The sequence below is a fragment of the Lacerta agilis genome, chromosome 4 (genome assembly GCF_009819535.1).
Source record: "Lacerta agilis isolate rLacAgi1 chromosome 4, rLacAgi1.pri, whole genome shotgun sequence".
Classification (NCBI taxonomy): Eukaryota; Metazoa; Chordata; class Lepidosauria; order Squamata; family Lacertidae; genus Lacerta; species Lacerta agilis.
This window is the reverse complement of record NC_046315.1, coordinates 23,944,446-24,088,624: the sequence shown is the minus strand read 5'-3', so window position 1 is coordinate 24,088,624 and position 144,179 is coordinate 23,944,446. Positions and strand designations below refer to the sequence as shown.

At 44.4% G+C, this 144,179-nt stretch overlaps 2 protein-coding genes across 4 annotated transcripts; one reads left to right on the top strand and one right to left on the bottom strand.

Moving 5' to 3' along the window:
* Nucleotides 1-42,757: 42,757 nt before the first annotated feature.
* POLR1D (RNA polymerase I and III subunit D) lies at nt 42,758-49,958 on the bottom strand. The gene is made up of 3 exons (XM_033146412.1): nt 49,798-49,958; nt 46,244-46,318; nt 42,758-44,250 (listed from the first exon to the last, which is right to left on the bottom strand). The coding sequence occupies exons 1-3, from the start codon at nt 49,821-49,823 to the stop codon at nt 43,965-43,967; spliced, it is 387 nt and encodes a 128-aa protein (XP_033002303.1). The 5' UTR covers nt 49,824-49,958; the 3' UTR covers nt 42,758-43,964.
* Nucleotides 49,959-54,419: 4,461 nt separating this feature from the next.
* LNX2 (ligand of numb-protein X 2) lies at nt 54,420-132,116 on the top strand. 3 transcript variants are annotated; one of them, XM_033146409.1, is made up of 10 exons: nt 54,420-54,607; nt 110,221-110,714; nt 115,054-115,301; nt 118,322-118,521; nt 121,131-121,499; nt 124,649-124,792; nt 126,099-126,276; nt 127,828-128,059; nt 129,436-129,594; nt 130,188-132,116. In XM_033146409.1, exons 2-10 carry the CDS (start codon nt 110,320-110,322, stop codon nt 130,321-130,323), a joined length of 2,061 nt encoding a protein of 686 aa, XP_033002300.1. In that variant the 5' UTR covers nt 54,420-54,607; nt 110,221-110,319; the 3' UTR covers nt 130,324-132,116. The 3 variants fall into 3 exon arrangements, with proteins under 3 accessions (XP_033002300.1, XP_033002302.1, XP_033002301.1); XM_033146411.1 differs by lacking the exon at nt 54,420-54,607 and adding an exon at nt 79,107-79,129; XM_033146410.1 differs by lacking the exon at nt 54,420-54,607 and adding an exon at nt 89,873-89,952.
* Nucleotides 132,117-144,179: the final 12,063 nt, after the last annotated feature.

Below are 144,179 nucleotides of genomic sequence, written 5' to 3'. Positions count from 1 at the left end.
CGAGCATTGCATTGTGTTCTCGCTGCTGTTGAAAGTCTAGCTTGTACGTTTTTTAGCCAGAAACTAGCTGGATCCGAAAGGGGTGGGTAGCAGGTATTCCTTTCAGCCACTGGTTAATACTGGGGGGTGTCCTAAGGCATTTCTGGACTCCCAGGGCTGAACCCCTCTCCAGTCTATTAGTTTCAGGGAGGTAAAGGGTTAACAACCCCTGAATGAACATCAAGCCCAAAGCTACTGGGAAAGAATATGAAGGGGAATAACCAGGTCCCCCCCTTCTCTCTCTCTCACTCTCACTCTCTCTCACTCACTCACTCACTCTCTGCAGCCGCTGGACCTTATTGAATGTCATTGAAGAAAGTTTTGAATGCCAGATAAAGAGAGGCGAATTAAACTGTGTGACAGCGGAGGATAAGCAAACACAAAGGGAACTCTGTCACACTTTGGGCAAAATCCGTGGGCTTTTTACCAAGCCTCTTCGCTATGATTGAATTAAGTAATAGGAAAACATTTTCTTTCAGTTTAGAGCCATTAGACAAAAACTTCAAAGCCAAGAACACTTTTTAATGTGCAGCCCCTAACAATGGAAATCTCTGGTTTGTGGCAAAATGTTGAAAATGGGTTTCTTGTGCAAAAAGGGGGGAAATACACAAAAAAACACCCCACCAACCCAGCCTGGAAAAAAGGCATTACAGCAAAACAAGGCTCTCTGTCGCCAGCTTCGGTGTTAGGGGAGCTGGAAGTGAGGGAGGCTCTTGAAAACCTGGCTTGTGGTGCTCCTTTCTCAGAAAAGGAGAGTGTCCCCCCCCCCCCCAGAAATGCACAGATTTGGAGTGGAGGAGCAAAACTGGACCACAGAAGTGTCCCAATCCACAGGCAGCAAAGGTTAAACATAGCAAAACCAACTGCTACCTATGCAGCCTCATAAGACCATAAAATGAGCCTGCTGGATCAGGCCAGCGGCCCAGCTAGCCCAACATCATGTTCTCACTGTAGCTGACCAGGTTCCTGTGGGAAGCCTGCAAGCGGGACATGAGTGCAACAACATTCCTGTCTTTCTGCAGTTCCAAGCAACAGGCATTCAGAGACAGTGGAGATAGAACATAGCCATTGTGGCTAGTAGCTGGTGATAGCCTTGTCCTCCATGAAGTTGTTCTTGTGGGAATGTTAAGGAATATGGGATAGGATAGGTATCCCATTCCGACTTGTGTTTACAAGTCCCAGAAATTAGCAGAGCTAACATTCCCCTTTTAAAGTCACACACAGCGAAAGCTTTGCTTAGATTTGTTTGAATCTCCTTAAAATAATATCCTGGTATTTCCCCCCTTTTCCCTTTCAAAATAAGATGCTACACAGTCTTCTATAAAAGATATAAAAAGAGTTTACTTACAATCATCAACTGATCACAGGAAGATCCCAGAAGAAGGCAGGCTTATTAAGCTCAGTAAAAGTTACATGTGGTGGCTATCGCCATAAGGGAGAAGTAGCCAAGAGACCCTCATAGTGATGTTCCTCTGTTGAGAACGATGTCAGGAAGAGAGAGATGGTGTCTGGTCCCAAGAGTTTTGCACACAGGTGAGACCACACCTACCTCTAGTTACCCACAGGAAGTTGTCTCAGTCCAGGTAAACAGGAAGTTATGGCTGGAGGACTGAGACACCTTTCATGTCCACTCTAGCAATGTTATGTTTGACTGCTCTGTGTTTACATCCCACAGTTCTGGGATGTATCATCACTGAAGCAGTCAAGTACAACATTTTCCTGTTGCCTAGAGTGGACACACAGGGGAATGTGGCTCCAGACAGGGAGGACTTCCTGTCATACCTGTTCTGGAGCCTCCTCCCCTTGTGTGTGACCAGGTAGATGGGCGTGACCCTAGCAGACCCTGTAAAAGGGCTAGCCACGCAACCATCTTCCATTTTTCCATTTCCTCCTTTTGGACTCATCTTCTGGCTCTTAGCCAGCAGCACATGGCTCATCCTTACAGAGGATGGAAGCCATAAGCTAGAAAGTCTGAGGCCTAGCTCAGACTTCTTTTCTCTACAAATGTAACTGTAACCACAAGATAAAGCCTGCCTTCAGATTACTACCGTGAAGTGAATGTAAGTAAACTTTACTTTTACTTTTAAAGAAGACTGTCATGTTATTATTAGTTTTAAGAGGGAAATAAAGGGGAAACTTACCAGGAACAACCCAGACTGGACAAGTCAGACTGGATTGCTTAATTTAAAGGATTTTAACATATCCATCAACTTGCTTCCAGCAATCTGCAATGTGTTCTGCTGCTTGCTCACTAGCGTGAGTGAGGAAGGATAATATTCAATCAATATATCCTCTCCTACCTTCCTGAACATTCCCAAAGTTGTCAACTCCTCTTTTAAAGCCATTCAAGTTAGTGGCCATCACTGACTCCTATGGGAGTGAGTTTCCCATAGTTTATCTGTGCGCTGCATAGGCACAGCGGAGACTTCAGAAGTGTCCCTGTTCTCAAAAGTGGGCTTTAAGCGGACTTGCATAACTTGTGCTCTTGGTCTTCCAGGTGCTCGACAACCAATACACACTCCAAAAGCAAAAAAAAATGGGAGGTTTATGAATTCCTTGTGAACATGGCAGGCAGTGATGCAGTTTGGTCCTATTAGACCCCGGACTGGATGGTCTTGTTATGCCTCTGGCCTCGTTAAGATGGTTGCTGTTACTGTGGTAGCTGCCGTTGTCAATTACCAGTATGTTCGTCAGTTGCTTTTTACAGATAAACAAAAGTTTGAAGGCTACTTGACATAAAACACATCCTCCATATTATGTCACTTAATTTTAAGTGGTGTGCCAACCCTGCTGCACTTGGGGGGGGGGGGCTTCTGCACATTGTACTCTGTGGGGTTCTATAGATGACTGCCCCCAAACCCTGCCTGATGGCACCATTAATGGGATGTGGGCTACATTCACCCCCCAGAAGTAATAATAGTATTAATAATAATTTATTACTTATACCCCGCCCATCTGGCTGGGTCTCCTCAGCCACTCTGGGCGGCTTCCAACAGGAGATTAAAAATACACTAAAACATCAGTCATTAAAAAAAAACTTCCCTAAACAGGGCTGCCTTCAGATGTTATATATATGGAGATATATATATATATATAAGTTACTATATTTTGTAATATACATGTTCTGGTTTCTCTTCAGGCTGTATAAATTTTTCTCTGTTGTCATTAAAAGGTAAAGGGACCTCTGACCATTAGGTCCAGTCGTGTCCAGCTCTGGGGTTGCGACGCTCATCTTGCATTACTGGCCAAGGGAACCGGCGTACAGCTTCCAGGTCATGTGGCCAGCATGACTAAGCCGCTTCTAGCGAACCAGAGCAGCACATGGAAACGCCATTTACCTTCCCGCTGGACCGGTACCTATTAATCTACTTGCACTTTGACGTGCTTTCGAACTGCTAGGTGGGCAGGAGCAGGGACTGAGCAACGGGAGCTCACCCCGTTGCAGGGATTCGAACTGCCGACCTTCTGATCAACAAGCCCTAGGCTCTGTGGTTTAACCCACAGTGCCGCCCACGTCCATTGTCATTAAAGAGGCTGCCAATTATATATATAGAAGATGCCAATGTGATATGTATATACGGTATATATGCCAGAGGGGAGTTTAGTCTGTTGCAGCAAGTGTGTGTGAGAAGCACATTTTTGTGGAGTAGAGACCACTTCAGCAGATACATGTCATATTATCTGCCCCTCACCCCCAGCTGGGGCCAAAGGACCACAGAATGCAAGCACTGCAGTGGGCCTGTGACATCTCTGTGGGAAGCTCAAATGTATTTTTTTTAATTCATATCCTACAATGAGCTCAAGGTGGTGTCCTCACAACCGGGTAAGTTGGGCTGGGAGAGAGAATGACTGGCCCAAGGTCACTCAGGGAGCTTCATGGCCAAGTGGGGATCTGAACTCCACCCTGGCTCTCTACAAGATCTAAGCACAGTGACCCTTCACATTGATCTGCGCTTATCTTGTAAATATTTCAGAACTGAAGAGACATGTCACAGGATGCAGTTCTTGCATTCGGTGGCACCTCCTTCACTGTGGAACGACTTCCCCACTGATACATGTCTTGCCCCCAATTTTGTCTTCATATAGATGCCAGATAAAAACCCAGGTGCCCATGATAGGCTATGTTCTACCTCCCCATCAGATGTCAAGGAGTTGAGTAACTATACAATCTTTAGAAGACACCTGAAGGCTGTATAGGGAAGTTTTCAGTGTTTGATTTTTTTTATTATGTCCTGTATATGCTGGAAGTGAAGCAGAATGGGTAGGGTACAATTATAATAAGAATAAGAATAATGCCAGTTGCTGGGGATCATGTATGGGGATAGTGCTGTTGCACTCAAGCCTTGCTTGCAGGCATCTGGTTGGTCACTGTGTGAACAGAATGGGTTGTCATCATGCTGCTTATTATGTTATTTATATATTTGGTCACAACTATTATCATATTGTCTACCCTACTATTATCAACTATTATTTTAGTGTTCTTGGATATTATCTACAATATATTTTATATATTGGGGTAAACTGTCCTGTGGCCATTTCTGGTGAAAGGCAGAATAGAAATCTCTTAATGAATTGTGACATACATAAACAGCCAGTTCTTCCTGGCATAATACCAGTTAATATCAAAGTTGGTATTCAACTGTCGGTCATCTTAGAATATAAGTGTGTTGGGTGGAATTATAACTCTGCTAACTTGCCTGGAAGCAAATGCTCTCTCTTTGCCCATGCAAGGTCTTTTTGTATGTGCACACCACTCAAAATTAACCTCTGGCTTAGCTGACATGCAGATTAGAATGCGCTTATGCATTCCTGCTTGCTGCCTAACCAAGAACAGCCAAGGTAACGAAGGACTGGCACTGCTCACCTGGCCTCTGGTCAATTGCACCATTGCTGCTTCCTAGGAGGTAGAGGAGGAGGGGCAAGGCAGATGTGAGGTCCATGTGGTTCAAGGGGATTGGTGGGTACACTGAAATGGCTCTCCCTGTGCACTTGCATCTCACCAAGCTTGCCACCCCCTCCCCACCTACCTCCCAGCAGGGCCGTACCCAGGATCAAAACTAGGGGGGGGGGCAAGCCATGGTCGTTCAGGTTGTGACATTTCAGCACGGAAAGGCGAATGAAACCAAAATTTTAGGAAAATTATATATAACTATAGCAGTGCTTTATTACGGTAGTTATTACAATTATTTGCTTGATTTTTTTAAATTTTTATTCTGGTTAAATGTCTTATACCAGGGGTGGCCAACTCCCAAGAGACTGTGATCTACTTTCAGCAGTGATCTACCCCCGTTTTTGGGGGTTCAGCTCAAAGTTGTTGACCTTTTTTGGGGATGAGAAATGCCCCGTTTTTTAGGGGTTTGGTTCGTTTTTAGATTACTGACCATATTATGTACACAGCAAACAAAAACAGCTTCAAAAAACAGAAAAACGTCCCCCCCCAAACAGAAAGCCCCCAAATGGCTGAAAAACTCAGTTTCCTAGGATCCTCAGCCATCGCAACTCACCATGCAAGGGAACTGTTTCCAAAGCTCCTTTGCAACGATCAGCCGGCGCAACACACACACACATGCAGTGGCCCGCTGCCAGTCGGTAGAGCTCAATTGTTATTTAGATTTTGGGAGGGGGAGAAAGACCGGTAGTTGAGCTTTTTAGGAGAGCTTTTTTTTTCCTTTTAAGCTGCCGATAACCATTTAATTATTATTATTTTTTGCTTCTGGGGGGGCAGGTGCCCCCTCCTGCCCCCCCTTGGGTACGCCCATGCCTCCCAGTAAACAGCAGCAATGCAACTAACCAGAGGTCAGGTGGGAGGCAGTGCCCCATGACACCATCCCATCAGTTTTGGCCAGTGTGGCCAGTGGTCAGGGATGATGGCAGTTGTAGTTCAGCAACATCTGGAGGGCGACAGTGTCCCTATCCCTTATTTATGTGAAGATTCCACAGTGGTCAACTTATCTTTAGGACAGGATATCAGTAAGTCATCTCCTGCTCTACCTCTTGTCGGCTCAATTTTGTACCAAGCAGCAGCTTTGGACAATACTGCAAGGTCCTTATATGGCTCTTTCTGGTGCCATACAACCAACTCACCTGGCTGCCCCACCATAACATACTATATTAACTGCTGGCCAGTGGCGTAGCATGGGATGCCAGTGCCCGGGGTTGCACAGAAGGGTGGGTGGGTGGGAGGGAAACAGACAGAGTATGTATTCAGTGTCCACATCACTCAGGAAATTGCAGCCGCAGAGATAAGAAGAGTCAGTCTGTTGTCTGGAGAGGTCACTTCCTGGTTCACATGGAGAAGCCGTTTTCAGCAGAGCCCAGTGATGGAGCCCAGTATTGAGGCAGCACTGGGTGTTGAAATTTTGTGCCCCTAACAATGTGCTGCTGGCACCACATTGTATTTTGTAATGCAACGTCTTCCCAGTGGCTGCTGAATCCCTATAAATCAGGGGCGGGGAACCTGAGGCCTTGTGCCAAATGAAACCACCCAGTCTTCCCCTCTGGCCCTTGGAACTCTCCTTAGGCCACGCCCCCTCTGCCAAGGCCACACCCCTCACCAACCTGGCTTCACACCTTCCTTTGGTGTTTTTGCCTTGCTGGAATGTGTCTTTGAACTCCGTCTCTTGCTTATCCAGGGTGAAGATGGGGGGGGGGGAGTTTGTGTAGAAAGTAGCTAGCCTGCTGTACGGCTGTAAAACCTGCACTCATTGCTCCACCCGCTTTTGCGACTGGCTCCACCCACCACTGGCCTGTGGCCCTCAGAAACTTGCCTGGATAGGCATGTGTCCCTTGGGCTCAAAGAGATCCCCCAACCCTGCCATAAGAGATCTGCTAATGCAGGAGATCATGGGATCCTGCACTCGGAAAACCATATGCACTTGCAAAGACAGCAGTTACGAGTGGCTAAACCCGAGACTCCCGAGTGCTGTAAGATTCTTCGGAAGGAAGCAGTGAGGTCTCTTCCTCTCATTAGAACAAACGAAGGCATGGGCAGGGGAAGGTGATCTTCAAAGTACACGTATATCCAGACTTGCTGGCTACAGGGGAAGATTGTGGGGGGCGGGTGGGGGGCTGGGGGGAGCCTGGCCTCCTGGATTCTCCACAAGCCATTTCTTGGAAAGATCAGAAGTCCAGGAGCTGAGCCAAAGGTCAGACTCGTTTGTTTCTCACAGCAAGGTTGCATTGAGAACGAGCTGCGTGGATAGCATCCCCCCAGCCTTTGGCTCAGCCGGGGGGCTCAGACCTCTCATTGCCCCCTCGGCCTTTTCGGCTAACCTTTCCTTTGCAACTTCTTTTTCTCACACAGGGGATGTTTGTGTGTGGCTGTGAAAGGAGGGTCTCCCGTCTGCCTGGTTAATTGTCATAGTTATTACAGCTACCTGAAAGACTACAGCTCCCAATATGCCCATATCCAATAAGCAGCAGGGATGGCTGGCACTGAAGTGCGGGGGGGGGGGGTTGAGATTTATCTTGGTTGGACCCAGAGTGAAGAGTGACAAGACATATCCTTCTTTCACTTCGGACAGGTCTCTCCTTCCTGCCCCCGCTCACTTTCCTGCCTATTAGTTTGTCACCTTATATCAGGGGTTCATGGTAAGATTTATTTATTTTTTAACCCACATACTTTTATTACATTTAATTGTTTTAAAACTGCAGGCTTTATTTATACTTTGATAACATTTTATGTCCGCTTGCCATTAATGTTTGATTTCACCAGTATTTTTTTTTAATGAATATTTTAGATTCTGTGTAAACCGCTTAGAGGTTGTCAGCTGTTAAGCCTCATATAAAATTTGTTAAATAAAATAAATTGCTTTAAAGAAAACAGGAGCATAAGATCATAAGGTCAGGAAGCAGGAATATATTGTATAAAGTATTTTGATACAAATATAAGAAAGTTCCTTTCCATTACTGTGGACTCAGATCTGTGGAACTCCCTTCCAGTTGAACTCAGACAGGCCCCCACCCTGTTGAAGTGCCAATGCCTATGGTTGACTTCTTTATTCCATTTGGATTTTTAATTAAATATTGATTGTATAGTTTTACCTCTTTGTCCTCTCCATTGTCCCAAGTCTCCTGCACACCACTTAGAGAAGACTGTAATTAAGAAGTACTGTATATAAATTGTTGAAATCAAAATATAAATAGTAAAATATGAGGCAGGTTAGGCTGAGAGGCAGTGACAGGCAACTTCATGGCCAAGCAGGGATTTGAACCCTGCTCCTCCAGGTCCTAGTCTGATATCCTAACTGCTACGCCACACTGGTTCTCTCCTTTAGGCTTAAAAAATGGGCCCTGAAGAGATTGGAGGCTTCTGATCTAAGGGTACAATCCTATATGTACGCTTACCTGGGAGTAAGTCCCTGTGAGAACTCAATGGCACTTACTTCTGAGTAGACAGGGCTAGAATTGCACTGTGGCTGCAAGTCTATGCACATGTAACTTCTATTGAATTGGTGAGATTTACTTCTGAGTAGACATGCACACAATCACGCTGTCTAGGCTGGGGTTACATGACAGTTCCTTCTATATATTTTTACTTTAACAACTACATTTTAACTAGCCTGTTCATTATTGGGTTTGTAAACTGAGAATCCCCAAAAGTTACTTCTTTCAAATATAAGGCAGTTTCTTACAAATATGTCGGCAAAGGCAGAAGGAGCACATCTTGAGAGGCAAATGCACTTCAGCTGCACTGAAAGTTCTGATGTCAACGGAGGGGAAGTGTGAAATTTTCTCCAGTGTTGCATTTCCTTGTCTGAGTCAGCTATCCATGTGTTTCCAAAATAATCATGGCTGGAGCCATGGTTGTCTTCCAGAGTCAGATATCAGCAATATCAAACTGCTGAGCTGAATATAGGAACCAGTTGTGCCTATGATGTTGCATAGCCTGTAGGTGGGGCAGTATCCCATAATATCAGCAGTAGGCAAGGACACCTAAAGCCATTCTGCATAACTGAGAGTTACCGACAGGGTAATTTTCAAGAGTATTTTGGAGCTTAAGTGCGTCTAAATTTCTCCACACTCTATTTCTCAAATTTACACCTCACCTTTCCTCCAAGGAGCTTAAGGTGGCATACATAGTTCTCCTCCTCCCTATTTTATCCTCACAATAATCCTGTGAGGTAGGTTAGACTGAGAGGCTATGACTGGCCCAAGGTCACCCATTGGGCTTCATGGGCAAGGCAGGATTTGAACCTGGGCCTCCCCAGTCCTAATATGACATTCTAAGCACTATACCACACTGATTGTAGCCCTATTTATTTTTACAAGTTCGTGTTTGTAATGTCTTCATTAGTCGGAAACTTTGGGATGAGCTTAGTAAGGCGGACAACACACTGGTGTGGATGCTTTCAGTATGGAATAAAGATTGGATATATTTGATTGATCCTAGCAGCATACATAGTTCCCTTGCCATTTTATTTCTCACAACAAATAACCCAGTGAGGAGGGAGGAAGAACCAGGCATAACACCATGAACTCCTCAGAGGAGGAGGAAATGATGATTATGGTGAGCCAGGCAATCACTCATCTCCCCATCCAATCCAGGCTTTTTTTCCAACCTGAAATTGTGTGGTTTCTTTTTAGCTGATTTCTCCTGGCAGGAGTCGCTTTTTGGAGATCTGCTACTATTTATTTATCTTATTAAATGTATATGCCTCCCTTCATCAAAAGACCACAAGTGTCAATACGTAACACAACAGTTATACGATATAAAAATCAACACAGCTATATCAGTGCAATTATACTTAACAAGAAGAAATACATGGTAAACTTTGGGTTCTAATTCTAGGAGAAAAACAACCCAAAAACTGTTCCAGAATGGGAAATCACAGACTAGGGGACTGAGCAAGCCTTCCCCATCTGTGCTGCACCATAAATCACCCTTCCCAAATAAATAAATACTGCATTTTTCCGTATATAACACGTCCCCATGTATAAGATGACCCCTATTTTTGGGGACTGCAAAAAAAAAATATTGAGGGGGAGATTGCCCAGAGTTGTTGAGCTTTTTTGGGGGGGGGGGAGGTCGCTCTACAGCCTGCCCGCAATTGCAAATCGCACGCATCGCTGCAGCCACCAATCATCTGCCCACCAAAAGCCCACCTGCCCACTCAACGCAACCACAGCCGATTGCACGCACGCCTCGCCGCTGCCGTAAATCAACCGCCCAATTGCTGCAGCCGCAGCCCATCGTCGGCAGGCCTTGCTGCAGCAACCAATTGCATGCCCAATTGCTGCTGCCAATGCCCTGCTGGCTGCTGCCACCAATCACCCACCAACCCCTGCTTTCTGTGTATAAGACGACTCACAATTTTTGCCTATTATATCTAAGGAAAAATATCATCTTATACACGGGAAAATATGGTAATCATAATAATAAGGTGTGTATATAAATATATCTCCCAAGCATCTAGAGTAATAGAATTATAGAGTTGGGAGGGACCCCAAGAGTCATCTAGTCCAACCCCCTGCAATGCAGCAATCTTTTGCCCAACATGGGGCTTGAACCTAATGGGGAACCTTAGACTCTCTTAGTTGCAGTTCAGCAACATTTGGAGGTCCAAAGTTTCCCCTCACCTGCCATGAGGAGTGTCTTTGACATCACGGGGCATGGTCTAAAGTCCCATGGCCGAGCAACTTTGCTGAAGCTAAGCAGATCATAGTGTGTTCAGTGCCAGATGGGAGACTGCCCAGAAAATGCCATTCCCTTTCCTCCTGTAAATGAAATAAATGTAAATGAATCTCAAATGATTCTCAATCAAAATGAAGAACCGTTTTCTTTCCTGGCCATTTGTCTCTTAACTAACCTTAAGTCAGCTGACTGATGGAACAGCTTTAAAATTTGAGTCCAGCGTTCTCCTGTTTGGTAATATTGCCCAAGTTTAATTTCTTCCTTCTCATACCAGCTTCAACTCCCAAAACATTGGTGTGAAATACACAAGAAGCATGAGCCCCAAAGGAAAGTAATAAATCTCTGGCCATTGTTTTTTAAATAACAACCCCACACACCTGCAGCCTCAGCCTTTGTAGCTGGAGTCAGTCAGGGCTCCACCCTCCCAGGCCAGATGGAAAAAGTCCTGCAAAGTCATTCCAGCCAAGGTGGTGTTGTATATGTGTATTGTGTGGGAATGTTTTGGGATGCAGGAGAGGATATATTATTTAAGATATCCTATTCCAACTTGTGTATACAAGTCCCAGAAATTAGCAAAGTTCTCATTCCCCTTTTAAACACACATGCAGCAGATAGCTTGCTCAGGTATGTTAAAACCTCTGTAATAAATGTCCTGGTATTTTCCCCATTAATCCCCCTCAAAATAAGACACTACACAGTCTTCTATAAAAGTATAAAATGTTTACTCACAAGAAATCATCTGTTCACAATTGGGTCCCAGACGGCAGACTTAAACTTAGTAAAAGTTACATTTACTCAGGAGACTGTTCCATAAGGGCAAACAGCTCCTTTGTGTTCTCTTGGCTGGAAGCCAAGGGAGCATCTTAGCAAAGCAGCTTCATTGAGAGCGTCGTCCAAAAAAAGAGAGAAAGATGGAGTGTGGTCCCTGTGGTTTTGTTAACCTGCCCAGGTGAGACCACACCCATCTCCAGTTACACAGAGGAAATCCAACCCAGCCCAGGGGAGACAGCGAGTTCTGACTGGCTGGCCTAGAGTTCCCTTTCTATGTCCACTCTAGCAATGTTGTGTTTGACTGCTCCTGCGTTTTACATCCCACATATTGGCTCACATACTGTTTTGGAACATGCAGATTAGGTAAGTTCACCTTTAAATGAGAACTGAATCAAGTATCTTCCCGCAACCCTACTTCCACGTTGATGTGCATAGGATTTGCATGTCTGTCTATCAAATTATCCTACATCAGGCTGCAGCAATAAAGAGAAGAGAAGGGATGCAGGGTAACTTCATCTGTGCAACCAAGAGATCAGAAACCTTTGGTGTCTCCTCTCCTTGAACTTTGCCATGCCAGCAGGTCATTAAAACAACTTGTAAGTAAGAGCTTCAACCTGACTTTGTTTATTTCCTCCTCCCTCCAAGTGCATTTACATTTTATGTTGTGTCTTTTCAGATTCTAAGCCTAAGGGCAGTGAGATCTGTCATCCATCTATCCATCTATACCAGGGGCCAGCAAACTTTTTCAGCAGGGGGCCGGTCCACTGTCCCTCAGACCTTGTGGGGGGGCCAGTCTATATTTTTTTTTGGGGGGGGGAAATGAACGAATTCCTATGCCCCACAAATAACCCAGAGATGCATTTTAAATAAAAGCACACATTCTACTCATGTAAAAACACACTGATTCCCGGACTGTCCACGGGCCGGACTGAGAAGGCGATTGGGCCGCATCTGGCCCCCGGGCCTTAGTTTGAGGACCCCTGATCTATGCCTTTCTTGAACCCTTTGTAAGCTTAAGTTCTCTAATAAATATATACAGGTGAAACTCAAAAAATTAGAATATCGTGGAAAAGCCCATTTATGTAAGCAATTGTTTTCATTAGCTACTGGAGTTTAATACCGGTATATGAGGTAGACTCATGCGAGATATGTCAAGCCTTTGCTTGTTATAATTGTGATGATTATGGCGTGCAGCTGATGAAAACCCCAAAGTTGAAATTGTTAATTTGGGGTTCTCATCAGCTGTACGCCATAATCATCACAATTATAACAAATAAAGGCTTGACATATCTCGCTTTGCATGTCATGAGTCTATTTCGTATATTAGTTTCACCTTTTAAGTTGAATTACTGAAAGAAATGAACCTTTCAACGATATTCTAATTTTTCGAGTTTCACCTGTAAAATATTCACACAGGTGTATATACACATACACCCCATTTTATTCTTCGTAGGTGCTTCGACCTACGAACTTTCCTCTAGATAGGAACAGAGGCCTTGCCAGCAGCCCGGAGCTTGCCCGGCTGGCTGTGGGGCAGCACAGGGGTCTCCGCTGCCGGGGAGAGGCCTCTAGTTTTCTGGAGCTCACCCTGCCAGCTGCGTAGCAGTGATGAGGCCTCTGCTGCCGGGGAGAGGGCCCCCACCCCACCCCCAAAGCTGTGGAAGAGGTGCCGCCTGCGAGGGGCACAGCAGGGCGCACTGCAGCCCCAAACCCTGCCGAGGAACTAACCTGAGGAAGTTCAGAGAAGAACCTGGCCTGGCAAGGAAAAAAATTACCCTGGCCGAAGTGAATCAGCTCTTTACTGAGCCTTGTGCAACCCCCAGCTTGTAGCCAGGTAAGCCCACCCACCCTTAGTGCATGTAAAAAAAAATGTTATTTTTTTTCATCTACAATACTGTCTTATATATTTTATAGTACAGTACATTGATTATTAGGGATGCAGGCGCTGTGGTCTAAACCACAGAGCCTAGGGCTTGCTGATCAGAAGGTTGGCGGTTCGAATCCCCGTGACGGGGTGAGCTCCTGTTGCTTGGTCCCTGCTCCTGCCAGCCTAGCAGTTCAAAAGCACATCAAAGTTCAAGTAGATAAATAGATACCACTCCAGCGGGAAGGTAAACGGCGTTTCTGTGCGCTGCTCTGGTTTGCCAGAAGCGGCTTAGTCTTGCTAGCCACATGACCAAGAAGCTGTACGCTGGCTCCCTCGGCCAATAAAGTCAGATGAGCACCGCAACCCCAGAGTCATCTGCGACTGGACCTAATGGTCAGGGGTCCTTTACCTTTTTACATTGATTATTACTTTCATTTTATGGATCTATGGTCTTGTTCGACAGTAAAATCCGTGTTAAATTGCTGTTTTAGGGGGTGTTTTTCATCAATTCATTTTCCCATTACTTTCTATGGAAAAGTGTGCCTCTACTTATGTACGTTTCTAGTTATGACCGAACCTCCGGAACGGACTATGGTTGTAAGTAGAGGTTCCACTGTACTTTGATGTATTTTTGATGCATTTTTCTCATTATGATTTATTTTTACTTGTAAGTGGTTTCCATAACTTTCAACAGGAAAGTCTGGTGAAACTATTTCATGGAGTTCCTTATTATTTATAAATCAAAATAAGGGCTGTCCGCATTCACTGCCTCCCCACTGATAATGACATGCCTTATTGTAACACAAAGCAACAAGTGGTCTTCTCCTTCTCCTTCTGCCAGCTGAAAGTCTGGCAAATTCCCTCAAACTCAGCCTTGTTTCGGAGAGTGTTTGCTGCCCTCTTCAGGCCATGGCAGAAAGTGAGCTACCATACAATGACCTTAAAAATGTCCTCTCTTTCCCCTTCTGCTTTCCAGTAGCCGTTGCATTTTGGAGAGGCTCATGTCTCAAGGGTCCTCGAGCTGTGTCCTGCTGAGTGTCTTTAAATCACAAGAGATTTAAAGAACAAAGAGGAGTTTCTTACCTTGTCAAGTGTTTAGTTTGTCCTGAGCCAGGTGGACAAAACATCTCTCCAGATGGTGGCTTCTCATGATCCTAGTTTAGCACTCAGGGGTGCAGTTGGGTAATTTTCAGACTTTGGGCTTAATGGTCTTATTTCCCCTCCTCTTTGCTGCTTATCAGGGAGAAGGAATGGATGAAGACCTTCAGAGGCTATAAGCTCTTAAAAGCTTATGGTGCCCCTGTACGTAATTCAAAATAAAAGCAATGCTAAAGCATAAAATAAAATAAAATTCAAATAAAAAACATACATTTATTGCAACACATGACAGGATCTGATTTCCTCACATTTTTTCCTATTTACATTGGTAGGATACCACCTGGGTATAGGTAATAAAAAGAGAACCAAAAAATAATAATAATGGAGGAAGAGTGGAATATAAGGAGGTCTAACAAGGTTCTGATTTTCCCCATGATGGTTTTTTAAGATTGATATTAAAATGTTATGATACTGGCCATTTTATGTTCGGTCCCTCTCCTCTTAATCCCCAACATGGATTTGGCCTAAAAATACTGAATTAGGGCAAAGTTTTTCATTGGGACCCCAAGATCTCTGCTTGATAGTCTTGCTCAATGCACTCTGCATCAGCATAACTTTGGATAACAGACAATTCTTTGTGTTTTCAGAGATGAGGACTCAGCCATAGTTATGCCTCTTGTTCCCAGAAGACCTTGGTTAGCTACGCAGCACCTAAGCAGCCTCATTTGGATGTCTGCAACCTCCTCCTCCTGTAACCAGATGCAGACTGCATGGCTTCAGCCATTTCCCCACTTCCAGTCATTCTGTTTTTCTTCTAGCCCAGGTGTGGGGAACCTTTGGCCCTCCAGGTATTTAAGAACTACAATTCCCATCAGACCCAACCAGCGTAGCTAGTGGCCACAGCTGATGGGAATTGCAGCTCAGCAACTTCTGGAGGGCCAAAAGTTCCCTACACCTGTTCTAGTCTGATAAAGATTTCTGGAGAACTCAAAGTATGCATACTTTGTGTGTTATTTTCAATGACCCAATGAAGGTATGGTATTGCTGTAATATAAAGGTAAAGTGACCTCTGGCCATTAGGTCCAGTTGCGGATGACTCTGGGGTTGCGGCGCTCATCTCGCTTTACTGGCCGAGGGAGCCGGCGTACAGCTTCCGGGTCATGTGGCCAGCATGACTAAGCCACTTCTGGCGAAACCAGAGCAGCACACGGAAACACCGTTTACCTTCCCGCCGGAGCAGTGCCTATTTATCTACTTGCACTTTGACGTGCTTTCGAACTGCTAAGTTGGCAAGAGCTGGGACCAAGCAACGGGAACTCACCCCATCGTGGGGATTCAAACCACTGACCTTCTGATCGGCAAGCCCTAGGCTCTGTGGTTTAACCCACAGCGCCACCCTTTTTTCCCTCTCTCATGGGCCAACCTTTACTGCTATTTCTCTCCCTCCTCCTCTTTCTTCCTCTCTGCATATGCTTTTGTACTTACATTAATTGAATCTCATCAGCCTTTTTTTAATTTTTTCCCCAGCAATCCAGTTCACAGAGAACGCTTGGGGTTCCTCATGATCTGCTTTGCATTTCACCTTTCAGAATAAGATGGTGTCTCCTGCAAGCTTAACTACTCACTGTTCGTTCATGTTTCTGGAAGATTTATGAATAAATTACAAAGTACTGGTCCCAATAGAATCGTCGGAGAAAGTTGTGTTAACTACAAACCCTGAAATTTGGGGTCCCCTCCAAACCTATGCCAAAGTTTTGAAATATTTTTGCAGCATTTTGGTGTGCAACCCCCATGCTTTGCAGTGTTCTCCAAAACTGAGTAATTTATTCATCAGACTGGGGTTCATAGTTAACATGCCAAAAAAGTTAAATATTCTATTTTCCAAGATTTTTTAAAATAACATTTTCCATTCATCTTAACACCAAATACATCTTGTTTGACTTCCCCCCACCCCACCCGATTTCCGAATTTTTTCATTTCTTCCCCTTGTATATAATTACTTTTCCAATTAATTTTCACTTCTTCATATTTAACTAAAATAACGAATTTAGTTCATAAATGCTACACCAATCCTGATAATGTTTTGACATATTTACAGTATTCTTTAACATAGCCTATATTTTCCCCCCCAATCTCTTTCAAATTTCTTCTCGTCTTGGTGTCTGATCTTCATGGTAAATTTTGCCATTTCGGCATAATCCATCATCTTAATTATCCATTCTTCCTTTGTTGGTACACCATCCTCTTTCCACTTTTGGGCAAATAGCATTCTAGCAGCTGTTGTCACGTACCTAAATAGTCTCCTTACATTCTTTGGTAACATGCCAAAATTTGACATTATCCAGTTCACTCAAAACTTGTGCCACAATTTGCAAGCATTTTGCAGAATAAGCCTCACCCTCTGCAGTGGCTTCAAAACAGAGTAATTCTTTTTTTAATAAATAAGAAACGCAATAATAAAAAATGTTATATGTTTATAAATAAATAATAAATAAGAAACACAATAATAACAAATAAATAGACTGACTCTTCTAATATCATTTGTATATGGAAAGTACTGGCAGATTGATAGCTCTTGCTTGATTCTGCACAATAAATTTGCAATAATATTAAAGACATATGGTTCATTATTAATGGTCAACGTATAAGTTCTTGGTTATTTTTTTAAATAACAAAAGGGTAACCTAATAAAACAGAATTAAAGGATAGTGTCGCAGCTGTGCCACTGTCTGGGCAAGGATAGCATAACTTCTGTTGTTTATGCTCTGGTAACCTCTAGGTTAGATTACTACAGTTGTGTTGTACATGGGGCTGCCTCTGAAGACAGTTTGGAAACTTCAGCTGGAGCAGAATTCAGCAGCCGGGTTGCTCACCAGGGAAAGATGTTTTGAGCATATTATGCTGATCCAGGCCCGACTAGTTTCTGGGCCCAAATAAAAGTGGTGGTTTTGACCTTGTTGTTTAGTCGTTTAGTCGTAACAAAATAGAAAATTCTTTCCAGTAGCACCTTAGAGACCAACTGAGTTTGTTCTTGGTATGAGCTTTCGTGTGCATGCACACTTCTTCAGATACCTGCATGCACACTTCTTCAGGTATCTGAAGAAGTGTGCATGCACACGAAAGCTCATACCAAGAACAAACTCAGTTGGTCTCTAAGGTGCTACTGGAAAGAATTTTCTATTTTGTTTCGACTATGGCAGACCAACACGGCTACCCACCTGTAACTCGTTTAGTCGTGTCTGACTCTTTGTGACCCCATGGACCAGAGCACGCCAGGCACTCCTGTCTTCCACTGCCTCCCGCAGTTTGGTCAGACTCATGTTGGTACCTTCGAGAACACTGTCCAACCATCTCGTCCTCTGTCGCCCCCTTCTCCTTGTGCCCTCCATCTTTCCCAGCATCAGGGTCTTTTCCGGGGAGCCTTCTCTTCTCATGATATGGCCAAAGTATTGGAGCCTCAGCTTCAGGATCTGTCCTTCCAGTGAGCACTCAGGGCTGATTTCCTTTGACATATGAAGCCGTAAATGGCTCAGGACTGCAGCATCTCAAGGACTGCCTCTCCCCATATGAACTGACTTGGACTCTGCAATCATTATCTAAGACCCTTCTTTGTGTACCTCCTCCATGAGAGGCCTAGAGGGCAGCAACACAAGAACAGGCCTTTTCTGCAGTGGGTCCTCATTTGTGGAATGCTTTCCCCAGGGAGGCTTGCCTGGCACCTTTGTTACATATTTTTAGGCACCAGGCAAAAACATTCCTTCTAATTAAATGAAGGCCTTCTAACCTTGGGGGGGGGGTGTATTTTTTCAGTTTATTATTATGCTATTTTTTTGTGTGTGTTTATATTGTAAACCACCCTGTGATCGTTGGATGAAGGGTGATACAGACATATTTTTTTTAACTTAAAATTTTGTTTTTTATTTGTGAACTGAATAGATGTTTATTCCCAAGCCATCAGTTTCTGCTTCTTCAGTTTCTTTTGAGATATCTTCTTCTTTTGAGCAACTTCCTCTTCTGGCTTAGGGACAATTTGCTCCTTCTCTGTGAGGATCATCTCAATGTGGCAAGGAGAACTCATGTAGGGGTTAATGCGACCATGAGCCCTGTAGGTTCGCCTGCGCATTTTGGGAGCTTTGTTAACCTGAATGTGCTCAGTTACCAGAGAGTCTACATCCAGACCCTTGATAAAATAAAACAACAAACAAATAAATATTCAGCAACGTATAGACAACCACAAGGAGCCCTTGTAGGGATGCTTAGATTTGGTACATATAATAGTAATTTTTCATCTTATGTTATCAATGAAACAATATAAAGTGATGGTGTATTGGTGAACCTGTGAGGGTGTTTTACTTTCCTACATTACAGGGGGTTGGACTAGTTGTCCTTCCAATCCTACGATTCTATGACTCTATGATCAACCAGATGGAGCCAAATGCTGGTAGTGGGGTGGGTGTGTTCATTTTCTGGAATAATGGCATACGTTATTAAATTAAACCACACTGGGGTAAAGCTATTGTTCTTGATCTTTCCACATGTCAACAGTAGCTTATTTGCTAATCTCTCAAGGAGGACTGTTTCCAACACTGTTGGAATTTTTGTGCATTCCCACCAAATGTGCAGGGCAGTCCCTCCAGCAACGTGGTGAAGTGCCAGGATGGATCATTTCCAGCTTCCTAGGGGTTAGATACCACCTGCATAGGAGTTTTAGGGTTAGTTCTCTACTGTTCACTCAATTTATACACCTGTTCTAGCTCTACTGTATCACTTTTCAGGTGTGGCAACCAGGACTCTACATAATATTCCTAGTGTGGTTGCACAATAGATTTGTATAAGGGCATTATGATTTTGGCAGTTTTATTCACTTCCTTTCCTAATGATCCCAATCCTCAAATCCACCCTTTTCACAGCAGCTGCACACTGGATCAGCATTTTCATTGAGCTAACCACCACGAATGACTCTAAGATCTCTTCCCTGGTGAATCCTGATATTCTTTGCTTTTAGCTCTATATAGATGGAAGACTGAAAACAGATATTTCTGAATCAATATATGAAAAATGTTGCTTCAGATCTTTGTGATTTCATGTGTTTGCATAGACCAGATCCAGATTTGATTATCTGTCAAGTCAAGATTGTCATTTATTAATCTGAAAATCACAGTTTGTTCTTTTCAAGACTATGCCTACTACAAGCCATGATCAGCTACTTGTAGTGAGAAAAATTATTAGTATCTGACTTAGAGGACAACAGTAGAACTTACTAGCTTTGGTTAAACAGAAATGCTGAGTGCATATGTTTAGCGGATTAGATGTGGAATTCTCCGTGAATTTTGGTACCTATTGGTTTTCAACCATGCTGGCTTAAATAATAATGATTCTACTCAGAGCCAGATTTAAGCACATGGGTGGTTCTCCTCATGAGAAGAGAAGACTCCCTAGAAAAGACCCTGATGTTGGGGAAGATGGAGGGCACAAGGAGAAGGGGACGACCGAGGACGAGATGGTTGGACAGTGTTCTCGAAGCGACTGGCATGAGTTTGGCCAAACTGCGGGAGGCAGTGAAAGATAGGTGTGCCTGGCGTGCTCTGGTCCATGGGGTCACAAAGAGTCGGACACGACTGAACGACTGAACAACAACAACAACGTGGTTAGCATTGCTCAGGCACAATGCTGGTCCAAGGTGCATCTCCTTTCAAACACTCATAGACTGGGAAGTTCCCTGGGAAGATGTATTGATTGTCAAGCCATTCCATGAATTGTAGGTCTGTGAGGTGAATAGGGGGTCTCCTAACTACTCTCAGTGCTCTTAAACTGCAGTTGCCAGGGTTCTTTGCAGGGAAAGTGTTTAAAGTGGTAATGCACTGCTTTGGATGTACAGTGCAGATGGGGCTTAAGATATTTCCCAATTGCATGGAAAAGTCACCACAATTTGAGTTGGTGGCACTGCAACCTTAAGCTTCCAGGTTTGCCCAGGTTTCTGTGCCACAGCATAGTTAGCGCAATGATTACTCCAGTCCTATTCTGCATTCACCTATATAGATCTATACCCAAGCCACCCATTATCTGCTTTAATGACCATCATTCCAACAAAATGTATATACTGTACATTAAATATTCAGCTTCTAAATTCATTGGCAAATCTTTGGGACATAAAATGGTAAACCAGGCATTTTGGGGATGGGGGAGTTGGGGGGGAACTGCTAGATTGTTACTGAACCAGCGGGATGCATTACCAAACGACAATAGGTTCACTTTCATGTGGATGCTGCAGCAGGCAAGGCCGTCCAAGGGGAAAAAAGATCTGAATGTGAATTTAGCTAGTTTTGGATAAAGACGCCTTTCAGCGTCAATAAACAGCATGAATGCAGCCACGGTAGAGTTACAACTTAATGAGATGAGGGGAAGTGCACAGGGTCAGGCCTCATCTCCCAGCCTCTGTCATGGTAATGAGCCGGGCAGCTCGCAGCTGAAAAACTGCTGGAATTTTTATTTGCATTTCATTTAGTTGGAAGGAAATTGACCCAGATGGTCCACAAAGGCAATGGAAGGCTGGCAAACAGTCCAGTGCTGCACACTTTTCGGAGGGATCGCTCTTGTCTCCCCATCCCTTTCGGAGCCGGAGGCATAAAAGAGTAAAACAGCGTAAGGGAATTGATTTCATGATTTTTTCAAAGATAATTTCCCCAAGATTTGAAAAAGGGGACTCGGAGAAACTAATTTAATCAGCCAGGACCTCAATAGTAATTAAAGGGAAGAAAAGCCGGGCTAATGAAAGAGGTGGTAGGGATTTTTTTTGCTGTTGCTGGTGGGAACCTTTCTTAATTACGAAAAGTCTAAAAACTAAATGATGTTAATAGAGACAACCATGAACATTTATTGCAGAGGCCCCGTAGTCATGGTTAGCTTGGATGATTGATTGCCCAAACAGCTGACGGTACTTCATGAAAGCTTGAAATGAATGGCCGAGCCAAGGACTGGTCTAGAGCTGAGGAACATCAGGGCTGTTGTCGGCCAAAGTTTGTAGAACTGACCATGAGGTTATACACCTTCCGTTTGTGGTTTTCCCCTGCCAGGCTTCTTAGATGGTGCTACCTAGATATGCAGGTGATATGCTAATAAGACAGGGAGGGCCTTTCTGATGCAGCCATTTCCTCCAGAGTCAAGGAAGCTGATGAAAACATTGCTTCAAGTGTTTGTTGCATGATACACGGGGCCGTGTTCAGAAAGTGGGGGGGGGGATGAGTGTTCAGACCCCTGGGCTCTCACTTGTGGGGTGCCTCAGGGGTCCGTCCTCTCCCCCATGCTTTTTAATATCTATATGAAGCCTCTGGGAGAGATCATCAGGGGGTTTGGGCTGGGTGTTCATCAGTATGCAGATGACACCCAGCTCTACTTCTCTTTTAAATCAGAACCAGTGAAGGCGGTGAATGTCCTGTGTGAGTGCCTGGAGGTGGCTGGAGGATGGATGGCGGTTAACAGATTGAGGTTGAATCCTGACAAGACAGAAGTACTGTTTTGGGGGGACAGGGGGCAGGTGGGTGTGGGGGACTCCCTGGTCCTGAATGAGGTAACTGTGCCCCTGAAGGACCAGGTGCGTAGCCTGGGAGTCATTTTGGACTCACAGCTGTCCATGGAGGCGCAGGTTAATTCTGTGTCCAGGGCGGCTGTCTACCAGCTCCATCTGGTACGCAGGCTGAGACCCTACCTGCCCGCAGACTGTCTCGCCAGAGTGGTGCGTGCTCTAGTTATCTCCCGCTTGGACTACTGCAATGGACTCTACGTGGGGCTACCTTTGAAGGTGACCCGGAAACTGCAATTAAACCAGAATGCGGCAGCTAGACTGGTGACTGGGTGTGGCTGCCGGGACCACATAACACCAGTCCTGAGAGATCTGCATTGGCTCTCAGTACGTTTCCGAGCACAATTCAAAGTGTTGGTGTTGACCTTTAAAGCCCTAAACAGCCTCGGTCCTGTATACCTGAAGGAGCGTTTCCACCCCCATCATTCAGCATGGACACAGAGATCCAGCACCGAGGGCCTTCTGGCGGTTCCCTCATTGCGAGAAGTGAGATTACAGGGAACCAGACAGAGGACCTTCTTGGTAGTGGCGCCCACCCTGTGGAACACCTTTCCATCAGATGTCAAGGAAATAAGCAGCTACTCTATTTTAAGAGACATCTGAAGGCAGGCCTGTTTAGGGAAAGTTTTTAATATTTAATGCTGTATTATTTTAACACTTGATTGGGACCCGCCCAGAGTGGCTGGGGAAACTCAGCCAGATGGGTGGGTACAAATAAATTATTATTATTATTATTATTATTATTATTATTATTATTATTATTTGCTTTGTGACAACAATATAAATGGAAAGCGTAATGGTCAACAAAAGAGGTTTAAAGACTCTCTCAAGGCAAATCTATATTAAAAAAGTAGTTTTTTAATTATTAAAAACAACTGGGAAACATTGGCCTGCGGGCGCTCCAATTAGAGAACAGGTTTTACCAAAGGTGTTGTGGGCTTTGAAGATGCTCGAACTCAGGACGAAAGGGAGAAACATGCTAAAAGGAAGGCATGCTTTACAAAACCCTCACCATGATCAACTCTCAACTCCCACTCGGAAACCTATGCCCCCACTGTGGAAGGATGTGTTGATCCAAAATTGGCCTCCACAGGCACCTATGGACTCACTGTTAAAACCGTGTTTATGGAAGACAATCTTACTCAGCTACGAGTGACTGACAAAGAAGAAGAAGAAGAAGAAGAATTACTTGAAAACCAACAAGATGTACTATCTATGACTAACATATGAATAAGGAGCACAGGGCAGGCTCAGCTCCATCGTCAGTTGCTGGGGAACACAAGTGAGGGGGGTGCTGTTGCACTCAGGTCCTGCTTGCAGGCTTCTCCCAGACATCTGGTGGACCACTGTGAGAACAGGGTGCTGGACTAGATGAGTCATTAGCTTGATCCAGCAGGGCTTTTATGATACACCAGTGGTTCCCAACTAGCTAATTACTGAGGACCCCCTATTTTTCAAAAGTCAAGCTACGGACCACCTACTTTTGAAAATTTTGATAACTATGGCAGTTACCTGTGCAAAGCAATTTTTGGAAGAAAATGTGAGGTGGCCCCTAGTAAGCAAAGGATTTTAGGTATACTTTTTTTTTGGGGGGGGGAGACCATACAATTTGTGATATTATCAAAAATTGCCTATCCCCAGACAGTAGGAAGAAATGTCCCTCCATTGCTCCACTACAACTGAATAATAATAAAAAGCAATTGTGCCCCTCACTTGCAAGTGTTCTATATGCAGAAGGCTTTTTATATGAGAGAGTATGCTATTCCTTACTTGTAATCTGAGATGCTGCATCTTATAAAACTTTGCAGCATGTGGTTCTGCTAACTGAGGGATCTTGCACCTTCAAGACATAGGTGAAGACTTGGTCAGGGCTTGATAAAGTATTAGTGAAGACTGAGTAGAAAACAGCTGGAATTTTGTAATGTTGGTAATAGTAGTAGTAGTAGTAGCAGCAATTATAATAATTTATTATGATGATTTAGTCCACAAGGCATCAGGACTCGCTCACCATGTAGGGCTGGGCTATGTATCTCAGAAGAAGCAGCCAAGATAAATTCCAGTCATCGTGATATATCAGCATATTTATACTGTTATTTAGCTGCTGATATATCACGATGTTGAAAACAAAGTATTGCCTGGCCATAGCACTAAACTAAATCATCAGGGGGTGAGCAGCTGTTATGTTAACCATAGTGGCAATTTGCTTAACTATTTCCCCTGTTGGACTTCCAAGATGAGACATTGAATCCCAAACGCATAAGGCAAGATTCACTGAAAACCCTCCCTACAGCAGTGGGAGAGTCCTCTAAACTTGATAGACCCCAGGGGTCCCCGGATGCCTAATTGGGAACCACTGTCTTAGGTAGTAAAATCCAAGTGATTCTAGGCTAATCAGGAAAAGCTTACAGCACAGATGGGGAACTTGCATTCATTTCATCAGGGCTTTCGTAGAATCGTAGAATTGTAGAGTTGGAAGGAATCCCGAGGGTCAGTGCAGGAATCTCCACTAAAGCAGCCAAGGCAGATGGTCACTCAGCCTCCCAAAGAAGTCCATTCACTGTTAAACAACTTTTCACCCCTATCGTTCAGCCCGGACACTAAGGTTGAGCGCTGAGGGCCTTCTGGAGGTTCCCTCACTGCAAGAAGTGAGGTTACATGGAACCAGGCAAAGGGCCTTCTCAGTGGTGGCGCCCGCCCTGTGGAATGCCCTCCCATCAGATGTCAAGGAAATAAACAACTACCTGACATCTGGAGGCAGCCCTGTTTAGGGAAGCTTTAAATGTTTGAAGTTTTATTCTGTTTAATATTTTGTTGGGAGCCGCCCAGAGTGGCTGGGGAAACCCAGCTAGATGGGCGGGCTATAAATATTGTTGTTGTTGTTGTTGTTGTTATACCATCAGAAAGTTCTTCCTGATGTTTAGTTGGAATCTCCTTTCCATTGATATGTGATTAGATGCTAGGAGAGTATATAGTTATTAGATATTATCCTTCCTCCCTCAAGTTCATCCATTCAGCAAAGTGCCATCCCTTTGCATCTTAAAACAGAAGCTTAGATTAGCCAGTGTTAGCCTTTTAGCTTAAATCATCCAGGATTACTCACTCAGAATACTTGTTGAAGATTAACAGATACAGCAGCTTTGTTCAGGAAGGCTTAAAATGGTAATTCAGTTACACAGACATACTTAAGGACTCCGCTATACAGCTGCAAAGAAAACGTTTTAAGTGTGTTTTAAGTGCAATATACAATGTGACACTAGATGGCGATGCTGAGCCTTATGGAAAATTCTGTGTAGTTTTAAAAATGCTTTTTAAAAAAAGCATTTTTAGAACTTTTGAAAAATACTGTATGTGTGTAGATTCCACTTAAGTCTAGCTTAAAATGGTGTCTGAGTATTGGGGCTCAGACATGCAGGTGTTCTTCACATTTCTGGCTGATGAAAGAAGAGGAAGAGAAGAACAAAAAGAGGGTGTGCCCAGGCAGGTAAGAGAATCTATAGGCACACCCTTCTGCCTGTCGGGGCGCAGTGGTAGTGTCTCTCACAGAGTCCTCTCTAGCAAACTTGCAGGAAAACTCTGTGAGCTTCAGCTCCTATCATGTACCTATCTAGCAAAACATGAATTGTTGGTTTGACTGCATTTTAAATATTCCCCAGTTCTGTAGGCTCCCTCTGGAACAGATTTGGGGAGGACACTAAGGCCCTGTGGAGGGGAGAGAGGGGAAGTTTTGTTGCGCAAGCAGAAGGCCTTGTGCTAGCAGAAACACTTAGTTGGATATGGCCCAAGGTAATCAAATCCCCAAAACAACCCCACCATCCCACAACACAGGTTTAACCACCAGTGAAAGCCACACCAAATGGGGAAAGTATACAAAATTCAGAGAAGTGAGACTTTGGAGGGATAATTTGTTCCGGTTTGCATATTGGTTTGAGCAGGGCAAACAGAAGTTATTTTCTCCCTCTAGAGTATAAAAATAAAATATTTTCTCCTTCTGGAGTATAAAAATAAAGATGGATGCTCGGCTGCCTGTGCATGCAGTAAGGAACTTTTAAAGGTTACAACGTTATTATGAATAATATATTAATGAACCCCAATGTTACAAGTCTATCTTCATGGCATGCACTGTTAATAGGGGAAATGTCTACATAAATATAATTATTGTATTGTATTGGCAGTCACTATTAGTTTTCATGTTTTATCAAATGCATAGGATTTATTAAGTGCTGTGCAAAGCTTGAAAAACAAGACAGTCCCGCTGCCCACAGGCTTCCAATCTAATAGACACAGCAGAAGAGGAATAATTGCTGAGGAGAGGAAAATGAGGAACACATGGGGACCAGTTTTTAAAGTTACTGGTACATACAGTGATACCTCTGGTTACGAACTGAATTCGTTCCGGAGGTCCGTTCTTAAGCTGAAACCGTCCTTAGCCTGAGGTGCACTTTCGCTAATGGTGTCTCCCGCTGCTCGCACGCCTCTGACGCGCGATTTCCGTTCGCATCCTGGGGGGAAAGTTCACAACCAGGACCAGCTATTTCCAGGTTAGCGGAACTCACAACCTGAAGCCTTCATAACCAGAAGTGTTAATAACCAGAGGTACCACTGTAGTTGGAATGGCTTCAAATGGAGCTCAATTCTAGAGAGAGGAGGTGACACATGAACCCATGTTGAAAACATTTAACCAAATTATGTTTTAGTGAAATCCGATGGTACTGTGTCCTTCACAATTTTTTGTCTACCCTTATACCATTCCTGCTAGCCTGAGAGCCTGTCACTCGCAGCATTCTATCGAAGCATCTTAAAAGGGTGCCAGATGCTGGAAAGGCCAGCTCTAGTTTTACATGAATGAACAAAGCAAAAAGAGGGAAAGCAAAACCATCTGCAGGTGAAGCCTTTAAATGCCCCTCCCCCTCCTCCTTGGCATAACACCATTTCTCCTTTTTCAAACCAGTCCTTAAATTATTGCCATTGACCTGGAGCAGAGGGAGGTGATGGATGCTTCCTCTTTTATTGCAATGTCACTGGGCAGCTTCTTGCTTTCAATGCCATTCTCCCTGGGTATGGAAGCAGGCAGTAGATCATGGGGGCTTTGGCATGCTTTGTCCTGGTTTGACTACAGCTTGGCAAAAGAGGCTGGCGGCTGCTTTACAGAGCTATAAATGCAACAGAAACCAGCCCAGCATCTTCTGAGTGCCTTTTGCACATGAAAGTGAAGGGCACGCCAAAAGCCTGCTCACACAAGCCAGTACATCACTTGATCTGTGACTCACTTGAAGTGTGTGTGTGTGTGTGTGTGTGTGTGTGTGTGTGTGTGTGGCTTAGATTGCTTTTTGCAATTGGGGGAAGTCTTTCCTTGCCTTGGAGTGTGGGGCTGCTTTGGTCTGAATATGCTCTCCTCGGGATTCAGGATTCAGACAAAGCAGACACACAGCCCTTACACATAGGTTCTTACACCCCAGTAGCTACCATAAGCAAAGCCTGAGTTTCTCATATTAACTGAAAGTATGAGATTACTCAAAAAAGAAGAAGAAAAGAACAAATAGCTGTATTTTTCATGTGGGTTCTGATAGGTATTGTCAGTGCTTTTTTCTGGGGGGACGCAGGGGGACGCGTACCCCTAAAGATTTTGTGAATCTAACAGGAGAAGAAACTAAAAAATTTTTTTAAAAAAAATTCTTCTCTAGCACGGTGAATAATAAGTTCTGTTGCTACCCCTGATGGCAGCCTCATTTCCTGTCATGGTGTTTCCTGACAGAATGAGAGTACCCCTAAATATTTTTTTTAGAAAAAAAACCACTGGGTATTGTACAGACATTAAAATATGAATCGAACCAAGCAAGCAATATTTGCAGGATCAGATGTTATGGTATGAGAGTGTGAAACATACACAATAATGGTAATTATAAATAATGAGCAAATGCATTTCAAGGAAAAACTCTCTAAGAATTCTTACAAAGCTAGTCTTTCCTTTAGAATACTTAACTCTCATGATCTCCCTGAGCTTATCTCAAAGATGGACAAGAGAAGAAGCTAAGAGGTTGTGTGCAGATGTCCAAAGCCTCCTGAAATTTTCTATGAACTGGCTCTAACATTTGTAACTTTAAACTCACATAGATGAGCAATAATTTCTAATTTAAATGGTTTACCACACTTAAGTAACGACGTACGATTTGATCATCTACATATTAGCATTTCCTAAGCAATGGATTTCCACTGATTCCAAATAAAACACTTGTCTTTAGATCATGTTCAGTTCCCCGCCTCTGATCCCCAATGCGATTGCTCTGAAGCAGCAATACTATTATCACTATATATTCTATTATTATTATTATTGTTATTATTATTATTATTATTATTATCAATATTAACAATGCTAGCTAAACCAAGTTCCTTTCAAATATATTCATTTTCTCTTCTCTTTATTCAGGAATAAAGCTAGTGAAATGCGGATGAACAAATAAATCAAATACCAATTAGAAAATGTTTAGCTAAGAGGAAACAGGTAGCTGAAGAGAACAGGCCCAAACTGGGAAGTTAATTACACCAGTCATTATTAGAGTGAATACTCATTTTCATCATTTTCATCAATATAATAGGCAACAACTCAATCCCTGACTACTAGGCATTTAACAATGAGCAAAAACATTTTCATTTTAAACTACCGTAAGCAGAATGATGGATTAAGCATCATTGTAGAGATTTTTGGGATGAAAATCAATCTACTTTCCCACTTATATCCATGGCACATTCACTGGGGCAGTGTTTTTTTTGTTTTGTTTTGTTTTGTTTGCTTTGTGCTGTAAAACAAGGAGTGTGGGAATCTTCTGTGTAGTGATAAAACAGCAGCCTCATACAACGTAACGGGGTCAGCACTTTGGACTGTCCCTTGTGTTTGAAATGGGGATTGGGCACCCCTGTTTTGCATGGCCACCTTGGGAAGTTCTTTGTGGTTACATGAGATGCCCAACCGAAGATCAGAAAGGGGAGCATGTGACATACAAAGGGGGTAGACCAATTGTGGGGGTGCAGCACAGGCCCACGAAGAGGTGAACACCCAAAGCAAGAGTCACAATGAGTAGGCTTTGGGTGACATTTTCAACAAATAGCTCTGAATAATTAACAGATTAGTAGAAAATGAAAGTCTTTTTCCAGCTAACTCACAAATATAAAAGGGGATCAATTTGTTGAATAAACTGGTTTTGAATAGATCTCCTCTCCTCCCCCCCCCAGCTCCAGTCCCAGCTTATAATTTATATTCTGAACAGGATGGTGGGGGGAATGAAAATAAAGGTTTTTCTCTCTCTCCTAAAAGTGAACCAAAGATCCATGGGAGGTACCTGATTGACAAGTCTTGGAAGTGCAGATCCCGGTTGTTGTTGTTGTTTTTAAAATCGTTTCCACTGCCCTCTTTATTTTTCTCTTTAAATTGTCGCAGAGCTGAAGGAGCCCCTGTTCCCATATCCCCGCAGCTGCTATTTTTCATTAGCCGAAGTAATAGCCAAGCAATGCATCGCTGATGAGCTGGTAGGGAGGATGAAACACATATCTGTGTGGGTCATCGTTTCATCCCAGGGATTCAGGGCCCAGAAGGCTTTGCAGAGAATTGTTTCCATTGACACACACAGTTTACAAAACCTTTTGTCCTGCTTTGTATGAAGACACCAAGACTTCCATGGTTTCATGTGTCCTAAGAAACGTCCCGAATTTACTGAAGGCTTTTTAGACCTTCACTTACTTTCAAAACACATCTTTTTCCACCGTCTGCTAATTAAAGACTTGGTAGGAATGTAACACAGCCATGTCCACAGACCTAGCCAGAGGCTCAGACCTTGCTCATACACACAGTCCAGTGGTAAATTTTGAATTGCAGGAGCTGTTTGTGACATCCCATATAGACCCTAACCCTTGGCCAGCCACACCCCAAACACCCGCTCCCAAAACATGCTTACTTAGAGATTAATTTTAAAGTAAACTAGTATTAAACTGCAAGGATAGTTGCTATATTACTCTGTATTATTTCTTTTCTCTGTAATGTGTGTGCAGTTCGGCTTACGAACTCGAGTTGTCTGGGGTTGTTTTTATCTCAGAGTTGCTTTCTCTGTGGTGTATAATTAATGGGTTGGAGCAACTCCACTATGAGGAATTTTTTTTTTTTTTTAGCAAATTATATTATTTATTGAAAAATAAAAAGTACAAAATAACAAGTGTGCAGAGTAAGAGAAGACACAATAACTAGTACCCCTGTAGTAAACAAAACAGAACAACCACAAGATATTGTGTACGTTACAAAAAAGAGGAACAATTGTTATTGTAGTTAACCAGACCTTAATCTAATATGGTATTTATAAAAATACCATTTATAAAAATGATTTCCAAATATTGTTAAGTTTGTTCACAACTTGCTCATGTGTAGCGAGTTTGTACATATTTTCATTCAATCATTAAAACGAGCTGCATTTTAATTTTTCCAGTTCATTGCTTTGAGGAAAGCTGACCACACTTGGGACTTTTTTTAGTTTTGGGGGAAGGAATAATGAGCAAGAGGAGGACATGATAGAGGTGTACAAAATGAGATATGGTGCAGATAAAGTAGACACAGGTAAATTTTTCTTCCTCTCTCATAATGCTAAAACTCAGTATCATCTCATCTGCCGAAGCCAAATGGTAGCAGGTTTAGGATTGGACAAAAGGAACATAGGAACCTAAGGCAGACCATTGGTCCACGTACCTTATTATTAAGTAGCTTGCCTGGCAGTGGCTCTCCAGGATTTCAGGCAGCAGCTTTTCCCAGCCCAGCCAAGTGATACTGAAACCTGAGAACTTGTGGCACAAAAGGCCGATGGGCTACCAATGAGCTGTGGCTCTCACCATCCATAGCTAAACTATGGTTTTTCACTACCACACCATGGAGGGACAGTCACTAACTTGAATGGTTTCTAAAACGTTTCAGACAAATTCATGGAGGATAAGACTACTTGCCATGATGGATGTCTATGAGCTACCTCCAGCGATGGAGGTAGCACATTTCTGAGTACTAGGTGCTGGGGAAGGCGAGTGGAGAGGGTGCTGCTGCATTTACATCTTGCTTGCAGGCTTTCCATGGGCATCTGGGTGGCCACTGTGAAAAGAGGATGGTAGACTAGATGGGCCTTTGGCAGGGCTGTTGTTATGGGCTGTATTCAATGAAGTCATCTCATTCATGCAAGGACTTCCACTTGCCCAACCAAATTTTCCCTCCCTCTTCTCTGCCCAGCAGAGCAGTCTGAAGGTTTGGGTGAACCTCCAGAACAGATCTGGGGAGGTTGCAGGGGGAGGAGTGGGAGCAGAAGTTCTGTTGCACAAGTCCTTGCATGGCTGGGACAACTTTGTTGGATAGAGGCCTATGCTCTTGTGGTATTGTGATTACTCAACGGGTGACCCCACCTTTAGGAGAGGAGACAGATTGTCCAAAAGTCTTTTCCTACCTTCTTTCCCAACTCTAGGATTCTGTTTACTCAAGAGTTAGACTGCTCCACAGTAAAAAGGGTGGCACCAGGAGGGACCCAACCCTTTTGCAGGCGTGCAGATCTTGCAGCTCTGCAGCCAGCTTCTTGGGCTGCCTGAAGCTGCAATCCAAAAACGTTTCTTTTTTTTAACATTATTTTGTTCCTCCCAGTTCACGCTAGCAGTCTGACATGTTAAAAATGAGTGACTGCCGCAGAAAGCTTGCAGAGCTAGATGTGGTCTATCTTACATAATTGGTGCTAGCATCACTTCCCCACCAGTGGCAGAGAAAGCAGGGTGGGTGAGATGCCCACAGGGCTGCTTCACCCCACCTAATGGGTGTGCCAGCCCTGCCCAGAATGCAATGCTGTAGAAATGGCATTCCATTATGAGTAAATTAAAATGATGACAAGGGTGGAATTTGCTGCTGCTGCTGCTCCTGATGTCTCACTCAAGGCAGACATTCAGGCCTACTTCAGTCATGAGCCAGAGTTACTTGACCAAAGTATTTCTTCCATTCCACTCCACAGCTTCTGGAGTAATTACGTTCACCATGTGTGCAGATTATACTCCCAAACAGCCCCCTGACCAGGAAAGACAATAACGGTTTCCCCCTCAATCAAACTGGGGCTGTGTGTACACAATATACATTTAAAGCACATTTATAGCACATTCTTTCCCTTGAGGAATTCTGGGCATTGACGTTTACCCCTCACATAGTTAGAGTTCCCAGCAACCCTTAACAAACTGGCGTCTCCTGTTAAAAAAGGATCCAGTAGCAGGACAAGTGAAAAGCTTCTGCCTGAGACCTCAGAGAGCTGCTTCCAATTAGAGTAGGAAACTCTGGCTTAGAGGGACAAATCCCAATAGTCTGGATAAGACAGTTTCCCACAGTGTGAGTGCTCTGTTGCAAGGGTCCCAGATCTGGTCAATCCAGGGTTTAATACTGTCTGTAGCTCATTCTTTCTCCCTCAAAGAATTCTGGGCACTGTAGTTTGATGAGAGTTCCTGGGAATTGTAACTCTGTGAGGGGCAAACTACAGTGCCCAGAACTCTTTAAGGGAAAGAATAACGCACAGCCTAGGAGTGGGAAGGCATGGGCCCAAATAGCCACTCAGTCACAAAGCTCCCTAGGTGGCCTTGAGCCAGACACTATTTAAATTACCTATTTATTATATTTAACAATATTTATATGCTGCTTGACTGTAAAAAAATATCTTAGCAGTTTACAGTGAATATTACAATTATAAATAAAAGACCCAGTTAAAAACAAGTAATTACAGGTAACAAACATTTAAAATATAATCTAAATTAACAGTAAACTAAAAATAGATTTAAACATGTCAACATCTCTGTGTCTGAACAGGGTTGCCTAGACAAAACTGTTTTAAGCAGGTGTCAAAAATAATTCAAAAGCATCAATTCTTCAGCGACCAGCTGTATCTAGACACATCAAAAAGCATTTCAGGGAAACGCGTCATAAACCTTATAGTGGGAAATCACGTTGGCGAAAGATGGGACTCCACAGCGCCATCTGATGTCACAGTGTTATAACGAAAATTGAACGCATTTTCTTTACTAATGTAGGTGAGTCCTTGGAGGGTCTGGAATAGGGTCTCCTAACAACTCTCAGTAGTGATGTATGGAAGTGAGAGCTGGACCATAAAGAAGGCTGATCGCCGAAGAATTGATGCTTTTGAATTATGGTGCTGGAGGAGACTATTGAGAGTCCCATGGACTGCAAGAAGATCAAACCTATCCATTCTGAAGGAAATCAGCCCTGAGTGTTCACTGGAAGGACAGGTCCTGAAGTTGAGGCTCCAATACTTTGGCCACCTCATGAGAAGAGAAGACTCCCTGGAAAAGACCCTGGTGCTGGGAAAGATTTGAGGACACAAGGAGAAGAAGGCGACAGAGGACGAGATGGACGGACAGTGTTCTCGAAGCTACCAACATGCGTCTGACCAAACTGCGGGAGGCAGTGGAAGACAGGAGTGCCTGGCATGCTCTGGTCCATAGGGTCACGAAGAGTCAGACACGACTAAACAACAACAATAACTGTCAGCAATGCACCCTTCGTGAACTACAGTTCCCAGGATTATTTTGGGGGAAACTATGACTGTTTAAAATGGTATGTATAGTATAGATGGAGCCTCAGTGAATAGTAAAATAAAATGTGTGTACAGTGCGTGGGTCAGATTTTTTATTGAGATTTGAGTTCACTTTTTATTCCAGTGATGAATCACATCTTAGATGAATAAAACCCTTGATAATATCTCAGTAATTGGTGAATAAATTGTTGTGTCGTGGGTTCTGGTAGCAATAAGTCCAGCAACACTTCTTAGTGAACAGCTCTTTATTATAAGGGATAAGACAAGACTGGGGAATAGGGGGTAGGGAAAGCTCTATTTATAGACACATTGGGACAGAGGGAAAAGATACATTTTAGCGGGAACCAATAATATTCAAACTTTCCGGCGGGACCCAATCAGGCTGTGGATTGTGATTGTACTCTTTAAATTGACCAATAACATTACTTTACCCGGCTGACAGAATATCTTATTTAATACACAACATAAATGTCTGGCATAAACTGGCAAATCTTATTCTTGAGGCTACCTTTGCCTCAAAGTAGCCCTTTGTTGGCAGTAGGGATAAACTCAAAAAACGACGACCTTCAACCATAACCTGTTTTTGCAACTCATGCCAAAGAGGGCTGAGGAAAGAATTATCATTCCCCCCTAAATGTCACAAGGAACTGCACAAAAACAGCCTCCTCCCTACATAACTCACAATCCCAATGGCCAGAAGATGTCCTTTCCCCATTGAATGCTATATAGTTCAAGGAGGCAGAAAAATACCCTAAAGAAGTTTTTTTGTATGGGCACTTTAGCTTCCCATCCCATTTGCCTTTTGGTCTTTAAAATACAGGTCAAATCAATGAATTTAATGAAGGCCATTTAGCACAATAGATTTGCCTTGCATTTTGACCCAGATAAAGGAGAGTCAGTCTAGGTCAAAAAGCTTTAGCAAAACTTTAAGTGGTTAGTACACAAATGTGACAGAATGTTTAGAATCTCAGAGTCTTGGAAGTGCCATTGACAAGCAGTTAAAAGTATTTGAAATGGCTGCGTGAATGAACTTTGATAAGGTAGAGCCATTGTCTTCCATTGTCCCTTCCTCTTCATACTAAAACACCCCCCAGAAAAGAACAAGAGTCGATGAATGTATAATGCAGTCTCACTTTTAATGGAGTTCTTTGGACTTTTTCCTGTGGGCTGTTCACTCTATTTAAATGCCTCGCCACACATTAAAATCTTCCTCAGTTGACTGTGACTGTCAAGACTACAAACCCCTTTGATTATGCTTAGGAATCTATGGAGGGTTTATAGAAATCAAGATTTAAATTAGGGATCCTCTGCCTTTCTCACAAAATGGCCAAAAAGAAAAAAGAAAAATTCCACCAATGCCAAGTTGCTTAGATACCACAATGTTAGGCAGTGTTTGACAAAACAAAATTTGATGAGGAGCCCGGGTGCAGATTCATATTTAACGCTTAAATGATAGCTTTCCGCACTTTGGTGACCTCACGAGAGTTTTCTACAATGTAATCAATATCCATTTCAGCTCAAATAAACGTGTCACAAGCTTAAGGTGGAAAAATGGAAGAACTTCAGAGATGCTCCGTCCTAATGAAAAGTCCTGTTTGCTTTAGAGGGAGAGGGTAAACTTCAGCTGCATGATCTGCAGTCTAATAAGGCTTGTGTGAAGTGAGCAAGAAATGTGATTTAAAAAAAGAAAAACCATAACTTTGCCAGGTCAAAGATTAGGTTGATCTTTTATTTCTGTCGTGGAAGCCCTATTCCAAAGCAGCACATGTTGATTTCACATACATTCTAGTGCTAAGGTCTAGGGAATGACCCCCCCTTTTTTCCTCTCTTAGAGGCTTTTACCCCCAGTAATTCTCTATAGCTAGATTTTTATTGTATTTTACCCTTTTGTCTAGTTTTTGTGTTTGAAAATTCACTCCCCACCCCCCTTCATTCATTGACCGGCAACTTTCTGTCACCCATCTTTGACTTTTCTCCTTACATCTGCATTAAAGGCTGTCATTTACTTCTACTTCTCTCTCCCCCTCACCCCACAATCCCCTCTCCATATTTGACAGCCAAAAGCCCTCGTCTGCTTTTATAAGCTTTTTTTTGTTTGTTCGCATTATGACATAACCTGTGCGAAGTGGCAACAGCTCCCCGATCCCCGCGTGTAAAATTTGCAACATTTTTCGAGACGGGTCAGTGCCCATTTTGGGGACCCTTTTCTTTATTTGAGGACCGTGTTAAAACTTTTTGCAGATGTGAGCCATTCAGGAGCAGTCTGTGGCTGCACGCAGAGATGGGAGAAGAAGAAAAGACTTTCCTATTTTGCGATTGCCATAGTAACTCAAACATTGCCAGTGTGTTGTGTGGGGGGGAGTGTTTTTTTGTTTTGTTTTTGTTGGAAGTTTCTTCTTCTCTTTTTTTCGTTTGCCAGAGCCAGTGAATTTTGATTTCCTGTGCAATCAAGCCATCTACTGGAGATCATGGCTCGCAGGACACAAGGTTACCGCGAGCACAGTGTGCTTGTTAAGTCTGAAATTAAAGCATTTCGGTTTAAAATAATACCCATTTGTATCCATTTTGTTCAGCATAACAACAGCTGCTGTCCCCAGGATGACAGGCTTGCCTTTTAAACCAAAGCCTCATATGACATTTATGAATGAGGCAGACCCTATTCATTTTCACTTTGAATTCATAGTCATTATTTTGGGTTGTTTGCTGCTATTTCTCTGTTTTCTCTCGCCGCCCTGCTTTAGGCACATGCACGATATCTAGCTTTGCGTGTATAGTTAGCTACATACTTTAGGGATGGAAATAGCCTTATTTGGGAAATCAAGTAATTTACGTTCAAAGAAAGAAAGAAAGGAGAAAGAAAGAAAGAAAGAAAGAAAGAAAGAAAGAAAGGCATACCCTCTAACATTTCTCTAATAATAATAATAATAATAATAATAATAATAATAATAATAATAATAATAATAATTTTACTATTTGTACCCCCGTCTGAATCAGTTGCCCAAGCCACCCTGGGCAGCTTCCAACATATATAAAAACATAATAAAACATTAAACATTTAAAAACTTTCCTATACAGTACAGGATTGCCTTCAGGCGGCTGGGACATCAAATAACTCCATACCCTCTAACATTTCTTTGATGAAAATAGGGAGGTCCAAAGAAAAGCAGGACAATCCAGGATCAAATAATAAACCAGGACGGCTTCTGTAAATCTGGGACTGTCCCTGTGCTAGACAGGCACATGATAGGAGCTGAGGCTCACAGAGTTTTCCTGTAAAGTTGCTAGAGAGAACTCTGTGAGAGGGTGGGGGAAAGCCCCGTTTCACAAGCAGAAGTCATGCCATAGGGCAGGGGTCAGCAACCTTTTTCAGCCGTGGGCCGGTCCACCGTCCCTCAGACCATGTGGTAGGCCAGACTATATTTTTGGGGGGGAGGGGGAAATGAACGAATTCCTATGCCCCACAAATAACCCAGAGATGCATTTTAAAGAAAAGCGCGCATTCTACTCATGTAAAAACACCAGGCAGGCCCCACAAATAAGCCAGAGATACATTTTAAATAAAAGGACTCTTTCCACTCATGTAAAAACATGCTGATTCCCAGACCATCTGCGGGCCGGATTTAGAAGGCGATTGGTCCGAATCCCCATGAGTGAGCTCCCATTGCCCTGTCCCAGTTCCTGCCAACATAGCAGTTCGAAAGCATGCCAATGCAAGTAGATAAAAAGGTACCACTGTGACAGGAAGGTAAACAGAGTTTCTGTGCGCTCTGGCACTTGTCACGGTCCTCCGTGCGCCAGTAGCAGTTTAGTTAGGCTGGCCACATGACCCGGAAAACTTTCTGTGGACAAACGCCGGCTCCCTTGGCCTGAAAGTGAGATGAGCACCGCAACCCCAGAGTCGCCTTTGACTGGACTTAGATCCTTTACCTTTTACCTTTATCATAATCTGTTGTTGGCATCTGTCTATCTTGGGAGACAATAGATGAGTGTGCTTTTGGGGGTGAAGTCAAACTGTTGGGAGGATACAGCGGGAGATATGTGTTTTGTTGCAGCTGGGGCAAATGAAGGCATTTGGTTGTACTGCTGCAGATCATCATCTAACTGGGACCATTGCAAGGACCAATGCAATTTTTTAATGTAGCAATTTTTTAGATACCTGGCATGGGAAGGGCAGGCAGACAAACACAGATGACAGACAAGCGCAGCCATCCTTTTATCATATTGACAGGTGACCAAGCTGAGCCATCTTCCTTGTTACTGTGCCACAATTTTGACCTTAAGCAAAGCGCCTGAAAGTCTGTACCACCGTCCAGGAGTAACACTGGACAAAGCTCAGCAAATGAAGTTTCCAGCCATCGCTTTGGGGATCGAATGGCTGCCTTGAAATAGCTGTGCTTCTTTTCGTTTCGGGGTGGGGGGGTGGGGGTTTCTGGTAGCTTGCAATAGATATTAAAGAGTTAAATGGCTTTCAGGGGGAAATGGAATAATCTTCATTCCCCCCCCCCAACTCAGTTCTGTGTTTAAGCTTGATTGTATTGACACCTGCACTGTGAGAAGGAGAGTGGGATGGTCTTCCTTTGTCACTTATAATAGCTCATAATTATTGTCCTAACGTGCTTTTAAAAAGAAAAGAACGGGGTGGGGGTGGGGGTGGGGAAACCCACCAAACCCTAATCTTCCCCTTGGTGCCAGTGACGGTTACAATGGCAAGATAGTTTCTTTCCTTCCTCCCCCCACCCCCGCCTTCTTCTGTTATTCTCTCCGTTAACCTCCTATTGTCCATGTAGTCAGAATACTCTGGCACAGGGCGGCGAGTTTGGGGGGGGGCACTTTCTTCTACTGTACTGCCCTGTCCTTGATTGCTTAAATCTTTCAGATTAAACTGTTCTGAAGATTTACATTTTTAATGGCTCGTTTATGTAATCCCATAAATAAAAGCAGGAAAAGCATCCAGCACACAAATGAGCGAATTGGGGGGCCTGCGAGGAAGGGGCGGCGGGGGTGCGGGGGTGGAAGCCGCTGGCGCAGGTCACCAGGGGTCTCAGCTGCGGAGGCCTTGATTGGTATCAACCCTCCGTAGCCACTGTGGCAATGGACTTAAGACCACCCAGTCAGGCCCCAAACGGTGCATTACCAAGGAATCGGAGGAGGATGGTTCTATAGTTCAGGCTCTCCTATTTAGAGTTCTGCGGCGAAGTCTCATTTACCTTATTGCTTGGACAGCTGCATGTCTGCAAAAAAAAAAAAGGGAAAAAAAGAAAAAAGAGGGAAAAGTTGCCATGATTAGCTTGCCTTTCTGCTAGCAAGCAGCTGATGTTGTCAGGGTTTCGCTGACAGCTACCTCCCCCCTTCCTTAAGCAATGTCTTCCTCGGACCGATATATTCCCTTTTAAAGAGTCTGTGAATTCAACCACCTGCCTGAAGATTCTATTTGACATCCGAGGCAGGAAATAAAAAGGAACTATATTTCTATGACCTCCATTCTACTGACACCTCCGTTCCTTCTTTTTTTCCTTTTAAAGACAAATCCCAGGAGGAGGATAAATACATGAAATATATTTATAAGGTGGTGGGGGTGGAGGGAAACCTGCAAATGGCAACTTGATGGAGATACTTTACCTTTAATAGCCTTTCCATTTAAATTGCAGCTGTGTTTCTGCTTCATACAAAAGCCATTTAGTCCTGCGGGTTCACCTTTGTGAATTCGAACACTGCTTATCTGGCATCTCCAAACACGCCAAAGTTGCTGAGGACAACAATGATCAGCGAGTTGCTGTGACTGATATGTGCTTGTGGAACCTTACTGAACCCATTTTGGAGTGCATCGATTGTGGATTAGACCAGCGACCTCCTGGATATATAAGGTATATGGTGCTGGAGGAGACTCTTGAGAGTCCCATGGACTGCAAGAAGATCAAACCTATCCATTCTTAAAGAAATCAGCCCTGAGTGCTCACTGGAAGGGCAGATCCTGAAGTTGAGGCTCCAGTACTTTGGCCACCTCATGAGAAGGGAAGATTCCCTGGAAAAGACCTTGTGTTGGGAAAGATGGAGGGCACAAGGAGAAGGGGACGACAGAGGATGAGATGGTTGGACAGTGTTCTCGAAGCGACTGGCATGAGTTTGGCCAAACTGCGAGAGACAGTGAAGGATAGGTGTGCCTGGCGTGCTCTGGTCCATGGGGTCACGAAGAGTCGGACACGACTGAACAAGGTGGTCTCTAGTAACCTGGTTCTGAGCTGTATAGCTTATTATGTCAGTGCCAACATATTGAACTTGCCCAGGTAGAAGATTGGCAGCCAGTGCAAATCTCATTAGTAAGGTCTCACATGCTGGTGGTAGTTTGGCCCCACAAGCAGCTTAGCCACTGTTTCACATCGACTGCAGCCTTCTGGTATGGTGTTTTATATGTTGTATATTCGTTTTATAAAATATATTGTATTGTATATATTGTTGAACACCACCATTTTATATTGTAGTATTTGGTGGTATACCAATTCATAAATTTCACGTTCATTGCTCTGCTCACTTTTGCCCCATCCACCACTTGCCGAGAAGGGAACGTGGCCCTTGAGTTGATAAAGGTTTTCCTGCTTTAGCTCTCAAGTCTAGCTCCAGCTGTCTGGGTGCTTGCCTGATCTCTCATGCTCATCTTATGTATTAGTAATTATACTTGTTTCGTGTATATAACACATCCTGCTTGCATATTATTTTTTTTAAAAAAATACAGGTGGAACTCGAAAAATTATAATATCGTGGAAAAGTCCATTTATGTAAGCAATTGTTTTCATTAGCTACTGGAGTTTAATATATGAGATAGACTCATGACATGCAAAGCGAGATATGTCAAGCCTTTATTTGTTATAATTGTGATGATTATGGCGTACAGCTGATGAAAACCCCAAAGTTAATTTGGGGTTTTCATCAGCTGTACGCCATAATCATCACAATTATAACAGATAAAGGCTTGACATATCTCGCTTTGCATGTCATGAGTCTATATCATATATTAGTTTCACCTTTTAAACTGAATTACTGAAAGAAATGAACCTTTCCACGATATTCTAATTTTTCGAGTTTCACCTGTACAGTAGTTTTTACGAATACCATAGGGCTTCAGAATTTAGTCTTTTATATGGGAAATGGCCTGCAAATAGCTGGTCCTGAAAATTCCTACTAACTCAGGGAAAAGGGAAGAACACAAAGCAACATGCTGAATCAAACACATTCTCCTACAGTACAGCTTGTGTTTGAAAGTAGGTAATCCACATGCTTCAGGATTAGCTTGATAAAAGCAACTAGTTAAAATAAATTAAGCCGGCCTTAAACTAAAGAGTAGTCTGTTACACTGGGACAGCAAGCAAACAGCATATGCAAGCCATTGCCAGAGGCTCTCATTCCTAGGTAACCTATTAAATATTTTTGGAAAGCTTTGATTGACCCAGTGATCTGGCTCAGGGCCCCCATAAATGCACGGAGTTCTATCACCAGCAAGCGGTTTCTCCCTATGTTTTAAGGGGATATGGAACCGCACTAGCAGAGAAAGACATACACAAAGCCTGCACAAACCTATATGGAGGGTTTTGTCACAAGGAACCCTGGATACAGGCCCTCAGCTGTTTCCAGATACCAGTTGCTGCAGACCACAGAAGTCATACTCAGATCCTGCTCGTGGGTTTCTCACAGGCATCAGGTTGGCCACTGTAAGAATAGAAAGTTGGACTAGAGGGGCCATTGGCCTGATCCAGCGGTATCTTACGTTCTTAACACCTAAAACGAATGCAGTGCTGATTCCTACCTTCATATTTCCAGATCATCTTCACCTTGTGAAAAAGAGGTTGGTTTTTCTTGCCTCTTCTTTTATATTTTCATTTTAACATTAGTGCTGAAAGATTTGCCCTCAAGACCCTATTTTCATCCAACACTATTAAAAATTATTCTCTCTTTTGTGCCTCTCCTTTGAGATAAATCTGAGCTTTCCTTTCATAACATCTTCCCATACTCTCCGTTCAACATCCAAGGTCCTGCTTTGGGTCTCCTTGACCAAGATTCAGCAGGAGAAAAAAGGAACAGGATATTATTGACTGTCAAGTGGATGCTGTGTAATAATGACATGCCGTTATGTGTCTTCTGGCACCTGCTGAAGACTTGGCTCTTTAAGAGAGAAGGCTGGACCAATAAACCATTCCTAATGCAGTCAATTATTATAGTAGTAGTGTTGTTTTAAAAACAACCACCTTATTTTCTATTTCTACTTGGTTAACACTTTTGAGTTCCCCTACTGCAAGGGTAGCCAACCTAGAATTGTAGAGTTGGAAGGGAGCCCAAGGGTGATCTATAGTCCAACCTCCTGCAATATAACCTTCCAGTTGTTGTTGGACTACAACTCCCACCATTCCAGATGGCTGACGGGAGCTGTAATCCACGTCTAAAATGCCACAGGTTAGCATTTCATCCACAGTGTATGAAATGCAGGATAGAATGATTAAAAAAAAAACACTCATGTCAGCATGCTGGCTTCCCTCTTCCCTCCCCATTCATTTTTCCTTCTGTATTGTGTCTTATGAGATCCTAAACCTGTGGCCAAGGGACTGCCTTGTTTTTAAATATCTGTACAGAGCTTTATTACCAATTATAATTTTAAGGTATTAGTAACGGGAATGATTTCTTTCTGCCCATATAAAATAAAAAATTGACTAACTCAGTTAGCAAGATTGCTAGCTTGTTGCTTATTTGTTGCCATTATCAATTAATTGAGACCTGTTTACAAGAGGATTAGACAAATTCATAGAAGGCTATCAGAGACTCCCAGCCAGAGCGGTTAGTACTGTTGTTGGGATTCAGAGGTGGGAAGAATGCTGTGTTCTCTAGTCCTGTTTGGGGCTTCCCATCAGCATCTGGCAGGCCACTGTGAAAGCAGGTGTCATTGGCCTGATCCAGCAGGCTTGTTTTATGCTATTAAGTGCTTTTGAGTAAATTAAGGATTAAGACTGTACTAAAACAACTACTTTAAAGTTAACATTTTGAAGCTTAAGACCTCTTTTTTCTCCCCAAGAAACATTTGCAGTACACTTAATAAACCGGTTATGCGTTTTGTTTATCTTTGGCAACAGAGAATGTGTATTAATTCCCAAAGACTGATGAATCTGTTAACATATAAAGGAAATGTACATAATGCATTTTAGTAATACAGTTCAAGTTTAATGTTAACTCAGGAAAACTACCCAAGGTTGAAAACAGCTTAACCATACAAACAACTTTGCCTAAGGATTTAAATGTTAATGTTTCCATACAATAGAGAAATGACAAGGATCAATCATCTGCAGGTAAGGAAACACCGAGAACTTGACCAATACAACTGTAACTAGACAGCAGTCAGACTTTAGGTGGCAATAGTCTGTACTGGTTTGCAAAAGCATTCAGCAATTTGTGATGAAAAATGTATCCCTCAAGACTCTTCTGATGCTGTTTTTCATTCCACTGCCATTCAAGAGATGTCCCAATGCAGTTGCATTCGTTATTGATCCTTCACAAATCATCAATTACACCAAAGGATGCAAAACAATGAAAGCCAATTTCACATCCAGCCCACAGTTGTGATTTCACAGGTTTCAAGTGTACACACAACTCTAGGTCAAAAATGAGTACCAGCATTCACTTCAGCATTGGGAAATATTCTGTGCACACAAACAGATAACATGTCTGATGCCTTCTCCCCAAGTTTGAAGTGAATGAGGATCTATTGTTCATGCAGAGTTCCATGTGGGCACTGGAGTTCCCACATGGACACAAGAGTCACTCAGTCTGGGTAGTTTGTTTACCAATATACATTTAGCCTAACCTGCATTTACTTATCTGTAATATCCAGGTGCCACATCAGTCATTTTCAGGTTACAAGCACAGTAAACTTATTCAAATTCATCTAGGTGCAGGCCAAGAAGCATATCACATTTTCTGTACCTGGAGTATCTTTTTCTTTTGTTTTTTGCTTTTTCAAACTAAGATTTAGTAGCTTCCTTGAAGGAATTGGGAAGCAAATTAACTTACCATGTACCGAATACACCTCCGTGTATATTTGTCTAAATAAATTGTTTCCAAATGGTTTGTGCAAAGCACTAAACATGTTACAACTATACAAAGTAACAATTTTAATTGGTTGAAGACTGGAGGGCAGGGGGAGAAACAGAAGGAATACACTGACAACTTTAAAGAATACAAGAACTCCTCAAAGAAAGTTCATGAGAAGCGGGATTTGCTTGTCTCTAAAAAGCTGCTGCCAACATGGACATCTGTACTGAACAATGCCCTCTATTTCAATATAGTTAAACACTCCCACCCGCCCAGTTCAGTGTTTAATTTCATTCTTGGAATGGCAGGGGTTCCTCCTCATTTGCTTGATCGCTGTTCATGCTTGTCCTTTGAGTGCTGGTTCCTGTTCCGGTGGTGCCTAGGAGGAGAAGCGCTTACCCTTCTTCTAGACCGAAAGCTAGGTTTGTATGGGTGAGATCTGTGTCTCTTTGGCTTGCTTTCCTCCCTGCTCTGGTTTGGTTCAGATTCCTTATCGTCTTCTTGATGGTTTTGTCCCTGCTCTTGCTCCTTCGGGGAGTGCAATGTGTTCTTAATAGTATTAATCAGAAACCTTTTATTTGTGCTGGCAAGAGGGCACTTCATCCTGTATTAGAAAGCAACAACATAAATATCTCATGCAAGAAACACAGATGCTGTGAATATCCAAATCAAATAGCTCAACTATGCATGATTTTTGGCTTTCCTTGCATGCCACCTAGTGTAAACTTGGAGTACAGAAAGAAACACTCAAGATGTTCGCCTTTTAACACTGGCTTGAAAGCAACAGTCAGATTCTATACAGAGGAGATATATATTAAGATAACATAGTAATATTTTATGACACAGATTTCACAGCCACACACCTGAGAAAAACATCACATGAACTACAAATGGTATTCTATTGTCCTCTTCCATAGCCCCAAGACAGTTTAAAATGCTAAAGAGTTGAGAGTATTGGTGGTGCCTTGTTGGCATTTGCCATTCCTCCTCTTTGGTAAATGGCTGTAAGGGTCCAGTGGTGCTCCTCATGAGTAAAAGGCGATGACTCAGAGTCGGTATATTTACATCAGTTTATTATACAGATATGTACAAGTCAGAGCTCAAATTCCATGACCCTCTTAGTCACTCTCAGATTCCGGAAGTGGTGCTTTGCGAGAGCCCCTCCAACAAAACAACCTGGGGACCCCAAGTCTCCTCCTTCCATTTGAGCCCCCTACATAGTTGGGGCGACGGAACTTCCGATTCCCCCTCCGTCCCTGAACTGCTGAGTTGGTGTTGGGACATTGCAACATCTGACTGCCCTTCCGCCATGGAACTCTCTCCCTGCCTATTGCTCCCACAGGAGGTCTCTAGGCTTCTCTGGCGGTGCTGGGTACCTTCAACATCAGGGGTCCCTCCCTCCACCTCAGCCAGCTCTCCGCTGCCTCCGGAGGATCCCCTGACAATGGCTACATGAAAACTCCTTTTGCTTTTGTGCTCTGGAGATGGTAGAGTCCACTCTTTTAAAAAAAGAGTGCCAGTGGTAGCACACATTATTTGTATGCAAATGGTTTCGGGTTCATTTCCTGGCATCTCTAGCTAAAAAGCAGAGCTAAGAAGAACTTTTGCTTGAGACCTAAGAAAGTCACCGCCCATCAAAGCAAGTTAATAAAAAAATCATCATACACAGAAATGCAGTTCAATAATGCTATGAACTTGGGACCTTGATTAAGAACAGGATTTAAAGCAGTTTTAAGCAGCAGGGTTCATTGAAACAATTATTTCAATATGGCAAAATTAAGAAACCCTGCGTATTCTACACTTCGAAGCAGTTGCTAGATATTTAAGTCCAATTTATGCTGCTTATCAAATCACACTGTTGCTATTAGGGAATCTCTGGCAACTTTTTAAAACTTTTTTTTTTTTAAGAGCCAGCTCACCTTGAACCTTTGGACATAGCCACCTTTCTCTTCCCCTGCCTCAATGCCCATTACTTATCTTAGAGAAAAGGAATTAGATGGAAGAGTTCCAGAAGAGCTTACTTCCACATTGGGGTTGGGATAATCCATAGGGAGGAAACAAGCTCTGCTGGTGTCTTGAGGCCTCTCAAAGGATAAGGACTTGGGGTAGGAAAAGGTAAAAAAAGGGGGGGCAGAGTTGGACACCTCTTGAAGCAACTAATGGAATGCTTGTACACTGGTGTGTTCTACTACTTTCAACAGCACTGAAACATAAGAGTATTTTGGCAGGAAAGTGTAAAAATGTTTGCCTAGCATGATCCATGGTCACTGACTATAACAGACTATGAGTATCATTGCTTTCAGAAAAATGAACGTTTGCTCTAACAGGAATTAGGTGGACTTAATTCTCATTAATTTCAGTGGAATTTCTTGCATGTGCACTTAACATAAAACAGCAAAAGATTATCATCCAATTCAGTTATGGAAGATTAATAGTGCCATCTATGCATGTTCAATACAACATATTTCCCACCATGTCCAGTGGGGCTTACTCTCTAATAAACATATTTATGATTGCAGCCACAGGGTCTGTTCCCCCCCCCCCCCAAAATTGTATTTTTTAAAAACACCAACATTGGTTTAGCTTCAATAACTTACCAGCCCATGGCTCCCATAGTTTCTGCTCTGGTTTTCCCACGCTTGGCCTCTGTTAGAAGTTCTTCCACTGCCTTCCTAAACATTTAAGGAGATTAAAAATAGTAATTAAATTTGATCAATTTTCCAGTATTGGCAGATCTATTTTTTGCAGTTGTTGATGGAAAAAGAAAGCTAGTACAAACCACTGACCCACTGCAAGCTCATTAAAGCTACTGTTCTAGAATCAAAACAAACTGAAACTGTAAAATAAGCATTTAAAGGGTGTTTATCCTCATTCAATTAACCATTTCTCTCTTTTAACAGCTTAAATTGCACGAGTTGCCATACAGACCTGCAAGATATAACCATTACTTTTCAAAAGGCAGTTTATCCAGAGGAAAGACCCAAACTGGGATGGAAAGATTCAGCACCAATGGGGGACAGAAGCAATCTCACTCCATTTATTCATTTATAGCTATTTATTCCCTAAATGGGAATGTTCTAAAGAAAGGGAACGTGCAAAAAGTGTTCAGTGCAACAAATAGATGGAAGTAAATAATAGTCTATTCAGTTACATATCAAGACAGTTTAAAATGGTCAGTTCTGCACCACTGTTTAACAAACATGCTCTTTGTATCAAGAGGAAATTTGATTTAAATTGGTCTTTACCATTGCCACTTTAAATTGCTTTCATTTAAATCCCTCCATCCTGCTATCCTTCTTTGAAGGCTTCTACCTCTCAGCCCCAATTACTTTCTCCTTTTCCCCTTATCCGGCTTTAGGATTTCTTATGCCATTAGCTTCTGTACCTCCCCAGGAGTTCTTAAGCTCCCTACCTGTTCAAGAATCGCCTCCTGTTCCTAGGCCCTGCATAAGGCTTTTCCAAATCCCAACTGCCAAGGCGATAAAGTGAGTGTGGTGCTGCAATTATTCCCCAGGCACTTAACGAAGTGAACAGGAAAAGATGAGGAATACAGGAGGATGCTACACTTAGAATGGGCCTGCCCCTGCCCCATAGAAGAACTCTGAATCACAACTTAGTATTTTGAGACCATGAGGCGAGTAATATAAGAACCTCTGTTGAACTGCTGCTTGCCTGCTAGCTTTGCTTCAAGATGTCCTGAAATGGATGCCAAATCCTTCAGGACTCCCATCTAGCGCATTATCTGTTTCCATGCAGGATCCACTTACTGGTCCCACATGCTTCAAGTCTTTCAAAAAGCAATTCCAGAGTGGGTAACAACAAAATATACATATGTGGCCAGCATAAATAGGGCTTCCCTTGAAGATGGTCTGAAAGCTGTGGCTGATGCAGAATGCCACTGCCTGGATGTTGTTGAGCACAGTGAGATGGCATCATATTGCATCAATCCTGAAAGAACAGCACTAGCTGCCAGTGAGCTACTAGACCCTATTCAAGGCATTGGTACCAATGTACAAAGCACTAAATCACCACTAAATTATTACTACTACTACATTAATTATTCTATATACGTATTTTTTGCTCCATAGGGCGCACCGGACCATATATTTTTCTGGTTTTCCTCCTCTAAAAGCCCTATTTTTTGAGGATCAACTAAAAGTTCTGCAGCTTTTTTTGCAAAGGGAAAAGCCCTGTTTTTTTGAGGATCAGCTAAAAGTCTTGCAGCTTTTTTTGCAAAGGGGAAAAGCAAAGAGGAAAAGTCCCATTTTTATGGGGTTCAACTCACATTTCTGCAGCTTCTAAAGGAAAGGGAGCCTTTTCTACAGTTTCCAGACAGATAATCTAATCAGCCAGTCACATGTCGCTGGGGAAACAAACAACCTCCCTCTGCAGCACATTCAACAATGGAGGCCTGGGCAAGGGGGCAGGGCTGAAAGGGAGCAGGGGACTCTTATCTCTCTCCGATTTCCTGCTGATCAACTGTTGAGCGGGGTCCTCTCAACACCCCCTTTTCTCTTTGTAAAATAAAAAGCATGATCCTCTTTTGGCCCCTGTGCAATTCAGCTCCAGGGACCACCATTCACTCCATAAGAAGCACAGATATTTCCCCTGACTTTTTAGGAGGAAAAAAGTGTGTCTTATGGAGCGAAAAATACAGTACTTTCACTACAACTACTACCAAATACTGTTACGCTAATGCTGTGATTCTTAACCCATTTACCTGGGGGTAAGGCCCATGGAACTCAATGGAATTTACTTTTCACTGCAGTGGTTTGGGCACTGGCAACTTAAGTACTGGACTACTGCAATGCACTCCACATGGGGCTTCCCCCATGCTCCATTTGAAAGCTGTAGTTAGTGCAAAAGGCAGCAGCACAATCGCTGATAGGAGTAAGAATCTGACAGTGTATTACACCTGTCCTTAAAGATGTACATTGGCTGCCAGTTTGCTGCTGGGCTGAGTTCAAGGTGTTGTATATAAAGCCCTGAATGGCTTGGGACCAATTTACTTACCCTACACAGAGGCGGATTTAGAGGAGTCCAACTGGTTCAGTTGCATGGGGTGCGGAGCCTCAGGGATGCTGCAACTATGCTTTAGAATGGAGCATGAGATGTGGAGAGGGGGCACCAAATTTTGGTGTTGCACAGGGTGCCCCTGAAATTTGAGACCCAAGCTCCGCTATTGCCCCACCATGCACACAGATTTGATCACTTTCATTTGCAGAACTTGCACTTCTAGAAGTCCAAGAAGTGAGTGTTCTGCATTTGGCAGTACCTATACAGTACTTTGGAAAACTCTGCCTATTGATGTTAGGCAGGCAACATCCCTATGCCCCTATGCACTTTTAGACACTGGCTGAAAACTGTTCCGTTTTGGCAGTTCTATCCAGACATATGGTTCGGTTACATCTGTTTTTAAAGATGTTTCGTTGCTTTTTTAACAGTTTTAAACATATTTTTATTTTTCATTGTATTTGCTATTTTAATCATTATACTACACATGCGCCTGCCACCCATGAGCTCCTCCGGGAGGGTGGGGTATAAACGAAATAAATGAACGAAACAACAAATATCAGGCGTGTACTCAAGTACTCCAGATGCATGGCGATAATTAATAAAAACAATTTTTTTTAAAAAAAAAGTCACTGCTGGGCAGAAGATTGAAGGGAGGGCAATAAAGTGCGAGATCTCGACACTCCAAAGTCTGTCTTGAAGATTACTCCGCGATAAATATAAATAAAGGGCCGCAAAAAGCTGCAGCTTTAGGCACGCTGACCAACCTGGGAGTAAGCACCGTTGAATTCAGCAGGGCTTACTTCCAAGGAGGCAATGTATACAGGATTGCGAGGGGGAACCATGTTTATTACGTAATAAACGGTATTTTTAAATTCGGCCTGCCGAGGTTCTCCCCCCTCACGGCTCGCTTCTCCCCGTTGGATTTGAGTCAAGGCGCTGGGTCCGCTTCTTGCCAGGCGCCCACCGACTCACGAAAGCAGCTTCTGCGCAGCGCAACGACGGAGCCCTTTTTCCTGAGGCCTACCTTGCAGCCTCACCACGGCCCACCTCCGCCTATTCGAGGAGTAACCCTCCGCCTTCTCCCCCCCCCCCCCCCACACACCCGGCGCCTCTCCTCCCCACCTGCCAGCCTCACCTCTCCAGCTCCGAATCCTCCGCCATGGCGGTCGGTGGGGTCGGTCGGTCGTCCGGCCTGGCTGCCTCTCAAGCGCCTCCGTCGCCCGTCATCTCTTCCTGCCCCAGCGGCGGAAACGGAGACGAGCGCTCGCGACAAGTCCAAGCAGCCGCTCGCGATGACCCCCGGGAAGGGGGAGGAGGCTCCTTTTCGAGGCAAAGCGGAAGCGCCGCCTTTGCCTTTCCCGCCTGCCTATTGCCTGCTTGCCCGAGCCGGAGGGGGAAAGGTTGGCTGTTCACACGTTACGGATCTCGCTCCACATGGCGGGCACCCGCGAAGGTTGGCTTGCGTGGTTCTCGTGCCCTAGGGTGGTGCTCGGGCCGCAGTCCTACGCACTCTCCATGATTCATCCCAGCCAAAACGACAACAACCCAAAAGCTTTGCGCTTCTTTCTTTGATGGTGATGTTGGTTGTTGATTCACACGGTGTATGATCCCCTCCACACACACACACACTCCCTGTATTGTTTCGACATGATTAATCACCTTTGTAACACCACCCTGTCATCTGTATGGATAAAGGGTGGGTTATACTTAACTTTTAGTACATGATTTGCAGGTTGCAACCATACACACTGAACTGAGAGTAAGGTGGTGTACACACCCTGTATTTAAAGCACATCACACACACACACACCAAGAATTGTGGAAACCCTCCTTTATCCCCCACGGAGCTACAATTCCCAGCACCCATAATACACCACAGTTCCCAGGATTCCAGGGATGGGGGAGAGCTATTCAATGTATTGTGTCTTTGCAGCCTATGTCACACTGGGAAATGACTGGAGCAGGCAAGGCATAGGACTGCTGTGGCTGTAATGCAGGGTGGCGGCCTTTTTCAGCCCAAGCACCACATTCCTTAGCGAGGGCTGCATTCCCATTGTTGATGGAAACAGATGCAACAGCAAGGCACAGCAATGGATGCAGCTCCTATGTTTGCACGGTAGGATACATTCCAGCCACGCAAAAGTTGGAGGTTTCTACTTATGCATACAACTATACTATGCACCTCTACAAACCCACTTCAAGGCAAGCCAGAGGCATGATCACAGGTTAAAAGACACATTCTAGCCAGGTCAAAGTACTCAAGGAGTGTGGGGCCTGTAGAGAAACCATATTTGTTCCCTGAAAATGAGGCTCCCTGCCTCTCCTGTAAAAACTTAATGCTACAGTAAAGCTGTTCGGTGTTTTAAAGGCAGTTATGAGGAGCCTCCAGATGTTATTGGAATCTAACCCCCAACAGCCCCAGCCAGCAAGGCAAATGAAGATGATGGGAGCACATTTTGGAGGACCAGAAATTCCACATTCTTGTTTGAAAGTGGCTCAGAACCCTTGGGTTTATGTAATCCAAGAAGATATTATTGGAAGAAAGTCCCTTTGACATCAATGTAGTCTGCTTTTTGGGTAAGCATGGCTGTGAATGGGTTGTAACTGAATTTTCCTTGTAACTGAGTCATACCCTGTAGTATATTTTTAATGTGAAAAAGCCAGTTATAGGGTTCCTTTAAAAAAAAAAACCCACCACAAAACACATAAACAACATAATCCTGCACAAGTTTACTCAGAAGTAGCCCACATTATCTTCAGTGGGTAAATGTGTTTTGGACTGCAGTCTAAAACAATTGGTACTATTTTTGTTGTTGCTGGCATCCGTCTGTCTTGGGAGATGATGGAAGAGTGCCCCTTCGGGGGTAAATTAAACCTGTTGGAGAGTTACAGCGCTGTAAATTTATTTAGTAAGTCTGGTACTAAATAACAGCTAATAAAGTTGCTTATTTGATTTGTAAACCACACTTTAAATATATAGCTGATTGAACTAATAAAAATGATATTTGGTTCATACAATAAATAGTAACCCATTAAAAATGCAAAACTTAAATGTAAAAGGCAGTAACCCCACAACAAATCAATGCAACAGTGACCACAGTAGAGATCTTAATTCCATCACACTATACATAAACAACTAACTTGGTCCCAAAGGACATATTTAAAAGCCATGCCTGAAACTCAGTAATGAGGTAGCCAACCACACTTCTCGGGAGGGAATTGCACAAATGAGGTGCCATAACTGACACAAGTGATCATCGAATGAGCCATGCTTGCTGGGAGGATAATGGGAAGAGCCTCTTCAGCAGATCTTAAAGCATGGGCTGGCAGTTAATTGGGACAAGTAACTAAGACCCAAGTAGTTCAGAACTATGTAAGTTAGCATTTGGACTAGTAGAACGAACTAGCACAGTTTGCCCAGAGCCAATGTAATATGGTCCCATTTAGAAGCACCACTTACCAATGGTAGCCATGTTCTGCACCAACTGAAACTTCCGGACTGTCTTCATATATAAATTCCCTGTTTACAATACAGCATTACAGCAATCTAAACATAAGGTTACCAGAGCAATGGTAACCGTGGCCAGGCTATGCCAGTCTGTGAACAGCCATAGCTAGAACTCGGCACTCATTGCTACTGAGGCTCCCTAGGCAGTTCAGAATCAAAGAGTGCCCCCAACTATGAATGTGCTTTCTCAGATGGGAGTGTGATCCTATACAGAAGAGGCTTTCTCCTCAGATTCTGAACTTGACTATCACCCATTCACAGTACCATTTAGCTTCATTTTATTGGTCCTCGTCCAGCTCATTACTGCCTCCAGACACCAATCTTGCACCTACAGTGATTCACCTAATTTAGATGGTATGGAGAGATAGAGCAGGGTGTCCATGCAACACACGATACTTGAATAAGCTTTGAAGGGAACCCACTTCAAAGTGTCCCAGTAGTAGGAAGCCATGATTTGTGTTTCATTGCTTTAAGAGTTGCCTCACTTAATCCATCTATTTTCAACAACAGTCACCCAGAGGCCTCTGAATACTGTACTCACAAGCAGCATGATAAGGAAGATACCACCATTCTCTAACAGAACTCATTGCCACAAGATGTGCTGCTGGCTGCTGGCTGCGAGATAGTTTTAAAAGAGAAATAGATAAATCCATTGAGAATATTTCTGTCAATTGTTGATAAGGCAGGATAACAAAATTCAGATGAGGAATGGCTGTCGTCTAAGTGGGCTTCCTAAAGGCACCTGACTAGTGCTTACAAAAAACAGTATGCTGGCCTAGATGGATCTTTATAATATGAACCAGCAGGTTCTTACAATGGCCTTCCTCTGCCTGTTTGTCCTCAGCAGTAAGTATCCGGGTGCAAAAATCCCAAGCATTTTTTGGGAACACTTCTCCACTGAATAAAAGTGTAGAAGCCCCCTCTTCTGCCCTATGAACATTTTGCTGCAACAACAACAAGCAGGTACCACACAAAATGTAAAAATAAAGCAACTCTTGTGGCATCTTAAAGAGTAACACATTTATTATGTCAAAAGCTTTTGCTCCATGAAACCTTATGCCAATGTGCCAGCCTTTACAGTGCCACAAGGCCCTTGGTTTCCATAGCAAGAGATTAACATGGCCACCCCTCTAGAAACAAAATACATTGTTACCTCGGTTTAAGAACTTAATTCGTTCTGGAGGTCCGTTCTTAACCTGAAACTGTTCTTAACCTGAGGTACCACTTAAGCTAATGGGGCCTCCTGCTGCCGCCACACGATTTCTGTTCTCATCCTGAAGCAAAGTTCTTAACCCGAGGTACTATTTCTGGGTTAATGGAGTCTGTAACCTGAAGCGTCTGTAACCTGAAGCGTTTGTAACCCAAGGTACCACTGTAAAGCACAAATAACACCATTAAAACACAAATAACACCTTTTAAAAAACCTTACATTATGGAATCAACCTTTTCGTGAAGCTAGGTATCATGACCTAATAAATCTGTTCAGTTTTGTCATCAGATTCTTGGCTGGTTTTGTCGAAACACCTATCAACGGCTTTGCACTTAGCTAGCCTGGCCAGGCTGGCTTGCATAGGCTAACCCAATAATTTCTTGTCTGGCACAGGTCTGCAGCTTGTATTTTTCCCTTCGCACCCCAAACAGTATCTAAATGCTACCATTTATCAACTTCCACGCTTCCCTAACAGACTCTTGTTACCCCAGATCTATGATGACAACAGCTGTGGTTAAGGCATACCAAAACAGATACTATAAGGCAGTCTGCCCACTTGACAGTTTTCAGACTTATTAAAATGCAACATAATAGTCACATTTTAAAAACAACAACGGCAACAGCACCCCTGCAAAGTATTATTTTATTAAAACCCTGTACACTGAAGGAGACCAGAGCAGGGTGAAAGGAAAACAGTACAAGGTGAGCCAGGAGGACTGAGCATCCCGCCTGCCCTTTCCACCTTCTTCCCCCTCCTTCCTTCTTCCCTCGCTGCTCCGTTGGAATCAGGCGGCTGACAGGGACAACCCCAGCGAAAGCCAGGACTCCGCTGGCCTGCGCAGCCGGCTCCCGCCCCGGCCGGGCTCCCATAGGCGGCAGGCGCTTCCTCCCCCGGCTCAGGGGCGGCGCTGAGTGGCTGAGACGCGCCGCCAGCCCCGGGGAGGAGGAGCGCGAGGAGCAGGAGGCGGGGGCCACGCACAACCAAGAGAGACGCGCCTGCTAAGTCCTGCCTGGAGTTTGGCTGCTTCCAGGAGCTCCACGGCGGCGGCGGCGGCAGCGGCAGCAGCGGCAGCAGCAGCGGAGCCAGAAGGAGGAGCCAGAGGCACGGCCGCTTGCAGCAGCGGGGACAGCAGCTGCCCAGCTCCCGGTGGCGGCTCCCCGCACACCCCGCTGCCCTACGGAGCGCGATGGGACGGTGCAACGAGACGGCAGCTCCTGCCCGCCGAGGTGAGTAACTTCCATGGGCAGCAACAGCCGCTGGCTGGAGGGACCAGCGCTACCCCCTCCCCATGCAACCCGACCTTCTTGCCAGGGATGGTCTCCTGGTCCATCGCACCAACGTGTTTGAAGCTCCTTTCAGACCAAATGCCATCTCCTCCCCCTCCTCTCCCGCCGCCGCCTTTCACCTTTCTCCGAGGCATTGCGGTTCCAGAGTGTTCCTTCCTTGTGAATGTTGATCTGGCAGAGCTCTAGCTCTCTGCAGTGGGTGCTGCCCTATGCCTCTACCCCGTGACCAGCTGCACTGTCCCCAGGGCGCCTCTCTGTGTCCTTACCTTTCCTGGGTTCAGCTTTGATCTGCTTGCACCTCCGTTCATAGCCCGCCCCCCTTTTTTTGCCCGCAGGTCTTGTGACACCGACGCCTCCCCTCTCCCTCCTTCAGGCGTTTCTCTCCCAGTTTTTGTCTGCACCTTTAGCAGGGTCCCCCAGGGCAGCGGGGAAAAAAAGATGCGGATGGTGGCTGCTTTTTATTAAAGGAGATAAAAGTTCTCTCTTTTCCGCCCCTCATTAGATCTAGGGGTGGTTGGATTGGGAATCAGTCCCGATATACCTCTAAGAATGGAAGGCCAGGTGATCAGTTGTTTCTCCAAGTTATTATTTTTTCTATTTATTAATATTTGTTTTAGGGTGGAAGTGAGATTTAGCATTGCTTCTTAGGCTGAGAAAAGATGGTCAGCTGTGGCATTTTGAGGGTCTTCCCCAGCTTCTTCATCCTGCTTAACACTGCTCAGTGATAAATCATCACACCAGCTTTGATAAACCAACAGCCTTCTAAAGGGACAGTCCTCAAAAAGTTTGTGAGGTGGGACTCTCCCTGAATGCATTCTTGGTTGTTAGGGCACAAACGTGCCCCTGCCTCAGTAGGGTGCCCAGATGGAGAAGAGGGTGGGACTCCTGCGCATTTAATAATGGTATAGAAGAAAGGAATGTCCCTCTTGTACTCAACTATTAAACATGCACAAGTCCTGTCCTTGTTTTCTGTCTGGCCACCCTACTTTCGGACCAGCTTTGGGCTGTTGAAAGAGACAGATGCCCTGATGAGCTGTGCTCAGCTTGTAATTTTGATATGTGGTGCTCTGTTAACAGGACCTCCATGTTTTCCAGGTTAAGCACTGCCTTTTTGCTCCCATAATATCCCACAATTAAGGTGGATCTTGTATCCTCTTGCAGACATGTAAAGTTCTCTCCTTCCTAGGCTACTCTGCCAGTTTCCTGACATGAACTGAGCCTCTAGCTGAACTCCTGGACTTTATGTTGATAATTGAATATCTACAAATCTCTCCCTTCCATGACTTGACAAAGCTCAGGGAACAGATTCTGAGAAGTCTGAGATCTATGATTGGGTCACCTGTCTGTTGGTAGTAGAGATAGTGTAGCATGTGGGACAAGCCCATGAAACAAACCAACGAGTCACCAACCAACACAGAACTCTCTTGTTTCAGGCAAGGGTTTAGAAACCACACATGAGTTGGGGTGTCCACCCAAAAGGTTGTAAGCAGGAGCCTGTTGCTTTGTTCAGTCTTTATAGGGCCGGCCTCTGCCCTCAAGCAATGGGCAATTTTAAGACATAAGTGGTGTGTGGGATCTCTGACCTGCATATATGTGTAAGAGCCTTATGTCAGGTGGATAGGTGACCATGGGGTAGGCTACTTGGTGGAGTATGTAAAGGAATGGCCCACAACATAGAATGTATGGGGTGTTAGGGGAGAAGTAGTACCTCTGGTGGGGGACATGCTGTGTTCCTCCTGGGGTCGTTTGTCCACCTTGGGTCCCCACCCTGCACTCTGTTCTCACCTGCGGCTCCTAGAAGCTGTCAGCATGTGACAGCAGCCACACCCTGGGAAATGGCTTCAACTGGCCAGCTAAACCAGGTGAGGGTAGGCGATGGGTCTCAAAAACCCACAGTGAGGGGTCCCCTGCATGCGAATACAGGCTCTGGTGGATGAGACCCAATAGTGGGTCTGATGGCGGTTTCTGCATGTGTTGTAGAGGGAAGTGATGGGCAGGTGGGACTTACCAACCTGGGAAGGTTGCCCATCTAGGAGAAGGAAAACTCTGATTCTAAACCTCCACTGCGTTGCGGGATAACTTTGGGAGAAGAAAAGGCTAAGGAGCAAACCCGGCGCAAATCCAGAGTGGAGTCCCTAAGGTGGTTGGATGGCGTCTTGTACACCTCCTGCCAGCAACTCCTGCAGCCAAGCTGGTGCCAACTGTATTTCTCTGTTTTCCTTTGGACCACATCAGCGAGGCCAAGAGGCAGCAGATCTTGTCATCTGTGCAGCGCACACGGCCCAGGCTTGCGCCCCAGGGAGGTCACTTGGGTGCTGCAAATGCAGCAGTTTGACTTCACTCCTGGAGGAGCACTCCATTCTCTCTCAAGACAGACGGATGTCAACAACAACATAGAACTGGGATAAACATGACAGTGGCCACGATAACTTGCTTTTATGGTGGTACATAGAAACATAGGTAGCTGATTTGCACTGAGTCAGACCACTGGCCCATCTAGTGAATAATTTTCTACACTGGTTGCCAGTCACTCTCCAGAGTTTCAGACAGGAGCCTTTCCTAGTCCTGCCTGGACATGTCAAGCATTGAATCTGGGACCTTCCACATTAAAACCATGCGCTCTGTCACTGAGCTAGGACCCACAGTAATATATTATATTGGTGTGCAAGGATGAGAAGCAACACGAGTTATATTACCAAGACAACTTTAAGACAAGATCCTTCATTCAGATTACTGTGTGTCATTGGCAGAGAGTAAAAATGAGCGACGTTAATGATGCAAAGATGACTTGATTCAATCCCTTTCTCTTCCTTCTTCCTTACACCTCAGTCATAGGGAATGGATTTAAAGACAATGAGGCAGCCAGCAACCAACCTTGCTGAAGCTAAACAGGCCTTCACCCCTCCCCAGGTTTGGTTCATGGTCTCACCAGGCAAAGGGAAATGCCTTTCTGGAAAGCTGCTGCCCAGGTAGAAAATACTGAGCTGGACGGACCAATCACCTGACTTGGTATAATTCAACTTCCTGTGTTCCTAAACATTCCTGTGTTCGTGATACTGTTTCCAGAGGGATAGCTCTCTTAGCTGGCTGTAGGAAGAACAACACAGCCCTGTGTCACCTTGAAGACTAACAGATTTATTATGGCATAAGCTTTTGTGGACTTCACCCACTTCATCAGATGTAGGAAGTGCATTTTCATGCATCTGATTAAGTGGACTCGTCCATGAAATCTTACGGCATAATAAATCCGTTAGTCTTTTGGTGACATAATACTTTTTTTGTACTTGATGCAGATGAACCCTAGAAATGTCCTGTCTGGCATATTCAGGTATTTTTACCTGCTTTGCTGCTGGATCATAACCCCAGTGATGCAGTTAGGTCATTTTGGACTCTGGGCCTAAGGGTCTTATGTGGGGCCCCTTCTTTAGACGGCAATCTGGATTTGTTTCACTTCAAACTCTGCTAAGTCAGCTTTACTGTTCTGCCTGACTGTCCCCTTCCCCACTGCCTCAATTCACTGGAGTTCTGGACCGCAAAGTCTAGCCTTGAGAGCAACACTGTGTTGCTCTCTTGTGATTGATGAGGATCCCTGGACCTTTTTGCCCTTGTGTTCTTTCTGCGTAGGAGTCACTAGTAAAATATAAAACCTGGTTGTTGTTCCCCAGAGGCATGGCTCTGTATTCTTGAGTTTAATTCCATTTTATATCCCTCCAGTTCCTCAGGTCGTCTGTTTCATCCTGCCTACCTTTGGAGCTTTTCTCTCTGTTATCTCTGGCTCTCACTATGGTGCTATCGCAAGCAGCTTCCCTCCCCCAAGGGTATTTATGAAAAAGAAAGAAATAAATAAAACAGGATCCCCCAGAAGCTCCACTAATTGTTTGTCATTTCCCTGGTGGCAGTTGTGATCCAGCAAGGTTGGGAGGGTCACGTGTTTCTCACCCTGCGCTAACTTAAAAGTTTACTTTTGTAAAGGTAAAGGTGCTCACGTCCATTAGAGGGATGGTTCGTTTAGCTCTGCATTCTTTCTAGCACTACTAGACCTGCTAGTGTCTGGGGAGGGGTAGGAATGCCACAGTTGAGAGATGATAATGACACCAGAATGAGGAACTTTTTACTTCGGACTTTTGCACCCCGTAGCTGCTGGATCCATGCACTTGTCTCATTGTTGTTTAAAGTTCAGTTATGCAAGTGGTAATTGCAACAATACTGCAAAATGTCGTGATTACAACTTGCACAAATGAGTTCTCTCTGTGTGTGTGTGTTTGCTTCCATTTGTCCTGGGGCTGCTTCTCTTTGGTTTTTGTGGATGACTGAGTTTTATTCTCCCTGCCTCTCAAAATTATTATCCCCTTATACAAGCGTTTTGAATTGAGCATGAATATATAAGCCTCAGTCATGACCTTTTTTTTAAAAAAGCTGAACTTCTTGCATTCTTCCCTTTTAAAATAGTTTCCCAAATGCATGTTTTCTGGTTGATGGATAACATGGGGCGCAGGGCTACTTGCAGAGGAGAAATGGCTGGTGGAAGGGGGTAAGTGTACTTAACCCTTATCCTGCGATTCTGCTAGGATTCTTTCCTGTACCCATGGATGGACATATCCACTAGTATTGGAGTCCAGTTGAATCAAATTAAAGGAACAAATGGCCAGGCTGTAGAGGTTGCAGGGGAGACTTGGTGGGGTGGGGACGGGTTAAGCATCCCTTCCAATCAGCTGATTATCACCTGCCAGTAGCCCTTTGTGTATCCCTGTGTTGGTGTTACACAGCAAACAGAGGGTTGAGAATCCCTTGTTTGCTGCATAATGTTTGATTATACCCCTAAGCAAAGGAATGGTTGTAACTCTCCCATGGGATTAATGGTGCAGAATTTCACTATCCCGTTGCCTCTGAAATTGCACACTGCTCTTGTTTAAACTTACCTGCCATTATCAGAGGCTAAGTATGGTTATTAAGCCAAAATTGCCTGTTCTCAGTCGGTTTGTGGATGTTGCTTATGTATGGAAGACTGTGTACATAAGTATTTTTTCCCCCTTGGAGATTGAAATGTTGCTGTGTTCCCCTGATGCTGTTCTATAAAAGGGCTCTAACGTGAAAAGGAATGGAATTGCTGAGTGTGGGTGGAAGAAAGAACAGCTGCAAATGAGCCCCTGTTACAGGAGCTGGATTCAGGTTGTGTGTGTTGCAGCCCTGCCAAAGAAAACCATAGCTGTGTCTAAACTTCTCCAGGGCACATCAGAACAGACAGTTAGTTTCTTGGAAACGCAAATCCGGAAGTGTGTGCCTTAAAGAAAGATTTTGCAATCTCTCTTGGGCACTTTTTGCTTTTTCAAGCCACCATTTAACTGTACGATCCTGCTTTTATTGAGAAGGGGGGGGGGAATCACGTGGGATTAAAGGAAATGCTAGTATTGCTAGTCAACTGAAAATAAAATTTGTAGGCAGTGTGGTGTAGTGGTTAGAGTGCTGGGCCACAACAGTGGAGACCCAGGTTCAAATCCCCCCCCCCAGTCATGAAGTTCACTGAGTGACCTGGAACCAGTTGTCATCTCCCAGCTTAACCGGTGCAACTGGGCAGTTTTAGACCAGGGATGAGAAGCATGTTGGACTACATCTCCCATCATTGTCAGTCGTTGTCCATGCTGCCTGGGACTGACTGAGGTGGTATCCAACAGCACATGGTGGGCCATAGGTTCCCCATCTCGTAAGAATGTGAAAAGAGCCTGCTGGATACGGCCAATGGCCCATCTAATCAAGCATCCTGTTCTCACACTAGCCAGCCACATGCCTGAAGCAGGATCCCAAGCTCAAGAGCACTATCTCCTCCAGCAACTGAGATTCGGAAGCATTACTGCCTCTGACTATGCATAACCATCATGGCTAGTAGCCATCAATAGCTATGTTTCAGACTCTGGACTTAATAGACTTAAAGCCCCCCCACTTCTCTTTAGATCAACTTTCCCCAAACTTGGGCCTCCAGTTGTTTTCGAACTACAGTCCCCATCATCCTTGACCACTGGTCTTGCGAGCTAGGGATGGTGGCAGTTGTAGTCCAGAAACAGCTGGAGGCCCAAGTTTAGGAAACACTGCTTTAGATGGTAATGTTAACTCAAAACGTGGTGAGCCAGACCTGCTGTGCACCTGCTCATTTGGCAGTGGGATGCCATGAAAGTCTTAAGTCCTCTGCTGACAGCATAACCGCCTACCTTGCAGGGCAGTTGTGAGGATACAAGCAGGGGAAGAGGACCTTTGGATTTGTTAGCTGCCCTGAGATTACTTGTGCCAAAGGGTGGGATTAAAATTGCATCAATAAATAAAAACTCGTGAGCACATGAATTATTTCAGATGTGGCATGGGCAGATACGAGCCTGCCCTCTTTGATCCACCCCCCCTTCTCTTCTCCCATTTACTAATGCATGCTCAGTGCTATTTGATTGTTTGCTTTTGTAGAAATCCGCTATTAAGTACTTCTGAGCTTCCTTTAATTCCTTTTTTAATTACATTATATTGTGAGCTTAGTGTTTTTCTTTTGTACGCAGTAAAAAAAATCTGTTATGGATTAGCTGAAGGTATGTTTGACAATCTTCTTCTGAAAATGATTTCCTAAATTATAAAGTGCACTTAACCTTTTGTTGTCGTTGTTCAGAAGGGAAACTGTTCCTGGACAGACCTTCATTCCATCCCTTTAAAAAAGCAATGTGGCCAATGTGAATTCCTCTTCCCGACTCTTCCTGACTTGTTGATGTTTTACACTTCCTAAGCATACAATCAGACAGGAGATCAAGAGGGCTTAGGAAACTAACATCAGATGGGGGTTGAGCTGCTGTCCCAGTAAAGATGCTTGTGCCATATGCTGCTCTGACTTTGTGGAAACAAATTCCCTTCCAATAGAAAAGAAGTGCATGAAATATTAGCTTGACGGAAAATTACTGTTGCAGGTCTTTGCCCTCCTCCTCTGCTCCAGAGGACAGGACTCTTCATCTCAGGGTGGTGGGTTCGAGCCCCACATTGGGCAAAAGATTCCTGCATTGCAGAGGGTTGGGCTAAATGACCCTCCTGGTCCCTTCCAACTCTACAATTCTATGATAAGCCAATCAATCAATTAATCAAGTTGATTGCCACGTAGATAATAATAATGACAGCTCAGTAGTAGATCCCATGCTTTGTTTGCAATGGGCCCCAGGTTTAATCACCTTCCCTTCCAGGTAGGGCTGTCTGAAACCCTGGAGAACTGTTGCCAGTCAGTGTTGACAGTACTGAGCTAGATGGACCTATGACTTGGTTTACAAGGCAGCTTCCTGAGCCCTGTTGCCTGGGGTGGATAGGAGTTGTGGTTTAAAAACATCAGGAGAGCACTAGGTTGGCAAAGGTTGTTCTAGGCTCACAGACAAGAAGGCTCCTATCTCCAGCCTTTTACCAATTAATGTGGTAGAACATTCATTGAAGTTCATGCACTGGAGCCTTGTGGCCCCCTAGCATGTTGAAAGTGGGCATATAGGCGTGCATGCAAAGCGTTAGGGGAGATCTCGCAAAACATGCAGCCTGTTCTCGGCACTTGAATCAGCAGCAACTTTTGGGCCAGGGAGTTACGGTTTCTTTTAGGAGTGATTCCTATGCCAGCCCTGGAAATTGCTGCGAGTGAGGCTACTTAAAAAATTGGTGCGGAAAGCAAAGTTTTAAATCAGCCTGGCAACTCTTGGTTAGGATATTTAAAAGTATCACTGAATTCAATTTGTAGCAGTTTAGTAAGATATAATTGATGCTCATGCCTCTTGATTCCCTTATTAAATGACTGGTATTTGTTGTGTATAAATTATAGCCCCTTGCAAATTTGAAAATTAAATAATTTCAAATGCCATTAATTACAAGCTGTAAATGTTAGGTCATAATGTGAAAGCAACTAGTAATGTTTTAATGTGTGCTGATTTGGGATCCAACCTTGCAAGCATTCATATAATTAACTTAAAATGTGAATATTTCCATAAGAGCCTGTACAACGACTATGCTTTTCTGTCAAATTAGGATTGTATAAACGTTTCAAAGACGGAGCACGTGTATATAGTGTGGCTGCTTTATTGCTTTGAATTTTCCATTTAAATATAAAATATTTTCACCTGGATCATTAGCATAGCTGAATAATGAACAAATCCTCTAGATCTTTTATGTCATTTAATACTTTGCTTTTTGGCATATTTGTTCCAGTAAAGGTTTAATTCTGCAAATAAGCAATATGGTGCATGTAAGGTTCGCGTGATGGTGCTTCACAAGTAACGGAGCAAGAGCCCAAACAGTCTTTGGCAGTTTTATTGTGCCAACTATTTACAGTGCAGAGCTACAAAAGGCATGTCTGTCTCAGACGCTGGCAGAATCCAGGAGTGGCCTCTTCTGGCTCCTTCACCAGCATAAGAACTTCGGCACCCCATATCTCCTCCTACCCTCCTTACGTTTAATTCCTCTGCGCAATTGGGGTGCCGGAAACGGCATGTTTTCCTCCTGACCAGCCGAGCGAGGTGAGATGCTGGGGCTCTTTGGAGCATCTCCAAGTCCTCTCCTCTCCCGGCTGGCCCCTTCCCCTTCCTCCTCACTGGAGGTGTGGCTGCTCTTCGTGCTGGAAGAGGTGCTGCTGCTCAATTGACTTGGGGCTTTCTGTATGCTAACGGACCCTCCATTCCCTTCAGCGGGCCAGGAGGCAGTTCCCTGACAGTGCATAAATAACTTTTTGCAATTGTACAGCTTGCTTTTTTGGGAGGAAGTGGGGTACAGCAAAGGTGCACGAGTGGCAAAGATAACTCGGGATCCTGGACCTTAAAGAACCTGCAAAGCCCAGGGATTTTCAGGGACTGCTGGTCTCTGATTGGCGGTGCTTGCAAGCCCCACTTTGTCAAGGAACAGCATCTTTACCTGTCCCAAACCTGACATCAGCATGTGACATCAGGTGTCCGTCAGCTGCGCATAGCTTGGGGAGATGGCCTGGCAGGCCACATGGGCCTAGTGAGGCCTGCTGGCCAGAGTTTTCCCTCTGCTCCTTTGTAGGAAGTGTTCAACATCATCAACTTAATTTCATGGAGTGAAGCATCAAATCTTGTTAATATGGGAAGGGCGCCATCTGACTCACATAAAGATTGTTAGTTTAGAGCAGGTGAGTGGTTAAAATTGCACCGTCGAGGAGTGCCTAACACTTCCCATGAGCTTCCTCTGATGGTTTACAGTAAAAAAAAAAAAAAAATCAAGAGAAAGGGTACAAGAACCCCTTTCTTCACTTTTTTTTTGTACAGCTGGTGATAAAGAATAGTCACTCAGGTAGCCACAGGCAGTATTTTTTGTTTAAAAATGAGGTACCTCATATCTTGATAAAAGCACTGCGTAAATCTGTAGAGACTGCATGTCTCTCAAGAAGTCCAACTCCCTTTAAGGTCTACGAAGTTCCTGCTCCAAGGCCTTGCATTAGCAAAGTAGAAATGGTGGTAGCTATTAGCAGGAGCTATTAGCTGCCCTGAGCTTTTTGAATGAGCTCCTGAAGGTGATGGCATCAGTTCACCCCTTTTGAATTTTCTGGAACGGATGCAGAGTACATCTTTTTAATATTTCCTTTGGGATCTGTTATAGATTATGATCTTTAAGCTGCCTGCTATTTTGGTGTAAGCTTTTATGAATTTTTAACTTCTTTTTAAATAGCTCTTAACTGCTTGGATTGTTTTTATTGTGGTGAGCTGCTTAAGCCACCTCGAACACAGGGTGAAGTGTGTGATACAGGAGTGAAATAAATAAATGGCACAAGGTTGAATAAGCCTACACGGATTGGCAGCGACTTTCCAGGGTCTCAGGCAGAAGGGTCTTTCCCCACCCTACCTGGAGATGCCAAGGATTGAACCTGGGTCCCGCTGCATGTAAGCAGAGGGGCAAGCAACACCAGTCACTACTAGACAAAAGGAATGCTGGATATGAAGCAGCCAAGCTCCATCAATTGGACCCTAAAAAGGCAGTCCATCCTGGTTAGATGCTAATCCTCTCCAGAATGGACTGAATTTAAGAAACAGACTGACATCAGTGGGAAGACATCTGGCATCCTCATCCAAGCCCTTGAGCTACTGTATTGGCGCAAATATAAGCCGCACCCGCAAATAAGACACACCTTTAAAATTTGGCTGCTTGGGGGAGACTTAGGAGCCACAGATGGGACAGAACAGGCGTCGTTGCCCCACGCTCCTGGACTGCTCTTGGGGGGGGGGGAGTCGTGCTGCTTTGGAGTAGCGGGTGGGCGGCACGCCTTTGCCCTGCGCTCTCGGGCCGCTCTGCGCCACTTTGCTGGAGGCCTCCCCTCTTCCCCGTTTGTTCCAATGGCTCAGGGTAGGCTTGGGAGTGGCACGCCGTTGCCCCATCTTCGCGGACTGCTTCCTGAGGTGGGGAGCTGCGCTGCTTCGCCGGCAGCATAAAGCCGCGAATATAAGCCACACTGTAAGGACGTTCAGTGGTTGCTCATGAGAAATCAGCCGAACGCAGAACTTCTAAAACTAAGTTCTTTATTGTGCAGATATTTACAGTGGAGCAAAAGTTCAAACGTCCATCTCATCCCTCTGCAGAGTCCAGGAATGACCCCTTCCGGTTCTTGGTCCAGCAAAAGAGGCGCAGGATTCTGAACCCCCGCCACCCCCTTCCACGTCTTTCCTGTCTGCGAACTTGGGGCGCGGGAACCTGACCCTGTTCCCTGCTTCCCCCATGGTGTCCAGGCTCTGCTATCCCTTCAGAGCCCCTGCGCCGACTTCCTGCCTCCAACTCCCCCTCCCCGCTGGAGGAATGGTCACTACCTGCCATGGGGAGGGGGGTTTCCTGACACACACACTTTAACTTTTCACGATTGGAATGGGGGGGGAGTGTGACATATTTGGGTCAGTATGGTACATGTTGGCCAGTAGAACATCACACTTTCTCTTGTTAGGCTGGTGTTGCAGTAGTATGCCCCCCACCCACTGGAGAAAGCTAGTTTTAATTTGGTGGGAGGGAACCTTTTTTGGGGTGGGTGGGAAGCAGGCTGTTCCCCCACCCCCTTCTCCTCCTTTAGTGATGATCCTATTACCCATCTCTTCCAGCAGGGGTTTGTGCTCACTTAACTAATGATAAAGCCGAATTTTATGCATGAAGAGCTGGCTGTTCTGCAGATTAACTTTTATAACTAGGATTATATTTCATTGTGACAGTTGAGCACATCTACACATTAATTTTATATCCTTATTAAGGTGACTTAAAGCTAAAGTTGGAAACAGTAACTTGGTGTTCTTAATATGCAATTTTTTTAAAAAATAGTGAGATTTATGAAACTTTGAATGTTAAACGTGTCGGAGAAAAATTATTTTCAGGGAGGGAGGGAGGAATAATAATCTACAATTAGCAGCACCGGCTGTTATTCAGTATATGTTAAATGTTTACCCACAGGCTGCGGCAGAGAATCTGCGCAATAGAACCCATGCAATCTAAGTGGTTAGAAAAGGACTGGGAAAATATCCAGGTAAAAATATTTGGTGTATAAAACCAGGCCAGTGAGAAGTATGTCCTGGGTAGGCTTCCAAGGGCCAGATAGATAAGGTTGGAGGGCCACATTTGGCCCCCAGGCCTGAGATTCCCCACTTACGGGTTGGAGTGTCAGGCATAACAATAAAAACAGCAACAATTTTGTACTCTTCTCATCAGACTGGGTTTCCTCAGCTACTCTGGGTGGCTTCCAACAGAATATAAGAAAACATAAGAAAACATCAAACATTAAAAGCTTCCCGATACAGGGCTTCAGATGCCTACGGAGCGCCTTATCTCTTTGACATCTGACAGGATGGCGAGTGCCACATCCGAGAAGGTCTTTTGCCCTGTAACTTCATTTCTCGCAATGAGGGAACCACCAGAAGGCCCTTGGGGCTGGACCTCGGTGTTCAGGCTGGACAATGGTGGTGGAGATGCTCCTTCAGGTATTCAGGCATATACCCACTTGGCCATTGAGCTCACTGAGCCTACAGGTACCACAGGGTGGCGGTGAGGGTGGACTAATGGGGAGGGGGAATGTACCATAACTCACATTGGGAGCTCCTTGAAGGAAAAGTGGACTATAAAGAAATTAGATGTCAGTACTGAAAGTCCTTGTACCAAACTGGGACCTTGGAATTGTGGGAATTGAATCTACACCTACTCAGAGATTTGAAAATAAATCTGATTTGCCAGTGATTATGGCAAGGAAGGGGGCATTTTTCATCCTGAGGGCTGCATTCCCTCATGATTACCGGTAACCTTTTGTTGGCCAACACTGGGCCACCTACACATACTGTCTGTTATCTCCCCACACACATAACACCCACATGCACCAACTCATATTTTCATTTTGCTCCACCCTGTCTCAAACTTGTTTACTTGGAAGTAAGTTCCATTGATCGGAGTGAGACATGGTTCCAGATAATTGTTTTTAGGATTGCTGCCTAATGTACATTTTTTAATAGCCATAATTGCTAGTGCATTAAACTGAACCATTACCTCCCAAGAGCTGTACAAATCTACTTAAATCAATGTCAGGATGTCTGATGCATCTCGGCGAACTTCTGAGGGGAGAATAATGCTGATCTAAGAACTGTTACACTCAATAATATTGCGTGAAGAGAGCCATTCCAAGTTTTCCATCTTTGGGCTATTGACATGGCTTTTTAAATAATATGTAGATCATGCTTGTACTTCAATACCAGACTGACAGTTTCTAAAACTCTTACAGGACAGTATCACCCATTAAATTATTTTGCCTAGGAGGTGGCTGTTAACTGTTCCTGTTTAGTAATATGTCTTTTTTGTGTGTAGTTAAAAACATAGAATTTCTAAAGGCCACTACTTTTATGCACTGACTGTGGGATCCTGTCCATGTTTACTCAGAAGTAAGCCCCATTGAGGTCAGTGACGTCCAGGTAATTGGGTATACAACTGGAGCAAGAGAGCGAAGTCCTCAAATTCTCTGCATTGTGATTAGCAGGATTTTATCACTGCAGTGTCTCAGGGGCATACTACTGTGCCCTCTGCTGCTCTGCTAGGTTTCAATGGGAGCATTGCAGGGGATCTTCCCAGAAGATTGCACTCCTGAGCTGGCAGCTGTTTGAAATGCATTTCCTTAAGGTAGGGTTCTCGTTTTGTTTGACCAGATCCACACCACACAGTTGCAGATTAACACTTTTCTTATTGATTTTGGTGTGTAACGGGCTGAGAGTAGAAGCAAATTAAATGGTCTGTTGAGCTCAGCAGTGACCATTAAAACAAACGGTACCAAAACTTGAAGTTGATTACTTGGTGGGGCCCAATTTTAATCAGTTGGGATGGAAGTTAAGAACATAATTGTCCATTGTTTGTGGCTACTTTTTTAATATTGTCTTTATTGTTTAAAAGTTAAAAACATTTATCAGATTTACGAAATAACATGAAACAAGAAAAATTACAAAAAATATAACACGCAAAAAAGAAGAAAGAAAAAAAAGAACAAAACAAAAATAAAAAATTACCTATATCAACTAATTTTTCAAAAACTTATAACACAATCAATGTTAAAAATGACTTCCAATTAATCTCACTGTATTTTACACATTAAACCTTTTCTATTGCACAGTTATACATTTCTTGTTTATTTTCTGTTTGTCTCTTTCATTTTTTCAATTTCTTTATACCCGGTTCAGTCTAGTTCTGCCATGAGAATTCCCTTTACACCATTATTCACCCATGGCTACTTTGACTTTAGTGTGTTACTGTCTGTGGAACAAAAAATAACATGTTAAAAATGACTATTTACCATATTTTTTATAGAAATTGATCAGATTAAAAAATTGTCTTTTTATCCAGTTAATCAGCAGACTTACTCCTGGCAGACTTCTTTGGGTTTGTATTTGTGTGTGGTATGCTTTTGTTTCTCCCGCTTTCCTAAGGCGTGTGTCTTCTTAAACAAAACTGGCATAGCATAATTCTCTTTTCAGAGGTGAGGTCCTGTGAATCAATGTAAAATAACAAAGAATCTGGTGGCACCTTAAAGACTAACCAATTTATTCTGGTATAGGTTTGCATGAACTAGAGTCCACTTGATGAGATACATGAAGTGTAATAGGGTCACTTACATTAATTTGCATACATTCTAGCTGTAATTGAATTGTTAATCTGTACCCTTTGCGTTTTATTTCCCTCCAACCTCATCGCTCACAATTCCATCCATGCAGCTGATAATTCTCCTTCATGCATCTGATCATGAAAGTTCATTCCATTATAAATTTGTTAATTTTAAAGGTGCTGCTAGACTATTTGTTATAATCTTTTTAAAAACATCTTTATTGTACTGAGATTCACAATATCCCATCCATATCCTGTTGGCCAATTACATCATTGGGCTTCAAAACTCTGGTAACGTTCATATATTTACTTACTATGCATGGCTCTTCCTGTACCGATAACACTGTAGTTTCTGGATTGCATTTACAGCTTGTGGAACTACTTTCATGTAGAGGTGCATCTGGTATCTTCACTATACAGTTGTCTTATGCTGAAGATTGTTGTCTTTGCTCTGATCTTTGACAAATTGAGATGTATATATTTTAGGACCCACCCTGTTTGTGTGATTGCAATTTAAACTTACCGGTATTATAGCCTGCCCTGGGAACTTGGGGGTGTGTAATAAATCAAAATCAGAATGATACAACTATACAAGGAATGTTGAAGCTGGGCAGTTCAAAATGCTTGCAGAATGCTTATGAAATGATTTTTAAGATTATAGAGGGTTTTTTGTGGGTTTTTTTTAGCTTCCCCCCTCCTTTCCCCACCCCACATTGTTCAGATGTTTTAAGCTCCGGATTTACTGAAGAGCCAAGGATGAATTCCTAATTCTGTTAAAATCAATAGGACTATCATGCCATTGATTTAAGTGAATCCAGAATTCATTTATCGTTGGAAGCGGTTGCTGAATTGGTCTCGCTGATGATGAGTTTTCAAATACATGCAATAGATTTCCAGTTTTAGAAGCAAAAGGAGGCAGTTCAGAAACCATGTGGAGTTGGTGCAACTACACCAGGATGAGTGATTTGCCATATACTGTTTGTGTGCATTTCAAAAAGTCTAGGCAAGGGGTGGGAAACATTCCAAAAAAAGTAGCCTGTTTCTGTAGTTTTTAACGGAGGAGTTTATAGGTACTCTGTTCATGGCTAGAAATTACTACTACTACTACTACTACTACTACTACTACTACTAGTGGTATAATTTCAATACCACTGTTCATCTGAAGATCATGGTGCAGTTTAAAGTATGAAAACACAAAAATATGTAACATAGTAACAAACATTAACAATACAGTTTAAAAGGCCATAAATTGTTTAATGAACCAGTGGCATATAGACATTTAAAGCACTGAGCAACCTGGGAAAGCATCTTCTCCCCTTAGCAGCCTGCCTGTATATTAAGATCAGTGCAGGAGGCCCTCCAAGTGGTTCTTGCATTAAATGGGTTTCATAGTACAAGTGCCTGTGGAAGAGCCTTTTTAGTGGTGACTCTGTACCTGTGGAATGACTTCCTCACTGCGGTGCATCTCACCTGAACTTCATACCTTTTCAGGTGCCAGGAAAAAAGCCCACCTTTTAGTGGCTGATGAGGTTAAGTCATCTTTATGGTTTTTAAAAATGGAACTTCCTTTATGTAATTAGTGAGAATTGCTTCATTGTTTTTGTTTGTTACGTATTTTGTTTTTAATATTAGGTTTATTTTCTGTGAAACTGCTTTGTGACCAATTTTTTCCGGGGGGGGGGGTGTGAAGGTGGTACAGAAATGTTTCTTTATAGAAATCTGTGTGCGCAGGACTTTAGATCATGCTCAGTATCAAAGAGATCTGGGTAATATACTAGAAAAATGTTCTAAGAACAGCTCGGAGTAAGCCGATTACAGGGAATGTGGAATCTTGTAGCTTAGAAGCTTTCAGAAATATTTGTCTGTTTATGGAGACTTCTGACAAAATCTGAATCTTTCTCTCTCAACCCACTACTCTCCTTGGTACAGTGCCATGTTCTTTTTTCAAGTTATGCGTAATACCCTAAAATGTGCATACTAGTATATCACCATGGTAATTATCACTTTTAAAAAATATTGTACAGAATTCACTCTCTAAAAATCTGTTCTGTAACATAATGAAAAAAACCCTTGTTTCCTCTAAAGATTGACTGGGTCCACTTTGAACAAAAGCTATTTGTGTAATTCCATACAGAGAATAGTTATTTAGTAACTTAATGCGAGCCTCCACATCATTGTTTTATTTGTACACCGCTCAAGGCGGCTTGCAACATGACAAGATTTACATAATTACATAGGTAACAAAAGTCATAAACAATCAATAAAACAAATAAAAAGTACACAACCAAAGTGAAACAATTTCCACATAAATCATAAGATCTGAAAATAAAGATACAAAATCTCCCTACCATAGATTTCCTATAATCCCACCTCTTTAATAAGCTATTTCACAACTGCCAGCAACCCTTTTGAGCCCGAATCAGTAGTCCACATTCAAGAGGCAGCTCATTGGTTGACTTAACTAGCTATCCATGTGTTCATTTCACATGCTTATTTCAGTGGGACTTGAGCCCGTGTTAGTGGGACGCGGGTAGCACTGTGGTCTAAACCACTGAGCCTAGGGCTTGCCATTCGGAAGGTCGGCGGTTTGAATCCCCGCAACTGGGTGAGCTCCCGTTGCTCAGTCCCAGCTCCTGCCAACCTAGCAGTTTGAAAGCACGTCAAAGTGCAAGTAGATAAATAGGTACCACTCTGGTGGGAAGGTAAACAGCGTTTCCGTGCGCTGCTCTGGTTTGCCAGAAGCGGCTTAGTCATGCTGGCCACATGACCCGGAAAAACTGCGGACAAACATCAGCTCCCTTGGCCAGTAAAGCGAGATGAGTGCTGCAACCCCAGAGTTGTTCGCGACTGGACTTAACTGTCAGGGGTCCTTTACCTTTTTTTTTTTTTTTTTTACTGAGCTCAGTTTAGTGAGCCTAGAATTGCTGCATGAGATTCAAAGATTGCAAAATATCAAAATTTAACATATCCAAACATATTTGGGAGTCACTAGGCACTGAAGACTAGTGTGATTACCTATTTTCAAGGCCAACAACCACCAATATCCTTATGCGCTAGGAGACTATCAGACTTTGCATCAGGAAAGGTGCCTCCATTTATTTATTTATTTAAAAAATGCTATTTACATTGTAGGACCAATGGGGGAAAGGGCCACTAGAGGAAACAAAGCAAGCAGTGATAACCTTAATTTTCCAGGCTGACAATGGTATTTTGTCCTCCTGTATCCCCTGGTATTGCCGTCACTTTATGTTTCCTCTCTAATGGCATGAGCCAGGATATCATAATATCCAGAATCAAATGTACCAGAAAATGTAATTAATTAAGAGTCAAGCCAGCAGAGTAATTGAAGAATAAAACTGGATGTTAAACAACAATAGACCATGTTATGGGGTAGTTACGTATCGACTGCTGTGCAGCTAAACATGCTGGAGGTGAGAGAGACTGTGTGATTTTGCCGTTGATGGCAACACTCCTCAGACTGCTTGCTTAAGTGAGGAAATAATGAGGGGAAAATAGCTGGAGTCAGTAGAGCAGCAATATGGTATCGCAGGAGGATTACAATGCCAAATTTGTTGTGTTTCGGATTTCATAACAGCCTTTTATATATAGCCCATCGCAAGGGTTCCACTCGCATGATCTCTCAACTGCAGGCATGCAATAGCTTTTGAGAGAGATGTGTCGCTTCACATGCTGTGTACACACACTTTGTTTGCCCCCACAGCTACCCGTGATTAAACAAGTTTTGCAGGTTTCCTAAACCATTAAACAACCCTGCATATTCTGTTGTTAAAAGTGGAAGGAATGTACACATTATGAACAGCAATCCCTCTTTCAAACTTGCAAGCTGCTTCCAGGCTCCGGGATCCTTAAAACAGATCTGTAAAAAGGCAAGCAATATTGCCCCCTTGTTACCACCCACCCTTCACCATATGGCCCTTTTTTTGGGGGGGGGGGGAGTGTTACAACAGTATAATGCTTCTTGCATGCCTGGATGGAGGACAGAGAGGGATGTGTGAATGTGAAGAAACCAGCCTACTGTACAAAGGTACAATTCACATATAATGCTCTGCTTACTTTCATTTGGTTTTTAATATGGTTAGAAAGGAAAAATACGAGTAAAAAAGAAAAAGGAGAATTCCCTGGATGCCTAGATCCAGGTTTGGGGCAAGTAGTCTTTGGTGAGAGAGCCCCAGCAGAAATTTAAGATCACAAAACATGCAACAAAGTAAAGCATGAAAATACAGGCTGTTAGACCTTTAAAATACCCACTTTTAAGTTGCTTCCAAACTTTCTACTTGGTTTAGCATAGAAAGAGACCACATGTTTGGTAAGTTAAAAATGATTTACTTACAAACTCTTCAAAGAGTTTTCTCCCTTCAAAGGGAGAAATGTAGGGCCTACTTTGGATGCATGTTTGTACACATGTTGGTTCAGCCATGGACCTAGTGTGTAGGTTGTGGTGGTGCTTGGCAGCAAGCATTATGCTCGTGTGCTCTCTTCCACAATGCACAAAATATTTAAGATGAACTGTTGTGTAGTGGTTAGAGTGTTGGACTACGACCTGGGAGGCCAGGGTTCAAATCCCCACTCAGCCATGAAGTTCATTGGTGACCTTGTGCCAGTCCCTGCCTCTCAGCCTAACCTACCTCACAAGGTGTTGTAAAGATAAAATGGGGAGAGGGAGAACTGAGTCTGCTAGTTGAGCTTCTTGGAAGAAAGGTGGGATGTAGCTGAAATAATAATACAGTGGTACCTCGGTTTACGAATGGTTTGGTTTACGAACTCCGCAAAACCGGATGTCGTGTCCCAATTTGCAAACTTTTCCTCGCTCTAAGAATGGGATCCAAATGGTGGAAGGGCACCAGTGGTTGGAGGCCTCATTAGGGAAAGCGCACCTTGCTTTAAGAACGGTTTCGGTTTAAGAATGGACTAATAACAACAACAACAACAACAACTTCCCTAAACAGGGCTGCCTTCAGATGTCTTCTAAATGTCATATAGTTGTTTATTTCCTTGACATCTGATGGGAGGGCGTTCCACGGGGCAGGCGCCACTACTGAGAAGGCCCTCTCCCTGGTTCCCTGTAACTTCGCTTCCCGCAGTGAGGGAACTGCCAGAAAGCCTTTGGTGCTGGACCTCAGTGTCCGGGTTGAACGATGGGGGTGGAGACGCTCCTTCAGGTATACTGGGCCGAAATGGATTAAGTTCGTAAACGGAGGTACCACTGTACAGGAACTAAGAATAAAATGTATGTAGTTACTTGGAGCTTGTCTTGTGTGACGCACTGTGGTAAACAGATAAAACGAGTGGGGCCTACTCACAGGCATTTATACTTCTGAGATTGCCTTTAGTCTATATTATTATGGTGACTGTAATGTAGCAGATACAGCTCTACCCCCTCACCAATGTGTTTTACGTTGGGGATTTTAGGAATTCTCTTTGACAAAAATGTTGAAAATCCTTGGTTTAAAGATCTAAGTATGCAACTTGCCACTGTACTTCTGAATGCTTAAGTCTATAGTTCTCTGGGTGGGGGGGGGGAGGGGAATCAAGTTGGAGACCAATAAATAGCAAAATCCTATTAAGCTCTGCCTTAATACAGTAGCTACATTCCTCTGAGCTAAGCATAGTCATTGGATTTAGGTAGCATCCATCAACGTATCTTGCAATGTATTAAATTAACCTAATGATGCATCCAGGTTTTATTAAATCCAGTGCAATTTTTAAAACAAAGGGGCCATTCTTGCTGTTCTTAAGGTTGCTAGGTAAGCTTCTTCTTGATGAGACATTATAATAATTCTACACAACTAGAAATTGTAGGGACCTTGCTTGACAGTACAAGAGAACTTCAATTGTCCCTTGGCGGTTTCTAATCAGAAAACAGTGAAACGCTTAACAGTACTTCATTGTTAATACGGTTGAAGCAATTTTGGATCAGCATTGGTAAAAGAAGCTATTGTTATTACCGGCATTATTATAATTACTATTTACTCACCTTTCACCAGCTGGTCCTAGGGCAGGTTACAATTTATGCCACCTTTGCATTTATATAAAAAAATATGAAACTGATACACTTATTCAGTGTGTAGTAATGTTCATGTACCTTTAGCAGTTTCATGTGTGAAACTATGATTGATTGATTGATTGATTAAAATACCTTTTATCCCATTTCCTTTTGAAGCTTACTTGAAGGGTGGGAAGCATTAAAATGGCATTAAAAAATGGTGCTCCATAAAACAGGGTAAGTGCAGTCAATAAATCTTGAGCAATCAAATCATTGGGTTGCTGAAATGAGAAATCCCTGAATCATTTTGAAGACTTTGGAAACCCATTTTAAGGAGAAACTTCCACAGCACCAGACTCAGCTACATAATCCATATCTGCCTTTCCTAATTCTGCTGTTGTTCACTCACTGTCTGATAGCCTACTACATCAAGGGTAGTCAATGTGGTATCTCTCAGGTGTTGTGGACTACAGCACCCATAATCCCTAGCTATTGACTGTGATGACTAGGGCTGATAGAAGTTGTAGTCCAAAACATCTGGAGTGTGGCACATTGGCTACCTCGGTCTACAGTCTCAAAGGCCATTGTGGGATATTCAAATGTCAACAAGGAAACAGACAGCAATTGTCAAAAAGAGCTGGTTATTTCTTGAACTATGCTGCCAGGTCTTTCTCAATTGGTTTATTTTGGTATGACCTCATCCACATTTCCACTGATTCAGAAATTGCAACAAACACTGGCATTGGTCATTAATTTCCATTCAAATTTGTGTGACTATTATAGGTGACTTTTGAACATTATATTGGGCTGGATCCAGACTAAGAGCGCAATCCTAACCATGTCTACTTAGAAGTAAGTCTTAATTGAGTCAGTGGACTTTCTCCCAGGTAAGAGCGGTTAGGACTGCAGCCTAAACTGCTTGGACTTAATTTCCATTAAAATCAATTGGTCAGGCTAGTCATGACTGACATAGGTCCCATTGAGCTTTTTGTTGCCACTCATCTGTCTTGAGAGACAATGGAGTGCGCCTCGGGGGATGAAATCAAACTGCTGCATTAGCAGCACTGAAGTGACCTCCAGGAGTAAGCCTGGGCAGGTTGTCCAGAGGTCCAAGACCCCTATGTTGGCTTCACTAATGTGGTCCAAAGGAAAGCAGAGCTATACATTTGGCACCAGCTTGGCTGCAGAAGTTGTTGGAAGAAGGTGTACCAGACGCCATCGATCTAAGGCTTCCACTCCAGATTTTTGTAGGGCTTACTCCTTAGCCTTTTCTTCTCCCAAATATATCCCCACAAGGCAGTGGAGGTTTATGATCAGGGTTTTCCTTCTCTTAGATGGGCTACCTTCCCAAGTTGATGAGTTCCATCTGCCCCTCATTTCCCTCTACAACATGTGCAGAAATGACCTCCTTGACCATTGGACCTACTATTTGCCTTGTCTGCTCAATCTTCTGGTGCCTGTCTTCACAGGCAGAGGAAGTTCCTAACTCACTGAGGGTTTGAGACCCATTGCTTACCCTCACCTGGTTTAGCCAGCCAGTTGAAGCCGTTTCCCAGAGTGTGGCCGCTGTCACGTGCTGACAGCTTCTAGGAGCCACAGGTGAGAGCTGAGTGCAGGGTGGGGAGCAAAGTTGGACAAAGTACCTCAGAGGGAGAACGACATGTTCCCCACCAGAGGTACTACACCTTCTCTAACACCCCACATACCCCTTTGACCTTAATTTCCATTTCAGTTGACTTAATCTGGATTCAGTGAATTGGTTTTTTAAATAGTCAGATCCCCCCGCCCAATGGATGTGACAACTTCCAGAGATTGTGTGTAAGTTATGTCCTTAGTCCTGAAGGGGTAGAATGGACTGTCCCACTTGAGAATGCCATTTTGGTGTGTGCATGTGCTTTAAAAAAATTTCTCTACACTAAAAAAATGAGTACATTGGGGAGTAATTTGGGCTAGAAACACTCTGCCTAATATATTAGGTTTTGTTTCATTTTCCCTTGCAGGTTTTTTTAAATATAGATAGATAGATAGATAGATAGATAGATAGATAGATAGATGTGGGTGTGTTGAAAAAATGGCACCCCCTGCCTGCAGCTGAACAAATTAAATCCACTTTATGGCCTCATTCTGATTCATGGGTAAACTAGACCTCATTTTGTGACAGCCATGCTATCTGACCAACCTACCTTATAGGGTTGTTGTGAGTGGACAGGGAGGTTAACCCAGTTGTATGCCGCCGTGAGCATCTCTGAGGTGGGGCAGGGCACAAACGTTGTGATAGAAATACTGTAAATGAATGCACTCCTGTGTCTAGAAATTGCTGTCAATGCAGTCTTTTGTTCGAAGAAAAATCCTTTCCTATGGCACTACGGCTCAGAGCTTGTCATATCTGAAGTGGTTTATATCAGGCAGGATTTCTGATAGAGGAGGACAGGTGGGGGTCAGAGAGCTGTAGACTCCGATTTACATGGCAGCGGCAGATGCCCTTGCTTAGAATATTATTACAGTGACAAGTCTCAGGGCCCCTGTTGGTATCTGTGTCCTGAAGACCTGTATGAAACACTTTCAGTCTTGTTGCCAATTTTCAGCGAAAATTGCAAAACCCTGAAGCTGCCTCCCATTCAAATTGGATGTGTGCCCCTGGACCAGGTATAACGGGGAATGTTTTACATCCTGAAGTTACTGCAGGAGGTGGACAGCTTATAAATAGAGCTGTTGTTCTGTTTTACATTCAGCCAAATTGACTTTGAGAGCTTGGTGTGGGCTGGAAGGAATATCAATTGACAGCCCCTTTTTTGTTTATCTGAGAGAGGTTTGAAGATGAAGGATGAAAAAAGAATTTTATATGGCTTTTTTGTGTTCAGAATTTTGCTTCTCTGCTACAATAAAGGCAGCAGAATGTGCTGAGTTGGTGTGCCTACAGTCCTCAAGAAGAATTTGGTCTCTTTATCCTGCCCTCAGTACTCTCCTAAAACACATCCCCCTCCCCCTTGGCTAGGAAAGGGACATTGTGGCCCACTGGATGTTGTTGGACTACAGCTCCCATAATCCCTCACCACTGAGCACACTGACTGGGGCTGGTGGGATTTGGAGTCCGACAACATTTGGAGGCCTGCAGGTTCCCCATCACTGTTCCAGGCCACATATGATGTCAGATTTGGGGCAATTGATCAGTTGATTGTTGGTGATTACAGAAAAGTGTGTGTTTGTTCCAACTTGTGGCACATCTCGCCAGTCTTTGCGGGGGGAGGGGAGAGGGCACAGCCAGGCCACAAACTGGTTTAATAATTTCTCTACTCGGGGAGCTGTGGGAATTATAGTTTTGTGAGGGGGACAGGAGTCTCCTAATAATTCCCAACACCTTTAGCAAACTGCAGTCCCCAGGATGCTTTGGCAAAAACTAAAGCAGTATAAAACCAATACAAATGATTAGTGTGGATGGAGCCAAACTGATGAATAGCTGCTCACCTTCTCACCCCACATTGAGTAAAAATTTTCAGCAGACAATAATGCAATGAAGATTTTGTCCATTGAAAAATATTTGACTGGTTTCTCTCTCTCCAGCTCTTCAGGACTTATGTATGACATAAATGTCAGGCACACAGAATAAGGAAAAAATAAATAAATCCTGCAGGCTGCTAACTTTTCTGGACTTGTTTGTAAGACTGCTCTAACACACATGCCAGGAGGTGCTCATGGAAGGGAAATTTGAATCCCGTTAACGTTCTCTTGATTGCATTGTGCCATCTATTTCCACTCTATGCACATCCTTGCATTCTAGACAACCAGGTTATTTTGGCTTAGCGGTCTGTGTTTGTTTCAAAACCACTGGTGCATATAGTGGTTTTGGAATCGCCCCCTTCTATATGCAGTAAGCACATGCTCTCAACAAGTACTTAAAATTTGGAATTGATGGATGGCATTGCCTTGCTACACCTGGAGAAGCATTTATATGCCTAATCCAAGCCTGGAGCATGTTTTTAAAGTCTTGATTTATTTAATATGCCCTCCAGGGAAAGCAGTTTGAATACTAACGCCCTGTGGATCCTTTTAACTATGACAGGTGCCACTACAGCACGTACTGAGCAGTGGTTGTCAAGGCTGAGCTTGCATTTATGTGCCATTATGCGTGAGAACCAATTTGCAGTGTTTAAAGCAGAGCCTGCAATAGGTCGCTGTGCTTAGAGCCTGCAATAGGTTGCTGTGGCTGGCGCTCTTTTAATTATTCCACTGGTGTATTTTGCTTATACTAGCACACTGGCAATCTTTCCTCTCTCGAACTTCTGTGTTATCATGTGATCCCCTCTTCCACTGGGAAGAACAATGCCTCTCGCCCTATGGCTTTACACGTTGCTCAGGTATGTTTTGCTCCTGCTTAAATTGCAATACAAAAGTGCGAGAGCACAGGAGAGAAAGGGGAATCGATATTAAGGTTGCTTTGACATTAGCAGCTTCTGTGGCAGCTGTTCTGGGCTATCAGCCTACCTTCCTGCAGAGGATTTGCCAGGAATCCTACTTGGGCGTTCCTCCTCATGATCTCAGAAGTGGGAATGGTGTTTTAGAGACTGCATTCATGGTTTTTTTTGGGGGGGGGGGGGTTGTTTTAATTTAGAGAAATCTCTCCAGAAGCAAGATTGCATGGGATCACTCCCTGCCAAACTGTCTTTGGAACCTTGTAGCCTGAAATGAGGTTCACTTTTATGTTAAAATGCACTATGTTTGAAAGGTAGCTTGTATTCATATGGCTTTTGCATTTTATGTTTGGCAGTCCATTCTAGCCATTACCCTTAAGAAAGGGATAACAGCCCTCCAGACGTTGTATACTGCAACTGCCTTCAGCCATAGCAAGCATGCAGGGGTGTTTAGTAGCTGAACCAATGGCTTCAAGTTACAAGAAACAACTAAACACCAGGGGAAACTTGCTGACAGTAAGAGCTGTTTGACCATGGGTGGTGCTGTGGGTTAAACCACAGAGCCTAGGGCTTGCCAATCAGAAGGTTGGCGATTCGAATACCCGGAACGGGGTGAGCTGCCGTTGCTCAGTCCCTGCTCCTGCCAACCTAGCAGTTCAAAAGCACATCAAAGTGCGAGTAGATAAATAGGTACTGCTCTGGCGGGAAGGTAAATGGCGTTTCTGTGCGCTGCTCTGGTTCACCAGAAGCGGCTTAGTCATGCTTTACATTTAGGCAAACTAAGGCCCGGGGGCCGGATCCAGCCCAATCGCCTTCTAAATCCGGCCCGCGGATGGTCCAGGAATCAGCATGTTTTTACATGAGTAGAATGTGTGCTTTTATTTAAAATGCATAGGAATTCGTTCAATTTTTTTATCCAAAATATAGTGCGCCCCCCCAAGGTCTGAGGGACAGTGGACCGGCCCACGACTGAAAAAGGTTGTTGACCCCTGTGTTTTACAATGGAACACTCTCCCTCAAGAGGTGGTGGACTCTCCTTCCTTGGAGGTTTTTAAGTAGAGGTTGGATAGCCATCTGTCATGGATGCTTTAGCTGAGATTCCTGCACCGCAGGGAGTTGGGCTAGAGGACCCTTGGGGTCCATTCCAGCTCTACGATTCTATGATTCTGTGATTCAAAAGAAGATGGAAGGCACCATATTGGCTACCCTTGCACTAAGAGAATTGCTACCATGATCAACTCCCGCCCGGGAACCAATGTCCCCACTATGGAAGGACGTGTGGAAGAATTGGCCTCCATAGTCACTTACGGACTCATTGTTAAAACCATGTTTATGGAAGACAATCCTACTCGGCTACGAGTGATCGCAGAAGAAGAAGAAGAAGAAGAAGAGAATTGCTGTTTCAACACAGAAACCTTTGTTGAATGTTAAGGCTTCTTTCAGGGGTGCAGAACTGGACCTAACCAGTGTGCCAGAGCCGTAATTCCCCCACCTCCTGTGGGCCAACTTTGGTCTTTGACAGGTGAATGGCCCTGCCTGTGATGATCAGTGGTTATGGCAAAGGCCCTTTGAAGGCCAACTGCAGGGGCAGTTTGAATCCAAACCATTTCTGCAAACATACGAAGCAGGACTTGCTGATGGTGAGCCTCCTTGGGGAATGCCTTAGTGTAGCCGATACCAGCAGGGCTCGCTGTCAGCACCGATTGCTTACAGCAAGCTTCCCCCCCCCCAGCTTCCCCATTGACTCAGGTGTGGGGCAGGTGGGGCATGGCTTGGTGGAAATGGCCTTGCAGGCAACGTTGAGACCTGTGCTGGCCCTAATTTGGCTTGTGGGCTAGAGATTCCTTACCCATGGCTTATACTTTAAATAGTCCAGAATCCCAGCCATCACAATGCTGCTGTTAAGATTGACCCTCTCCTCTTTCACTTTTAAATTCAACCCTAACAGAGGGTCCTAACTTCTCTGTAGTTAGCTTGGAAGGAGGGAGGGGAAATGAGAGAGATGTAGCAGGGATCAGAATGTGTATAATTTGCAGCGCCAGACAAGCAGAAATACATATTTAATGGGTCCCAAAGTAAGAGATTAACTTTATTTGTCAAGCTTACTCTATTATTTATAGAGCCTGTACATTTTGTATTGGAAACAAGGGAAAGTGTTGTGCCTTTTAGGTATGAGAGCTCTATCTAGTCTCCTAGGATACATACTCGGTAATCATTCTACAGTTACCTATTAAAGTTCTTGACTGTAATGAATGCAGACATCTCTCTAAATAGTCTTATTGTTAAATCACCCCCTGCAGAAAGCTTTTCGTTTGCGTATGTGTGTGATGTTAGTGTCTGCTCCGTTTGGAAAGTTTTTGCTTAAAATAACATGCTTTCAGATTTTAAAAGAAAAAATGTTTTAAAAGCAGGGGTGGACAATCTACGGCCCCGAACCTCGTTTCATGTGGCCCTTAGCGCAGTTTCATGTGGGTGGGGGGAACGTGAGAGGGAGAGAGAGAAATAGAGCAGGGGTGTGTTGAGGAGATGACAATATGAAAGGAAATGGGGTTTCCTATGTAAAAGACACCTTCTTTTTGGGAGAAAAGCAATGACAAACCTAGACAGCATCTTAAAAAGCAGAGAAATCACCTTGCCGACAAAGGTTCGTATAGTTGAAGCTATGGTTTTCCCAGTAGTGATGTATGGAAGTGAGAGCTGGACCATAAAGAAGGCTGATCACCGAAGAATTGATGCTTTTGAATTATGGTCCTGGAGGAGACTCTTAAGAGTCCAATGGACTGCAAGAAAATCAAACCTATCCATTCTGAAGGAAAGCAGCCCTGAGTGTTCACTGGAAGGACAGATTCTGAAGTTGAGGCTCCAATACTTTGGCCACCTCATGAGAAGAGAAGACTCCCTGGAAAAGACCCTGATGTTGGGAAAGATTGAGAGCACAAGGAGAAGGGGATGACAGAGGATGAGATGGTTGTCTCCAAGCTACCAACATGAGTCTGACCAAACTGCGGGAGGCAGTGGAAGACAGGAGTCCCTGGCGTGCTCTGGTCCATGGGGTCACGAAGAGTCGGACACAACTAAACATCTAAATGACTAAATAACAACAACAGAATGTAACAATCAGGGCAGATCACTGGCCACAGTAGGAATTGGGGAGAAAATCTATTCAGTTTGCATTTAAAGTTGGACTTGCTGAATTCTCACGTTCTGCAACAAAATGCAAAGCAAAACCCAGCCATCTTTTGAAATTTGCGCTTCTCCGAATTTTGCAATGCAGTTCTAAAATTTAATAATAATAAAGCAAAATGATGCATAGAAAAATGCATATCCTACGGTAAAGTGTGCTCTATATGCTTTTATGTTTTAGTGAAAACAACCTAGAAAAATGCATTATATTCAACACATTTTTGCCAAGCAGTTTTCCTGTTAGGCAAAATTGCATAGAAAAAAGTATATATTAGGATAAATTCACATTAAAACATTGATGGATTCTCATGTGGATTTTGTTTTTTAAAAATTCAAACTGATGTGGAAATGTGGGGAACTGAATTTAAGACTGGAAAATTAACAGATTTACCTATCCCTAGGCAAGAGTGATTTATCTCTGCTGCAGCAACCCACTGGATAAGAAGAAAAATTGAGAGAGTATAAAAGAGAAAGAGGTACCAGAGAGAGAGAGAGAGAGAAAGAAAGAAACAAAGAGGTGGCCTCACCCACCAGTAATTCTGGCTCCACCCACCTTTGGCTGCAGCCACAGCCACTGCCAGACTATACCTGGCAGAAAATGGGGAAGCGGAATGAGCTATGGTCTCAGGGGGTGGTCTGACAGTATATGAGGCCAGCACTTGGCTAGATCTGGGATGGCAAACTCCCTGGGAACCACATGTACTCTGCCTTGGGTTCTGTGATAGAAGAAGGGGTTGGGGGATATATGCATGCATAAATGAATGAATGAATGAATGAATCAGATACCACTTTGTAGGTAAGATGGTGCCCACTTTCAATGCTCTACCATGTGAGTAAATATCTAGCACCCTAGATATCCAGCACTCATTCTGTTGCCTTCCTTTTACTTTTGTACTTTCAGGGAGGTGTGTGTGTGTGTGTGTGTGTGTGTGTGTGTGAATTAAATCTAGGGGGCATTCAAAAAGGCATTCTGCTTTTGTAGTCTTAATTGATAGGAACCATCACCCTCAACTTATTCTACTGCAAATGTAGACAAGTGGTGCCCCCCCATTATGAATTTCAGATTGACTTCTGATTATGATTGTTTTGTGGTGATTCTCATGTTTTTAAGAAATGAGATAAATTGCCAATGAAAACAGGGTGCTAGACTTGGATAGCCCGACAGCATGGTGCAGCAAGCTCTTTTTATGTTATAAAAGTGGCGTTCAGAACTCCCCTTTGGTCTTGGAACAGGTTTCAGGGGAACGCAACTTCTGTTCTAAGTGATCAACGGAAAGCAAGTTGTGTCAGCATCTGGTATCATGATGTCATGCAAGATTAAAAATTAAACCAAGAATGTGAGTTGGCCACCTATTCTGGTAAACTGTGTACTATGGCATTTTCCAGTTACAGCCTTGCTTGACTCACCCTTTCCTAGACTTTGGCAATCTGTGTACTGAAGCATGGAAGTACTTTGTTTCCAAGAGTGCTCCTTTGAGCTGCAAGTGATTTTGCTGATAGGGTGGCCACATGCAAAGGAAACTAGGACTCCTGTACCTTTTAACAGCTATGCTGAAGAGTATATGAATGTGTCTTATACCAGGTGAGATTAATGGTCTCCATCCTGCTGCCTTCTAGATGTGTTGGATTACAACTCCCATCAGCCTCAGGCAGCATGGCTGGTGAACAAGGATGATGGGAGTTTTAGTTCAACAACCTCTGGAGCAGTGTTTGAAATTCCCTGGGCACCAGGCATGTTTTGCTACTGCCTTGGCTCCAATTGCAACTATGTGGAGATTTTGGGGCATTGGGTTGGTGACTGACATCTCCATCAGGCCAGCTGACTTATGCGCAGCAAAAGATGTGCATCTCGTGTTTCTGCACTGCTACGCAAATCATAGATCCCTTGCTGGGCATCTTAGTCCTCCATCATCACATCAAGGAGAGTAAGCATAGGACTGAGTACAGATGTCATAGAATCATAGAGTTGGAAGAGACCACAAGGGCCATCCAGTCCAACCCTCTGCCAAGCAGGAAACACCATCAAAGCATTCCTGAGAGATGGCTGTCAAGCCTCTGCTTAAAGACCTCCAAAGAAGGAGACTCCACCACACTCCTTGGTAGCAAATTCCACTGCCGAACAGCTCTCACTGTCAAGAAGTTCTTCCTAATGTTTAGGTGGAATCTTCTTTCTTGTAGTTTGAATCCATTGCTCCGTGTCTGCTTCTATGGAGCAGCAGAAAACAACCTTTCACCCTCCTCTATATGACATCCTTTTATATATTTGAACATGGCTATCATATCACCCCTTAACCTTCTCTTCTCCAGGCTAAACATTTGACTGTCCTACAGGCCACCCAAATGGAACTCACAGACCATAGTTTAAAAACCTCTGCCTTAGCCCATAGTTAATACAGTTGTACCTTGGATTCCGAACGCCTTGCGACTCGAACGTTTTGGCTCCGGAACACCGTAAACCTGGAAGAGAGTGTTTAGGTTTGCGAACGTTCTTTGGAACCCAAATGTCCAATGTGGCTTCTGCGGATTCCGATTGTGTGCAGGAAGCTCCCGAATGTTTTCGGAAGTCGAACAGACTTGCAGAACGGATTCCGTTCGACAACCAAGGTACAACTGTACCATTTCCATTTCCACCATGTGTGTTTCTCCTTCTTGCATACTGGGACAAGCAAATTGTTGTAAGGGCAAGCTTACAGTCAAGCAATGTAGTTGAGATCATAGAATCACAGAATTGTAGTGTTGAAAGGGACCCCGAGGTTCATCTAGTCCCCTGGCAAATAGACATTCTGCTGTGGCAACTGCAGCTTAGGCTTTAGGTGCCATTTGGTGCTAGCTTTTTATTTATTTATTTCATTTCATTTCATTTCATTTCTATACCGCTTTATATTTTTAAGAAAAACTTTAAAGCGGTTTACAGTATTTTAAAACATCAATAAAACAATCTGAAGAAAGTCAAATGTAGAGTATACAGTCAAAGTAACATAATTAACAGAAAACTAAAATATTATCTTAAAGATTTCAAAATAAAACATTACTAAGCAGGTCAATTACAAAATACATATTTAACACAAGCAAAGTTACAAAAAAAAATCTTAAACATTAAAAAAGTCAAATATAAAATGCACATTTAAAACAGCACAATTAACAAAAGAATAAAATATTGTCATAAGCATGACATGGCTGTTTGGCAGGCACAAAAAGATGGGGCAAATGAATCCAATAGTTAGGGGTTGTTGTCAGGCATAGTGATGGCCCTCTGGTCTCACCAGGAGCCTCTTCAGCAGGGCTGGTGAGTGTTTCAAACACTGCTCTGGAGGCAGCCGAATGAAGAGGGCTGGTCTACATTGACTTGGCAGCGGCTATGTAGGGTTTCCAAAAGGACACTTTCTCAGCCTTACCTGGAAATACCTGGAGGGAACAGAGTACCTTCTGCATGCTGGGCATGTGCTGAGCTACAATACAGGTGCATCTCTACTACAAGCAATAGCCACTGAAACGAGAGCCTTTCCTCCTCCGCCATGGGTCACTTGTTTTCAACACGGGCCAAGCTTCTCATGAAAATCATGATTACCGCAGATTACCATGATTTTCTCCAATGCTCCTGATATTAAAAAGTTATGATTGCAAGGAGGAGGTCCATAAAAGGGAAATGATCTGAAATTGCGAATGGTTTATTAAGAGTAGACAAGCATAACATGCATTTGAAAATAGGTTTGGAACGTGGAAGGGCACCCCAGTTTGATCTGAGTAATGCTTTCTTAGAAGGCTCTAATGCTTTTCATGGCTATAGAATTATGAAGATTAAAATAGAGGGGTGTATTATGCCCGGCTATTGACTTGAACAAATACAGCATTATCGTAATTTGTATGTTCTTTTTCTCCCTTGGATATAGACAAAAGTTTACATAATCATCTAAGGGCCATTTGCCTTTGAGACGCCTGTCTGCAGGCTGTGTTTAAAATCCTTTCTCTAATATTGATAGTGTAGCAAGCTGCATAAAGAGTTGTTAATCTTTCCAAACGTGGCTTCTATTTAAAAGAACACTTCCCCAGGAGTGTCACGTGGACTTCGTTCGCATATTCCTTTTGCACCAGTGGGCCTTGTTCAGTGTGTGTGTGTGTGTGTGTGTGTGTGTGTGTATCCAATACAATCCCAACAGTGCAAGCGGCAGCATAAATGCTCCTCCATTCCTTTTTCCTTAGCATAAATGTATTGCTCAGTTTTGCTATTGCTTGGGGCTTTTTTTTTGGCCTAAGATTGTCTTTATTCCAGTAAGACGTCTTAATTAATTTTTTCAGAGTGCCAGAATTCACTGTTAACGTTCCATGTCCCTACCCCATTTCCTGTTCTGTTTTGTAACAATTAACAGTGGAAGCCTGTACATTTCTACTCATAAGTAAGCACAGCTGGGTTTTATTTTGTATTTTTCAAATATTTATAAACCACTAAGACTGATAAAGTATCATAGAGTGGTGCACTTAAAACAAAATAAATAAGTATTAAAGAGACACCAGAAATAACACAGTTAAAGTAACAGTTTGATACCAGAAGATGGTCAGCAGATGACCCCAAGCCCACAGATAAGCATATATTGAAATTTTCAGCAAGAAAAGGCTTTGGTAAATAAAGTCTTGGGACACAGATGGCACTGTGGGTTAAGCCACTGCGACTAGGGCTTGCCGATCAGAAGGTTGGTGGTTCGAATCCCCGCGACGGGGTGAACTCCCGTTGTTCGGTCCCAGCTCCTGCCAACGTAGCAGTTCAAAAGCACGTCAGTGTGCAAGTAGATAAATAGGTACCACTCTGGTGGGAAGGTAAACAGCGTTTCTGTGTGCTGCTCTGGTTTGCCAGAAGCGGCTTAGTCATGCTGGCCACATGACCCGGAAGCTGTACGCCGGCTCCCTCAGCCAATAAAGGGAGATGAGCGCGCAACCCCAGAGTTGTCCATGACTGGACCTAATGGTCAGGGGGCCCTTTACCTTTAAATAAAGTCTTAAGCATGTATCTGAAGGACTAAATGGTTGGAGGATGCCTTATCTCTGATGGAAAGGTTTGTAGCTCAGTGGTAGAGCATCTCATTTGTACAGTGGTACCTTGAGTTACAAACGCCTCAGGTTACAAACGCTTCAGGTTACAAACTCCGCTAACCTGGAAGAGTTACCTTGAGTTGAGAACTTTGCCCCAGGATGGAAATTGTGTGCCAGTGGCACGGCAGCGGCAAGAGGCCCCATTAGTAAAAGCACACCTCTAGTTAAGAACAGTTTCAGGTTAAGAACGGACCTCCGGAACAAATTAAGTTCGTAACTAGAGGTATCACTGTATGTGAGAATGTGGCCTTTGAACTGGGAGAAGTCTACTTTCTCTGCCTGCATCACTTGTACCTTAGCGGGGCCAGATCAAAAAGTTCTACGGGGTGGATCTAGCTCATTAGCTGCCCATTGGACCATGCTATCTTGGACTGCAAGTTACATGATCTGTAGGTTGCACTTTTTACTCCTGGCAATCCGTAGTGGAGAGGATACTCCAGATTCTGAGTAGCTAATAGTCCACAGCCATCAGTCAGGAGCTCGAGCTGTTTGCAGAGTTTACTGTCTGTTCTTTCTATGCTGGCTGATCTTTGCTTTTTGCTGAAAAAAGCAGGCAAAACAAATTCCCATCAGTCCTAGCCTGCCCAGAATACCAGCATCTTAAGTTCAGGTCCTCCTTGGCAAATAGGTGACCACTTCAGATGCAACGTTGTTGTTTTTTTAAAGTATTTTTTATTAAAGATTTTCTTTATTTGCAAAGGTGTGTGCAATGTCTCTGTCGTATTTTTTCCATGTAACATTTTTACAAATCAGTTTTGGTTGTTGAGACATTAGGAAGAAAAGGGGGAAAGAGGTGGATGGGATGGGGAGATGGGTGGGGTGGGGTGACGATGTTTCTATTTTATGAAATATATGTAGGGTTTGGTGTCAGCGTTGTTTGTGTAGGTTCTCTGTTGTTCACTTGTGCTCCTTTGGCGGTGAGAGAGGTTGTTGTCCAGAATAGTTGGATTTTGGGGCACTCCCACCACATGTGGAAGTGTGTGCCTGTGGAGGTGCACCCTCTCCAGCAGTTTGGTGAGGTTCCTGGGCGTATTAGCGCTAATTTTCTTGGCGTTAGATACCACCTGTAGGTTAGTTTTAGGGTGACTTCTTTTCTTTTCATTGATATGGATTTAAAGGGGTTTTTTTTAGACCACATTCTTGTCCATTGGGTGGGGTTGATTTCATATCCTATGTCATCCTCCCATTGTTTTATGATTGCGTCTAGGGAGTTTGTGGGATCCTTGAGTAGTATTTTGTATATTGCGGATACCATCCCTCTGCCATGTCCCTTTGTTGTTAGGATGAGGTTTTTGAAGGTTGTCAGATGCAACGCTTTTCAGATGAATTGCATCCGTGGAACCAATGACAAAAGCATTCTAGTGATCTATTGTTACAGCCATTTTGCTGTGCTTGAATTGGAGAATCAGGATGTTGCATTGGTTGAGAATGTTGGCAGGATCAAGATTTACAGCAAGAGAATCCAGTTTCATGTTTGTTATCCTTGAAACGTATTAATGTACACACATGGGATCCTGGCAATAGGTGATTTTAGAAATGGAGCTATCCTATCTTGCTCCATCTGGACCAAGGAGGCAGAGAGTCCTGAAAGATCTATTGGGGCAGGTGGGTGGAGTTGGAACTATCACCCATTGCTGTGACCCTGCCAACAAGTTATATATGCCATGGAATAACTTGGTATCTAATGTGTTTTGCTAGTGGAATGATCTCATTTGGGTTATTGTGACTAATTCTTTTTTTTTTTTTTTAAGGGACATGGAATTTTGGATTGAGAAATTTTCCAGTCTCATTTGAGAGACAAGTGCTTTTCTGATGATGCACAAGATCAAAGGGCATGCATTACACTCTCTGCTCCATCGTTTTTTTCCAGATTAGCTGCAAAGCAAAAGCTTGAATTGTAAACCAGCTTGAGCGTTTTTGAAAGGCAAGGTAAAAAGAAAAATGTCTTAAATAAAAGATGCAGTTGTGTAAATGTATGAGTAAATGGAACTGCAACCTTTGGTAAAATACTTTCTTCTGCTTTAAAAGGTTCAGTATTAACAGTACAAAAGGACTATTGTCATTTCAATAATAATTTTAAAAATCTTGAAGCTTTCTCTGTTCTGATCTTTGGAAGCACACGCACTTGTCAAAAAGGAAAGGGTTTGACAGAATGCATTAGACTTTGTACTGTAATCTGAAAGAGCATCCCATATATTAAGAGTTGTTGGACAGATTGTAATTCCTGTGCAAACAGATTTTTCACCCTGCCCCCTCCCCAAACTCACTTGACCAGGGGGGGAGGGGGGAGGTCTGGTTAATTATTCCCTTTCGTATTTGCATGACTGCAAGCATAACACTCTACCCTTCTATATATTCTGGCTAAAAAAGGTTTTGGTCTTTTCTTGTCAAGAGATCTTGTCTAGCTGGTTTGAGTTACTTGATTGTATGGTAGAAATTACTTCGTAACTAAGTCGTACAGGAAATTCTTAGATGGAATTGGTGAGCGTGTGTGAAATAGGGTATGTACTTTTCCTTTTTGTTATAATTTGATCACTATGCAGTTGGGATTAATGAACTGTGATTACTGAATTTCTTTTGGTGTCTTTATGTTAATGATACAGAGCCTCACCTCCCACCTGGGTTCACTGTTACATATTTTTCTGTGGATTATGGTGCATATTTCCTTTGCATCTATGTTTCAGTAACTTTCAGTGCAATCTTATGCATGTCTACCCACAAGTAGACATCTAATTCAGTGGGACTCGGTCCCAGGTAAGTGGCTATAGGCTTGCAGCTTGCTTCCTTCCTTCCTTCCTTCCTTCCTTCCTTCCTTCCTTTCTTTTCCTTTCCTTTCCTTCCCCCTTCCCCCTTCCCTTCCCTTCCCTTCCTTCTAATAATGGCTATACAGTGCATGCACAAGTGTAGTCTCTGGTTCTGCAGATTGTATAAACTGCCAGAATTTTTAGTGCATCAGTTATTAGAAGATGATCCTGAGAAGTTCCCAAGACGCCAGATTTTGCATCAGGCACAGAACTCAGCACTGGTGATGAGGGTGAATTTGGGGGTATTCAAAATGCAAAGTCCTGCAGTTTGAGATGCTTCACCCCCAATACAAGGCAACCCCAAACCCTTCCAAATCTGGGACAGGGCTTGGTTTGCTGTGTACCAACGTTTGACCATCACTTCTGCTGATGCCAACGAAATCTGCCTCCTGATATCGCTGTCCTCTTTTCTTCCTCCCAAACTTACTTGATGGTGGGGCAGTTACATATTGGGGCCCCGGGAGCCCTGGGAAAAAGCATTTCCCATGGCTCCTTGAGACTGGAATGCTGCTGCTGTAAGGTTCTAGGCACCAGAGGGGAGTCCGAGGCCTCGGGAGAGAGAAGAAAATGATCTTGCTATCCCTGCCATATTGCCAGGGAAGGGATGGCATGGGGCACAGCAGTTGATGAGAGTGGGGGAGGATGACCCAATCCTTGCTTTTTTGCAACTTTTCCTTTTGCAAGTTCTTGAAGGCTCAGTCGTGTTTTGTTTTTAGTGCTTGCAAGTCTAAATCAAGGGAAGTTAAGGGGCGTTTCCTTATCAGCGCTCAGCAGCCTGAGCAGCTTAGTTTTATTTTATTTTACCCAAATGGCTTTAAATCCTTATTTGTTGCTGTGTATGCTTGAAAGGACATGGGGCTGATGCTTGCTGTGATATCACAAAGACATCAAGGAGGCTGGGTAGGACTGCCAGTTGTGAAGGTGGGGGTGGGGGTAGGGCTTCATCGTCCCACAAATATCCTTGCCCTACCTCACAACGGCCACAAACAAAATTAAGTATTAAATGCACATTTCTTGGAACTCGGTGACTTACGTAGCTTGCAGAATTTAGCTTACTGGGGCGGAAGGGGTGGGGGCAGTTTTGATTCCCATCCTTCTCTGCAGAGTACGCAGAGCTCCCTGTATAATTTATTCTAGAACCTAATATTAGCTTTTCGTAAGACAACATACAAGAGGTGTCCTTGAGAGAAACAGAGAGAGGGAGAGAGAAAGGAGTTAGCACTCTTTTTAAAGTCGTTGCTGTAATTAAAGCCTGAAGCTTCTTGTTACTATGGAAACGCCAAGCACCACAAATATGAAATGCAGGTTCCAAGGCCTCCGTTAAATGTGCCATAATATTCTCCGTTTGTAAGGTTTGAAGTTGTGCTTGGCGAATGTGCGTCCCCCTCCCTCTCTGCCACCAACAGGCAAGAGCCCTTTTTGCATTCTCAAGCGCACATGAATCTTGGGGGGGTGGGAAGGGGTATTCACAAGTGCATGCTGCTGGGGGGCAGGGAAGGGATGGGTGGCAGGGAGACTGAGGCTGAGGTGAAGAACATAAAAAGAGCTCTGCTTGGTCAGGCCAGCATCCTGTTCTCTCTGTGCCCAACCAGATGCCTGTGGGAAGCTCACAAGTAGAACGAGAAACTATGGAACTCCCTCCCTCAGGAGGCAGTGGTGACTGCCGGCCTTGATGGCTTTGAAAGAGGAATACACAGATTCATGGGGGAGAGGGCTGTCGAGGGCTACCAGCCATAACAGCTGTGCTCTGCCTCCACCGTTGGAGGCAGTATTGCTTCTGAATACCAGTTGCTAGAAACCACGGAGTACTGTTGCCCTCAGGTGCTGCTTGTTGGCCACAAGAACAGGAAGCTGGACTACATGGGCCACTGGCCTCATCCAGCAGGCTGTTCTTACGTTCCTATTCCACTTTTGCCACTGCTGATATGTTCACTGCAAGAAGATCAAACCTATCCATTCTCAGAGAAATCAGCCCTGAGTGCTCACTGGAAGGACAGATCCTGAAGCTGAGGCTCCAATACTTTGGCCACCTCATGAGAAGAGAAGACTCCCTGGAAAAGACCCTGATGTTGGGAAAGATGGAGGGCACAAGGGGACAACAGAGGACGAGATGGTTGGACAGTGTTCTCGAAGCTACCAACATGAGTCTGACCAAACTGTGGGAGGGAGTGGAAGATAGGAGTGACTGGCGTGCTCTGGTCTATAGGGTAACGAAGAGTCAGACACGACTAAACAACAAATATGTTCACTTCTCCCCCTGGGCACAATCCGTGCCTCTCCCAGAGGAGGAAGATAAGATGTATAGAAGTTATGTCTCCTCTCCTTGCTCACCAACGCAGCCTTGAGAGGGCAGGTGAACAGGCAACAGCAGTAGGAAGGATGAGTAGCATCACATGGGACCCCTATTGGGGTCTGGGCTTCAACAGATGCTCAATGATGCTGGCCTTGTCCATCAACCAGAGGTCTAATGGCTGCTGGGTGGTGTGTTGAGTGCTATGTATGCAGAAGCTGAGAAATAAAAATTGTATCCCCTTCCCAAGGTACCGAATATTGCTGTTTCAATGCTGGGCAAATTTGCACCCGAAACTTTTGAATCAAACTAGAATCAAAAGTGTGGTGCGCTCTTCCTGTGAGCGCACCACACTTTTGCTCAGCGTTCGGACTGCAATATTCCATAAGGTGGTGAGATGTGATTCAACTGGAGGCAAGGGGAAAAGGTCTGCCACAAATTATCCCAACTTCCCTTCTGTCTTTCATAAACTTGGCACCTCTAATCTTAGCCTTTGTTTCTGCCCGTCTAGCAGCAGTTTCAGCTTCCTGCTGTCAGCATCTTTCTTGTGGCAATGTAATATATTAGTCATTTATACCCAGTTAGAACGAGGAAAGCTTAGCATAATGCCGAGCCTGCCTTCAAATGCTTTGTATAACAATACTGAGCAACATGGGGATGGCTGTGTGCGGATGTTTTCAAGTGTTTTTGTGGACATCGGGGGGCAAGCCCTTCCAGATGTTGTTGGATTCCAACACCAACACCGAAGTGATCTCCCTGGGGTGCAAGCATGAGCAGAGTGTAGGGAAGTCCTGGGATGCCCAGATGACAAGACCTGATCCCCCTTGGCCTCGCTGACGTAGTCCAAAGGAAAGCAGAGCAATACGTTTGGCACCAGCTTGGCTGCAGGAATTTCCAGAAGCTATAGGAGCTGACTCCTAGGGGCTGCTGGCCCCCCAAGTTGATGGGCATTGCGATTCAATTGGTGTGTGTGTGTTCTGTGTCTTGTGATCCATTATGCAGGGTGGAGCTTTCCTGCCCCCCCCCCAATATTTTATTCAAGTTGGCGCCCCCTGCTGGATGGTGCCCCCTACAAGGCACCATCTTAGGGACTCCACTCTGGATTTGTGTAGAGTTTACTCCTTAGCAGCTTCTTCTCCCAAAGATATCCCGCAAGGCAGCGGAGATTAAGGATCAGTTTTCCTTCTTCTAGATGGGCTACCTTCCGAGGCTGACAAGCTGCATGTGCCCCTCACTTCCCTCTGCAGCACGTGAAGAAACCGCCTTCTTGACTGCTGGACCTGCTATTGGTCTCCATCTGCCAGAGTCTGTCTTCACATGCAGGGAAGTCCCTAACTCACTGAGGCTTTGAGACCCATCAGCTACCCTCACCTGGTTTAGCTGGCCAGTTGAGATGTTTACCAAGATGTGGCTGCTGTCACATGCTGACAGCCTCTAGGAGCCACAGGTGAGAGCCATGTGCAGGGTGGGGACCAAAGGTGGACAGACTACCCCAGAAGGAGCATGACGTGTCCCCCACCACAGGTACTGCCCTTACCCTAACACCCCATACACCCTAATGTTAATGGAAAATAGTGGCTGGATAAAAGTGGGCCCTGATTATCACTGCCATATAATTACCACACTTAAATAAAAATGGTGGGTGGGGTGGAATCAAAAGAATATTGCTTACAGTTTTGCATCATTTGTCACTCCTGCCCATCCCCTCGCCATCAGTGCCTCTTCAGTCATGGAGCAGATCCCCGTTGAGGCAAGCCATGTTTGATGGAGGGTGAAGTCATCAGAAATTGACGCGGAGCTTTGTTTTTGCTTTACAGCGCCAGATGCTTGTCATGAAAAATATGACAAGATCAGATATGGAGCCGTTTATGTTGTCTCTAATTATCCTGCTATATCAGTGCCTAGTTAAGGCAGCTGGCTAAGCCCCCATGTAAGATGCTGTAATTTTGCTGAGCGCTGAGACGGGCCGAGCATCTGCTTCGGAGCTGCGGCGTAATTAGGCTTAAATCCGAACTCTGCTTATAGGGTTTTTGTGCTTTTTTTTTTTTTTAGTTTGATGGTAGTCAGGTGAAATATAGATCACTGTCAGAACAGGTTCCTGTGGAGTGGATGCTAAGGCAAGTGGAAAGCAAGGCAAAGGAAGTCTGAAGCCAGCGAAGTCAGTTGCTCCAAAGCGGAAATGATTCCCTATCCAGTTTAATTACTCCATTTGTTTCAATTATTTAAAATTCAATTCATAACTGATTTGGAACTAGTCATTCATTTCCGTCATTTTAACTTGCTTTTGTGCCTTTGGTGGCAGACCAAGCCACTTTACTGGCATGAACCTGTCAGACCATATACATTTAAAGTTGTATAATGCCACTTCCAGCAGCCACGGCTCCCCCCTAAGAATCCTGGGAACTGTAGTTGGTTCAGGGACCCCTATTCCCACCATAGAGGTACAATTCGCAGAGTGGTTCAACAATCAGTCCCTCTTCCCAGGGAGCCCTTACCTCCCCAGCTATGACTGCCCAACACAATTGGCTACAATAGAAGTGGGGGCACATAAGCACTTTTGGGGGCCAGCTCGGCAATCCGTGGGTTACAGCAGGGTTTCTCAAATTCAGGTCTCCAGCTGTTTTTGGACTACAAGTCCCATCATCCCTGTCTAGCAGGACCAGGTCAGAGATGATGGGAACTGTAGTCCAAAAACAGCTGTGACTGCCTGTGAGGTGATCCAAGGAGACATGCAGTGCAGAGAAGAAATCAAGCGGGGTAAATGCGTGTGAGAACCAGGCATAGGCTGGTGTGAATCATGCATTGGTTTTCATCACGGGATTGTTCTGTTGGCGCAGCCGCACCAAGCTCGACGCCCAATTAGCAAATCTTAACACGACAGAAGCCGCATTGTCAATTGTGCCCTCCGGGAGAGATGTTCCTTGTCATACTATTTCTTAAAAGGATAAACTACAAGATGTCATTTGTTAGAAGCCACCTTCTTAAGGCTGCGCAGTGATGCTCACTGACAAATCGCAGTTACAAGCGGCATCATGATCGGGAGCACATCGTGCAAAATTTAAAAGAAGCAGCAGCAGCAGCAGTAGCATCAGCCGCGCTATTTGGTTGTCATTCTGAAATTCCAAGGGGCTCATTTCTGAGTGAATTATATGTTTTGAAAGGCAGATTTTATAGCACTTTCTCTCTTTCCCTTGACACTTGCTATCATCTTGCTTGCAATTCTTTCACCAGTATTATTACTGTTATAATAATAAATCTACCGTGCCCAATGTACAGAGTTTGTGGTGGGTGCTAGATATTACATCATGAGAGGCTTGTGTATGTAGGATAGCAAAAAGAGAAGGGGCCTTTTCAGTAGCAGCCCCTGGTTTACGGAATGCTCTCCCCAGAGAGGCTCGCCTGGCACCAAAAACGACATCTTTCTGGTGCCAGGGGGTTTCTCTTCTCTCAAGCATTTCACTGTTAAATTTATACAACAGTTGGTGGTATCTGGGGCTTATCTGATGGTCTCTTTTGTGTTGCGAGGGGTCAGAAGCAATAAAACCCCTGCGTTCAGAAGCCACAAATCACCAAAATGGGTCCGGCAGGCTTCCCGATCACGCAGTTCCAAAACAACTTTCACCTTCATAGCAGAGTTCAAATGCACAGCGTTCTTGAAGCGAAACCTCCTGCAATATCGTCTTTGTTAATCAGCAGTCTTTAACAAACGTACACTGACTCCTCCACTGTCAGCAAAGCAGATTTATTACAGCGTAGCATAGATCAAACGCCCGGAGATGAGGCATTCATGGCTCCTCTCCGGTACAGGCAAAAACGAAAGCAACCTTCTCACACAGACTTCAGACTCGGTCTCTGAGAATTACAGCAGTCTCATATTACAAAGCATAACATGACATCAGTTCCTGTGTGACGGCGTAGCTAGATCTGTGTGTAACCCTTTCAGATCCTCACACCCCCTCTCGCCGGACACACAGGGCACGGTGCAGGTTGTGGCCTACACCAGATACAAACCATTACAGAATTCCCAATGCAGTTGGAACCCCAAAGGTTTGGTGAACCCATCCGCTAGGTTCTCTTGGCTTGGACAATACTTCAGCTTCACCAAGCCTGTCTGAATACTCTGACAAACATTCCTAAACCGGATGTCCAAGTGTTTGGTTCTGGACTTGAACTGTCCAGTCTCTGCCAGTTTCATACAGGGCTGGTTGTCCTCCCAAACTGTGATGGGTAAACAACACTCCCCATTGACTTCCTGGACCAAGCACTTGTAGAACTCCATCTCCCTACAGGCTTCAGATAACACACTGAATTCAGCCTCTGTAGAGGAGAGAGCTAGAAGACTCTGCTTTCTGGATCTCCACCCGACCAGAGCCTCCCCGTACTTGACAACGAGTCCAGACACTGATTTCCTGTCATCCAGATTGGCCCAGCTGCTGTCAGACCAGCAAGAGAGCTGTGCTCCACCTTCTGATGACAGCTTGAGGCGCCAATCTCTGGAACCTTGTAGGTACCTCAGTACCCTCTTGATGCCATTCCAGGCATGTACACTGGGTTGTGCTGCTTATTGCCCTCGAACCTTGGTGGAGGTAGCATGTACAGAACCTCCTCCAAAGACGAGTTCAGATAAGCGACGTCCACATCCACTCCTAGAAGTCGGCGCATACACCTCCGTGTAATGCAAGCCCTTCTTCTGCGTGAAGCCTCTGGCTACTAGCCTAGCTTTATACTGAGGTTCTCCAGTTGCTGTGGGTTTAAGCCTAAACACCCAGCGACTGCTCACAGCACGCTCACCCTTGGGTAGCGTCACTGTGGAGAACACCTTCAGTGCCTTCATGGAGTCCATCTCCTTCTGCATTGCCTGGTGCCACTTCTTGGCTTCCGGCTCAGGCAATTTCTGCACTTCCTCAAAGCTCTCTGGCTCACACAGAGCCATACAAGCCCACACGCTAGTGGCTGTGTATCTGTCAGGAGGAATTCCTTTCGTGGTCCTCTGGGACCTCCTCAGTGTGTCATCGGAGTCCCCCTCTGACCCAGACGAGCTGGACTCTGCCTGTGAGTCCCTGGCGTCTGGTGACTCTCCTACTGACCTGCTCCTCTTGGACTGTTCCCCTGAACCAGCCTCTGGAGACGTTCTACTGCGCTTGAACTGTCTTCCAGATCTAGCCTTTGGAGAAACTGGTGCACTCCGCGGCTCTTGCTTCAGAGTAGCTACTGGACGTGGTGCAACCTGGCCTTGGTTGGGTGCTCGGCCCGAACCACCAGAAGTGCCAGGAGTGGCAGCACCACTACCTCTCGGAGCTGGACCAACGGCCGGGGCTGGTCCGCCAGCTGGACCTGGTCCACCAGCCGGACCACCACCCGGACCACCACCACCAGCTGGTGGTGCACCTGCTTGTCCCACATCTTCAGGACCTTCCAGAATGTCAGTGAGAACTTCTGGATTGCCGTGAACACGTTTCCACCCCTCCTGCTCGCAGAACTCAGCACTGCAGCTGAGCACTACCCGAGACTGATCCTTCCCCTCAGGGTAGACGAACCTCCAGGCCTTGGAGGCTGGCTCATACCCGACGAAGATCATCTTTTGGGACCTAGGTCCACCTTTGCGGCGCTTGGCTTTAGGCAGCAGCACATAAGCCTGGCAGCCGAACACTCTCATGAAGTGAACCTTTGGCTTCTTGCCATACAACAGAGCATAGGGCGTGTCACCTACCACCGAATTGTAGGTGCGGTTCAAACAGAAAGAAGCACACTTCCATGCTTCAGCCCAGAACTTCTGAGGCAACTTAGCATCGAAAAGCATGGCTGACACCGCCTCTTGCAGCGTCCTGTTCCTCCTCTCGGCAACTCCGTTCTGGGAAGGAGCATATGGAGCTGACAACCTGTGCTTGATACCTTTCTTTTGGAAAAACCCTTGCAGTGCGGACCCTAAGAATTCCATTCCTCGGTCCGACTGAAAGCTGCGAACTTTGCAGGAAAACTCAAGTTCAACCGCAACGACCCACTCCTTGATCATGCTGGCCGCCTCCCCCTTGTGTTTGAGCGGAATCGACCATCCTGCTCTCGAGTGGTCGTCCGTGAGAGTTAGAATGAATTTGGCTCCGCCCATGCTGGGCGTCGGGAACGGACCACAGAGGTCTGCATGAACGAGGGCAAAACACTCCGTGGTGACTCTCTCTGATCTAGGAAAATGGCACGTTTTTACCTTGGCCTGTTTGCATGCAGCACAGTCAAGAAACCGTGAGCATGGTGAAAACTCGCACCCTTGCGTGTTACCTGGGGCCTTCTTTACGTACTGCCAATTCCTATGAGAAAAGCGTTGATGCCATAAGTGTAAACAATCACGATGCATCGGCGTATTCGCGCACAGCGCCTGTGCTGTGTCAGAGGTACTGTTACCTGTTTCCAAAACAAAAACTCCATCATCATTACAAGGAACACTGACCAACAGTTTACCCCCTTTAGAGATGGTACAGACATCATTCTCCAAATGAACCACATACCCATCCCTTAAAAGAGAAGACACAGACAATAAACAGCGCTTCATGCCTGGAAGAACAAAGCATTGAAGATCAGCCTGTAAAAAATCAACAAAGACAGTAGCTTCAGTCTGTAGCTTTTTCTTTGAACCATCAGCAAGGGAAACTTGTTTTCCTCCAACAATGTCCTTGCAGTCCCGAGCATGGTTACCAGGTGGTATAAAATGGTGAGATGCTGCTGTGTCAATCATGAACTGTAACTTAGCAACAGGAACGTCCTTGACGGTAGCCATAGCAGCAGCAAGATGACGTGGGCCTGTTCCAGTCGAGCCCCCACCTCTGTCTCTCCTACGTGCGGTTCCAGGCTTGCCAAAACCTCTTATCTGTGTGTTTACATTAGCAGCGCCTCTGGCCTTGCAGTCTCGTTGCAGGTGGCTACTCGAATTACAGAGATAACAGCGACGTGTAGCAGCAAAGGCCTGCACAGTTGACTCATCATGGCTTTTGTTTCTAGCTGCCCCCCCTCTCCTGCTGGGAACAGGGCAGCCTCCAGCATATCCATTGCCGGAGTCACTGTGCCTCCTACTCTCCTCCTCCTGTAAGCGTCCCGCAATCAACCGGAGATTAAGATCTGCAGCAGGCATGGCTTCCAGAGTGAGACAAAGGCTCTCATACTCATCAAAAACAGAAGTGAGCAAGATATACGACTTCTGCTCCTCCGTATACGTGATGCCCAAAAGCCTCAGCTTTTCCAACGTGGCTATCACTTTTTGCACATGTTCTTGGACGCTCTGTCCATGAGCCAGTTTTAAGCCATACAGCTGCCTGGTCAAATGGATTTTTGCACCAGCTGTAGGTCTCATATAAATTCCTTCCAGCCCGGCCCAGATAGCGTGAGCACTCTCAAGTCCAGCTATCAGGGGCAATTGGGAACCTTCCAGGGCCATTATGAGCATTCCCCTGGCTCTCTCATCCCTGCGTTGCTCAGCTTGCGCAGCTGCGACCGCTGCAGCTCCAGCGCCAGCAGCAGCTTGGACAGGGGGGTTTCTCAGGCATTCACTAAGCCCTCTGGCAAGAATCCAAGCTTGGGCTTTCACTCTCCATTCCAAATAATTTTCTCCATTCAGTGGAGGAAAGGGGCAGGAAAAGGATTCATTTCCTTCAGCAGCGGCAGCCATTCTCTCCCCCCGGGGCTTTTCTACTTACTGCTGTAGAACTCAAACTCCCGGCTCCGGATTAATGGCGTCGTCCCACCAGCGAATGCTTGCCAGCCCTGGCTGCACTCCAGCTGGGTTTCACTGCCGTGGCACACTGTCCATTCCTCCCTTTGAAGACGATAGCAGGCAGGCAATTAGCAAAGCCATAACCTTTTGCCCATAACCTTTTGTGTTGCGAGGGGTCAGAAGCAATAAAACCCCTGCGTTCAGAAGCCACAAATCACCAAAATGGGTCCGGCAGGCTTCCCGATCACGCAGTTCCAAAACAACTTTCACCTTCATAGCAGAGTTCAAATGCACAGCGTTCTTGAAGCGAAACCTCCTGCAATATCGTCTTTGTTAATCAGCAGTCTTTAACAAACGTACACTGACTCCTCCACTGTCAGCAAAGCAGATTTATTACAGCGTAGCATAGATCAAACGCCCGGAGATGAGGCATTCATGGCTCCTCTCCGGTACAGGCAAAAACGAAAGCAACCTTCTCACACAGACTTCAGACTCGGTCTCTGAGAATTACAGCAGTCTCATATTACAAAGCATAACATGACATCAGTTCCTGTGTGACGGCGTAGCTAGATCTGTGTGTAACCCTTTCAGATCCTCACAGTCTCTGTTGGGGAATGCAAGGATTTGTTTTATGGTGGTAATAATAATAATAATAATAATAATAATAATAATAATAATAATAATAATATATTTATACCTCGCCCATCTGGCTGGGTTTCCCCAGCCACTCTGGGCGGCTTTCAACCGAATATTAAAAACAATACAGCATCAAGCATTAAAAACTCCCCTAAAAAAGGGCCACCTTCAGTTGTCTTTTAAAAGTAAAATAGCTGCTTATTGCCTTGACATCTGCTGGGAGGGCGTTCCACAGGGCAGGCGCCACTACCGAGAAGGCCCTCTGCCTGGTTCCCTGTAACCTCACTTCTCGCAGCGAGGGAACTGCCAGAAGGCCCTCGGCGCTGGACCTCAGTGTCCGGGCTGGACGATGGGGGTGGAGACGCTCCTTCAAGTATACAGGCCGTATAGGGCTTTAAAGGTCAGCACCAACACTTTGAATTGTGCTCGTAAAGGTACTAGGAGCCAATGAAGATCTTTCAGGACCGGTCTGATTGCCTTTTTGTTTTCGCTGTTTTTAATAATGTTGCACCATGTATCTCTTTGAGCCTTTCTGCGTAAAGTGGCTCATGAAAATCTAGGCTGATCATCAAGGTCTAGTTATCATGAGCAGCAGATAAGATCGTAAACTTATACACCACAGTTCAGGTGTCACTTGATTGATTCTTCTTCATTATAAACAGTTTCCCTGTATGTTGAAAACTATTTGTCATAAAGAAGGGTTCTAGCCTCTTTCTACCTGCAGGTTTTCTATATTCAGGGAATCGGGATGCTCCTCCATACAAAAAATCACTTTAGCCCTCATCTGCAATAATACCAATATCATTTATTTATTTATTTATTTATTTATACCCCGCCCATCTGGCTGGATTTCTCCAGCCACTCTGGGCGGCTCCCAATAGAATTAATGATAATAATAATCATTTAAAAAAAGTAATAAAACATCAGATATTAAAAGCTTCCCTCAGCAGGGCTGCAATCATATTTATCTGTGTGCTATTTTATGTATGCATTCATATATTCTCATATAAGCACAGGGCAGCACACACGGCATGCTTTTCATCCCTTTTTTTACCTTCACAACAACCCTGTGAGGTAGGCTAGTTCAAGAAGACAGTGACTAGCACAAGGTCACCCAGTATGTTTCATGAAATAGGCCCAAATGACTGATGGAAGGCACCTGATTACCTGAATCATATATGGCAGGTGATAACTGAACTGTTGCACGCAGGGTATATGTACAATGCACTGTTTCCCCCCGGGCAACACCTGGTAATCATTTCAGCTGTACATAGCAATGACTTGCAGGAGCCTTGTACTCCAAATTCAGGAGGGATGAGCCTTGTCCCTTGGGATAGCACTGTGATGTGACCAGTCTTCTCTCCAGAAACCTTGATGCCCTGGGTAGCAATGTAGCGCTATGGTTCATAACCTATGGCTCTCTGGACGTTGCCGAACTACAGTTCCCCTAATCGTCCATGACTGTTGGCTGTGCTAACTGGGGCTGATGGAAGTTGGGAGTCCAATAACATCTGGAACACCTCTGGTTTCCCATCCCTGGTGTAGGTGATGACAGACTCTCCCAGTTGAAATATAAATGCCATTTACCTGTTCTTCCTTGCTCAAGTTTACTTTGCATCTTTGTTCCTTTGTTCCTCTCTCCAACATCGGTTTACATGGCTGCCATTATGTTGGTACCTGCCTCCATCATCAGTGAGGGATGTTTTTCTCTCCTTGCTGGGCCAACAATGAGAGCAGCACATCTATTATGTTTGAGAAATTGGGGTTCTGTGCTAAGAAGTGTTCTCATTTTGCAAGCAGAATGTCTTATGTTTAGAGTGGGAGTAAATTTTGCATAAAATAAAATTACATGTTTTATTTTGGGTGCATGCCCAGATTGGCATGGCTCTTTCCTTCTTCCATCCTCCACCCACTTGGCATGTGTGCAAAAAGAAAGGAAAAATGAAATTGTAGAACAATCACATTATTTTTGTCAGTCCATTGACAAGCTAAGAACTGACTTTCATAGCAAGTCTAAGAGGCATGACAACATTCAGATATTTTACCACCTGCCCAGTAATAAATGCATCGCTCGCCTCAAGCAAGGTACTCAGAAGGGTCTCTAAAGCTCAACCAGGAAATAGTCATGAGAATATATAGCATGCATTTTTTAACCCTATGCAAAAAGTACAGTACATGAGCAGCTTTTGACCTCTGAGGGGTTGCAGAGACCTCTATCTTTAAGTGGAACTAGCAAATCTGCTGTCTAAAATCATTTAAACACAAAAATGTGCCAATAAATTATCCATTCTCTACTTGGGTATTGTTTGAAAAAAAATTAATATGGCATACAAGTATTGGGAGCAGACAATGTTGGGCCCAATATTATTTACATGATGAAGACTGCAGGGTGTGTGTGTGTCTAAATTCTTGGTACAGCCAAACTAAAGGAATTGTGCATTTTTAAATCTTAAAGCATAATGGCCTTAAATTGGAACAGCCAGGTCAGAGAGGAAAATAAACAAACCAGTTAAGAAAGTTAAAAACATAGCTGGAAAAACATTTAGACGCTACCTCACCCCTGTCTTTTCCACCAATTGTTCAGGTATTTTGCAGATATCCTCAGTTACGGAAACATCCTGACAGTCTACCACATCAATTCAGTTTCCTCCAAATACTTTCAAAACATCTAATGCACATGTGATTTCCTGCCTTAACCAAATGGTGGCCGAAAAGGAAATGACATTTCAAGGCTGATGGTATAAGGCAGAATTATGATCACCATGTAATACACTTAATTTTATGGTCAGAGTTCCCTTTCTTTCTCTTGCTTGGAAACCCACGCTGTTGGTATTCATAAGGAAAAGTTTCCATTAGCCGTATGACCTCTCTGAGAGGAATGAGAAAGAACAAAGTGATTCTCACGGTAGCCGCAAAAGGAATTCATTGCACACCTTAGAGCTGTGCATGTCAGTTCAGATCTTGGCACTCTGAATCTGCCCCTATCTGTCATTCATCTCTGCAGCTGCCAGTCCTGTATCTGGATGGCATCTCTTTTATTCCAAAGCAATTTAGTTTGCAGCCAGTGGAAAATATGGCTTTCCTGAGAGGGTAGTTCAGGCATAGGCAAACTCCGCTCTCCAGATGTTTTGGGACTACAACTCCCATCAACCCTAGCTAACAGGAACAGTGGTCAGGGATGATGGGAGTTGTAGTCCCAAAACATCTGGAGGGCCGAGTTTGCCTATGCCTGGGGTAGTTCATGAAACTTGCCAGGGGAAGTTTCCACTCTCTCCTGTCCATAGCTGTCAACCTTCCCTTTTTTGCAGTGGGAAACTGCGCTGGAATAAGGGAATTTCCCGCAAAAAAGGGAAAGTTGACAGCTATGCTTCTGCCAAGGGAGAATACAGGAGAGAGTCCATGCAAAGGATAGCAAACTCACAACTAAAGCTGCACTACCTGCCCCATGACTGTTTGCAGAAGGCAACAAAGCTTTTGAGAATGATCCTTTGGCACAATTGTCTGGGAATCTTTGATAAGAACCTAGCAATCTGCCTTATACCGAGTCAGATCATTGATCCATCTAGCTCAGCATCACTTGGCAGGGGCTTTCCAGGATTTCAGGCAAAGGTTCTCTCCCAGCCCTACCTGGAGATGCCAGGGATTGAACTTGGGACCTTCTGCTTGCAAGGAGCTATGCCCCCTACTGTGCAACCAGGCACAAATGGCGCCAAATGGAATAACAAGCTAATGCAAAACAAAAATAGGCAGATTTCCTTGAGTTGCATCATTATTTGGGAATTCCTTTTTGTGGTGCAGAATCTGGATTGCTGAGACACTGTGTGAATATTTTTAGCACAGAGTATGCACTGTGCTGATTTAACAGTGATCTTCCTTCAAGGTAACTGAGAAGAAGGGTGGAGAAACAGGCCTTCAAGTGTCAAAGTAGCACAGGGCTGGAGCCAGAATGTATTGAAGCATATTTGGGCTAGTTTAGGCTGTGCATAGCATACCATTAGTTCCCCAGGTGGGGGAATGCACATTATCAACAGATAAATTGATTTTGGGATTGAGTATCATTGTGCTTATCCATATTTGCATTAATTGCACTCACAGATCTCCTTCGCTCGACTGGGGCAAATACATCCGTTGTCAACTAATGCCAGGAGCGTTTGTCATTTCGACAGTATTCCTATTAAAAATGGATTTGCAGTTGTCTTCGTGATGGGTTTGCTGTGCTGTTCAGCTACGACTGAAACGTATAATACAAGATACAATATTTGTATAATGCAATATTTTACTGAAATGTATAATACAAGAATATGCTGCAGCTGCTTCAATCTGGAAAGTTCAGGAGCCTTATAGATTGCATAGCTTTGCATCTTTGCTGGGAAATAAACATTTTTAGGATGCACAATGTGTTTCGACACCCCGCCCCTCTGGAATTATACTACCCGATAGGAACAATCTCCAAACCACTTAACTTTCCATTGATTTCAATGGAACTGCTTTGGATAGAATGATTTTGCTGATGGCAGCCATACAAGGCAATCCTTTTATAGGCAATCTTTAGGATAAGTGTGATGATGCATGTTTTTGCGCAGAGCAGTGGGTGGTGTATGTGATGCCTTGTTCTGGTGGTTGTTTTTAAAAATAATTTTTGGTTTCGTGCATAAATAAAAGGCTTACACACAATCATGAAAAAAGTAGAATCGATGCTAATCATTTGCTTATGACTAAGTCATCTGCAGAAGGAATTGCTGCTATGGAACAGAATGTTACCTACAAAAAAATATGCCAATGAGAAGCCTCTATTCTCAAATCAGTATGATATCCAGGATTACCAGTGGAAATGGGAGGGGGGTCCCCAAACTCATTAGGTTGCCTAAGGCAAACTATGGTTCTTTCTGTTTCAGGTCTCCCTTTCCCCATCTGCAGTATGGGGCTAATAATACTGCAGCCCCCCCCCTAGCAACAACCTCTAAGCGCCCCAGACCCCCCAGCCACCGACCTGTGTTGCTTTCTCTGTTGCTAGCCTTCCTGTTTAAGACAATGGCTAGTTAACACGTGCCAGGGAGGCGACCTCATTAACATGCAAATGCAAGGCTACTTGGCTGGGACTGACATTTTAATTATCTCCCACCGGTGTGACTTTCTCTCCATCTCATCGTATCGCATGTTTTATTTCATTAGAAAAGCCAGGGTATTGGCTGTCAGCTATTAATTATGAAACCTATTTATAACAGTAGCCTGTCGACGTGACTTGCTCTTTGTTCCACAAATCAAGTGTGTGTGTATTATTAATGCGCTCGGAGCAGGCTTTTTGCTAACCACAGCTAGCGCACTGGAAGCCACGCAAACTTCGCTCTCCGCCTCAAATTCCCCTCTTAAGCAGTTTTGCCGGTATCAGCCGTAATCGTAGCTAAGAGCAACCAGGGTTTCTCTTTAAGCAAGAATCTGAAAGTACAGTTTGAAGTCACATAGGACGCTGCCTGAGACTGAGTATCCATTGGTTCCTCTAGCTCAGTGTTGTCAGTGTTGGGCTGGCAGCAGTTTATCAGACCTTCTTCACAGGGAATATTGGGAATGGTACCTCTGTGAGGGGAATGGGTGTGTGTGGCCTAACAACTCTCAACACTCTTTGAACCAACTCTAGCTCCCAGAGTGCTTTGGGGGAAGCCATGAGTGTTCATAGTGGTATCATAGTGCTTGTTCAAGGAGGAATTGCAGCCAGGCAAAAGCACCCAGGAAGGACTCAGAGGAGGGCCAGTGAAGGGTGCGGCTTGTGGAGTGGACATGCTCTGGGAGACTCCCAAAGGCCAGAAAGAGAGAGCCACATCTGACCCCCAGGCCTGAGGTTTCACGTACAGTAGATACCAATGAACTGTCCAACCACAGTTACGGGGTAGGTGTGGATTTTGTTTCAAGGTAAAATAAAGTCTAGGGACGCGGGTGGCGCTGTGGGTTAAACCACTGAGCCTAGAGCTTGCCAATCAGAAGGTTGGCGGTTCGAATCCCCGCAATGGGGTGAGCTCCCGTTGTTTGGTCTCAGCTCCTGCCAACCTAGCAGTTCGAAAGCACATCAAAGTGCAAGTAGAGCTCCCGGTGGGAAGGTAAATGGCGTTTCCATGCGCTGCTCTGGTTCGCCAGAAGCTACTTAGTCATGGTGGCCACATGACTCGGAGGCTGTATGCCGGCTCCCTCGGCCAATAAAGCGAGATGAGAGCCGCAACCCCAGAGTCAGACACGACTGGACCTAATGGTCAGGGGTCCCTTTACCTTTACTAAGATAAAATCTGCAGAGGGAGAGCTCTGGTTTCTTAGCCTGATCTGATATGGCTCACTGTGGTTACTGGAGAGCCTTCTTTACCACAGGTTTGAAACAAAAATCCTGGTTTGTATTAAGCTAGCGCTCCCTGGGAAGCTAGCACTTAACCTGGGAATTGTAGCTTAGTGTTAGTTAACAAACCAGGAAAATAAACAGAATATTGGGCTACATAAACACCATACATTTTAAGCTCATGATTTCCCCTAGAGAAAGTTGGGAAGTGTCATTTGTTTAGGGTGCTGGGAATTGTAGCTCTCTGAGGGATAAACCCCATTTCCCAGGATTCTTTGGGGGATGTCATATGACCAGTATTATGTTTGCATTGGTACACAGCACATTGCACAGATCGATGACAGCTGGGAAAGATCAGAAATTAGATTAGATTAGATTTATTTATTGTCATTGTCCGTATATACACAGTATACACAACAACGAAAATCAAACACCCAAAGACCAGATTTACCATACACATTTGCACATATCTCCAACACTCTCATCCTTATTAAAACATAATCTATTAAAACATAACATAATCCATAACATAATCCATAGCATAACCTATTAAAAGCATAGCATAACCTAAAAGCCTGTCTCATTCCTTACTACTCACTGCTTACTATTACTTACTACTGACCCTGAGATCATTATTAAATCAAGAAGACCAAGTATTCTTAAAAGACTGGAATAATTTTCTAACATATTTGAGAGACCGCTGTAAACAGTTGAAATCATTTGCAGGAATACTGTGACACTTGTAAAGCAATATGGATTTGGGATACCATGATTATATAATAGATAGATTACAGTAAAAGATGCAGGAAAAATGTTTTCGAATTGGAACCCATGGAGGGAGGGAAGCAGGTCTCAAGGTTCAAAAGAACCACTTTTAAGGTTTGAAAATGTTATGTTTATGGTGTGCAACTTTGATGTAAAACTCATAAAAATGTATATATAAAAAAGATAGATGACAACTAATGTTCCTCTTGAGTTTTGTTTTCAAATAAGATGTTTCTCCTGCCTTTCCATGTCTGCTGCAGCTAACAACAAAATAACAAAACACATTGCAAACCCCAAAAATATGAAAACACAGACATTACTAATTAGCAGCAGTCATCAAAACCGTGTGTGTTTGTGTGTGTTTGTGTGTGTGTGTGTAGATTATAAAGCACACAGAGTTTTAATTGCTAATCACTGAGATGGGCAAACATTCCACATATGCGTTTGGCTTTTGATATTGCTGACTATAAAATGCATAACAGGACCGGGTGGTAGTGGTGGAAATGGAGCCAAACATCTCTGCACGTATGGTCGTGTTTCCTCCTGTTTTAAAAGGCAGGTTTGATGAATGGGGTCTTCTAACCTCTACTGCACAATAGGAGCATTTGTTTTGTGCTAAGTCAATGAAATGAATTGTTTTTGTTTTGAGCTTAAGTGCTCCTGCTGCTCCACGTAGCCTCGCTTGTAGCCAAAAAAGCACATAATAGCTGGTGCATAGCACTGGAAAATGTTTTCGTTGTGGGAAAATAAAGGGCCAAGTGCTATGCCTTCCCATTTCCGTGTAATGTTTTGGAACTAGTGTTCTGTGACACCATTGGGGCGTTGGAAAAGTACAGAATGTGGTGCCTCTGTGTGACAAATTCAGCTATGATTCTTTTTACAGCAAACTTCTAGCTCTTAACAGCTGTCAAGGAATGTTTAAAAGTGTTCAGGCAATGCCAGGAGCCAGAAGAGAACATTTCCAGCTGTTGGGAGTGGGTTTCAGTATCCAACATAGCCTAGGACTGAACTACAGCTTACGTGCAAATCCTGGCAGCCTCATGTAAGGAAAAGCAGCTTTGGAAAGTGGAGTTACAGGAAGTTAGGAAATGTGCGCACACTGCTGCTTCTCTGTTCTGAATCACACACACGCAATGCTCAAAAGGGGCTGTTTTCATGGAACATGTAGATAGGCCCCTGTTGCCTCCCTAACAAACCAGAACGAATGATGTAAATAGTATACAATTTCACAATATTATCCAGAATAAGACTAACCATGGAAATCATGCATAGCATGGAGAAAGTGGACAGAGAAAATATTTTCTCCCTCTCTCATAACACAAGAACTCATGAGCATCCAATGAAGTTGAATGTTGGGTGATTATTCCAAATAAAAGGAAGTACCGGTACTTCTTCACACAGATCACAATTAAACCATGGAATTGTCTCCCGCAGTGATGGCCACCAACTTTGAAGGCATTAAAAGAAGATCGGAGGAGAGGGCTGTTGATTGCTACTAGCTATGGTGGCTTTGCTTTGCTTGCACGATTGGAGGCAGTAATGTTCCTGAATACCAGTAGCTGGAAAATGCAAGAAAGGAGAATCTTGCTTGCGGGCTTCCCTCAGGCATCTTGTTGGCCACTGTGAGAACAGGAAGGTGGAACCAGCAGGCTCTTCTTACGTTCTTTATGTTAAAACTGCTCATTTTGCATAATGTTAAATGGGTTGTTGCAGTCAGCTTTTATCGGTGCAGAAACTGGGTTACACGGACACCTAATTTTAATTCAGTTTTTAGGTTTGTGGTACACACTATTGCTTAGTCGCCATTATTTCCACACACACACACACACACACACACACACACACCCCAATTTCATGTCCCCATTTTCAGGGTACAAAAGTGGTGGAGGATATCAGTGGCGGGTTGGGGACAAAATCTGCTGATGCTCTTTTCCCTCCTGATGGCCACCATTTTGGTCGCCCCTGAAGGCTGGTGGCAATATCATTTTGGAGTGGTAGAATAGCAGCTACCAGTGGGAGGAACTAGTTGAAGATCTGTATGTTGCCCATACCCAGCCATGGAATTTGCACCCTGCCCCCAAAATGCAAAAAATAGGGAAGCTGTTCCTTCATGAAATTTCTCCCTCCAGATTCAGCCAGAGGTTGAGCTCAAGTTTAGTACACACAACAGTGCTGGACACAGTTTCTCTTGCATCAGGTCTTCTCGCTCACTCTTTCAGTGAATCTCAAAAAATGATTATCTTTTTTACTTTTCAGAAAAATGACTCTTTGCTAAACAGAAAAAAATCATGAACAAATAAAACCTCTACAAGCAAGTTTTCCATTGACGAGGAGGCCAAACCGGAGTGCTTTATAATGGGCACCACAAATGAGGAGATGGTCTCAGTGGAGCAGAACTTGAACCCTCTGTGCTTTGAATGTGGCCAACAGCATTGGACAAGGGAGAACCACTTGTACAATTATCAGAACGATGTGGACGATGACTTGGTCTGCCATATTTGCCTTCAGCCCTTGCTACAGCCATTAGACACCCCTTGCGGCCACACATTCTGCTATAAGTGCCTACGGAACTTCCTGCAGGAGAAGGATTTCTGCCCTCTGGACCGCAAACGGCTCCATTTTAAGTTGTGCAAAAAATCCAGTATCCTCGTCCACAAACTGCTTGACAAACTCTTGGTGTTGTGCCCCTTTTCTTCAGCGTGCGAGGAAGTGATGCAGCGGTGTGACCTGGAAGCACACCTCAAAAACAGGTAAGTAGGAAAGGCCATCCGCCAGTGATAACTTAGAAGTTCTGCATCTTTCAGTCGCATTTGAAAAGGGTGGGATTGAGCCGTCAAGACTAACATGCTTATATGCCATGGATGTCAATGTGAGTTGAAGTATGCTTTTCTTTCTCTGGATTTCGTATGTTATCTGTATTGGACTGAAACACTTTTCCTTTTCAGGGGTGTTGTTCATTTATTAAGTTGTGTTGTGTTGTGGTTTAAAAACAAAAACAAAAAAACCCTCACTTCTTATTGCACAGAAATCCTGGGTCATGATCCAATCAATAAAACAATTTTAAACTACAGTGCTGGCAGTAACATCCTAAAGCAAGGGTGTTCCGGGTTAATCCTCTCAGACTTTCCTTCACTCGAGTAAGGCACTGAAAAATCTGGACAGATCTCTCAAAAGCAAGCCTGGTGCCAACTATACTACCATCAATATCAGGTCCTTTTTCTAGAAGCTCACCTGCTGAGGGTGAGCTACATCCTCTGGGTGAATTTATCAACCACGTTGGCCCCTGATAAGCCTAGGTTTGTGGCATATCATGAGCTATCGGGAACAAGCCACATGCTAATGCTTTCTGCTCAATCTTCTTCTCCCTGGGCACAAGAAGAAGGAGGTGGGAACAGGAAACAGCAGTTAAGTTTGATCTCCCACAATGTCCAAACCCAAGATTGTGGTTTGTGTCTCCCCAACAAGCTGGTAGCCATATACCAAAAGCAAAACATGGTTTAGGGCTGGCTAGCTAGCCTCACTTGTTAGGGAGAACTAAACCATGATTCCAGGTTCAGGTGTCATGGGAAGTCACGTGTAATTGTGGGTGTCCAAGCTTTTTCTCCCACTCGAGCTAGGGGAGGGACAAAGAAGAAGCAAGCACCCACCATGTTGCTTGTTCCCAGTAAATCACAATAAGCCTGCAACTTATTGTATTCTGCTCTGGTCAGACCTCACCTGGAATACTGTGTCCAGTTCTGGGCACCACAGTTCAAGAAGGATACTGACAAGCTGGAATGTGTCCAGAGGAGGGCAACCAAAATGGTCAAAGGCCTGGAAATGATGCCTTATGAGGAACGGCTTAGGGAGCTGGGTATGTTTAGCCTGGAGAAGAGAAGGTTAAGGGGTGATATGATAGCCATGTTCAAATACATAAAAGGATGTCATATAGAGGAGGGAGAAAGGTTGTTTTCTGCTGCTCCAGAGAAGCGGATACGGGGCAATGGATTCAAACTACAAGAAAGAAGATTCCACCTAAACATTAGGAAGAACTTCCTGACAGCAAGAGCTGTTTGACAGTGGAATTTGCTGCCAAGGAGTGTGGTGGAGTCTCCTCCTTTGGAGGTCTTTAAGCGGAGGCTTGACAGCCATCTGTCAGGAATGCTTTGATGGTGTTTCCTGCTTGGCAGGGGGTTGGACTGGATGGCCCTTGTGGTCTCTTCCAACTCTATGATTCTATGAACTCTGGGTCACCGCAATCTGCGAACAAGGCCTATGCTGTCTCTGCAGTCCACCCAGGAGAAAATGAATGTCATCCATGGTTTTCATTGGAAACCTAGGAAGCTGCCTTATACCAAGTAAGAGCATTGTTCCATCTATCTTAGTATTTACACTCTCCAGGGTTTTTGGGTAGGAGAGTCCTGCTTAGCCCTAACTGGAGATGCCAGAGATTGAGCCTGGGACTATATGCATGCAAAGCATGTCTGTGAGCCATGTCCCTTCCCAAATGCCATCATTACCATGCCATTTTCAACATGTAAAATGTTCTAAGCTGCAATCCTACACACACTTTAACCTGTGTGACTAATACCTACTGAATTGAGAGGGGGCTTCAAGAAGTGTAGCTGCAACCTGTCATTCCTGTTTGCAGATGGGAAACCCCAGTGAATCTGTATGTGTTCAGGCTTGCAGTCTTACCTTCCAGGTCCAAGGCCAGCACTCGCTATTATTCTGAACCACCGGGAACTAGAACAGACTCGACTGGCCTTGGCCTTGCAGTCATTCTGGCTCAAACCCGGTAGTTTCTATTGACAAAATAATCTGCTTCATTTAAGCATAAAAGATGAATGAAATGTCAATGTAACCCTGAGGCAGCTCTGGAGTGTGTGGCGAATCTCCAAGCTAGCTCAACAAGGAGATTAGAAGAATGGGGCACAAATGTAATTATTTCCTGGTCACTAACCCCGCCCCCAATATTACCCTATTGCCTCATTAGCATCCCATTGATTTATCAGATTTTCAGGTTCAGCAAGTTCTCTTGAGAGCCACAGGCCCCCTCAGAGCACTTTGAGTTCCTCTGAAATGAGCCAGTGCAAGTCTTGGGTGGACTTTTAATTCCCTAGCATGTGACATTTCAAAACCTTCTTAAATGTTTAATAGTCCTTTGGAATGCACTTTGCCAAAAAGTCAATTACTGAACAGAGGACCAAGATGGTTTTGTAGGACTCAGCTGAGCTTTAATTTGATTCTTGCCAAGTGTTCAGCAAAACCATACAGATGTCGAAGACAGGCATAGCAACTCAGAATATAGTGTGCAGCGTTCAACAAGGGTGGCAACTTTGCTCAATCATTTGCAGGGAGTGGGGTGGAGAGACATGGCGCTGTCCGGGTGCATCTGGTCACATCAGACCACACACACCCTGGGCTGGGGCTATGCTGGACACTTGGGAGATCTCTGGGATTTGTGTAGTCCAGGAGTCCAGGAGAGACTTTTGGCTCTCCAGATGTTGCTGAGCTAAAACTCCCATCAGCCCCAGTTAGTTCAGTAACATCTGGAGGGCCAAAGGTGCCGTGGCATAATCAGTGCTGTTTGCAGAATTTAAGGTCCAGTGGGTTGGATTCAAGCTAAGTTGAATTTAGGTCACACTTGGAAATCAGTTATTCATGGCTTAAGACCAAGTGATTTCAATATTAACTAAGTTCCATTTAGTTGGGACCCACACCCTTATTTCCCATACCAAGCTATATCATTCGTGTGTGTGTGTGTGTGTGTGTGCGTGAGAGAGAGAGAGAGAGAGAGAGAGAGAAAGATTCCACCCTTGCACAATTTGTTTAGTACAGTACTGGAATCCCTTCAAATTCTTATTTGTGGTGGACACATCACAATCTCTGCCTTGTTGTCATTTGTGCATGTTTTAATGACGATGCAGTTGCTTTAAGCAAAAGTTGTTTATTGACTTCAGAATACCTGTTCTAAGGCATTCCAGTTCTCGCTTGGGATTTTGCAGCCTGTGACGTCATAACAGGTCAACCAATGGCAGCAGAGGAACACAAGTGGCAGAAACAAAAGAGGACCGAACAGATCAGTGGAAGAGGAATGCAAGATATTTGGGGGTGGGGAATACAAAAACAACCAAACATCAAATTTCTGTTATTTTTCACTGTTAGATACTGTCCACATGGCCACCCATTTTGACTTGTGCATATTACTTGTCATGGCTCCCCCCCCCCCCGGTAGAAAAAGAGGTTGTGGAACTTGCTGAGCACCCACCATAAGTTGATTTGAGAGAAGACTGCTCCAACGTATATTTGATCTTTGGAGTCAGAGTTTGGTGCATACATGTAATACAAAGAGGATGGAGCAGACATCACACTCAGCTCATTCCCCAGCTCCATGCTCCTTGTGCCCAAGTATTATGGGCCCACATCATTCCTCGAAAAGTTTAAGCTAACCCTAGACTGGATTTCAAGGATAGTTCAGTTTGGGATGCACCAATGAGGAAGAGTGGAAGAGTTAGGGTTTCAAAAGCACACGTGTCAATCGGTAGGAGGTTCAAGTCAATGGTCACCCAGCAGGAGTCACTCAGTCCCAGCCAAACAAGTTGCTCTCCTTTTTTATCATTCCTTGTCTGACAAAGAAGGGCTTTCATGTTTCTCGTTCCATACCTTTCATCTAAAAAATATAAGGAAGATTTAACATTCAGGTAGGGAATCTCAAACTTTGGACAACACCTATATCTGAAGTCATGAGATGGAAAAGGTTCTTCATCAAAATACTAGCTAATAACTGCCCTTCTCCAGAATAACACTACAACTCAGCCCCTGCCAACTTGGTGCCCTCCATATGTTTTGTACTACAACTTCCATCAGCTCTGCTGGCAGGTGCTGATGGGATTTGTAGTCCAAAATATTTGGTGAGCACAGGTCAGCAGAGACTGCTGTAACTATTTAGCAGATATGTCTGTCTGAAGAATGTGTGTGACATGGATTGCTACTCAGTTGGGTCACAAGCAAGGCTCCAGATTATTCAACCAAAAGCTTTGCTTTTTTCGTCCAGACATTTCGTGAGACTCCTTATATCTGTGTGAAGACATTGTGTTTTGTCCTTAGGTGTCCTGGGGCTTCCCACCGAAGAGCTGCCTTGGAGAGAAGAAAAAATAGCAAATTGCAGGCAGACACGGAGAGCGAGAATGAGAACAGCATGACAGATCACCCAGGTTCTCAGTCTCCTGATGCAGAGCATTCTGGGACAGGAACAGCACCAGCAGAGCAGAACATTACATCAGCAACTGTCCCTGTGTGGACAGATGAGTCTGGCCTTGACAACCCTGCCTTTGAGGAGAACACAGGAGCTGACAGTATGTTCTGTTTCTCTTTTGACATCCTGTTTGTTCTGCCTGTATTAAACCTTGAAAAGTAGGAAGCCCCCAAGCCAGATTTATTCTTGCATGCAATCATTTTCATGGTCAACTTTTTCCAGTTGCTTGTTATTTTTTAAACCTTTTCTCTTTCATTCTCACTCTGAAGTAGTTAGGGCTACAAACCATGGTTTGAGAAATACTTCAATTAACTGGGCTTTATTAAAAAAAATTATCTGGTTAATCGGGTCATCTTTTTAAGTAATCAAGAAAAAAAATTAATTGATAAATCTAATCAGAATCAGCTCACTGAGCTCAGAATTTTGCCTTAGAAGGGTTCAGATACCATTCAGGAAAGAAAATTAAGAGAGACAGAGACATTGATTGCCAAGCCAAGGGTCCTTCTGAAATATGCTGGGTTTTGAACCAACATCTCCTAAGACTAAGAGTGACATGATGTTTGAAATTCAACCTAGTGTACTGTTTACGCACATGTGAATAACTGTAGTGCTATTTTGGAAGCAGGGTGAAGTGGGCACCTCAGACAGTGAGGTGATTTGGGGTATCATAAGAGCAGACCAAAGGCTCATCTGGCTCAGCATCCTGTTCTCAGAGTAGCCAACCAGATACCGTGGGGAAGCCTGCAAGCAGGACCCTCCTGCAGTTTCCAGCAACTGGCATTCAGAAGTGTACCACCATAGCTGCCACTGAAGCAGAATATACCATTTGGGTTCCCCCCCCCCAACACACCCTCAATGGAGCCTTCTAAAATTGATCTGGGATTATGGAAATGCTCCGCAAAGCGGTGCATAGCTCAGCGCACTGTATGGCCTTTGCTGTCAGTGCACTGAGTATTCCAGTAAGCATTTTCTAGAGCAGGCCTGCCCAGCCAAGACAGACAGACAGATGCAGAAGTGTAGGACATTATTAGAGGATGTTATTAGAGAAGATAAAACATTATCCAGGGATGCAGATTGACGCCCATGCAAAACCATGGCTCTCCATTCAGCCTCCCTGCACTTTCCTTTGAAGTATCCATGAGATTTGCCCTCTATCTATCATGGTGACCACAGTGGCAACTTGGAAAAATGCCCTCTGGCACCAACACAAGTTGGTACGTAGCCATCTGATTCACCCAGGCTTGGTTACATAACCCAAGGGTAACCATAGTGCTTACATTGCATTTTGTTTCCTAGATTGAGCACCTCACCTTGGGCTTTCACCCTGCAGTTTATTTCACTAAATTGCATCCATTCCTCCTGCCCAAGTCACTGTCAGTTCAGCTTTAGCCCAACTGGATCTAGGAACTTCTTTTACCGCTTCCATCGAGGTCCATCTCATCCAGCCTTTCCTAGCCTGGTGCCTTCCAGATGTTGCTCTACTCTGGCTCACATCCATCCCAGCCAGCATGGGGAGTGGCCAGGGAAGGTTGTTCAAACCGCCTGGTGGGGTTGAGAGTGGGAAAGGCTGATCCAACAATCTGTTTCCTTCATGAGCTACCAGCTGCCTCCGGGAGTTGTAGAAGCAGAGCGTTAGACTTCGCTCACTGTCTACCCCAGCATATGGTGGTATTCAGAAGAATAGTGCCTCTGAACATGGGTAAATTACTTCATTATCACGGCTAATAGCCATTCATTGACTTGGCTCCCATGACTTCTCTAATTCCTATCATCTACAGCCAGTGTGGCACAATGGTCAGGACGATAGGAGTTGTAGTACAGCAACATATGGAGGGCCACAGGTTTCCCACCCCTAGTTTAAAGCCATTTGAGCTAGCAATGCAGCTGACATTAGGAAGCTTTTCATTTGGTTTTTATTTTTTATGTACTTGTTCATGGCATTTTTCCACTGCCCACCCCCAGATTCCTCTATGTGGTTTAGAAAAGTTATGAATCAATAAAATAATGTATAGATATACATATTAAAAACAATACCTATCTGTATTAAAACAATATCTATACAGTCAACGTAAAGCGATTAGAAACCAGCACAAAACCAGCATAAAATCAATATGAAACCAACCAGAAAGCAGTGTAAGAGAAAAACAATTAGTGCCACAGAGTTAAAAATACATTAAAAATACAACTAAAGGGGTTCTCCATCGTCCATTGAAGGGTATTGGTGGTTGCTGCTTCTGAATAATAAAACCCTAGTGTGAAAATATGAAATCTCTCTTTTAATGCAGTTATGGGAGGGATAGTTTGTAATTCCTCCCCTCCTAATGTGCTTCCTCTGTAGCCATACTGAAGCGCTGTGTTTTCTGAAGATATCGTCAAACATCCTGTTAAAATTAGATTCCCCATTATCAACTCTCAGCTATCGGATGTTTTTCTACCAAAAAAATAAATAAAAGGAAACTGAATAATACCAGCATTCACCTGCAGTTACCCTATGGTAATGTTTCAGTCTGGGGTTTTAGAGAGGAAGCGAAGTCTTATCAGAGAGGAAAGGAGTTCTTCCACTTCCCCTTCCTAGAGTGGCGTGCAATCTGGTCAGCCACTCATGAGCATCCCATGTTCGTTACAGTTGGCTTCCTGTATTTGTGCCTCAGGGCCTTACTTTTAATTGGACTTTCTGAATTAATCCTTCCGCACTTAGGATGGCACCAGTTACTGCGGCTGTACAGCCAGCCTCCAGGGCAATTTCACTCATCTTACTAAAATCCTGAGGGCCACATTTGCCCCCGGCTTGAAGCTCTCCACTCCACTCCTGTGCTGTGCTGTGCTGATCACACCCATGGCTATAGGCCCATCGTAGTGCCATAAAGTTCCTGGTTTTTTTGTCCGCCTGCGATTTCAAAAGTAGGAGGGCTGATGAGAATGTGGCAGGTCACAATCCTGTACATAAATCTAGTTGGCAGGGTTTAGCCTGCCAGGTGTAAGTTGTGTAAGTTTGGTTTCAGCCGATCTGCATTACGATAAATCAGGTATCCTGTTGTTTGTTGCCCAGGAGTTTCCTTTGTTTTAAGAGAATAAAAATGTATTTGGGCGTCCATATTGTTTTCTTTTCCAATCGGGCAGCAACCCATCAGCCATCAAGTTTGCCGGAAGGTGAGATCACCACCATAGAAATCCATCGGTCCAATCCTTATATCGAGCTGGGAATTAGCATAGTGGGTGGCAATGAAACACCTTTGATCAACATTGTTATTCAAGAGGTTTATCGAGATGGGATCATAGCCAGAGATGGAAGACTCCTTGCTGGAGATCAAATACTGCAAGTACGTATCTAATTATATATTCTTCTCAACTTGCGTGTGTCCGGACTGTGCTGTGCTATATCAAATAGTGGGCGGGAGAGAGAGAGAGAGAGAGAGAGAGAGAGAGTTATCATTTCCTGGCAGTCAATTGGAATTCTCTCTTCTGGACAAATGTTAGCATGGCAGTCTCTGGTTGGAAAACATTATTCAGGCAACGTGAGTTTGCCCTTTCAGCATTGATACTGGTGATTTATGTGGCTTTGGGGGTTTCTCATCCTATAACTCTTTTCCATTCTGGTGCATCTTTCTAAATGTGGCAGTCAGACTGGATGCCTTGTTGTCTTTTTGTAAAACAATGTGCTTATATTTCCTTTAGCTTTCCATGCCCCAAGAGGTTATTTTTTATAAGACATTAACGTAATTTAACTAGCACAGCAGTATGTACAGTGGTACCTCGCAAGACGAAATTAATTCGTTCCGCAAGACTTTTCGTCTTGCGGAAATTTCGTCTTGCGAGGCACCGTTTCCCATAGGAACGCATTAAAATTTAATTAATGCGTTCCTATGGGAAAAAAATCAGAGAGCGCCGGTCGGAAGGGGCGCCGGCCGGCACCGGAGCCGCGCGGCGCCGCATTTTAAGGCTGCAGCGAGCGAACTGTTCACCCGCTGCAGCTTTAAAATGCGCCGTAGCTAAAAAGGCTTACCTTTTGGCTCCGGTGGGGGGGGGTTTCCGAGTCGCGTCCGCCATTTTGGATCGACTCAGACATGCGCAGTCGATCCAAAATGGCGGACGCGACGCGGAAAACACCCCCCCACCGGAGCCAAAAGGTAAGCCGCGCCCCTCCCGACCGGCACGGCGCCGCGTTTTAAGGCTCCGGCGAGCGCTGCAGCTTTAAAACGCGGCGTCGCGCCGCAGCTAAAAAGGCTTACCTTTTGGCTCCGGTGGTGGTGGGGGTGTTTTCTGCGTCGCGTCCGCCATTTTGGATCGACTCAGACATGCGCAGTCGATCCAAAATGGCGGGCGCGACACGGAAAACACCCCCCACACACCGGAGCCAAAAGGTAAGCCTTTTTAGCTGCGGCGCGACGCCGCGTTTTAAAGCCGCAGCGGTCGCTGGAGCCTTAAAACGCAGTGCCGTGCCGGTCGGGAGGGCTTACCTTTTGGCTCCGGTGTGTGGGGGGGTGTTTTCCGCGTCGAGCCCACCATTTTGGATCGACTGCGCATGTCTGAGTCGATCCAAAATGGCGGGCGCGATGCAGAAAACACCCCCCCACCACCGGAGCCAAAAGGTAAGCCTTTTTAGCTGCGGCGCGACGCCGCGTTTTAAAGCTGCAGCGCTCGCTGGAGCCTTAAAACGCGGCGCCGTGCCGGTCGGGAGGGCTTACCTTTTGGCTCCGGTGTGTGGGGGGGTGTTTTCCGCGTCGCGCCCGCCATTTTGGATCGACTGCACATGTCTGAGTCGATCCAAAATGGCGGGCGCGATGCAGAAAACACCCCCCCACCACCGGAGCCAAAAGGTAAGCCTTTTTAGCTGCGGCGCGACGCCGCGTTTTAAAGCTGCAGCGCTCGCTGGAGCCTTAAAACGCGGCGCCGTGCCGGTCGGGAGGGCTTCCCTTTTGGCTCCGGTGTGTGGGGGGGTGTTTTCCGCGTCGCGCCCGCCATTTTGGATCGACTGCGCATGTCTGAGTCGATCCAAAATGGCGGGCGCGATGCAGAAAACACCCCACCACCACCGGAGCCAAAAGGTAAGCCTTTTTAGCTGCGGCGCGACGCCGCGTTTTAAAGCTGCAGCGCTCGCTGGAGCCTTAAAACGCGGCGCCGTGCCGGTCGGGAGGGCTTACCTTTTGGCTCTGTTGTGTGGGGGGGTGTTTTCCGCGTCGCGCCCGCCATTTTGGATCGACTGCGCATGTCTGAGTCGATCCAAAATGGCGGACGCGACGCGGAAAACACCCCCACACACACACCGGAGCCAAAAGGTAAGCCTTTTTAGCTATGGCGCGATGCCGCGTTTTAAAGCTGCAGCGCTCGCTGCAGCCTTAAAACGCGGCTCCGGCGGCTCACAGTGGTACCTCGCCAGACGAATTCGTCTTGCGAAAAACAGCCATAGACGAATTCGTCTCGCGAGTCAACTAAAAACTCGCAAAACCCTTTCGTTTTGCGAGTTTTTCGTTGTGCGAGGCATTCGTCTTGCGGGGTACCACTGTATTACCAGCACTAGTTTTCTAGAAAAAGAGGTGCCAGAATACACCACGGACGCCTCCCTTATTCTCTTATAATGGCAATGGCAATGGCACCCACCTGAGATGTACCAGAACTGAGTTTCGACTAAAAAAAGCCCTGTGTATTACTATTGATCATTTCTATAAATTCCACACACACCCTCATTGATCTTAAAAACTGCAAGAAAGGGGTTAGGCTGAAATCAGGACATGTGAAAATTGTAACTTGGGAGCATCCATGCCCTTTCAAGTAAAAACTTGTGTGTGTGTGTGTGTGTTTTGGGGAGGAGACATTTTCAAAATAGATCTTGGCAAGTAGGAATAGTTGGCTGGTACCCTGAACAGTGCACTCCACACTCCAACATTTTGTTGCATGTCCCACTGGCATGGCTCTAATTCTTTTCTTGCAGGTCAATAACTTTGATATCAGCAACGTGTCCCACAACCATGCCAGGGCCATCCTTTCCCAGCCTTGCACGGCGCTGCACCTGACCGTGCTCCGAGAGAGACGCTTTGGGAGCCGAACTCACAACCACAGTGACAGCCCTCCGCAGCGAGAGGATAGTTTCCATGTGACCCTGCACAAGCGCGACTCCAACGAACAACTCGGCATCAAGCTGGTGCGCAGAACAGACGAGCCTGGGGTTTTCATCCTTGACCTTTTGGAAGGCGGATTGGCTGCTCAGGACGGCCGGCTCTGTAGCAACGACAAAGTGTTGGCTATCAATGGGCACGACCTGAAGCATGGCACCCCAGAACTGGCTGCTCAGATTATCCAGGTAAATTTCAGCTGAATCTTGTAGGGCGAGAAAGCAGTCACAACGGTCTGCTAATTACCAACAATGCTGATGTTGCAAATTTTAAGTGAAACCTAGCGAGATAAGACTATAAGCCAGAATGAGGAACCTGTGGCATGTTGGACTCCAACTCTCATCATTCCTGACCATTGGCCATGTTGGCTGGGACTGATGGGAGTTGGAGTCCAACAACATCTGGAAGTCCTCAGGTTTTCCATCCCTGGATCCCTGATTCTCATACCGCTAAACCAGACATGTCCAACGCGTCGATGGATTCTGGTCGATCACGACCAAGGCCTCGTCTCCACCCGCCTCCCTCTCCCATGACCACCAGGCGCCCTCAATGTGTGCTTGGCTGCGGTCGGAGCAACTCCTCAGGTGGCATGGACACTTGAGGTTCCGCTTAGCCAGGCTTGCTCACCACTGTCACAGCAAGTGCTCTGGCTGGTGCTAGTGCTACCTCCACCTCGCAACCACCTCACACACCCTGCTCCAGCTGCTGGCTTTGCCCGACACCCAGCCAGCTGGCCAGCCCTGGAAAGGCGCAATGCATCTGCCTCCGCCCCCTACAATCCACAGCCCCGGGGCAGGGAGGTGAAGATGAGGTGCATGGGCTCTACATGGGCTGCAGTGCTGCAAAGGGAGCTGTGGGAAGGGCGAGAGAGAGACAATGATGTCCCTCCTCCGTCTCTCCCCTCCTGCCGGTTCCCGTAGAAAGAAAATGTCCTCTCTCTCCTAGTTCTGCGTGGATGCTGAACTTTCCCCACCAGCTCTTCATCTGGTAAAGTGGGAATTGGACATTTTGGGGTGTGTTGGCTTCCCGCATGTGCCAAGGGCCCTAGGAGGGGGCAGCTGTGGGGGCAATAATTTGTTATTATTTTTATCAGCATAATAATTTATTATTTACTAGTGGTTTCAGCCCGTTAAAATAACGGGCGCTAGAACATATGTCCACCCCCCCGACCTCCCGCTAAAGCAGGCTTTGGCAGGGGGGCGGGGGGCGGGGCAGGCAAGCAGCAGCTTCTCTGCAAAAGCGGAGAAACCGCTTCTTGCCTCTCCACCCCCCCACCTCCTGCTAAAGCAGGCTTTGGCAGGGGGGCGGGGGCGGGGCGGGCAAGCAGCGGCTTCTCCGCGATAGCGGAGAAACCGCTTCTTGCCTCTCCACCCCCCCCCCCGACTTCCCGCTAAAGCAGTCCCCTGGAGGCCAAGTGGGCGGCGGGAAGCCCGGCTGGTGGTGGAGCCGAGCGCGGGAAGGTGCAGCGGCGGCAGCAGCAGCGTGGCCTTCCTCCTCGGCCTCCCCAATCTTCTGGAGAGCCGATGTTCCATTTCAACGGCCCCGCTTCAACTGCCAACGCTGCTCCCGGGCCGATGTCTCTCCGTCCAATCCTTGTGTCCCTGGGGCACATGCGCAGTAGCGCAAACCCAGAGACACACGGACTGGACGCAGAGACACTTGCATTTTATATATATAGATACCCCGCCCATCTGGCTGGGTACCCCCAGCCAAATATAATATGTTTAAGTTGAAGAATGGCAATGGGAGAGTGTGGTAGATCACTGCCAGTTTTTGATATTCAATAGCAGATCGCAGCCTGCTGAAAATTGGACATGACTGTGCTTAAACCAACTTGTTAGCATGGAGTCTCCTTGGACTCTTATTTGTGCAGTGAAGGCTCTTTTCCATATTAAAACGATATGGTTGGTTTCCCTAACACAAGGAGTTGTTTTTGTTTCACTAAAGGGAGGAAAGCATGGGTTTGCTCACACACTCTTAGGCTGTGTATAGAAATCAGCTTTTAATGCTGTGTGAACCAGTGCTTTGACTGGGCGTCATGTATCTTAATAACAGGAAACGTTCTCAAGTAGCAAGACTTCTGCCAGGGATGCTGGAGAGCTGCTGGCCGTGAGATTAGATACTGCCAGTCTGGCTGAACCAATGATCTGACTTGGTGCAAAGCAGGTTTTTAGGTCTCTTTTAAAACCAACGTAGAATGATGTACCCTGTCCAGTTCTTTTGATCAACAGTGATCAACATTTACAGCTCAGAGAGTCATACAATCCCCAGCTAGGCTGGAGCCTTTTGATGATATTCTGCATCCACAGAGCTTCAACTGGAATGTAAATGGGAAACCCCAACTAAAATGCAAAATGAACTGCATTGGCATTTGAGACACCCTCTTGCTTTGTGAATGAGTACATGGGAAGAGACTGGGATCAGGAAGGAGAAGAGGGGAGGAAGTCACTGTAGTTAAAAGGGGAATTTTAAAATACTTGTTTCAAAGGAGGTGTCAACCTTTTTTAAAAAAAAAGGTATTACTTGAAGCAAACTACTAGGCAACCCATATTAATCCGTCCCAGCTCATCTCCTCGATCATTGTGTCACACACACGCACCATCTCAGTTTCCACCGGAAAGCAACCTTTAACAGGACATCTTGTGGTGTACTAGAGAAACAGCATTGTTTTCCTGCTTTTAGGGAAACTGCTATGGCATCCTGGAGCATAACATCACAAACCTGCAACTGTAATAAATAACCGTTCCAAAATACTGAAAATTGTTCAGGAGTGGGTTTCTGTGCAGAATGGCTGTTGAGTGCAGTGGCAGGTTTATAGGCATGAACTGAGTTCAAACCTCTTAGGCTGCATCATCGTACTTTGATTGGGTAGAATGTTACCTGCATATTTGCCACCTCAGCCAGCCAGTTGGCAAGGTATTTGCCTCTATTAAAAAAGGAAACAAAACAGCCCACCAGAAGTTCCTAGTTTGATTTTTTTAAAAAAGTTATTAATTAGCTGACTTTTATGCATTTAGCTCCATCATATTTTTGGACATAATCACATTTATTTAGGTGAACAAACAGGGCCCTCCAAAAGGGTTGTGTGCACAGGGCCTAGTTCAGTTCTGGTACTCAGAAGAGATTCCTGGGCTCAGAATTCTTCCATTCTATACCTTTTGCATCAGGCTGCAGTTGGTGGATAGTTGGCTTGTAAGAAAAAGCAGAAATCTCCCCCGCTATTGCCCTGCATCATGCATCGCCCGTTTTATTTTAGGGCTGTCTGGCTGTGGTGCTGGCAATAATGCTGATTTATTCCCAGCTGCCCTTCCTGTTCATTAATTTTTGTTCCCCACAGGCCAGTGGCGAGAGGGTGAGCCTAGCCATTTCCAGGCCTGCCAAGTCACAGATCGTGAGCATTCTCAGAGATGGAGGGATTCACCCCATCAGCCAACACCAATCTCATTCGCTGTATCACAGTAACAGGCCCAGCCCACACAGGGTAAGCTGGAGGGTGGTGGGCCTTGCTGACCACTGAAAGTAGTGCCCAGCAGTTTCATGGGGGGTGGGTGGGTCATGAATTGCTGGAGGGAGGGTGGAAAAAACTGAAATGCCTTGAGATCTACGGGTATAGGGCGGTATACAAATTTAATAAATAACTATAGTAATGTCTGCTCCAGTGGGTAGTGTGGCTCTTCCTATAAGTGGTTGAATGACACCTATCAATATCAGTGTCAGAGGCAGTCTTTTATTTTGTTTTATTTATTAAATTTATATACTGGCTTGGAATTCCAGTTGCTGGGGTGAGTGCTGTTGTGCTCATATCCCACTTGCTGTCAGACAGCAGAGGAACCAACCCTCATGGCAGGTTGCTAGGAACGGGTAAGACAAGGAAAAGTCCTTACCACCTGCGTTTTATTCAATATTTACCGAGAGAGGCTTGAGAATGCAGCCTCTTAGAATAACGGCATCCCAAGTAAATCTCTGCCCCCCTTTTCTTCCACTTCCTCATTCGTCAACAGCACACACACACCCTTATGGCTGCCGCTTAGAGCCATCTGTCTCCTAGCCCTTTGCTCTCCTACTTTCATGGCTCACCGGGTTCTGGGAGATGGAGGGTCTAGAATGCTTTCTAGTGATAACGTGTCAGCCAGTTGCTGCTCTGGCTCTGGCTCCACCTACTGTCCCATTATTTCCCAACTTTCCCCCTCATCTTCCTCTGAGCTGTGACCTCCCTCAAACCCCTGTTGTAATTCTGAACTGTCTTCCTCTTCTCTGGAAGGGTTAGGCTGGGGAGGCAGTCTCCACTATTCCTCCTCTGCCCAGTCCCTGACACTTGCAGGCATCCTGTTGGCCACTGTATGGACAGGATGCTGGAATAGATGCTGGACCTCTGGCCCGATCCAGCAGTTGGCTCTTGCATCCCTATGTTCTTCTTATGTTCTCATGTTGCCAATCAGAGTACAACGAGCAACACCTGAGTGTATAATTTCAACAGCTGGTGCAAGTTGTGAGCCTTTGTTGCTGGACACTTGCACACTTCCAAAAGACCACTGTCCTAAACAGCCCCCTCCAAAGGGTGGAGTGGTGCTTGGCTATTGTGCAACCCAGCATGGTATCAAGAGGCAGACGACAGGGTACAGCAACATTTTGCATTTCCCGGGAAGTTTATGGAGGTGCTCCAGATCTCAGCTCTTGTTTTTTTGCTGGAGCAGGGTGGGTGGGAGAGATATCACATCTTTATAAGAGGCTAAATATGGATTTCAGATTCAACCTGACTTTAACAGACAGTATTTGCCTTTTTGCAGGACCTTTCCCAATGTGTTACTTGCCAAGAGAAGCATATCACAGTGAAGAAAGAGCCCCACGAGTCCCTTGGCATGACAGTAGCAGGAGGCAGAGGAAGCAAGAGTGGGGAGTTGCCAATATTCGTCACGAGCGTGCAACCTCAAGGCTGCTTGGCAAGAGATGGCAGGATCAAAAGAGGTGGGACTAGAATGGGCTCCTCAAGCAGCGTGCTGCAGTTCCCAATTAGCCAAATTGCAAAGCTCTCGCTCTTCCATAAACCCCATTGAAATGAATGGGGTTGCCATTTCTCTTGCAAACCTCCCATTAGTTTCATTGGGAAGTTCACCATTTCTGTGCAAAGATCTTATGGGGTAACAGCTGTTCCTGTAATCATTACAAATTATGTCCGTTGCATAGGCAAGTTACAATAGAAGAGTCCAAGCTAGATACCAGATTATACAGTGGTGCCCCGCTAGACGAAAATAATTCGTCCTGCGAAAATTTTCGTCTAGCAGGTTTTTCGTTTAGCGAAGCGGCAATGACAGCCGTGCTTTCGCTAAACGGAAAAAAGGACGAAAATTTTTCGTCTTGCGAGGCAGCCCCATAGACTTTTTCATCTAGCGGGGCAGCCTTCCGCAAGACGAATGCCTTCGTCTAGCGAGTTTTTCGTCTAGCGAGGCATTCGTCTTGCGGGGCACCACTGTATATGTGTTCCAGTATCTGAATAATATTCCTTCCTTCCAGGGATGAATGGGATTTTAGGCTAGCCCCATCATCCTTTCTGAGCATCAGTTTTAATGCTTGAGGTGTATAAATGATTTTTGGGGAAGCTCTTTCCTCATCTAGCCCTTTTTATTCCCCTCCCCCTTTCTAAATGAGTTCTGCATATCTCTAAAGCAGAGACACACATTCATTACTGTTTGTATGGGGGAGGGCAGAAAGAAGAACTTTGGGGGTTCTCCCACCCCACCCTGAAAGCACACTTTGAAGGGTTTGAATGTATCGGACAATGTGCATACTTTTCACTCCTTTTTCTGCATCTGTTAGCCACGGGTAAAGAGCAAGAAGTTGTTCATGACTTAAGAGATGCATCCTCTGTGTATCGCAGAGCTGGCAGCACCACAACATAACAATAAATGCTGTACATCTTGTGTCACTGTTGTAAAAATCTATTGGCAGCTGACAAGCAGCCTAGCAGGTTGTACTTGCACTGCACAGGACCTACTGGCCTCATTAGGATTTGATTAGAAACAAGCCGAGATGTTTCCCCTTCCCAAAACGCAGATAACTCTGCTTATTTCCAAGCCAACCCAATTAGGCCTCCAAGAGCGTCTGAACCCCATCTCTTCCCCCTTCAATCTTGCACTGCATCCCTTCCACTTTGCTTACCTGGCTGCTATTGATGCTTCAGCAATGGCTGCAAGTAGGAGGCAGGAAAGGAGGGAGGTCTCCCCCATCAAACCATCTGGTGCCTGGTGTGCAACATTCTGGCCTGCAAACATGCCCCTGAGGTATGTCATTTTCCCAAAGACTGCTGACTTTGCAGTCCAGAAATGGACGTTACTTGGACGTCACTATGCCAGATGCTTCTGTTCCAACCTGGGTTTGAACCACCTTGCGTACCATCACAGGTGCATGTGCCTGTAGGGTCCAGGTGTGAGTGAGGAGCAGAAAACAACAAGCTATGCATTTGCACAGGAAAGCCACAGGTTTCTGGACCAACTAATCTGTTTTCTTTTTTTCCACCAGGCGATGTGCTGATGAATATTAATGGCATTGATCTGACCAACCTAAGCCACAGCGAGGCAGTGGCCATGCTGAAAGCCAGTGCTGCCTCTTCTGTCGTTGCCCTCAAAGCTTTGGAGGTCCAGATCGCTGAAGAACAGCCCCAGGCCAATGATGAGCAGCCCAGCACCATCAGTGAGAACGAATACGATGCAAGTTGGTCCCCATCCTGGGTTATGTGGCTGGGGCTTCCCAGGTACTGCTCAGCAATCAGACAACCATACTTTGACTTGTGGTCTTCTGCATTTCTGGCATTTTTGTTTGGCCAGGCCTCTGGAATAGCCTTTAGGCCACCTGATTAATATTTCTTAGTTAAAAATCAGTGTACCACCTATTTGCAAGTGCAGGTCTCTTCCATGTCTTGGTCTGCCTTTGCATCTAGTGTGCCATATTGGAAAATGCAGAGTAGCACCACACAGGAGAAGCAGACCTCTCTTCTGTGACTGTTGGAAAGGGAGGCACACAGCATCCAACTGCAGTGTCCTCATCCTAACAGGAGAAATGCATCCCCAAAATGAGGAGCAGAATAGAGAAAGTTGATTAGCATAACATTTGCATATTATAATTTATGGGAAATATTTAAAAATTATACTCATAGCAGACCTGTTGAAATCAATGGACCTAACTTACTCGGGTTCATTAATTTCTGTGGGTGTACTCTGAATAAAACTGAGCTGACTACCACCCTATGAGAGGGATTCACCTAACGTGCCCCATCAATGGAAACCCGTTGCTTGTGCAGTGGGGCTTTCCCCCTCTACTCCCCTCCCATGCCCCCAGAAATTAGCTGTAGGGATTTGGAAGAGCCCCCAGAACAGCACAGCATAGGAGGGGGGAAGATTGTTCCATCCGGCAAGCAGCAATGATTGCACAAATGGAACATTCATCGCAGTGTGGTGTTGAATTCTACCTGTTATGTGTAGATTAGAATAGATTACTAGGGTAGATTACTGCAACGCATTATACATGGGGCTGCCTCTGAAGATAGTTCAGAAACTTCCGCTGGTGCAGAATTCAGTGGCCAGTTTTGAGTATATAATGCCAATCCTGGCTTGACTTCACTTGCTGCCAATTCGTTTCCAGGCCTAATTCAAAGTGCTGGTTTTGACCTATAAAGCCTCAAGCAGCTCAGGACCCCAACACCTCAAGAACTGCCTCTTCCTATATGAAATGACCCAGACCCTGGGATGGTGTTGAAGCCCTTCTGTGTGCCTCCTCCACGGGAAGTCTGGAGGGCAGCAACATGTGAACGGGTCTTTTCTGCAGTGGCTCCATGCTTGTGGGATGCTCTCCCCAGGGAGACCCGCTTGGCGCCTTTGTTAAATATCTTTAGACACCAGGCAAAACAATTCCTCTTCACCCAGGCCTTTTGCTAATTAAACAATCTATGGCCTGTGCGTGGAGGTGGTGGGGGGGTATAATTGTTCTTTGTTACTATGTTTGTTACTATTGTTGTTACTAATTGTTGTTTGTTACTATGTTATGTGTTTTTGCATTTTTATATTGTAAACTGCCCTGTGATCCTCAGATGAAAGGTGGTATAGAAATTTAATAATAATATTATTTTCACAGCTGCCTGCATAGTTGCCATGATGTGGTGCTACGGAGGAGCAATTTAGCAAGCTGGGGCTTTAGCATTGTCGGCGGCTATGAGGAAAATCACACAAATCAGCCTTTCTTCATAAAAACAATTGTCCTGGGAACACCAGCGTATTTTGATGGAAGACTCAAGTAAGCTGTTCTGGTTCTTTCTTTTTATGTGTATCTGAAACAAGGAAGGACAATAGCTAAAGCTTGTATGTGATTCTGCAAATTCTTTGTGACATTCTGTAGGACGTTTAAATTGTGTGCTCTAAACGTATTCCCATGCAAATTTATAATGTGTTCATACTGAGCTTATTTGCATGTCCATTTTTTTATTTTGTACACAACATAGTCACCTTTCAAAATTGATAGTTTTTTTTTAAAAAATGAAAATGTTTATCCACCAAGGTTAGGGCTTTGAGGGTTGGTTTCAAGTAAATTAGCTGGAAATAACAACCTTGTGAGTGAAGGTAAGCCAGGAACCTTGTCTTAATAAACCATAGTTTGCAGAAGCTGTGTACTAGCACACAGCACCCAATCACTTTTTAGAGCTGCTGTTTTCTTTTACGCAAATGTATGGAGATTTAAGCCAAAGAATTAATCTGTCACAGCACATTCCTGTGTGTGCCTGTTCAGTAGTACATCCCAGGGTTGTGAATGATCCCAGGGTTAGGCTACCGCGACTGTGTCATGTTACTAGCCCTCACTGGCTTCTCTCCCTCTCTATCTCTGTCTTTTAGATGCGGCGATATGATTGTTGCGGTCAATGGACTTTCAACTGTGGGCATGAGCCACTCAGCACTGGTTCCTATGCTGAAGGAACAGAGGAACAAAGTAACATTGACAGTTATCTGCTGGCCAGGAAGTCTTGTATAGACTTGCAAAGAAAAAAGAAAAGAAAAGAAAACAAACACCACTTTGATTCAAGCAGCTTAATTTTTCTAGATGGCTGGTTCAAAATCTTCAAGCTGTGTTTTCTCCCCCCTCCCCTTTTCTACTACTGATGCAGCTGGTAATAAGCTGGGCCAAAAACTGCTACATTCATACCTTGCTGGGGAGCTAGGGATGGGAAAGGAAGACTCTCAACCTCGCTGTGTGTCTCTTTCCATTTCGAAACAACCATTTCTGCCATGTTTGTTGTGTTTTTGCTTTGCTTTGTTGTGTTTTTCCACAAGTTGTCCCATCCAAGCATCCACATGCACAACACACTTTAGGGGCATGGAGGGGTTGCTTGCAGAGGACAGCTTTCCCCAGCAACCCTAGTGTTTATATTCAACCAACCAGCACGATGGCATGCCGGCATGTCCAAGGCCAGCTTCGCTGATTCTGCTGCTGCTAAATGTTGGCCCAAGTGTACAAGCAAGATCCTGGCAGGATCAAATTTGCAAGCTGGATCTGAGGGCTTGAACTAGGCAGGATGAAATGCGCAAGCAAACTCTTGTCACGCAGGACTCTCAACGATAGGCCCCAACCCCTATAAAATATATCCGATTTTGCTTCCCCATGTTGTGGACACCATCACTTGGGAAGAAAGCTTTTAAGAAGCACCCTTTCCTGTGGTTAAAGTGTGCTCTTGACCATTTTACCAAAGAACATTCGTACAAGTTGAATCCTATGTCTTACAATCCCCATGTCTCGTATCAGAAGGGGGCAATTCCTTGTATTATGGCGAGCAGCAGCTGGCACAGTGGGTAGGGGGCATGGAGCTGCCCTGCTGGCCGTGGTGCCGCTGCTGCTTACCTAGACAAGGTGGAGGCAAGGTTGGGACTGTGCAACCACACTGGTGGAAGCACCGCATTGGTTACAGTGGCTCAGCCCTTCCCCATCCCAGTGGGCATCTCAGCTGTTGGGAGGTTGGTGTCATGCTGGCCACAGCTAATCATGGCTCCAGCAAACAAGCCGCAGGCAACTGTACAGGGGGAGGGGCCATAGCTCGGTGGCAGAGCAGATGCCTTGCATGCAAACAAACCCAGGTTCAAAGCCTTGCATCTCCCGATAAGGCTGGAAAAGCCCCATTGGGAAATTTCGGGTGGTATTCAAAGTAGCACAGAGCAGATCATTCTGTCAGTGCGAGCGTTTCTGCTTGCCAGACAGAACGATCTCCCTTTTCCTCCCTCTGCGTGCTCTCCCGGCCATTCTCCTGACCGTCCCAAGTAGATTCTGGGAGGAGGGAAATCCTGTTGCGCTAGCGGGACTCATTGCACTGCCTTCCGCTAGCACAGCACCATGTCACCTGCCTCCACCATGAGATGCAGCGCTGGCATGGAAATCCAAGATGGGGGGCAGGAGCAGGCCATGAGGCGAGTGTTGTCCCACAAAAGCATTTGCACCAGGAAACTCCACATTGCCGTTGTAGTGTATGAACCTGTCCCTAGTTCCATGCGATCAGCAGGCCCATGTTCCACTGTCAAGCATGACAGCCGGAGTTTGTCACCCTGTTAGTACTGGCCCCAAGGCTGCGGCTGCTATTTGATTTAAGTCATGAACACATCAGTGCGCCACCAGTCAGTGAGATCTGCACCGTGTCCCGAGTTGTTTCTGCATCAAATGCGTAACTGTGCACACATTCTACATGCACCGTCTGCGCTGTGCTACGGACAAGGTTGTGAACCCGCTATGATAAACCTAAATCCTGTAATCTGAATAAATTATGAAAACTTGCAAGTATATGTCTGTGCTTTGCATAATTTATTCTGCCTTGCTAGTCATATGGTGAGATGGGGAGCCATGCAGCAGACTGAAGCTCCAGCTCAACGCCGCTAGAAGTTTGCCCCAGACTTCCAGGATTCAATCAACACCAATTCAAATTAATATCTTCAGTCATAAGGCTTAGAAACTTGCTTTTTTTCTTTCTTTAAATGAAAGGTGAGATTCCTATGATGCTAATACACAATGCCCCTTCTCATTCCTGCACAACGCTGTTGCAGGATGCTCAGAATTGACACAGGCCTGGTTGTGATTACATTGGGTGGTTTCCAATATTCAGCTTTAGATTGCAGATAAGTGCTGGTGCAACCACTATAAACGAGGCTGTTGAGATCAGTGTCTGCACCAGGTCATCCATTCATGATGTGAGTGGTAGAGCGTATCTTGCAACCTCCCACCTCCCCGCTGTATTGGACATATATAGTTGTTAATAGTGTAGGTAAGTGGCATCCTGGCAAAATCAGCCAGTTCTCTATCACACACACACACACACACACACGATCCTCTAGTTCCCTTTTCTGCAGAACAAGATTTTACAACAGATGCAGCAAATGGTATCTTTTTGCGATTCATAATACAAATTAAACATAAAACAAAGGGGCAGACACTTACAAACATTTTCATATTCACCTACCACATTCTTCCATAATCTTCTAAAAGTGTGTCTTATTGTAAGAAGCCATTTCCATCCCATAGTTTTATTTGCAGGTCATCCGTTCTCATGAAGTAGGACAAAAGCCTGGATTTTTTTAAAAAAGAAAATAATAATAATGAAGTGCAATAATTAGATTATTTCTTAGCAAACTATTTAGTATATGAAAAGGTTTGTACCCTACAATGGAAGCTTAACGTTGATGTGATAACTAAGAATGCTGACAATTATTTTAAAGGGGGGGGAGGTGACCTTTGATCTGTTAGTGTCTACTAATAATTACTGTTCCAAAGTGAATGTTTTGCTATGTAAGAATTTTGATGAAACGCTTTTTTCTAAAAACCATTTTTACAGTTTATACTGCAGCTGTCTTTAGCTCTCTTGAGTGGATTGTATACAAAATCAGAGACATAATTTAAAGCAAAGGGGGAAGCTGTTGCTAAGTGTTCTACCTTACTACAATTTCAGGAAGTCCAAAGGAGAGATTTTTTTTCCTATCTTGCTTCCCCCCCCCCCAAGCTGAGAGAAGGAACTGCATCCCCCAAACCCCTTGCTCTGTCATCTGCTGACAAAAGCCCAAATGCCTTCACGAGAACTGCTGGAAAACAATCTGTCGTCTTTTTGCGGAATAATTTTATTGGCGAATCGCCTGTCATTGAGCTGATGGCAGCTACCTTAATTTCTACCTAGCGTTGGCTCACGTTTACATTTCTAAACCAAACTGCTAACTTCTCGCATGTTTCAGTCAGTCTGTGTGACTTGGGACACAAAAGACATCCTTTTGTAAGGCACTCCTATGTTTGCTCCCGACTGGATCTAGATTTTTGCTTGGGTCAGGGGTTTTGCCTGCTTTAAAAAATGCAACCAAGGTCCAAAAACAGTCAGCCGATTTCATGAATTATCTCTGTATTATATGAAGCTTGTATTAATGATCGGAGAATGTATTTCAATCCCATTACATCTATCCATTGTGAGGCATGAGATTCCCCCCTACACACTTTTTTTCTCTCCCCCCCTGCCCGCTCCTCTCCCAATTTAGAAGCTATGTAATGCAGGATATTACAGCATGTCATTTCCACACACCCCCATTGTACCTTTGTTCATAATAAAGCTAAAGACCTTTGATTTTTTAAAAAGAAAAAAGAAAAGCCCACATCTCTGTACTGTATAATAGGAAGTTATTTCGCTTCCATACTGTAGATTCATGCAGAATATTACTGTTAAGATTACGCATTTGTGAATGTATTTAGCCCAGATGCATACAAAGGTAGACCTCCTCCATAGGGCAGGATCCACAGTTACTTTGGCTTGCAAAAGGTATTGGCACTCACTCTCTGGAATGCTTTCTCCGAACAGCCAATTCCCATGCTTTATGACAGGGTAAGGGGAAATGTAGCCCTTCAAGACTCATTATCAGGCTCTCATGGGGACACGGGTGGCGGTGTGGTCTAAACCACTGAGTCTCTTGGGCTTGCCAATCAGAAAGTTGGCAGTTCGAATCCCCGCGACAGAGTGAGCTCCCATTGCTCTGTCCCAGCTCCTGCCCACCTAGCAGTTCGAAAGCACACCAGTGCAAGTAGATAAATAGGTACTGCTGCGGCGGGAAGGTTAACGGCTCTGGTTTCCGTCACGGTGTTCTGTTGCGCCTGAAGCGGTTTAGTCATGCTGGCCACATGACCCAGAAAGCTGTCTGTGGACAAACACCGGCTCCGTTGGCCTGAAAGCAAGATGAGCACCGCAACCCCATAGTCGCCTTTGACTCTCATGTCAGTCTCTCATGTAACACACCCTTCCCAGCCACACCCATTACTGGCTCTGCTTTGCACTGTCCTTGAGTGTTTTTAGCCTGCTGGAATATGTCCTTGAACTCTGATGGTGCCTCTTGTTTGTTTGCCTGCCTGGATGGAGAACAAGCAGGTGTGCATGGAAACTCTCGTGCTGTGCAATTCTCAGGCTCACTTTTGCCTCTGGCCCTGCCTGCCACTGGCATGTGGCCCCCAGAAGGTTGCATAGAAAGGAATGCGACCCTTGGGTAGAAAACATTTCCCCACCCTGCTTGATCATAAGCTGCTTCTGAATTTCCCCTCAATTTCAAAAGCAGTTTGCCACGATGGTGCACAGAGGGGTGCGTGCATGCTCTTTTGGATCCATCCAATTTAAGTTTAATGGAACTCTACATCCTCTGTAGAGCTGTAGTACAGTGGTAGAGCATCGGCTTTGCTTGGGAAACATTCCAAGCTCACTCCCCCAAACCTCCAGGCAAGGCTGAGAATACCCCTGCCTAAAACCCTGGAGAACTGAGGCCAGTCCTTTGCAGAGCTACACAGACTAATAGTCTGATCTCAGTACAGTGATACCTCGGGTTACGAACTTAATTCATTCTGGAGGTCCGTTCTTAATCCGAAACCGTTCCTAACCTGAGGCGCGCTTTCACTAATGGCACCTCCCGCTGCTGCTGGGCCGTGATTTCCATTCTCATCCTGGGGCAAAGTTCTCAACCCGAGGTACTACTTCCGGGTTAGCGGAGTTTGAAACCTGAAGTTTTTGTAACCCAAAACGTTTGTAGCCCGAGGTACCATTGTATAACACAGCTTTCTATGTAAGTGATTAGGGAACACCTTAAATGCATGATGCACCTCAGGATCCTTTGTCCACAGTAAATATCTGGCTTGGCAGCACGCAAGTGAGAGGGGGCATCATGGCTGTGGATGAAACAAAGCCAATACAACAATGACACAGAATGACAAGATATCACCGTTGCACTGCCATTATGGGCAGGTATGGAAGTACCAAGGTTTGAGAACAGGGCAAAGCCATACAGTGGTACCTCAGGTTAAGAACTTAATTCATTCTGGAGGTCCGTTCTTAACCTGAAACTGTTCTTAACCTGAGGTACCACTTTAGCTAATGGGGCTTCCCACTGCCGCCACGCGATTTCTGTTCTCATCCTGAAACAAAGTTCTTAACCCGAGGTACTATTTCTGGGTTAGCGGAGTCTGTAACCTGAAGCGTCTGTAACCCGAGGTACCACAGTACAATTTATAAAGCCAATTATACATTCCAAATGAAACAAATTTGGTGACTTCCCGTGTTCTGATTGTCCAGAGATAATTATTTCTCGGTCCTGCGCATAATCTCATATATAATCCAAATACAGCAATTCCGATCTTGATCCTATCTTCTATTTTTGCAGCCGCTGGTGTAGTGACTTTCACTCATATTCCAAAAAATCCATATCCACTAACTAGGGCGAAGCCCTCTTGGTGCCAGAGGATACACTGCAAGAATGAGTTTCATCCCATCATCTTCCCAAAAGTGTGTGGGTGTGGTGAAGTAACCTTTGAGGTTTAATGCAACACTTTGCAAATAAAAGTGTATTACATTTCACTGCAGGCTACAATAAAGCCTAACAGGTAGGGAATCATTCCTGCTCCACCTGATACATTCTATGTGAAACGGAGGCATTGCCCTGAATATTATTATTATTATTATTCCGCCCATCTGACTGGGCTGCCCCAGTAAAACATTGTCCTATACCAGGGGTCAGCAAACTTTTTCAGCAGGCCGTTGGTCTACTGTCCCTCAGACCTTGTGGGGGGCCAGACTATATATATTTTTTTTGGGGGGGGGGAATGAATTCCTATGCCCTACAAATAACCCAGAGGTGCATTTTAAATAAAAGCACACATTCTACTCGTGTAAAAACAGCAGACAGGCCCCACAAATAACCCAGAGATGCATTTTAAATAAAAGGACACATTCTACCCATGTAAAAACATGCTGATTCCTGGAGCATCTGCGGGCTGGATTTAGAAGGCGATTGGGCCAGATCCAGCCCCCGGGCCTTAGGTTGCCTACCAATGTCCTATACAGACAAAACCAAAGTGTTCCTTCCTCTGAATGCTTGATCTAGTAATTGCAAGCAATGCAGCTAGACTTCCTGTTCGGGGAAGCTACTGCTATTGTTCATGATCTTTGGTAATGAAAACTTGTTTGGAGTAGATTCTCCCTCCCTTGCCCTATTGATACATAAATGAATTTCCTTCTGTTATAGTGTTGTCGTCTGTATGATTGGGTTTGTTCTGCTGTGCCTTCCGTCTCAAATGATTTCAAATGATGAGATTCAACGGTGTCATATATAAACTGAAAGATAGGAGATTTTTTTAAAGAAACCCATTCTGCCTTTTAAAGAATTATTTATTTATTTATTTATTTATTTATTTATGTTAGTAAATAAATAGAAATAAAAATGTGCACCGCACCCCAAGACCATTCCATTAGAACTATCCAACCTCCCAAAATGACAACACCTCTTGCGATGGTTTGACCTCTTTCCGTTTTAACAGTACAAATTCTACAGATACCTTCCATATCTCCTCAAAGTAATTTCTCCTGCATATTCCCTGTCTTACCTTAATAGCACATGTTCATTTATCATTAATATCTCTATCCCACACCTCTTTATACCATTCTTCCATTTTATATTCACCTTTCCCCTTCCACTTCCTAGCTATAATAACTTGTGCAGCTGTCAATAAATTTTCATAGGCTGCAAACCTTCCAGCCTATCATAAATTGATAACAATGCTACTTCTGGACTTGCAGTCAACTTTAACACTGTGATTTCTGTTATCTCCTTAAACACCCTTTGCCAAAAAGTTTTTTACGTATTTACAAACATATTACAAACTTATTTACAAACTGGGAACATAAGTCCCAGTTTCCTGGCATCCCTTCCAACATAACACCAAATATTCCTTGTTTATTTGATTTTATCTTACCAGTGTTAAGTACCATCTCCATACTAACTTGCAGTAATTTTCTTTTATCCTTATAGACAACATTTTCAAAGTGCATTTCTCTCATATTCTCACATTTATCTGCCCTGTTGTCTCCTTTTCCCACACCTCTTTTAATTGATCTGGTTGATCCTCCATTTCTTTTTCTTTTTTTTAAATAAATCTTCATTAAACATTCTACACATATTTACACAACAATTTATCATGTTACAATGTATGCACGTACAGTACACGGAAAAAAGAAAAATAGAGAAGAAAAAAAGAAAATAAAGAATAAAGATAAAATAAACTTCTGATTCTTCTCAAAAAACTGAATCTCATTTGTTATTTTTTTACACAGTATCATGTTATTGTACTTTGTTTCCTTAATTTCCTTCAGAGAAAAAATTCTTTAGTTTATTATTACAAGAATCATTCAAGGTCTGCCAGGAGATTTTTGCTATCAAAGTAGTTTTTCAAATATTCTTTAAATACTGCCCATTCTTTATTCACCCTTTCCATTGAGTACCCTCTAATTCTCCCCATTATTGCCAATTGGATGTATTCTGTCATTTTACCTGCCACTCCGTAGGTGTAATTTCACTCTTCCAATTCATTGCGACCAGAATCCTGGCTGCAGATGTTGCGTACATGAAGAGTGGTCTTTCCTGATTTCAGTTGACATTATCCCTAATAAGAAGGCCTCTGGTCTTTTTGTGAATGGGAATTTGAATATCTTTTTCAATTCATAATATACAATGTCCCAGAACTCTTTGATTTTTTTTCACATTCCCACCACATATGCATAAATGAACCTCTCCACCATCTCCAACAACTTTCAGATCTATTCTTACACATTTTGGCCAGTTTGGCCGAGGTGAGGTGCCACTGACAGATAATTTTCATAACACTTTCTCTTAGATTGTAACACGCTATAAACCTAATATCCTCCCTCCATAATTTCTCCCACTGATTCATATGGATATTGTGATCAAGGTCTTGGGCCCAACGCATCATTGCACTTTTCACCTCCTCCTCTTTAACCTTCCATTTGAGGAGTATTTCGCCCCCAACTCCTCCTTGCTCCCCCTCCGAGTTCCATTTCCCCCATTTTTCTTACTTCCATCTCCACTCGGTTTCTCTTGATACTTGCCATAATTGCTTCTGTTGATTGGGCTCTGGTTAATCGATGGACACTTCGATCTGATGGGTGCTTTCCCCCCCTCACCCAATTTATTTTGGATTGCTTTGCCCCCCAGGAATTGTGTATTGGCATCTAGCCAACTCAACTGCTTCACCGAGTTGCTATTTAACGTGCCTTAAAGTCACAATAATTTCCTTATACTTTAATGTGAATGTCTCGGCTTGGATTTTACATGCTTCTGTTATCTTTGTAGTATTTATTGTTGTTTTTCCCTTTCAAGTTATTTTGCTGCAATAAAATCTAGTCTCCAACACGCTACCAGGCTTCAGGCCTGGAGACCAGAAGTAAGAGCAATTAATTATATTCAATTATTTACTCCCAAGATTTCCAAATATTTTGCTGTCCTGGGTATTGATCCTTTCTTTTTCTTCTTCTACTATTTAAATGTAAGATGTCCAATCATTTCTAATTGTCCATTTTTTGTCTTCACAAGTCCTTTGCTTTAGATTCTTTTCCAGCCGATAAGTTTGGCGTCCAGCCCAGGCCTGGCATCTAGCCCAGAAATTAAGTAGTAGTGTTTATTATTTCACTACTCCAGATTACATTCCTGCTTGAAAAGTTCTTAAGGACTGACCTGTATTCTTTGCTTCATGATAATTGTTCTTCTGAGTGAGAAATCCGTCTTTTAAAATATTTTCTCCAGGAGCTTTCAGTTTCTGCTGCTTACTCCATGGCCAGCAGGGCCCCCCCCCCCTTCTCCCTTTTTGTTGGTGCCTGGTTTTGGCTTTTGTATTGTCTCTGCTCAGGGAAAAGACTATGTTGTTACGTTACCTGGTGAATCAGGCCACAAAACGGTTAGGTGAGTCTCAGTTGTTTTAAAGTGACAGGTGGGTAGCCGTGTTGGTCTGCCATAGTCGAAACAAAATAGAAAATTCTTTCCAGTAGCACCTTAGAGACCAACTGAGTTTGTTCTTGGTATGAGCTTTCGTGTCACACGAAAGCTCATACCAAGAACAAACTCAGTTGGTCTCTAAGGTGCTACTGGAAAGAATTTTCTATTTTGTTTTAAAGTGCTCATCATACCCTGTGCAATCTTGTATGTTTCCTGCTATCATTATCCACCATTTCTATCTAGAGCACTTTTGTTGTACAAATTGGTCCATTTAGCCACAGAAAAACCCAATGAGGCAAAGAATTGGTTCTTACAGTGCACTCCCTGGTTTTGTCTTGACCAGTTAAGAAGTAAACTCAAATGTATGGGAAATCATGATGAGAATGCTGAACAGCACACTTCTGCAGCTGGCTTCTGTGAGCAGGATATGCTACAAAATTGGAGAGCTCCGCTCATGGAGACTGATCCTCAGAGATCTAGGAGTACAGTGGTACCTCGGGTTAAGAACTTCATTCGTTCTGGAGGTCCGTTCTTAACCTGAAACTGTTCTTAACCTGAAGCACCAGTTTAGCTAATGGGGCCTCCCGCTGCTGCTGCACTGCCAGAGCACGATTTCTGTTCTTATCCTGAAGCAAAGTTCTTAACCCGAGGTACTATTTCTGGGTTAGCAGAGTATGTAACCTGAAGCGTCTGTAACCTGAGGTACCACTGTACTCTTCCCTGACCTCACATGGCGAGAGCACTCTCTGTTCTCGCAGATTTCTTGCTCTTGTTTTTAAGCCACCTGCATGCCAAAGGGCCAAACAATATATGGTGCAAAGGGTCAGCAATCCTATCTTCTGATCTCATCCTGTGACCTTAAAAAACTGCATCAGCTGTGTGATGTGGATCAGGACCACGGCACTGGGGACGTGTGCAGAATCACAGAGCTGGAAGAGAGTCTGAGGATCATCTAGTCCAACCCCCTGCAATGCAGGAATATGCAGCTGGGGATTGAACTTGCAACCTTGGCATTATCAGCAGCATGCTCTAACCAACTGAGCTATCCAGGTGGTTTGGTCCTTTCCCCAATCCATCCTCAAAAACATGTCACTAACCCCTATTACACAGAGGAGGCTGTATTAGACCTATCTTTTCCCCTTAACAACTAATAGTAACCTGATGGTCTCTGTAACTTAATACTACATCAGAAGGCAACCCAATTCATTCCAGTAGGATGTATTCCCAAATAACCCCGCTTAGGACTTTGGCCTTAGCCTCTCTGCCACTCCAACCACCAACTCATGCAGCAACAGCTGCCACACGCCCAGTGCAAGTATCAAATTCAATATTGCTTCTCCCGGGAGAACATCCAGTCTACATTCTAATTTATTTCTACTAGGAAAAACAATGGCATCAGAACACCCATGTATCAGCTGTTCAAGCCACAGGATTCTGTGAAAATAAGGTACATTGAGTAACAGGTTCCCTAAGCAACCACAGGCGATTTTAGCTAAAAATAAAGCACTTCAATGCCTTGGTGCAAAAGCAAGGAAGGAAAACTTGGAGGCTACACTTGCCTGGGTGCAATCTCTCTCCACCAGAAGGAATGGAGAGAGAGAATGCATTCTTGTAAAATGTAGCCAGGAAGACACAGAGCATTCATCCTCAATATAAGTAAATATTAGATGAGCCCTTTTGGATACAACCAAAGGTCCACTTTGTCCAGCATCCTTTTTTGCACATTTTATTGCCCTTCTTCTGCCTCTTCTCATGCCATGTGTGCTGCAATGCATGTATTAGTTTAATCATGCCTAGAATTATTTAGTTAACTCTCTCACTGGGAGCCAGTGTGGTGTAGTGGTTAAGAGCAGTGGACTCGTAATCTGGTGAACCAGGTTCGCGTCTCCGCTCCTCCACATGCAACTGCTGGGTGGCCTTGGGCTAGTCACACTTCTCTGAAGTCTCCCAGCCTCACTCACCTCACAGAGTGTTTGTTGTGGGGGAGGAAGGGAAAGGAGATTGTTAGCCGCTTTGAGACTCCTTCAGATAGTGATAAAGCGGGATATCAAATCCAAACTCTTCTTCTTCAAACCAAAGAAATGTGGGAATACGTTTTGTGGACTCTTGCATTTTGCCACAGTACAGATAACCTTCCGTGCTATGCACGGAAGGCAAGGAGATCCGGCAGAGGTTTGCTGCCTGGATCCCTCCACGCTAGCAGCAAAGTGCGCCAAAAACAGCCTCAGTAACGGTCAGTAAGAAGTTTCCCGCCCGGAAACTCACCCAGATACAGCGTTGTGATTGGTTATTGATAATGTTATGACGTTGTTCAGTTTACTAATAAAAGGCCCCTGCTCTCTGTAGCGGTGTGTAGAGTGTGCAAGACAAGCCAAGAGAGAGAAAGCGAAAGAGAAACCAAGCCGCACAGAGCAGTAGAGCGCAACTTCACCATTGTCTGCAGTCCCTTAGTCTTTATTTCTTTTATTTCTAAATTTTATTTGGCCGCCTTCTTAGTTTTGGCCACCGCTTTTGTCCTTTCCTTTTTGGAACCTCAAGCCTTCGTAACTCCAGAGGAGCCTTCGTGACTCCAAAGGAAACCTTCGGAACTCCAACAACAATCTCACGACCTTCAGATTCATAACCAACGGACCCATTCACGGCCAGTGGGAGCAGGCACTCCGGGAATTACTGGCTGTCCCAAACCCCAAAGTTCTGCCTGTTTTACCCGCCCATTCAAAGTATCTGAGTAATGTCAAGAGCATGGAGAAGGAGCAACAACCTTCGCTCGTCTTGCCCTCTCCTCCTAGTCTGTGGTGCTGATTGGGCTCAGAGCATAGCTGTCAACCCTCCCTTATGTTTCCCAATGCTATAATAAGGGAATTTCCCCCCAAAAAAGGGAAAGGTTGACAGCTATGGCTCAGAGGGAGAAGGCAAAAGAATGAATAGTGGGGTAACCATAGGAAGAAGGGCAGAGCTGCAGACCAGTGTGATGTACTAGACCATTTGTTGGAATAAGGCAGGAATAGACAATGTGTTGCCCTCCAGAGACTGTCAGACTCCAACTCCCAAAAACATCTTGAGGGCACCACATGGCTTCCCTTGGACTAAAGAAACCTGGGTTCAGTGCTCCCTGGGTAAATCACTATCTTACAGCCTAGCTCATCCCGAAAGGTTGCTGAGAAAATAAAATAGGCTAACTGTGGATAATTGGATTGTATGTTTGTAAATCACCTTGTGACTCATGTGAAATGCAATCCATAAATGTATAATAATATAATAACCCCCTTTGCTTATTTGAGCTGCTCAAATGAAGGCAGAGGCTTACAAATGTGATCAATTATCCTGGTACTTCCAAAGAAATGCTTTTAGGATTGAGATGCAAATATTTGTTTGTTTAACCACCTTTTTTAAACTGTGTTTAGATGGGGCTCAGCTTCAGATACCTGTCTGGTTTGCAACACTGGAGATTTAGATCATACCGAGCGCAGCTCTTTTCATTTGTATTTTACAGAGGCTTTCATAATTACGTACCTTATGATGATGCTAAATGTAATTCTGATCATGCCCTTCTAAAAATGCCTTGGATTAAAAGCTTTTACGGTCTCTTTAGGCCATGGGCCTGCAATTACAGAAAATGAACTGCATTTTAGCTTTCCATTGAAATTAATAACAGCACTTCTCCAATTGACTCAGTGAGTAGTTAATGGAATAAACTGCATATTTCACTACAATATGGTTTTAAAGCCATTTGAGATATATTCTGTGCTACAAATGGGATAATAATTCATACGGTACAAACTCTTATTTGGGATTCTACAAAATCTATCCCAGATATGTCCAGAATTTAAGATGTTATTAATGGTTTGACAGTCATTACCTGCTTGAGTCTAATCTTCCTTACCTTGCATACTTGGGAACGTCTCCCTTCATGCACGCTGAAGTTCAACGAGACAGCCTAATAAGAGTGCACCTAATGGCATTTAGGATCTTGCACCTAAGATTTCTACATTTTAGCATGTTTCTTAACATAGTGTCATATATACAAAGTCCAGTTGATTGCCGTTCTCTTGGTCACACGAGATATCCCCCGTAGTGTCTCCACTTCTCCCATAGGGGATGCACATAAGTTTGTGCCAGCTATGACTGAATATGATGCATGAAACCTGTATTGGCCATAAAAAGTTAAGGGCGAATATATTTCCATGTTGGCTTCAAAGCCTGGTGACTAACTTCTCTAAAGTGCTCAAATACCCCCTCAACACACACACACACACACACAGAGAGAGAGAGAGAGAGAGAGAGAGAGAGAGAGAGAGAGAGAGACTCCACTTGAACACCATAATGACCTGTTTGCATTTATATGTAAACAAGTAGGACATTAAAGCTGCAAACCTATGGGACCTACCTACAAGCAAACATAAATAATTGCAATTGACAAATTGCAATCCTAGATACACTTAAGGGTGTGGTATGTACCACCATACCTTTAAAGCACCCCCCCCCCCCAAAAGAATTTGGGTTATTGCTTATGATGATTTTATGGCGGGAAATGTGTGCTCAGGGGTGGGATGCTGAGTA

What these genes read in the sequence shown, in the direction of transcription:
- POLR1D (XM_033146412.1), bottom strand. Translation starts at nt 49,823, where the DNA reads ATGGCGGAGGATTCGGAGCTGGAGAG. An exon ending in GAGGATTCGGAGCTGGAGAG is followed by an intron (nt 46,319 to 49,797) that starts GTGAGGCTGGCA and finishes TTAAATGTTTAG; the next exon opens with GAAGGCAGTGGAAGAACTTC. An exon ending in ACTATGGGAGCCATGGGCTG is followed by an intron (nt 44,251 to 46,243) that starts GTAAGTTATTGA and finishes TTTCTAATACAG; the next exon opens with GATGAAGTGCCCTCTTGCCA.
- LNX2 (XM_033146409.1), top strand. Translation starts at nt 110,320, where the DNA reads ATGGGCACCACAAATGAGGAGATGGTCTCAGTGGAGCAGAACTTGAAC. An exon ending in ACAGGCCCAGCCCACACAGG is followed by an intron (nt 124,793 to 126,098) that starts GTAAGCTGGAGG and finishes GCCTTTTTGCAG; the next exon opens with GACCTTTCCCAATGTGTTAC. An exon ending in TATTTTGATGGAAGACTCAA is followed by an intron (nt 129,595 to 130,187) that starts GTAAGCTGTTCT and finishes TCTGTCTTTTAG; the next exon opens with ATGCGGCGATATGATTGTTG.